This window comes from Centroberyx gerrardi, chromosome 1 (genome assembly GCF_048128805.1).
Source record: "Centroberyx gerrardi isolate f3 chromosome 1, fCenGer3.hap1.cur.20231027, whole genome shotgun sequence".
Classification (NCBI taxonomy): Eukaryota; Metazoa; Chordata; class Actinopteri; order Beryciformes; family Berycidae; genus Centroberyx; species Centroberyx gerrardi.
This window is the reverse complement of record NC_135997.1, coordinates 24861383-24969310: the sequence shown is the minus strand read 5'-3', so window position 1 is coordinate 24969310 and position 107928 is coordinate 24861383. Positions and strand designations below refer to the sequence as shown.

Sequence of the window (107928 nt, the reverse complement as noted above, 5' to 3'; positions counted from 1 at the left end):
TTTGGTTGTCCATATCACTGTAACAGAGTGTCACTGAGAGTGGAGAACTTTGCTGAAGATGTCCATGTTCACCCAGTGGCTTCCTTCTAAAGGAACAACCAGAACCTTCTCTCCAAGACAGGCTGGCCAGAGAGTCATGAAAAATGTCACAAGGAGACAAGCTTTTTTCCTAACTTGCATGCCATAGAGGCAAAGAGAGATACAGTATTGGTTAAAGGTATAGTATTTAAAGTCATTTCAAGATCTTTATTCCAAAAAGCCATATATCCATATGGGTAAAATCATTCCTTGAAGTTCATCATTCAACATCTCTTGACATGATTTAGATTAATCCAGGAGTTAACCCTTTTTGTTATATTTAGTGCATTAGAATATTGATGTGGCTTTCATGCACATGGTTTAAATTTGGTGTACTTTTACGAAGATGATCAGACTTCGTCTTGGACTCATACAGCCCATATTTAGTTAAATATCCTTCTCTAAGGATTTAATTTAGGCCCTAATTTAGTCCTGGTGCAGCTCTAATCATTGTCTGTAAATTTGTACATGTTACATGCATACTAACCTAAACCTGGCCATGTCAAGATAAGAATATGAATCCTTAATATTGTATGTTATTCAGGAAGTAATTGAATAGTTTAGAAATGTAATATCTGTTCTGTGGTGCTATCAGAGCCTATTGGGAAATCCCTGAGCTGCATTTGGTTCCACGTAAAATACTTTCTTCTGGATGTTCTCTTCCCTTGAATCAAGGGGGGAATCCCCAAAATGCCCAATTTGGTTCCAACTTCTGTTAAACAAAGGAGCATTTATTTTCTCTCATTCCCTTGTTTTTCCTCCTTTCTACAAAGGGTAAAAAATGCAAGCTTCCAACATAAAGTGTATCCCACAATCCACCGCTCTGCTCCGGTCGCTGAATCCGTGCTGAATGTAACAGAACGATGGCTGATAGAAATTGTGCATATCCAATAAATGTAAGCTGATTTGGCAACTTCCAGTTTTGATATACAGTTTCTGCATTTAAATGTTTCATAATGCTACACCATTCAAAAGTGGGCAGACTGTCAAAAGATGCAGCAAGTATTTCAATAACCCAATATCCTCAAAAAGGCTTTATTTGATTTATATAGACTAAACCATTTTAGCTGCCCTTTTATTTGGTTTCAAACATGAGAGTAAAACTTCTCACTGGAAAAGCCTTTCTGAGAGTAAATATATAGGACTTGCTTCTTTTATAAAGTTGCAAGGGCTATTCAGTTTTGACTTGTGTCGACCCCTCACCTTTCTTCCCTTGCTGAGAACCAGAAAGGTTTACTTGTTGTAATTCAGACATTTCATCACTAGAGGGCTCACTCAAGGGAAGACAACAGTAATGTGGATCCGAATGCAGCCCTAGAAATCAGCGGGGCTAAGTTTTCTTAGCTTTTTTTAGTTAACAATTACCACTGACAAAGTATCATTAAAGAAAAAAAACAAACACACCTAAAACATCACACCGAAGGTTTCTGACAAGCTTCCACTATGCATTTTTTTAAGTGTCTTACTTCCTCCTAAAGTGGTAATGTTACTGTGTATCTGGTTTATTTATCTTTCCTCTGAAAGTTCAAAGTTCTACCTGTGTGGACTGTAACCTCCTATGTTACAGATATCATGATGGGGTCACACATTCACAGTGTACTGTCAATGTTTTTTGGATGAGATGAAAACATAGTACCCAGCAGTATACATTCCTGGGACAGAAGTGGGCACACTGCAATAAATGAACATGCCCCCAGATTTTATCATTTTAGCAGTTCTTATTTAAAATTATTGCAACATTCTCACAAATAAAATCTGATTTCAAGTAAAAGGTTATTCATGTTTTGTATTACTGATGAGCATAACATCATTTCAACTGTATTTTATAATGATATACAGTCATGTAAGACCTTCATACTAGGCTGAAGCATATTCATCTTTGAGACAAAATGGATTACTATGAAGTTAGCCTTGAGGCTGACTATTCATGGATGCAGATCCTTGTGGTGATGACAAATCTCTTTTTTTATTTTCTGTTTTATCTTGGGTGTTATGATTTGGGTGAGTATTTTAGGCCTCTAAAGCGCAAAAGTGCATTTGATTCAAGCTGCATTGGCATACTTTAGTCTACATCCACTATGCTCACGCTTAGTGTTTCCTCCCTTGAGGCACAGGATGAAAAGCTCCATCTATTCTATTTGCTATTAACCTTGTATGTCCCCCACTTTTGTCTAAACCCTGAAAAGAATATAAAAAAAAATGATGTACCTGCCAACCTGCAAAGAAAAAGAATAGCATGCCAGAGTTATGACCGTTTGTTTATTCAAAACACTTACTTTGAATTTGAAAATGGTTGGTTTGGTAAAGATCAATAATGCAATAATAGAGTAAGTCAAATATAACCAGCTTTACACATACCCTGATCTTCCATTCTTCCATGCACAAATAAAGCATTAATTGATTGTGTTTTTTGTGAAACAGATTGTGCATGTATCACTTTAAGAGAACATGTCCCAGTCAAAGTTGTCAACAGTCACTTATATGTGCTTTGTTGTAGAACCAGACAAGGTCCTTTGCATTTATTTTTATTATCCCAATCAAACCACAGGACAAGTAATTAAGCCATAAATTTCATTCAGATACCTTCTCTGTCTATGAAAAGACATGGACAGTTTAGATTACATTGCAGTTTAGATTACAATTTGTTTGCAGTTGTCATTATTAAAATCAGACAGCAAACAAGTCCTACTTTGCCGTTAATCATGTTTACTTTTTGTTCTCAAACACAGCTTAGAGCATAGACACTTAATTAAGGCAGCAAAAGTCCCCAGAATAAGCAACACAACTCCTACTAAGAAGAGCGTAACATCTACAGAGTGGTAGGAATACCAAGGCATTCTGTAGGACTCTGTACGCAGGTGAGCAGCACCTTTGTGTCTCATGACAAACTCTATCCAGAAGAGGGCCTGGTCCAGTGGCTTCATTGGCTGATCTCTGTGCAGCCTGGAGAGTCTCTGCATGTTCATCCTGTAGGAGGGTTCATGGAGGACTTCCTGAATACTCTGGAGAAAGATGTCTTGATTCATAGTAAAAATATCAATGATCTTTGCTGCTCCTCTTACTTCAATTTTGAGCAGATTATCACGTTGATCAAAAATCAGTGGAAGTCCTACTATAGGAACTCCATGGTAGATTGCCTCTTGAACTCCATTTGTTCCTCCATGTGCTACAAATGCTTTGATTTTGGGATGTCCTAAAAGGTCATTCTGTGGCATCCAGTCAACTAGTAATGTGTTGTTGCCCAGTGTAGCTGGCCTGTCACCTGTATGCCTCCAGATGACTTTCTGTGGTAGTTTGGCAAAAGCTGCAGCAATTTGATCTGTTAAGTCATGGGGAAGCTTTCCGATCAAAGTTCCCAGAGACATGATGATGACTCCATGTTCCCCAGAGCTCTGGACAAACTCCTCCAGGTGTTGAGGAAGAGGTTTAGCAGGTTTACATTGGAACCCTCCCATGTAGATAACATTAGGCATTGTTGGGCGAGGGAACTCAAAAACAAAGTCAACTCTCATGAGCCACAAGTCTGCTGCTTGAAACAGGGAGAAGTAGTCTACATCTGGACCAAAGTATTTTTCAACCAAGCCAACATAATGTGGTGTGACATACTGTGTGACTTGAAATTCTGAGAAGCCAAAAATCAATATGTTAAGAAGTCTCTCGAGAAAGCTCATTTTGTCTGATAGCTCTGACCCTAGCATTGGAACATAAGAAAGAGGAGAAGGTGCAATCAAAAAATGGCCTTCATTATGAGAGGTCCATCTCACATTAAAGACAAGGGGTAAACTAAGGTAGTGGGCAAGCATAACACCGCTTGGTGTGACAGGGTCGGTCAGGACCAGGTCATATTTTGCATCCCGTAGAGACTGCATCAAATCTTTGTTTTCAAAAATGTGTTCTATCAGTTTGCATGTTTTCTCATGGATCTCAGAGGTCTTTTGTGCTTGTTCCATTTCCATCTTGAAACGTGCCCAGGCAGACTTTTCCTCCCTCTGAATTTCCAAAAGTCTAGCCACCATCAGAGTTATAAAGTCTTCATCAAATCCACTCTCCATATCGAGCGTAATCGAAGTATAGAGTGGGGAGGTTTCCTTGATATACCAGCTGTCTGATGAACGCATAACCGAAACATGGTGGCCCCTTGAATGTAGTTCCTCAATAATGACTTTCATGTTGACCCAGTGGCTCCCATCCAGTGGAACAACAAGTACCTTCCCAGCATAAACAACAGCTGGACAGAAGAAGTGGAGAGTGATCCAAATCATGGGCCAATGCATTTCTTGATTCTAAAGTAATTTGGGAAGAAAGCATAACTTTACCTTATCAAAGGCCTAATTGGCAATACAAATAGTTTAACAAAACACTATATTTCCAATAAGAATCTGATCCAGTTCATAGTATCACTAAAATATAGAAGATGCAGTCTTAAGAAGCACTATCCTGTCAACTAAAAGCTTAAGTTACCTACTATCCTTTAAAAAGTAGCATTACTTATTTTAATTTCTGCTATTAATCATTTTGTAAGAGTATGTGCAATTTTTTCAAATGGCGGATATCTAATTTTGGAATGAATCTTGAAAGGTGTGCACACTAGTATATACTGTAGTAAGTCTCATCATAGAAAGTCAAACATAAGATTGATGGCGAGCTCCAAAAGGTTTGTTTACATGTGTAATTCTTATAATTACTGAAATAAAGTAGATCTATATATTGAGTTATGATGGGCTATATACATTAATTTTATTGTCCATATGCAAGCTCGTAAAGGTGCATACAATTAGTACTAATTACAGAACCCTAATCAACTGCAGGAACTGTTTTACCCCCCTATAACATTTCAAATTTTAAGAAGCGAGAAACATCTGAAACTAATTCTATAAAACAATTGTGTTGCAGCAACAGATGTAGACAAAGGTGTACAGGGAAAAGATAGCACACAACCTGTACAAAATGAGAGAATTTAACTATGCATTTAGTTGATCTGCGTAATTTTCACTACAGCAACTATACATCTGCAACAAAAAAGTCATTGCATGCCAGTGTAGTGCAAATGCTCAGTTTGAAATTAACATTTTGTAATAGACAATCCCATAGCTGTTCCTCTTGTAGTTATTTATTGGTAAAAGATGTTGTCTAGTAGCCTAATGTTACCTTTAATGGACATCAACTCTATTTGCTTTCAATATATCTCCTTCGTTGCTGCGTCGTGATGTAGAAAACACTTTGAGCAGAACTAGTGAACCCTTTATCACTTCCATGTTCCAACTTCAGCAGGACTTTGATACTGTAATTGCATGTTGTTAAACCCTCAAGCGATAATAAAGTAGCACAAAGGGGATTGAGCTATAGGCCATGGTGTTTAACTCTACAGCAGATATCACTGTCAAAATGAAATACTTGGAAAACGAAATAACTCAGAAAGTTATGGCATTGTTTTCCTTCGTTATAAATGTTTATTGTTCATACTGTATAAGATACATTTATATTGTGACAGAAGGTCTATTTAAATTGTTGAAATTCTATACTCCTTTCATTCTCCCATTGGAAGGCCGTGGCTTCAAACCATGATGGCGCAGTGTCTCTTCCGTTATGCTCTATTACCGTCTTAATAATATTCAGTTTTTTAAAACACAGTGTTTCTCTTAAAACCTAATGTGGAAAAACAAATGGCCAAACAACATCACCTGCTGGCTGATCTGACTAACTGAAAGTTTCAACAAACCTTTGTTGGGACCCTCTCTTGGGTCAAGGGGCTTTTAGCATAATATTCATAATATCACAGGTGAAATGAAATGTGTATCTTGGCTCATTTAATCAACTTAATTAGCCATCTGAAGTCCCTTTTAAACTAAAAACTGAATTTGGTTGGAAACAACACTGAAAAACATTAACCTGATCATTTGCTGTGTATAGAGTACTCTCTAATTGGTTTAGGTACAGATCAATTGAAATGACACTACTTTTACAAAGTAAAATAAAATATAAAACAGAACCTCTTCACTCAAATGAAACCAGTGAAGGTCAACAGTATAGTGCAGCAATGTCACTATTACATAAACAGAATGGTCATAGTAGGAGTTTTAGTAAGTAGGAGACCTGCACTCAACTCAAAGCACAGTTCAAGTAAATGTCATTGATATTTAAATATCTTCTCCTTTTCCTCTTTAACTGACCACAGCATAATTGTATTATTAATTGTAATATACTGTATATATATTTCCTGATTGACTGAAATAAAATGTAGATCAAATGGCTAAACAATGCCTCTTTCATGGTTAGTCAGATTTCACTTTTCTTTTTAAACAGCCCAAAACATGACCTTATTAAAACTGCAAAAATCAACAAAATAAGTTGTGCAACTGTTAGTAAAAATAGTATGATATCTACATAGTGGTAGGAATACCAAGGCCATCCACAGAGCGGTAGGAGTAGACGACCAGGGGATTCTGTAGGACCCGGAGCGCAGGTGAGCTGCACCTTAATATCAAGAATTTATGTCTCTAGTGCATTTATTCACGTTTAATTTTTTGTTTACAACACATCCTAATACAAAACCTTATCAAAGCAAAAGCTAGTAGGATCAAAAGAAGTACTGTTGCTAGCAAGAACACAATAACATCTACAGAGTGGTAGGAATACCAAGGCATTCTGTAGGACTCTGTACGCAGGTGAGCAGCACCTTTGTGTCTCATGACAAACTCTATCCAGAAGAGGGCCCGGTCCAGTGGCTTCATTGGCTGATCTCTGTGCAGCCTGGAGAGTCTCTGCATGTTCATCCTGTAGGAGGGCTCATGGAGGACGTCCTGTAAGGCATTCCAAAACATGATCCTATCTAATCCAGAAATATCCACAACCTTCGCCACACCCTTCACTCTCATTCTAGAGAGGTTGTCTGCTTGATCAAACACAAGGGGAATGCCTACAATTGGAACACTGTGATATATAGCCTCAAAAATCCCATTTGTTCCTCCGTGTGCCACAAACACTTTGGTCCTTGGATGTCCTAAAAGGTCATTCTGTGGCATCCAGTCAACTAGTAAAGTGTTGTTGCCCAGTGTAGCTGGCCTGTCACCTGTATACCTCCAGATGACTTTCTGTGGTAGTTTGGCAAAAGCTGCAGCTATCTCATCAGCTAAGTCACTGGGAAGCTCTGCAACTAAAGTTCCCAGAGACATGATGATGACTCCATGTTCCCCAGAGCTCTGGACAAACTCCTCCAGGTGTTGAGGAAGAGGTTTAGCAGGTTTACATTGGAACCCTCCCATGTAGATAACATTAGGCATTGTTGGGCGAGGGAACTCAAAAACAAAGTCAACTCTCATGAGCCACAAGTCTGCTGCTTGAAACAAGGAGAAGTAGTCTCCATCCAGACCAAAGTAGCGGTTGCACAATTCAGAATAGTGTGGCCCCACCGTCTGTTTGTAGAGATGCATCCTTATAGTGTAAACAACCACATTTTTGACCCTCTCAAAAAAAGTCATTTCATCAGTTAATTCTGCAATTGGAAATGGGACTTAGGAAAGTGGGGAGGGTGCAATTGCAAAATGGGCTTCACCATGAACAGTCCACCTAACATTGAACACTAAAGGCAATCCCAAGTAGTGAGCCAGCATTACTCCTCCCCCATTAGAGGGGTCTGTCAAAACCATGTCGTACTTGGTGTCATTAAGGGTCCGCATCAGCTCTTTATTCTCAAACATGTAAATCACCATCTCACAGACTTTCCTATGCATTTCTGAAAACTTATCTTTCAACTCCATGTCTAAAGCAAAACGAGTCCAAGCAGACCTACCCCCTCGTTTTATCTGAATAACTTCAGAGACAAATAGGCAAAAGAATTCCTCATTAGCACCTCCAGCAATATCCACTGTAACAGAACTGTAGAAGGGAGAGGTGTCCTTGATGTACCAGCTGTCTGAAGCTCGAACTACTGTCACACTGTGGCCCCTTGAATGCAGCTCCTCGACAAGTATGTTCATGTTCACCCAGTGGCTGCCATCATGTAATGTGGAAATACCAGAACTTTCCCACCCTGGGCAGCTGGAAGTATGACGGTCAAAAGAGAGATGATGGAAGCCCAAGAAAAAAACATCTTCAAGATCTTCTCACAAGCATGCAGTTAGTGCAGTCTGAAATAGACAAATATAGCCATTACTAAAATAATCCAGAGTAAGTATGAATGCACATAGACGGAGGCTGGAACAGTAGATGGTTGAGCAATCCAAAAAAGGAGAACTATGTTGCAACACCTTAACAACACTTGATAGCTGTGAGGCGTTACGCCTAACAGTTGTGCAGAAACATGTTGAAACCATATTGGCCACTTCACTGGGTTATAGTGTATGAAGCCAAATTCAGGAAAATGGTGTGTCTTTTGAGTGTTAAGAGCTCAATATATTGCATGCATGGATTCTGTATCAAACTCCAAAGTCAGTCAAAGATAGTGCATAGTTCCTTTTTTAAATAACCACCACAACTAAATTGTTTCTGGAAAAATTAGTATTCAGTTGTTTTCCTAAAAAAAGAACAAAAAAAAAAACACATAGCCCCAATAGAACACATTGTTCTAATATATGATCCTTGAGGAATGTACCTGACTCAATGCAGTGGTTGTTCCAGTTGGTAACTTTAGCTTGCAAAAGGTAGAAACAAACCTAAGTGTAAATGTTTACGTTTTGGTGTGGATGTCTCTTCAGTCCATATAGGAGTATGTTTACAACTCACTTGATAAAGATCACTTAGCCTACATTTTTCTCATAAAACCTCCTAAAAACAAAATCTATAATGTCAAACTTATAGTCCAGACTTTTAATCCTAGCATTCTTGTCAGCAACCTGTATTGAACTTATCCCTTGGGTATTTTAATACCTAAGCAAATTGGCAGCTGAAAAGCCACTTACTGATTTCTTTTGGGACATTTGCTCCGCCCATTACGGCACTTCTGCAGAACTGATTACAGATGGTTATCTCTTACATGTACCAAGGCAAACTCAGTCATTGCAGTGCAATAAGCCAGCACTGCAATGTTATCAACAGGAATGTGTTACATTACCATGATTACACTTAAGCATGTGATTTATTTCAACATGTTTGACCTCTCTATATTATGACACATACACTACATTCAATACAATGCAGTAGAACCTTGTCTATTAGAAATACAGGCATCTCAAAATACAATGTCAATAAGCTGTAAAATAAAACTACATTAATTTTGGAATATGTGTGCATGCATGTTTCGTTTCTTATGAGCTTTGATCTAGTATTTTTGTATTATAGGCCTATTTGTCATCTGAACAGTTGTCCTCCCCACATTAATTCCTGGTGGTGCTAGATGAACTGTTGTACTGAAAATAAAAACTATTGTTATGAAAAAGGTCACAACATCCATTTAGTTTCTTTATTGCAAACCTGTACAAAATCTCAGTTTTCAGTTACATCACAATCTTATTTGAATAGCTTAGAAAAATGTTAATATCAAATATATTAATCCACCACAATGCAAAACATTGCTTTTCCCTTTCCCAGAATTAATGCCATTGCAGAGTAATTTTCAGAACTGTCACATGATTGGTAGTCAAACATGCGTATTTGGTCCATATCTGATGCTTTTATCATTTTCAATTCAGGACATTAGCTGTAGCTAAAACCATGAATAGAAATGCATAAAATAATAGCAATACCCACAATGTTTTGCATTTCATTTTAAAATAAAACCAATCTTATATTGTTTATGATTTTAGTATACAAGATTTATGTCAGTTGAATAATTACTGACGTTTAATTTTACATTTACAACACATTGTAATGCCTAAACACCTTATCAAGATGAAAACACTCAAAAGAATCAGCAGCACTGTTCCAAGCAAGAACACAACTTCATCTACAGAGTAGTAGGAATACCAAGGCATTCTGTAGGATTTATTTTGTTTCCACCACAATACTAGATTTCTAAATTTTCAAGATATCTGAAGCAAAGTAAGCAGTGAAACAGTAGTCTGGGCATCCACAGACCAGTAAGAGTAGACTACCAGGGCATTCTGTAGGACCTGGAGCGTAGGTGAGCTGCACCTTAGTATCAAGAATTTGTCTCTAGTGCATTTATTCACGTTTAATTTTTTGTTTACAACACATCATACTGCAAATACACCTTATCAAGGCAAAAGCTAGTAGGATCAAAAGAAGTACTGTTGCTAGTAAGAACACAATAACATCTACAGAGTGGTAGGAATACCAAGGCATTCTGTAGGACTCTGTACGCAGGTGAGCAGCACCTTTGTGTCTCATGACAAACTCTATCCAGAAGAGGGCCCGGTCCAGTGGCTTCATTGGCTGATCTGTGTGCAGCCTGGAGAGCCTCTGCACATTCATCCTGTAGGAGGGTTCATGGAGGACTTCCTTTAAGGCCTCAAGGAAGTTGTTGTCTTTGTCCATTGTGGCTAAGGTTAACATCTTAGCTGCTCCTCTCACTTTCAGACGCAGGAGGTTGTCATATTGGTCGAAAAACAAAGGTAGACCCACAACTGGAACCCCATGATACATGGCTTCTTGAACTCCATTTGTTCCCCCATGAGCCACAAACAGCCTTATCTTAGGATGTCCTAAAAGGTCATTCTGTGGCATCCAGTCAACTAGTAAAGTGTTGTTGCCCAGAGTGGCTGGTCTGTCTCCAGTATAACGCCATATTACTTTTTGAGGGAGTTGGGCAAAGGCATGTGCTATATGTTCTGATAAATCCATTGGAAGTTCACTGATAAAAGCCCCCAGAGACATGATGATGACTCCATGCTCCCCAGAACTCTGGACAAAATCCTCCAAATCTTGAGGAAGAGGTTTTGCAGGTTTACAGTGAAACCCTCCCATATAGATAACGTTAGGCATTGTTGGGCGAGGGAACTCGAACACAAAGTCAACTCTCATGAGCCACAGATCTGCAGCCTGCATTAACTGGTAAAAGTTATTATCTGGCCCAAGATATTTATCACATAGTTTCTGGTATACTTGTGCAACCAAGAGGTTATCCTGGATTTTGGAAATCCCATACAGCAGCATGTTTTTAACTCTCTCAACAAAGGTCATCTTATCAGTGTGGCCAGTTCCTGTTATGGGAATATATGATAAAGGTGAAGGAGCAATGGCAAAATGACCCTCTCCAACTGTTAGCCAGCGAACATTATAAACCAAAGGTAGGTTCAGATATTTGGCTAAAATGGTTCCACCACCCCAACAGGGATCAGTGATTATCAGGTCATACTTGCTGTCCTTCATGCTTCTCATCAACTCTTGATCATCAAACATTGATGATACAAATTCACTCACCACTGTGTGCGCTTCAATGAATTTGTCAAACATACCAATAACCAAATGGAGGAAAATCATCAAGGGAATAGATCCCCTTTCAAATCCAATAGCTTGGGATATTAGTTTCGTAATGAACTCTTGATCTAAGCTTTTCTCTACTTTAACTGTGAGAGTATTGTAATAGGAGGAGTTACCCTTGATGTACCAGCTTTTGCTAGAACGCACTATAGTTACGTTGTGTCCTCTTGAATGCAAGGCTTGGATTAGGATATCCATGTTTATCCAATGACTGCCTTCAATAGGAAAGACAAGGATGTTTCCGCCTTGACAAACTCTGGGGATGATGGTGAGCAGCAGCAAAGCGCTGCAACAGTAGATCAGCTTCATCTGAAACCAAAATAACAGAAACTCAATTAACAAAGGAAAAAATCTAATTTCAATGGAAATGTTCTGTAATCATTCTTAACCAATGATTAAATAACCACAGAGTTGATGATAAAGTACTCCCAACAAGGAGTATGGCAATATTCCCACAGTTCACTCACCGAGTGAAATTAGTTTCGATATTTGCTGGAATTTTTCAGCTTCCAACCTCATTCTTCTGGGGTTTTATTTTGAAAGGGGGAAATGAGTTTGATTTTTTTTACAACCTTAGTTAACGGAACACCATTCATGATTACTATGCAGTTGCAAGTTAATAGCGCTGAATATTCGTCCAAGCTGCACATAAAATATAGTCTGGCACTTAATAAGATAATTTCACAATTCCATGTTTTAATTATTTTAAAATAGCACCCTCATTTTTCAACAGCTTCAAAGCACCTCTCATTTGTTTGTCAGCTCATCTCTGAGGGTTCACATCTTTTTTTCTCAGAAAAACCTTTTAAACAATCCTGGCTGGGAAAGGCACAATTTTTCACCTCACTGCTCATAGGGATTTCCATACCATTCCTAGACTTCTGCTCTTAGAGCGGCCTAGCAGTGCAGCTCTCAGGGAACCTCACTGTTCGGTATGGAAATCCCTATGAGCAGTGAGGTGCCCTGAGAGCCACCAGCTGCATGACTAGGCTGCTCTAAGAGCAGAAGTCTAGGAACAGAATACAAAGCCTCCTGAAAGCATTGAGGTGCCCTGAGAGCTGCTTGCTGTGATAATGAGAAAGGTGCTCTAAGAGCAGAATACTAGTAAATAACATAACATACTGAATGTAAATCAGTAGGAGAGCAGAGAGGTGCCCTCAGAGCCACAAGTTGCACGGCTAGCTCTTGTTGTTATTTAAGCTAATATTTTAGCTAAGTCTGTAGCTAAAGTTATCATCTTGTAGCCATTTTTTTTTAGCTTATTCACTCACTATTCAATTACATGTGATAGTTTTCACCAATGTCTTCAAAAGCAATTGCAAAAGAAGTCACACTTTCTTGCTTTTTGAAGGCACTGAAGCTAACGCTAGCTAGCTAAGATCAAAAAGCTAATGTAGGCTACAGATAACAGCTATTAAAGAAAGCAGACAGTAGGCTACAGATAGAAAGAAATCATCTTTTCTGTTTGAAAATGAAAAGACTCCAAGAACGCAGCTTCTTTTCTTTATTGTGGCTTTTAAAAAAGACTTGTATGACAAACAGATGGACAACTCGGAGCTGAAAAACAGGTGGTTTGAAGTTGATATATTAAAAAATGAGGGGTGAGCTATTACAAAGTAAATCCTGGAACTGTGAAATGTCAGTTATTATCCTGTGCAGTGACAACCTTTTAATGCCAGGACAGTGAAAAGAGGAGGTTTCCATCACAAACCACAAAATAATTTTGAAGAGAAATTTAGAAAATGTGATAGTTAGTCAGTGAGGGACATTCACTCTTCTAGGCCGGTCCCCTACACCAGTGGTTCTCAAAGTGGGGTCCGGGGACCCCCAGGGGTCCATGGACACTCTGCCAGGGGGTCCGTGAAAAGTTTTCAGATTCATTCATTTAAATTATCATGATATAAAAAAAAAAGTTTTTTTTTTATTTTTTTATTTTACAAAAGGCTTCATAGTTCAACGAATAATATTTTATTTTTTAAATCTAAAATAGTTCACAGATTACGTTCTAATCTCCAATATGGATTTATTGAAGTGGAAGGGAGGCCGAAATGTTTTATATGCCTGCAGTGTCTTGCCAATGAGGCGATGAAGCCTGCCAAATTGAAGAGGCACCCAAGCATCCAGATTATGTAAAAAAAGACCGGTCTTTTTTTGAGAGGAAGGGCGAGGACTACCGCCAGCAACAACAACGGATGGTGACAAAGTAGTGGTTTGGGATTGTAGCAATGTTGCAGATGTTTTGCAATCTACTTGATACATATGTTGCAATGCAGGCATGTGTTCAGTTTGTTATAGCCTGCATTTATTTTATAATTAGACTTTTATCAATCATTACGTATGAACTAAGAGTGAAACACTTTATCTCGATATGTGTGTGTGTGTGTGTGTGTGTGTATGTTCTGAAATGCACATCAAATTAGCACTTTTCTCTTGATTTCCCTTTGATATTTTGTTTAGGTACAATGTTACTTGCAGCTAATTGATTGATTGTTTTATGGGTATTCTGTGTTGAGATGGTGCAAATATTTTTAACACATATCTAATATCTTTCTAATACTTGTGTTGTTCTTTCACATAACTAAGACTATAGAAGTGTAAAAAATAGGCTACGTCAGATTATTCCAAGGGACATACTGTACATGTCAAGTCAATTTTTATTTATATAACGTTAGCCCAAAATCACAAATCAGAATGAGGGGGTCCCCGGTATATTCTCTATCTTGTAAGGGGTCCTTGGCTGAAAAACAATTGAGAACCTCTGATTTAAAATGTTTGGCGACCCCTAGTGGGCAATCCAAGAGCTGTGAAAAATAAAGAGAACGTAACTGACTATAGGCTCCCAGCAAACATTTCATCGACCTGCGTCGAGGCCAACAAGTACAATAGACGTCGAGTCACAACGTGACTTTATTTCGATCATTTGCCGACATGAAAACATAATCTTAGGGGAATGGTGATATCTAGGAAAACTTATTTTAGAGTGGTGTAACCGAATAAATACTCCCAGCAAACATTTCCGCATCCTGCGTCGAGGCCAACAAGTGTAATAGATGTCGAGTCACAGCGTGACTTTATTTCGACCATTTGCCGACATGAAAACATTAATCTTCGGGAAATGGTGATTTCGAGGAAAACTTGTTTGACAATGGTGTAACTGAATAAACAGTTAAAAAATAACAACGATATAACTTTGTAACATGATTGTGAACGGTAGTGTTTACACATGGGGTTTGAGTCTCAATAAACAAGCAAATGCAACATTATTTTCAAAATGTTTTTGTGTTTTCTTTATATCCTGAATGCTGTCTTTTGATGAAGAGTATTATGTAATTTCTCTATGCCCTAAATAGGTTAAAGATTTAAAAAAAACTAAGGTATCATAGAAAGATGTGAAATTTAGCTTAATTCTATTTTCTTTCATAAGTATGTGGGTATTTAGTGGCTTAAAAGTAAATTTTATATAGGTTGAAATAATGTCGTCTATAAAACGTTGAAACGACGTGGATTGATGTCGTCTATGAGCCGTTGAAACGACGTGGGTCCAAAGTCCGACGTCAGAAAAACTTTAATATCAGCCCCTCCACCAGGCGACGAGTCGACCTCCAGGACCAACGTTGATTAGACGTCTGATCGACGTCGAAATGTTTGCTGGGCTACTAGACTTTGGTCGAATTAAGTTTCAATCATTCAAGCTACTTCGAAAGGTGTGCCCGCTGCTGGCAATGCCAGGGTTGTGAAATCAAGAGGGATTGCCAGTGATCACAATAGAATTGGTATGAGTCACTGCATGTTGAAACTACATATTGCAATTTTACCACGGCTCCCTGAATACTCGCCACTTTAACGGATATTTAGTGCTACTTGCAATTGCTTGTGATCATTAGTGGTGTTGAGTTAAGGCTGTAGAAAAAAAAACCCGATAAGGTGCAGTTGTTGCCAAAACAATTAACGGCGAAAAGCGAACTTTAAACTACTTTCATCAGCGTAGCCCATAGTCTACCAGTATTATTTCAAATACTATACCCCTGGTAAACGCAATGTCGCGTTTTTTGCAAACTCATGAGAATTTTAAGGATGGCGTATCAGCTCTGATCGCAATTCACTGATTAGAAACACAACTGGGAAATCTCCACTTCTTCACTGAGCTGCATATTGCATCTGTAAATGACAGTCGCTATTAGGCAACATAGTCACACATTGTAACAGTTTTTCTACTTACTGTGGGGCTATATTGTGATACTCCAAACGGGAAAATCAAATCACGCTCGGGGTTCGAAAATTGCTTTAAACTGTGTGAATAAAATGTAGGCGAGTTGATGCTGACCTTCTGGAGGGAGGAGCTAAGAAAAAACAAAGATCATGGTCAAAGTTTGACTATAAATTCCTGGACGATAAAATAAATTGGCTTTGTGTGCAATATAACAGTGATGTGGAGGTTTGGCCTACTGCTGATTATTTTTTGTTAGGGGCTTTGTCAAAGATTATATGCAATGAAATAGGTTTTGATTATTTCCATTTATCTACTTTACTTACCAGTTTATGCTTTAAAACACAGTTTCTTTCATTCATGAATTCATTCACTCACTCCCTCACTCACTCCGAATTATTTATCAATTTATTCATTTTTTAATAGTAAAATGATATCCCTACCCTAGTGAGCGATTAGGCCAAGCCTGCACCCATGATGGGACAAATGTTATCTTGTCTGCTTATCATATGGTGATAAAGTGATTGCAGACTGTTATATGGAATCGGCCTATATGAAATGTAATCAATGTAGATAGTCACCTAATGGCTGTTTTCTTCTAGCTTAGTTCCAATGCAATGTTTGTACTGAATTCCAAATGCACAACCTAAATTGTGAATGCCATGGATTTGAATTGCCAACATTATTCCGATATCCATGATTTATTCTTATTTGTTTCTTGAGTAATTTCTTTAGTCTATGTATTTTTAGCTTTCATCTATTAACAAAAACATACAAAGTTAATTCAGTATTATCAGAGAAGATAACTTTGTGCTGCCTTACTGCAGAATTGTGGCTAGAGGGCGCTGCAGAATTGGCAAAGAGGATTCCTAGTGTAGGCCTAAATATATGCATAATGCATTATTATACTGAGATGAAAAGTGTACCGTCCCCTTTGAGCGGCTTTGGTTCGGGTATCTAGGTTTGGTAAACAGCAGATACATATTTGTCTCATTGCAAGGAAGAAGAGTAAGAAGTATGTACATAAATGAAACAGAGTGAGGAGACTATGAGGGTGTGGCGGACTCTATAGACCATGGGTCTCAAACTCGCGGCCCGCGGGCCAATTGCGGCCCGCGAGACGATATTTTGTGGCCCCCACCTTAATATGAAAGTTTAATGTTAGTGCGGCCCGCAAGTTTTATATGGATGGCACTTTACAGTATTGTGTGCGGAGATGAACGAGCCTACCAATCACGGTGGGGTATATGGCTCTCGGGGGTGGGACATCGACCGGGCTTGATGCAAGCAGAGAAACATTTCTCAATGAGTGAAAGTTACAGCAGCGTTGCCATGGAGAGTTTTCTTCCGTGCCTGGCTGGCTGCCTCGTTTCTATTGGGCACACGCGGACATTCGTCCCAGCGCGCTGCGTTCACAACACTTCCAAAAAAAAGTTTTTTAAGTTGCTGCCCAGCGGGACATTATACGTATATATGTCTCTCTCTGACAAAATAAATCAAAGTGATGCGTACGCGGCGGGATAAAAGAAAAGTAAGGAACTCAATGTAGCCTAATGTAGTCTGCAGTCACATAGCGACACCTGTCCGTCGGCGATAACAGTCCCCGGTAACCCGAACCAATTATAGGGTCGCACCGTTATTTGTGGGTCATTATTTTTTATTTGCATCGCGCTATTTGCATTGCCTCACACGATGAACACTACATATATTTCTATATGATGTCATTTTTTTGTTTTTGTTTCTATGACTACGTTTACAACAACAACAACAGCACGGTGTCATTTCCGCTTCTTTTTCCTGTAACAACAGCACGGCGGATAACACTCCGGGAGCAGTCGCCTTTTTGCGCTCGCTATCCCGGTACTTTCTACCATCTACAAATGCCATGGTGTTCATGTCATCATGAAAGACATGAACATCGAGCGCAAAAACAAAGGAGACTGCTACCGGGCTATTATCCGCCGACCACCGTGCTGCTGTCACAGGAAAAATAAGCGGAAATGACGTTCAAAAAGCGGAAAAGCCATGTTCAGAAGAACAGTTCATGTTCTTCAATGTTCCATTCATGTTCAGGACAATTCATATTCAGAAGAACCCATTGAGGTTAAAGAACTGTTAATAAAGACGTTTAAATCTTATTTTGTGTTAAAAAATAAAAATAAAGACATTTGAGAAGATTGGATTTTTTTTAACAAAGCTTTTCTTGTGGAATACCTGATGCGGCCCAGCCTCACCCAGACTCTGCCTCCAGCGGCCCCCAGGTAAATTGAGTTTGAGACCCCTGCTATAGACATTATTCACCATAATCTGTGGTTTGGGTATGTTTAACACACGCAGTTATATTGTGTGCTTCTCAGGGTTAAGGAGACACGGTCCCTTTAAGAAAGTCTGGTTTTCTGAGTCTGACGTCAGCTCGACGTAATGTTGTGTTTTTGAGCGCAAAGTAAATTGTCTTGCTCTGTGGTTAAAATAAATGACACACGAGTTGGTGTAGTCAACGAGAGAAGTTGTCCGTCTCAACTTTCCTGCCACTTCTACAAGGGCAAGTTTGTGACCAAAGGCCAGCAAACCAGACTGATTTAACTTTACAGAACAACTCTCAGATCCATTTTACATCAGAAAAAGTTTGATGAAAATTCACTTTTTTTATTCAATAATTAGTAATTCAAACAATAATTCATTGACCCCTATTATAGAATATACCATTTAAAGCTCTGAATACAAAGATCAACAACAACAAACAACAAAAACTATCACCCACAATGTGTCTGTTTTTCCATGTTGGGTCACATTTCAAGGTCTCACAGTCTATCCAGTAAAGGCCTTAGTCGAACATGAACTGTACAAACTACAAAATTAATATTGATTAGCATTTCTGGATTTCCTTTTGTTTCCACCACAAATCTATATTTCTACATTTTCAACATATCTGAAATAAAGTAAGCAGTGAAACAGCCAATAGTCTGGCCATCCACAGAGCGGTAGGAGTAGACTACCAGGGGATTCTGTAGGACCCGGAGCGCAGGTGAGCTGCACCTTAGTATCAAGAATTTGTCTCTAGTGCATTTATTCACGTTTAATTTTTTGTTTACAACACATCCTAAAACAAAACCTGATCAAGGCAAAAGCTAGTAGGATCAAAAGAAGTACTGTTGCTAGCAAGAACACAATAACATCTACAGAGTGGTAGGAATACCAAGGCATTCTGTAGGACTCTGTACGCAGGTGAGCAGCACCTTTGTGTCTCATGACAAACTCTATCCAGAAGAGGGCCCGGTCCAGTGGCTTCATTGGCTGATCTCTGTGCAGCCTGGAGAGTCTCTGCATGTTCATCCTGTAGGAGGGCTCATGGAGGACGTCCTGTAAGGCATTCCAAAACATGATCCTATCTAATCCAGAAATATCCACAACCTTCGCCACACCCTTCACTCTCATTCTAGAGAGGTTGTCTGCTTGATCAAACACAAGGGGAATGCCTACAATTGGAACACTGTGATATATAGCCTCAAAAATCCCATTTGTTCCTCCGTGTGCCACAAACACTTTGGTCCTTGGATGTCCTAAAAGGTCATTCTGTGGCATCCAGTCAACTAGTAAAGTGTTGTTGCCCAGTGTAGCTGGCCTGTCACCTGTATACCTCCAGATGACGTTCTGTGGTAGTTTGGCAAAAGCTGCAGCTATCTCATCAGCTAAGTCACTGGGAAGCTCTGCAACTAAAGTTCCCAGAGACATGATGATGACTCCATGTTCCCCAGAGCTCTGGACAAACTCCTCCAGGTGTTGAGGAAGAGGTTTAGCAGGTTTACATTGGAACCCTCCCATGTAGATAACATTAGGCATTGTTGGGCGAGGGAACTCAAAAACAAAGTCAACTCTCATGAGCCACAAGTCTGCTGCTTGAAACAGGGAGAAGTAGTCTCCATCCAGACCAAAGTAGCGGTTGCACAATTCAGAATAGTGTGGCCCCACCGTCTGTTTGTAGAGATGCATCCTTATAGTGTAAACAACCACATTTTTGACCCTCTCAAAAAAAGTCATTTCATCAGTTAATTCTGCAATTGGAAATGGGACATAGGAAAGTGGGGAGGGTGCAATTGCAAAATGGGCTTCACCATGAACAGTCCACCTAACATTGAACACTAAAGGCAATCCCAAGTAGTGAGCCAGCATTACTCCTCCCCCATTAGAGGGGTCTGTCAAAACCATGTCGTACTTGGTGTCATTAAGGGTCCGCATCAGCTCTTTATTCTCAAACATGTAAATCACCATCTCACAGACTTTCCTATGCATTTCTGAAAACATATCTTTCAACTCCATGTCTAAAGCAAAACGAGTCCAAGCAGACCTACCCCCTCGTTTTATCTGAATAACTTCAGAGACAAATAGGCGAAATAATTCCTCATCAGCACCTCCAGCAATATCCACTGTAACGGAACTGTAGAAGGGAGAGGTGTCCTTGATGTACCAGCTGTCTGAAGCTCGAACTACTGTCACACTGTGGCCCCTTGAATGCAGCTCCTCGACAAGTATGTTCATGTTCACCCAGTGGCTGCCATGTGGAAATACCAGAACTTTCCCACCCTGGGCAGCTGGAAGTATGACGGTCAAAAGAGAGATGATAGAAGCCCAAGAAAAAAACATCTTCAAGATCTTCTCACAAGCATGCAGTTAGTGCAGTCTGAAATAGACAAATATAGCCATTACTAAAATAATCCAGAGTAAGTATGAATGCACATAGACGGAGGCTGGAACAGTAGATGGTTGAGCAATCCAAAAAAGGAGAACTATGTTGCAACACCTTAACAACACTTGATAGCTGTGAGGCGTTACGCCTAACAGTTGTGCAGAAACATGTTGAAACCATATTGGCCACTTCACTGGGTTATAGTGTATGAAGCCAAATTCAGGAAAATGGTGTGTCTTTTGAGTGTTAAGAGCTCAATATATTGCATGGATTCTGTATCAAACTCCAAAGTCAGTCAAAGATAGTGCATAGTTCCTTTTTTAAATAACCACCACAACTAAATTGTTTCTGGAAAAATTAGTATTCAGTTGTAAAAAAAAAAAAAGAACAAAAAAAAAAACCGCATAGCCCCAATAGAACACATTGTTCTAATATATGATCCTTGAGGAATGTACCTGACTCAATGCAGTGGTTGTTCCAGTTGGTAACTTTAGCTTGCAGAAGGTAGAAACAAACCTAAGTGTAAATGTTTACGTTTTGGTGTGGATGTCTCTTCAGTCCATATAGGAGTATGTTTACAATTCACTTGATAAAGATCACTTAGCCTACATGTTTCTCATAAAACTTCATAAAAACAAAATCTATAATGTCAAACTTACAGTCCAGACTTTTAATCCTAGCATTCTTGTCAGCAACCTGTATTGAACTTATCCCTTGGGTAGTTTAATACCTAAGCAAATTGGCAGCTGAAAAGCCACTTACTGATTTCTTTTGGGACATTTGCTCCGCCCATTACGGCACTTCTGCAGAACTGATTACAGATGGTTATCTCTTACATGTACCAAGGCAAACTCAGTCATTGCAGTGCAATAAGCCAGCACTGCAATGTTATCAACAGGAATGTGTTACATTACCATGATTACACTTAAGCATGTGATTTATTTCAACATGTTTGACCTCTCTATATTATGACACATACACTACATTCAATACAATGCAGTAGAACCTTGTCTATTAGAAATACAGGCATCTCAAAATACAATGTTAATAAGCTGTAGAATAAAACACAATTAGTTTTGGAATATGTGTGCATGCATGTTTCGTTTCTTATGAGCTTTGATCTAGTATTTTTGTATTATAGGCCTATTTGTCATCTGAACAGTTGTCCTCCCCAAATTAATTCCTGGTGGTGCTAGATGAACTGTTGTACTGAAAATAAAAACTATTGTTATGAAAAAGGTCACAACATCCATTTAGTTTCTTTATTGCAAACCTGTACAAAATCTCAGTTTTCAGTTACATCACAATCTTATTTGAATAGCTTAGAAAAATGTTAATATCAAATATATTAATCCACCATAATGCAAAATATTGCTTTTCCCTTTCCCAGAATTAATGCCATTGCAGAGTAATTTTCAAAACTGTCACATGATTGGTAGTCAAACATGCGTATTTGGTCCATATCTGATGCTTTTATCATTTTCAATTCAGGACATTAGCTGTAGCTAAAACCATGAATAGAAATGCATAAAATAATAGCAGTACCCACAATGTTTTGCATTTAGTTTTAAAATAAAACCATCTTATATTGTTTATGATTTTAGTATACAAGATTTATGTCGGTTGAATAATTACTGACGCTTAATTTTACATTTACAACACATTGTAATGCCTAAACACCTTATCAAGATGAAAACACTCAAAAGAATCAGCAGCACTGTTCCAAGCAAGAACACAACTTCATCTACAGAGTAGTAGGAATACCAAGGCATTCTGTAGGATTTATTTTGTTTCCACCACAATACTAGATTTCTAAATTTTCAAGATACCTGAAGCAAAGTAAGCAGTGAAACAGTAGTCTGGGCATCCACAGACCAGTAAGAGCAGACTACCAGGGCATTCTGTAGGACCTGGAGCGTAGGTGAGCTGCACCTTAGTATCAAGAATTTGTCTCTAGTGCATTTATTCACGTTTAATTTTTTGTTTACAACACATCATACTGCAAATGCACCATATCAAGGCAAAAGCTAGTAGGATCAAAAGAAGTACTGTTGCTAGTAAGAACACAATAACATCTACAGAGTGGTAGGAATACCAAGGCATTCTGTAGGACTCTGTACGCAGGTGAGCAGCACCTTTGTGTCTCATAACAAACTCTATCCAGAAGAGGGCCCGGTCCAGTGGCTTCATTGGCTGATCTCTGTGCAGCCTGGAGAGCCTCTGCACATTCATCCTGTAGGAGGGTTCATGGAGGACTTCCTTTAAGGCCTCAAGGAAGTTGTTGTCTTTGTCCATTGTGGCTAAGGTTAACATCTTAGCTGCTCCTCTCACTTTCAGACGCAGGAGGTTGTCATATTGGTCGAAAAACAAAGGTAGACCCACAACTGGAACCCCATGATACATGGCTTCTTGAACTCCATTTGTTCCCCCATGAGCCACAAACAGCCTTATCTTAGGATGTCCTAAAAGGTCATTCTGTGGCATCCAGTCAACTAGTAAAGTGTTGTTGCCCAGAGTGGCTGGTCTGTCTCCAGTATAACGCCATATTACTTTTTGAGGGAGTTGGGCAAAGGCATGTGCTATATGTTCTGATAAATCCATTGGAAGTTCACTGATAAAAGTCCCCAGAGACATGATGATGACTCCATGCTCCCCAGAACTCTGGACAAAATCCTCCAAATCTTGAGGAAGAGGTTTTGCAGGTTTACACTGAAACCCTCCCATATAGATAATGTTAGGCATTGTTGGGCGAGGGAACTCGAACACAAAGTCAACTCTCATGAGCCACAGATCTGCAGCCTGCATTAACTGGTAAAAGTTATTATCTGGCCCAAGATATTTATCACATAGTTTCTGGTATATTTGTGCAACCAAGAGGTTATCCTGGATTTTGGAAATCCCATACAACAGCATGTTTTTAACTCTCTCAACAAAGGTCATCTTATCAGTGTGGCCAGTTCCTGTTATGGGAATATATGATAAAGGTGAAGGAGCAATGGCAAAATGACCCTCTCCAACTGCTAGCCAGCGAACATTATAAACCAAAGGTAGGTTCAGATATTTGGCTAAAATGGTTCCACCACCCCAACAGGGATCAGCGATTATCAGGTCATACTTGCTGTCCTTCATGCTTCTCATCAACTCTTGATCATCAAACATTGATGATACAAATTCACTCACCACTGTGTGCGCTTCAACTAATTTGTCAAACATACCAATAACCAAATGGAGGAAAATTATCAAGGGAATAGATCCCCTTTCAAATCCAATGATTTGGAATATTAGTTTCATAACGAACTCTTGATCTAAGCTTTTCTCTACTTTAACTGTGAGAGTATTGTAATAGGAGGAGTTACCCTTGATGTACCAGCTTTTGCTAGAACGCACTATAGTTACATTGTGTCCTCTTGAATGCAAGGCTTGGATTAGGATATCCATGTTTATCCAATGACTGCCTTCAATAGGAAAGACAAGGATATTTCCGCCTTGACAAACTCTGGGGATGATGGTGAGCAGCAGCAAAGCGCTGCAACAGTAGATCAGCCTCATCTGAAACTAAAATAACAGAAACTCAATCAACAAAGGAAAAAATCTAATTTCAATGGAAATGTTCTGTAATCATTCTTAACCAATGATTAAATAACCACAGAGTTGATGATAAAGTACTCCCAACAAGGAGTATGGCAATATTCCCACAGTTCACTCACCGAGTGAAATTAGTTTCAATATTTGCTGGAATTTTTCAGCTTCCAACCTCATTCTTCTGGGGTTTTATTTTGAAAGGGGGAAATGAGTTTGATTTTTTTTACAACCTTAGTTAACGGAACACCATTCATGATTACTATGCAGTTGCACGTTAATAGCGCTGAATATTCGTCCAAGCTGCACATAAAATATAGTCTGGCACTTAATAAGATAATTACTGATATTTCACAATTCCATGTTTTAATTATTTTAAAATAGCACCCTCATTTTTCAACAGCTTCAAAGCACCTCTCATTTGTTTGTCAGCTCATCTCTGAGGGTTCACATCTTTTTTTCTCAGAAAAACCTTTTAAACAATCCTGGCTGGGAAAGGCACAATTTTTCACCTCACTGCTCATAGGGATTTCCATACCATTCCTAGACTTCTGCTCTTAGAGCGGCCTAGCAGTGCAGCTCTCAGGGAACCTCACTGTTCGGTATGGAAATCCCTATGAGCAGTGAGGTGCCCTGAGAGCCACCAGCTGCATGACTAGGCTGCTCTAAGAGCAGAAGTCTAGGAACAGAATACAAAGCCTCCTGAAAGCATTGAGGTGCCCTGAGAGCTGCTTGCTGTGATAATGAGAAAGGTGCTCTAAGAGCAGAATACTAGTAAATAACATAACATACTGAATGTAAATCAGTAGGAGAGCAGAGAGGTGCCCTCAGAGCCACAAGTTGCACGGCTAGCTCTTGTTGTTATTTAAGCTAATATTTTAGCTAAGTCTGTAGCTAAAGTTATCATCTTGTAGCCATTTTTTTTAGCTTATTCACTCACTATTCAATTACATGTGATAGTTTTCACCAATGTCTTCAAAAGCAATTGCAAAAGAAGTCACACTTTCTTGCTTTTTGAAGGCACTGAAGCTAACGCTAGCTAGCTAAGATCAAAAAGCTAATGTAGGCTACAGATAACAGCTATTAAAGAAAGCAGACAGTAGGCTACAGATAGAAAGAAATCATCTTTTCTGCAAGTTTGAAAATGAAAAGATTCCAAGAACGCAGCTTCTTTTCTTTATTGTGGCTTTTGAAAAATAACTGCTCCCTTTCTGGTTCCAAAGTCAAACTGAGAATGGCCCACCTCCTCTTCTTTGTGATTGGCTGTCTTTTAGAACCAATCACGACACAAGGTGCCCCAGAACGTTTTTCAATAACTAAAAGTCACATGAGCAACAAATGCACGATATTGTGAGAAATCATTACATGTTGTGAGTACTTTTCTGACAAGATACAGCTGTGAAAACGTCCAGCTGAGTTAAAAGAAATGTGAGAGGTAGTTTGAAGCTTATATTTTGATGCATTTCAGAGCCACTAGAAAATAGAAGCGTGACATTATGATCTATCATCACCTATCCTATTCAGGCATAGGCCTATTATAAAAAAGACTTGTATGACAAACAGATGGACAACTCAGAGCTGAAAAACAGGCGGTTTGAAGTTGATATATTAAAAAATGAGGGGTGAGCTATTACAAAGTAAATCCTGGAATTGTGAAATGTCAGTTATTATCCTGTGCAGTGGCAACCTTTTAATGCCAGGACAGTGAAAAGAGGAGGTTTCCATCACAAACCACAAAATAATTTTGAAGAGAAATTTAGAAAATGTGATAGTTAGTCAGTGAGGGACATTCACTCTTCTAGGCCGGTCCCCTACACCAGTGGTTTTCAAAGTGGGGTCCGGGGACCCCCAGGGGTCCGTGGACACTCTGCCAGGGGGTCCGTGAAAAGTTTTCAGATTCATTCATTTAAATTATCATGATATAAAAAAAAGTTTTTTTTTAATTTATTTATTTATTTTACAAAAGGCTTCATAGTTCAACGAATAATATTTCATTTTGTAAATCTAAAATAGTTCACAGATTACGTTCTAATCTCCAATATGGATTTATTGAAGTGGAAGGGAGGCCGAAATGTTTTATATGCCTGCAGTGTCTTGCCAATGAGGCGATGAAGCCTGCCAAATTGAAGAGGCACCCAAGCATCCAGATTATGTAAAAAAAGACCGGTCTTTTTTTGAGAGGAAGGGCGAGGACTACCGCCAGCAACAACAACGGATGGTGACAAAGTAGTGGTTTGGGATTGTAGCAATGTTGCAGATGTTTTGCAATCTACTTGATACATATGTTGCAATGCAGGCATGTGTTCAGTTTGTTATAGCCTGCATTTATTTTATGATTAGACTTTTATCAATCATTACATATGAACTAAGAGTGAAACACTTTATCTTGATGTGTGTGTGTGTGTGTGTGTGTGTGTGTGTGTGTGTGTGTTCTGAAATGCACTTCAAATTAACACTTTTCTCTTGATTTCCCTTTGATATTTTGTTTAGGTACAGTGTTACTTGCAGCTAATGATTGTTTTATGGGTATTCTGTGTTGAGATGGTGCAAATATTTTTAATACATATCTAATATCTTTCTAATACTTGTGTTGTTCTTTCACATAACTAAGACTATAGAAGTGTAAAAAAATAGGCTACGTCAGATTATTCCAAGGGACATACTGTACATGTCAAGTCAATTTTTATTTATATAACGTTAGCCCAAAATCACAAATCAGAATGAGGGGGTCCCCGGTATATTCTCTATCTTGTAAGGGGTCCTTGGCTGAAAAACAATTGAGAACCTCTGATTTAAAATGTTTGGCGACCCCTAGTGGGCAATCCAAGAGCTGTGAAAAATAAAGAGAACGTAACTGACTATAGGCTCCCAGCAAACATTTCCGCATCCTGCGTCGAGGCCAACAAGTGTAATAGATGTCGAGTCACAGCGTGACTTTATTTCGACCATTTGCCGACATGAAAACATTAATCTTCGGGAAATGGTGATTTCGAGGAAAACTTGTTTGACAATGGTGTAACTGAATAAACACTGTTAAAAAATAACAACGATATAACTTTGTAACATGATTGTGAACGGTAGTGTTTACACATGAATTGTGTTATTGAAAAGTGTTATTATTCTAAACGCAATATGCTATCATGTGGCCAATATAGGGGCTAAAATAGATGTATGTTTTATTCCAGCATTTCCTTGATTTCCATTTAGGAACTATTTTTCCTTGCGCACCAACACTAAGTAATCCCTTTGGCCTCCAACGCATGCGCAACAGGTGATACCAGTTCCACGTCGAGTTCGACAGGGCATGCGAGTTGCGAAAAGACACTCCAATTTAAAATGCAAATGTATTTGTAAAGACATTATGCTTTTATCATTTGCATGCTAAACTGTTGAGTTTGAGGCTACATGGCGTATTCTCACAGATAGCTGGTTTTCGTATTTGTACGAACTGGGGGTGGGGAAGCTAGCACGCTAGCTGTGTGTTCTTGAAAATGAAACACGTGCATAGTCGGGTGGCAAAGCAGTTTTCCCGTGCATTAGTCCTGTTAACTTTTGGTTATTTTTAGGACCCATTTTTCTCTATTTTTCCAGTCTTTATTCATAGCGAGGGGGTGGTAGCTTCTGATGTTGCTAGCTAAATGGAGTTGGTATAGCCGACAGAAAGCCCTTAGGCTGGGGCACTAGATGGCGTTAATTTCCAACAGGACCTGGCCGCAGACAGTCAAAAAATGCTCCAACATCAGAAGGGGCTCTGGAAAGATGAATATTATTTTTTGTTGTGCCTTTTTCAGCTGCTGTGAAGAGACGGAAGGTGAAGGCCACAGAAAACGAAAAAGCAGCCATAGGACTTCACCTGAAACATGCACCAGCAAGGACTGGGGGGGGGGGGGGGGGGGGGCGGTTTTGAGTCTTAATAAACAAGCAAATGCAACATTATTTACAAAATGTTTTTGTGGTTTTCTTTATATCAGTGGCGGACTGGCCATCGGGAGGACCGGGACAATTGAGGGAGAGAGAGAGATGCCCCCACCCCTCGCGAACGGAGCGTCAAATGAGCCGATCAGACAGTAGTATTTTGGATAGAAACTTAACAAAACGGAAAGGAACCTTCCAAAAAACGAAAAGGTGGGGCAGAGAAATTGAGGAATAAAAAAAATGAAGGCCCGTGAAGCTGAGGCATAAAAAATTAGGGGTTGGGTTAGCCAAAGTGTGCATTGTCCCAAAACAAGACACAGATGTGTGAAAATGACATCCTTCATGCTGAATAAAATGGAGTAGAATAGAATACAACTTGTGTTACTTTTTGTAGGGAATGTCCTCCTACCCATGTGGGTAATATTAATGTAAGGAATATGGGTCTTTTCACACAGTGGCAGTGGCAGTTATCAATTTTCATAAAGTGGCACAAATTGTAAGATAAATATTCCTACGATGTCTAAAAATCTGTCTCATATCAGTCTCATAAAGTTAACTATCAATTGGAAATATTAACTAACAATTGAATAATTATTATTGAAGTTTCAATATTAATAGTTAATCTCAATTAAAATACAATATTATACCTTTGGTCAACACTAAATTAACAATATTGATCATCATACTGTATATACTTATAAGTAGTGACACTAAGTCTTGCTGTATTCATGTATGCGTCACGGGGTGGGGATGGTAGAATATTCGCAGGCTGGATGTGGGCCGGTCTGGTCAAAAAGTCCAGGGCCATTTTCTTGTCCCAGTCCGTCCCTGCTTTATATCCTGAATGCTGTCTTTTGATGAAGAGTATTATGTAATGTATTTATGCTTTCTCTATGCCCTAAATAGGTTAAAGATTTTAAAAAACTGTAAGGTATCATAGAAAGATGTGAAATTTAGCTTAATTCTATTTTCTTTCATAAGTATGTGGGTATTTAGTGGCTTAAAAGTAAATTTTATATAGGTTGAAATAATGTCGTCTATAAAACGTTGAAACGACGTGGATTGATGTCGTCTATGAGCCGTTGAAACGACGTGGGTCCAAAGTCCGACGTCAGAAAAACTTTAATATCAGCCCCTCCACCAGGCGACGAGTCGACCTCCAGGACCAACGTTGATTAGACGTCTGATCGACGTCGAAATGTTTGCTGGGCTACTAGACTTTGGTCGAATTAAGTTTCAATCATTCAAGCTACTTCGAAAGGTGTGCCCGCTGCTGGCAATGCCAGGGTTGTGAAATCAAGAGGGATTGCCAGTGATCACAATAGAATTGGTATGAGTCACTGCATGTTGAAACTACATATTGCAATTTTACCACGGCTCCCTGAATACTCGCCACTTTAACGGATATTTAGTGCTACTTGCAATTGCTTGTGATCATTAGTGGTGTTGAGTTAAGGCTGTAGATAAAAACCCGATAAGGTGCAGTTGTTGCCAAAACAATTAACGGCGAAAAGCGAACTTTAAACTACTTTCATCAGCGTAGCCCATAGTCTACCAGTATTATTTCAAATACTATACCCCTGGTAAACGCAATGTCGCGTTTTTTGCAAACTCATGAGAATTTTAAGGATGGCGTATCAGCTCTGATCGCAATTCACTGATTAGAAACACAACTGGCTGCATATTGCATCTGTAAATGACAGTCGCTATTAGGCAACATAGTCACACATTGTAACAGTTTTTCTACTTACTGTGGGGCTATATTGTGATACTCCAAACGGGAAAATCAAATCACGGTCGGGGTTCGAAAATTGCTTTAAACTGAATAAAATGTAGGCGAGTTGATGCTGACCTTCTGGAGGGAGGAGCTAAGAAAAAACAAAGATCATGGTCAAAGTTTGACTATATATTCCTGGACGATAAAATAAATTGGCTTTGTGTGCAAGCAGTTAGGAGCTTTGTCAAAGATTATATGCAATGAAATAGGTTTTGATTATTTCCATTCATAATTCCCTATCATCTTTGCTTACCAGTTTATGCTTTAAAACAGATTATTTAATTCATTCACACATTCGGTCACTCACTCACTCACTCTCAATTATTTATCCATTTATTTGTTCTGTTTTTTTTATATGTTAAAATGATATCCCATACCTTAGTTAATGATTAGGCCAGGCCTGCACCCATGATGGGACAAATAGGTTCCTAATGTATCTTGTCTGCTTACTATCATATGGTGATAGTGATTTCAGACTGTTATATGGAATCAGATATGAAATGTAATCAATGTAATAGATGTTGTTAGCTGTTTTCTTATAGCTTAGCTTAGTTCCAATGCAATGTTTACTGAATTCCAAATGACATGAATTTGAATTGCCAACATTATGTCGATTACTATGATTTATTCATATTTGTTTCTTGAGTCATTTCTTTAGTCCATGTATTTTTAGCTTTAATTTCTTAACAAAAACAAAGTTAATTCAGTATTATCAGAGAAGATAACTTTGTCCTGCTTTACTGCAGAATTGTGGCTAGAGGGCGCTGCAGAATTGGCAAAGAGAATTCCTAGTGTAGGCCATGCATAGTGCATTATTATACTACTGACATGAAAAGTGTACCGTCCCCTTTTGAACTGCTTTGGGTCGGGTATCTAGGTTTGGTAAACAGCAGATACATATTTGTCTCATTGCAAGGAAGAAGAGTAAGAAGTACGTACATAAATAAAACAGTGAGGGCAAGTTTGTGACCAAAGGCCAGCAAACCAGACTGATTTAACTTTACAGAACAACTCTCAGATCCATTTTACATCAGAAAAAGTTTGATGAAAATTCACTTTGTTATTCAATAATTAGTAATTCAAACAATAATTAATTGACTCCTATTATGGAATATACCATTTAAAGCTCTGAATACAAAGATCAACAACAACAAACAACAAAAACTGTCACCCACAATGTGTCTGTTTTTCCATGTTGGGTCACATTTCAAGGTCTCACAGTCTATCCAGTAAAGGCCTTAGTCGAACATGAACTGTACAAACTACAAAATCAATATTGATTAGCATTTCTGGATTTCCTTTTGTTTCCACCACAAATCTATATTTCTACATTTTCAACATATCTGAAATAAAGTAAGCAGTGAAACAGCCAATAGTCTGGCCATCCACAGAGCGGTAGGAGTAGACTACCAGGGGATTCTGTAGGACCCGGAGCGCAGGTGAGCTGCACCTTAGTATCAAGAATTTGCCTCTAGTGCATTTATTCACGTTTAATTTTTTGTTTACAACACATCCTAAAACAAAACCTGATCAAGGCAAAAGCTAGTAGGATCAAAAGAAGTACTGTTGCTAGCAAGAACACAATAACATCTACAGAGTGGTAGGAATACCAAGGCATTCTGTAGGACTCTGTACGCAGGTGAGCAGCACCTTTGCGTCTCATGACAAACTCTATCCAGAAGAGGGCCTGGTCCAGTGGCTTCATTGGCTGATCTCTGTGCAGCCTGGAGAGTCTCTGCATGTTCATCCTGTAGGAGGGTTCATAGAGGACTTCCTTTAAGGCCTCAAGGAAGTTGTTGTCTTTGTCCACTGTGGCTAAGGTTAACATCTTAGCTGCTCCTCTCTCTTTCAGACGCAGGAGGTTGTCATATTGGTCAAAAAACAAAGGTAGACCCACAACTGGAACCCCATGATACATGGCTTCTTGAACTCCATTTGTTCCTCCATGAGCCACAAACAGCCTTATCTTAGGATGTCCTAAAAGGTCATTCTGTGGCATCCAGTCAACTAGTAAAGTGTTGTTGCCCAAAGTGGCTGGTCTGTCACCTTTATGCTTCCAGATGACTTTCTGAGGTAATTTGGCAAAAGCTGCAGCTATCTCATTTGTTACGTCACCAGGAAGTTCACTGACAAAAGTCCCGAGAGACATGATGATGACTCCATGCTCACCAGAATTCTGGACAAAATCCTCCAATTCTTGAGGAAGAGGATTAGCAGGTTTACACTGGAATCCTCCGATATAGATAACGTTAGGCATTGTTGGGCGAGGGAACTCGAACACAAAGTCAACTCGCATGAGCCACAGGTCAGCACCCTGCATTAGCTCATGGAAATTAACTCCTGGTTCAAAGTACTCATTGCAAACAGCTTGGTATAGCTGCTCTATCCAATTGAATTGAAACTTTACTAGCAGGTAGAAAAACATGTTTTTTACTCTTTGAGGGAAAGTCATTTTTGGTGAGAGTCCTGAGACAGTCATTGGTATGTAAGATAAAGGGGAAGGTGCAATAAACGAATGTCCCTCGTCATTTATTACCCACCGTACATTATAGACTAGAGGTAACTTTAGATAATGAGCCAGCAAAATCCCTGCGCCCCATGCTGGGTCAGTGAGAACCAAATCATACTGACTGTTCTTAATGGTACTCAAAAATCTCTTGTCGTTCAGCATATTCCTTGCAAAATCAGATGTCATTCGGTTTGCGTTATACAAAGCAAAACCCATTTCTACTTGTAAACTTAGAAAATGTAATACAGAAACCTTTCCTCTCTCTATGTCAAACATGTTCTTTAAAGTTTGCTTGATATATTCCTTATCGGTGCCCTCCATAACAGGTATAGTGATTGTGTCATAATATGAAGATTCCTCCTTGATGTACCAGCCTTTACTACTCCGTATTATTGTAACAGAGTGTCCCTGAGAGTGAAGAGCTTTGATGAGGATGTCCATGTTCAACCAGTGGCTTCCCTCCATAGGAACAACCAGAACCTTCCCTCCATGACAGGCTGGCCAGAGAGCCATGCAAAATGTCACAAGGACACAGTAGGTCATGGTTCCTGCACAATGTGCCATTGCTTTCCTGCAATATGGATAAAAATAAACTTCAGTACCTCAAACCAAGTCAAAGAAATTGTTGAGCTTTGCTGCGTTTGTCTGTTTTATTCCTACTTTTACAAATGACTAATGAAAAGGCCTGACTCAGATATCATAATATTGTAAAGGCAGAGATACAGGAGTGCAACTGGTTTCCATCAAATGCACTAATAGGGCGTTCTTTAGCAATACTACACAGGCTTCCTTATGGCCGTAGCCTATGCATGGACAAAGGAAAATGTTAAACACTGATCCAATGCTCAGAGACCAAGGTAAGAGAGAGCATGTAATGCTCCAAAGCAATGTAACCTGACACAACTTGCCCTTAGTGCCACATACCACAAGAGCACCCTGGCATAAACATACAAGGTCCACTAGTGGCTGGCAGCCCGTGAATGATTGACAGGATGGGCCTCCTATAATGTGACTGGTAATAGATAGCAAATGTACTGACATAGAATGAACACATACAAGTACCTCCACACATGTTCTACACAATTTTGTAAATCTACCGTAAATCAGAAGTCACCTCTTAGATATTTTAAACAAAATGAGAAATTGACATAAAGCAGCAGTGAGTGAAAGATAGCACAGAATATGTGCTACTGAAACTCAATAGGGCTCGTCAAAGGTCTTCAGTCAAACAACTGAGACATTAAGCGATATTAATGACAGGTTTTACATCTTACATATACAATTCCAAAACAGAATATTTTAATTATTAGTCCTATAATAATGGACAATTTATTTACCACAGGAAAATTTCCAAAACACACGGATATAAACAGGAGCTTCTTGTTTCTACTTCTACTAGCCACTAGAATTACATCATATACAATGTATTCATGTACATGCATGTGAATCATAGACAATAAATGGAAGATCACATTGATAGGCACTGTAAAAAGTACTGAGGGTGGTTTTCTAGGTATATGAGTACATTTTTTGTGTCAGATTTGCTAGCACCACCATAAGATACAACTCATTAGATTGGGTACAGTTCAAATGTTCTCCGTCTGCAATGTTGACCTATCATTTATTGTCAAAGAAGCAGCTCCACAAAGCAACACTAGGTAATATCACAGATTAGATGTCTTGCTTGTAACTGTGTGAAATAGATGTTCTCTTGCACAAATTATTGATTTAACTGAAAAAGATCATATGAATGACTTGAACTTGAAAGTTCAAAAGTAGTAATTGTACAATATCATATCTTATAGCCATAAATATAGATTAATATTTGCAAAATGTGTTGCAGACAAGAAGTAATGGACTGCAGTTACTTACATAAGGATTGTCCGTTATTGTCAAGGGATGTTGTTTGGAATGAGTTACAAATAGTTTTGCACATGGCCTTGTTTAATTTGCTTTCTGAGCAAAGGTCAAAGTGCTACTTTTTGCTGACATTTGGATTTGCTTGTAACTTTTTACTCTTACGGTTTACACTGATTTTTTCAAGGATGTCCTATTTAATATTTAAAATTCACTACTGGTAAGAAGCTAACTGTATTCTTTAAATCGATGTATCACTGTAGATTATTTATATGATATTCATAATAAATTCATAACATTAACAGAACACGCCCTTATGAAAGTCTAACTAAACAGTTCATTGACCATATCTGATTTGAGAAGTGGTTTTGACTTTAACAACTTGCACCATGTTCTCTGGCGGATGCCAGCATGTCTTTGACAGGAAAGAGCTCTCAATATCTGAGCTGCCAATCAGAGTTTGGGCCCTGAAGCTTTGTCACATCTCCTTTCCTCCCCTCCTTCAATATCACTCCTCTCCTACCAGGAAGTAACGTAGAGGAGACAAGGATAGGAATGGAGTTGAGGAAAAGAGGGAGTGAGGGAAAGTGGAGGTCCTTTGGGACGGTTTCTGCGCTACTTCATCATCAAAAATGGACATCTGCTATTGATGAACTGATGTAGCCCAAGCCCACAATACAACTCATAGCCAATCAAAGTTTTTATGCACACCCAGTGCAGAATATGAATGTCATATTCATATTTCACCTGTGCTACTATCCTGTTGATGTTCATTTTATAATTAACATCGGCTATACAGTAGATGTATATAGTTTATGATGTGCTATAGCGCTTCCACCATCCAATACAGATGCATACAATTGACCGCCAAAGGGGTGCTCAGTCCTAGGGATATTTAAAAACAGAAAAAAAAAGGACTGCAACATGTTCCCCTCCATCAATTATTGGCCAACACGTTTCAGAGCAAGCTCTGCACATTGTTTTTCATTCATGTATTGTTCCCTGATTAAGGACCTTGCTCTGAAACGCATTGGCCAATACGTGATTGAAGGTAACATGTTGCCGCCATCCTGAACCTTCTTTTTTTTCTGTTTTGGGGTTTATGTAGTCTTAACATGCAATCATCAATAAACTTTTTCCTCAGCCTACATTGGTGAATGAACCCTGTCCCTGTGCATCCTCTACTGAAGGAGACTTCTCTCGTCTCCTCCAGTATTGGGACAGCAAACAATGTGGCAGCACCAACATCAATTTTGGATTCATGGAGGAAAAGAGGTGGTGGAGTAAAGGAGTGATTTTTGGAGCTTTGGGACACATCCAGGGTTGTTGTCAGCAAGGCAGTGTTTCCAGTGACCCCACATTCAGCTTTAAAAAATTCAAAATAACCTCAGTAGTTTGCACAGAAAAATATTTTGTGCCATTCAGTACAGACACAGATGTGCAGCCCAACCCTGATTCCCCCGCTGCACATTTGAATCTCATTGTGACAGCAATTCTGACTGGTGGAGATACATATCTCTGTTGTGGGGTTACAATCTCTTTTTCTAATGAGAAAAACAGTAAATGAAGTGATGCTGTCATTGAAGGGAGCTTTACATATTGGTTTGCAACAAGAAATAGTGATATCCATTTCCTTTCTTTTCACCATAATATCATTTTATTATTTATTGAGCTAAAATCCTACACAGTGTGACTGTGCATAATAATATTTTGGTAGTGTTGAGGAAGAAATGGAACAGCACTACTACTAGAAAAGACTAGAATACAGAATCTGCTTCACCATTATAAGATTAAACTCTAAAGTAACATCTTGTGTGACATTCCAGGCTCACAGAACTGTGAGCCTGGAATGTGCAAATGCCCATCTCAAAGGTGATTACCTCTTATTACGCATCTCCTTAAAGTGCTTGAAATATTATTATTATCATTGGTTGTTCATTCTTGTTCATGTGACCTTATACTTTTTGACCAATAGCTTTGTTATATTCTATCTGTATAAACATGACTGTGAATATTCAACACTGCAGATTAAATAAACACGTCAAACTTCCACAGTAGAAAGCATGGGACTTAGAACTGTGTCTTGTCATTCTTTTTTTGTTTTTCTTTTCAAGTATTTCTTAAGACATACAAATCTGAAAAATGTAACAGGTAGAAAAGAAATCAGTATAACAGTAGCCAGCAAAGTCAAAACTACATCTGTAGAGTGGTAGGAATACCAAGGCATTCTGTAGGACTCTGTACGCAGGTGAGCAGCACCTTTGTGTCTCATGACAAACTCTATCCAGAAGAGGGCCCGGTCCAGTGGCTTCATTGGCTGATCTCTGTGCAGCCTGGAGAGTCTCTGCACATTCATCCTGTAGGAGGGTTCATGGAGGACTTCCTTTAAGGCCTCAAGGAAGTTGTTGTCTTTGTCCATTGTGGCTAAGGTTAACATCTTAGCTGCTCCTCTCTCTTTCAGACGCAGGAGGTTGTCATATTGGTCGAAAAACAAAGGTAGACCCACAACTGGAACGCCATGATACATGGCTTCTTGAACTCCATTTGTTCCTCCATGAGCCACAAACAGCCTTATCTTAGGATGTCCTAAAAGGTCATTCTGTGGCATCCAGTCAACTAGTAAAGTGTTGTTGCCCAAAGTGGCTGGTCTCTCACCTTTATGCTTCCAGATGACTTTCTGAGGTAATTTGGCAAAAGCTGCAGCTATCTCATTTGTTATGTCACCAGGAAGTTCACTGACAAAAGTCCCGAGAGACATGATGATGACTCCATGCTCCCCAGAACTCTGGACAAAATCCTCCAATTCTTGAGGAAGAGGATTAGCAGGTTTACATTGAAACCCTCCCATATAGATAACGTTAGGCATTGTTGGGCGAGGGAACTCGAACACAAAGTCAACTCTCATGAGCCACAGGTCAGCCCCCTGTAATAACTCATAAAAGTCAACATCTTTTCCAAAAAACTCATCACAAACAGCTTGATACTGAGGGCGGATTAAAAACCTATCCTGAGCTTGCCAGAGAAAGTAAAAAATCTGATTTTTGACTCTCTGTACAAAAGTCATTTTGTCTGACAGTCCTGAGCCAGTCATTGGTATGTAAGATAAAGGAGAAGGCGAAATGGCCGAATGTCCTTCTCCACTAGTTATCCACCGCACATTATAGACTAGAGGAAGTTTTAGAGAGTGAGCCAACATAATACCTGCACCCCAAGCTGGGTCGGTAAGGACCAGGTCATACTTACTCTCCTTTAGACTATTCATTAAGTCTTTGTCTTTAAACATGTTAGTAGCCATTTTACACACTATTCTATGAATGTTAAACATTGCAGTAAACATCTGTACTTGTAAACTTGCAAAGTTTATCATTGAGCTCTCTCCCCTTTCTATATCAATTATTTTTCTGAGGATTGGGTTAACAAAGTCAGGATCAACGCCTTCAGTGACAGGAATGGTGATTGCATCGTAGTGTGGAGAGTCTTCTTTGATGTACCAGCTTTTAGTTGTCCGTATCACTGTAACAGAGTGTCCCTGAGAGTGGAGAGCTTTGATAAAGATGTCCATGTTCACCCAGTGGCTTCCTTCCAAAGGAACAATCAAAATCTTGCCTCCTTGACAAATTCTCCAGGACATAAATAGAATAGATGATAAGAGAAGATATGATTTTAAATTTCCACGTGGGACCATCTTTAATCTGAAATTTGAAAAACAAAAGAAAAAAAAAGAAAGCTTTGACATTACAGTAATGATGTGCATGCATAAGGTCTCAGGTTTGATTCCAACAAGAATCATGTGTCATTTCGAAGTGTCCTTGTGCTACTTGACACTGAAACACTACCAACTCACCATTGTGAGTTGCTCTGGATAAGAACACCAGTTAAATGCCTAAAATGTGAATTTAAATAAGTATTTTGTATATTCAGAATTGCCCTAGATAAATACCAAATCAATAACATGAAATTACATATAGGATTAATTTTTGACGTACCTCTTTCACATCAAGCAGCTCCGTGTGTGCGGCTCGTACACTTATTTCTTAAATATCAGTGTAAAAAAACGTAGATACAACTGAATACATAACTTTTAATTCCAGGAAAGTTCACATAAGTGGATTATGAATAAGCTCTTATTTGAGCTTGTTTTTCTTCATTCAGTAATGCTTTCAAGACAATGTGTCTACTTTGTTAAGGAGGTTGGCAGAAATGTGTTACGACTACTTACTTGCAGCTCCTTTTGTAGATTATTCTCTAGAATGTTAATTAGTAGCTAGTAGCTGTAGCCTTCAGTGGTTTATACATGTACTCAAGAGCAGTTTGAAAGAAAAAATGTATTTTCACTCTGTATGCTTTACTCCATGACATTCTACAAGGACTATCACAACATCTCAAATAAAAAAACATTCCATTGCAAAGCAGTCCCTGCAAAAGATGGGGAAACTACAGGGAAAGGAGAAAGGCTATGATGGGACAAGGTCATTGAGAGTGACACATGGGCTTTTTAATGTAATTATTAAATTGGAATAATTTTGCTGAAACAGATTGTACCACTCCCACTGACCTGGTAAACGTTTATGGCCAGGTTTTTGGACCTCAAGGGAATGGATGGCATGGATGTAGTGTCCATGCCTACAATGGACACTATATGGTTTAAGTTCCAGTACTAGCATGTTAGCTACCAAGAAGCTGCTTGCTAGCAGCAACTGCCACCTCATTGCCTCACAGCTTGAGAAGGCCTATACCACCATGCTACAAGCCCACCCAGTGGAAAATGCTTGCAGACACAATTTTTGTGGTTATATACGTGAAGTATCGTTTTGTTGAGCTGTACACTACTAACATAACCAACCTCTATATCATACCACCACATCTGGGTCAAAGGAAATAGCTGTGCTCTGTTGCTCTCTCTGCATCCCACGTACCTTCGACTGCATCTGGGTTGCACCTCCTGCTTCTTGATATGCATCTTGGTTTTCCTCTCGGTTGCTTCACCTACTTTCAACCGTATTTCATTTCCTCTCACAGGATCTAGCTGTTGAACCTCACTCCCAGACCACATTGCTCTACACTGTGAAAGACTTGAGGGAGTCTGTTCAGCTACTTTTAGCTCTAGACTTTGACTTGCTTGAACATGTAGCACTAATACAATTTGCACTTCTTTGTCAACTGAGCTAGATAGTGTCTGCAGTCCAAATAGAAGTACATGTAATATTAAGTATTACTGTATGTGTGCCCTGTTTTGCTAGTAATGGGGAAGTCAGGGAGCAAAAGCAGACCAGAGACCACTGGACTACAGGCAGAACCAGTTGAGGAAATGCTATGCAAGAACCCAACAATTATTTGAATTGTGAGCCCGAAAGGGAAAATAAATAAAACAGTAGCTTGGTCAAACTCTCCCTTGCATCTATATTCCTCTTTATGTGTGTAGCCACTCCAGAAGAGTCACACTCACATTTTCATTCAACATGCAATTTTTATTGAGTGCAATTCTTAAACTTGTACATACCTTTCCCCAACAAACATTAATAAAAATAATTTTGAATTTGTTACAAAGAAGTATCAAATATGTTTAAAAATAAAAACCACTACTGTAACCGTCAGAGTAATTAGATTAGTCTAAATCTAACAACATAGTATATTCAGTACTGTAATCTATAGCATAATCCCTTAATAAACAACATAATATAGAGCATGTTCCGTAGGCTTCCGTTAAATTTGTCCTTTTCATCCAGGTTCCAGTTGATTACTGTAGCTTTTATCCTATGCAGTGCTGTGATGCTGGGCCCTTTCAGAATAAAAACATTTATCTTAGTTTTGTGAATTGCATTTGTTATTTTCTTGTTAAAAGTCCAGAGTAAGACTCACCTTTGATATTAATATGAGGGCAGACAGGACAAAGGAAACGACAATACTTTTCACCAGGAAAAGAATGTAGGAAAATTCTGCTGTTTTTCTCACTCGTCTACCTTCATCTAAAAGAGAAAATAACAGATAAATATTTTGTGTTTGATAATGATAAACGTATTCAACCATTCAACAGTGTTCAATATTTCTTACCTGCTGTGGTCCCACAGTCTGCAAGATAACACAGGTGCCAAATTACAACATACCGCTAGTATTTCACTTCCACACAACATGACAATATATCAGTTATTTATTCCAACTTAGATATTTTGGTCACATACAGACAGTTCCCTTGATTGATGCATTGTAGGCCATGGTGGCAATTCCATTGAAGAACTCCACAGAGCACATGAAGGTATTGTGGCTGTCCAGCCACATTCTCCGGGACAGACGCAGCCTGCTGGTGATGCTGTAGGAGCGTGCAGCCTCTGACCACAGTGCTTGGCTGTCTGTCATAGCCGGACCCTGCTCCTGCTGGCCATTGATGTACCAGAGGACTGAGACATGGTCAGGGTAGAAGCCAGTGGTCACACACACCAGGGTCACACGTTTCTTCTCCCTCAGCTCCCTGATGGATGGAGGAAGGACTTCCACCTTAGGCTCCCATACATCATGCTCTAAGGAATAACAGCATTTGAGTTTGATTTGGGCATGTTGTCAGAGGATCAGCATGTGATAATGCCTATTTCAGAGAATCTACAACTGGCCATAGCTGTAATTGAGGTGAAATTCAAAGTAGGAATGGGAAGGTGTCGGTAGATGTATCCAATGCTGTTCCCTATCACATATTGCCGTTGATCTCATCATATTTTAGGCGTTGAAATTAAAAATTCAACTATCAATTATACATACAATATCATCACCTGAAACAAACATCTGAGAATATTATTTTCAAAGGTATAGCATTTCCACAGCTTTGTTTAAAAACACTATATTTTATGAAAATAATTCACAATTGCTTCCATTTCCATCATTCGATAATGTAAAATTATTTAATAATGGTTGTGAAAAGAAGGAACTTACCTAAAACTGTGAGTTTAGCACCTTCTCCAAAATAGGCTTCTTTACACAGTGTTACTTCTACTGCATATTCAAACCAGTCCTTGTGAGATTTAGATATGCCTACTTTTCTACAATTACTAAATTATGCTACAGTCTCTATGACTTGTAACCATATAATAGTTTTGAAAATCACTATATCTTAATATAGAAGCTTCAAATTATATCCATTCTGTTTTCAGTCACACAAACTGTCTGATCTGCCATATACAAATAAATCCAGTATTTACCACACTAAGCTTTTTTTTAAATTTTTTTATGATATCCAGGTGCATAATCCTAAACCCAAAGCTAAAACCAAAAGCTTAGTGAATACCTGATTTGTTCTGAAAGCCAGAATGTCTCCCTGTCCTAGTTTGCTGCTTGCGACAGGTTTTGGTCCAACCATTCTGTGTAGTTGTATCACTGTGGCCCTTGCCCACAGTGTTTGACTGTCATTCAAAAACAAAGGCACTACTGACACCTCTTCACACTGGGAGTCAGATGAGATACTGATGAAAAAGGGGGTTGGAAAAGCAGCCTAAAAGCCTTGAATTACACAAGATGTTTGCTGTTTATGACATCAATGAAAAAGTAGCACATCTGACATCATCAACTTGAAGTGCACAACTGAACATATTTACTGCAACGATTCAATTTTAAAATCATGTAAATGGATTTTTGATTTTATTTATTCTGGTTTTGAATGTATTATTAGTACTGGAGGTTGTCTCCTTTTATAAATATCTTGGCATTTGCTTGATGACTGTCTTTCTTTTAAACCTCATATAGATAATCTTGTAAAAAAAAATGATGATGAAATAATTTCTACTACCTTTTTGCCTGTACTTGATTATGATGATTAGCACAATGTCTTTGCATGTTAGATACTGCATATCACAGTGCTTTGATATTTTTAAATCCTCACTCATTATTGCACATTGTACTCAGGCTGGTTGGCCATCTCTGTCCATACGTAGACTCAGTCATTGCATACTTTTATTTACAGTTCTATTCTGGGTAAACTTCCCTCCTACCTATGCACATTTATTGTACAGAGATCTGAATATACTTATAGTTTGAGATCCCAAGACATGTTTTTGCTGTCTGTCCCTAATGCTCAGACAGTTGGGGGGAAAAAAGCGTTTATGTTCTCTGCTCCCTCTGCTTGGAACAGCCTTCAGAGGTTTGAGAATTAGTAACTTTGTTGGAATTTAAAACTCTTCTAAGTTCTGTGGTGAATGACTCTATTGGTACCTGTCTCTGTTCTTAGGTACTTTATCTTGTTTTAGGATTGTGACCCACTTAGTAAATAGCTTTTGCTCTTTTACGTTCCTTCGTTGTTTTTAGTGTTTTAAGATGTTTGTTTAGTGCTCTGGCTTCTAGTTTTTAACTGTTTCTAGTGTTGTCCTGTCTGTAACTTTTTATGCTGCCATGTTGGCCAGGTCTCCCTTGAAAAAGAGATCTTTGATCTCAACAGGATTTTACCTGGTTAAATTAAAAAAAAATATTGTATTGTATGTTCACATTTCAAGGTACAATATGTGTACAGATAAAAAATCTGCTATAATGGAGGGGATACATTTCACAAAGCAAATGGGGAACAGCTGGAAACAACTGCAGTCCTGTTTGTAGTTGTAAAGTGCTATATAAAGTTTCTCATGAATATGTGAGACTCATGGTTGATATTCCTGATAGTTGAGGCTTGTTTGCCTGTTTGCTACATCAATGTTGAGGCCAGCCGCCCACTCATGAATATTTATGAGCATGCCAGCAAACCAAAGGGTTTCATTATAATGTCAAGCAGACCAAACCATTATCTTACCCTTCTTGACCAAACAATGGCTCCCTCTAGTGGGGTGGCTGACCTGTTGAATGAACTCAGAATTATGTTACCTCTATGGGTGCACTGGTATCACTGTGGCCTCGCGAAGCTGCACAGAAGTACACGGCACTGTCTGAGAGATGCAGGTCTTTTATTAGAAGAGATCCTGAGGTCCTATCAAGTTTTCTGAGTTCTATTCTCCCTGTCTTGTTCTTGAGGTCTTTGCCGAGCTTCACGTGTTTATCTGCAAGAATATTCGCTAAAAATTCTAACGACTCTCCAGGCTGCTGCTGGTACCAGGATATGTAAGGGTGATTTATGAGACTAGAATTACAGAAAAGCAGAGCCGATTCCCCAGTCTTCCTTAAATTATGCTCTGGTGTTAAAGTGATCATCTTGCCAAAGACTATGGATAATAAATAGGCAGAGAAAAAGCAGTACATGAAAAATGACATTATAATAGGTTAAAGGCGTTATCTGTAAGGTGACAGTGGAATGTGTAGGCTACGAATGTTTGCGCAGAAGCAGGAAACACAGGTCTCATTGCAAATAGGGCACCTCCCACTTATGGGACATGCTATTTCCTCATATGTGTGTCAAACATCTGTCAAACATCTAGCCACTTTGCCGTATTTATCTATTACAGGAGAAGTATTCATCATTGCGTCCTGTAACTCAAGCGGCACTGTTATCCATTTGTGAGACATTTATCTTGAATGGGCCTGCGAGTCATTGTTCTCATCATTTTGTATCTACCTGTATCAGACTCAACGTCAACTATCTACTCTATGCTATTACTGGGGTAATAACAGTAAAAGTAAATGTAAGGAATATGAATGTATTCAAATTTATTGATTTGTGAGATGTGGATAAAAATGCATAGGAAATCTTTGAATATGGAATATTTTTCAGTGGTAGAACATTCTGTTTTTTAGCATTTGAGTCCTTTCACTTATCTTCAAACTCTGATATAGTCGGATTCCGTCAAAAACTTGTTTCTCTGTGTGATGTACTCAGCATACAAGGCCCAAATTCTGCAGCTTGAACTTTAGCACAGCTGTAGTTTAAAGAATGACCGTGGATAATCAGAGCAGTCCCATATCTGAGTAGCAGTCCCTTTTAAAACATGATCAATACCTCAAATATGACCCATAGTAAGCCCTTAATGTGCTTTGCCTCTATTTGTGGTTAGCTGAACTTTGGCCTTTAGACGCTACTCTCAGCATGGTTGGGGACAATGATGTTGGCCCATTTGTAAATAACAGGGATGAAGAGTAGAGCGGAGCCCAGGATTGACACCAGGAGGAAGGCCCACAGAAACATCCGGTCCAGAACCTGGGCTACAAACTTCCAGTCTTGCACCACCTGTATCAAAAGGAACACATGTCAATCTCCACTCCTTACAATTTCCACTCCTGCAGTTCCATGTGATAATCATTGGATTTTGACAAATACTAAATAGTTATGTACAGAGACAACTTCGGGCAGGTTGTTTTGTGGTGGATTCAGTTACCAAATCTATTTTAGTGGGTAACATTTTCCAGCTCTGCATTAGACACTGGCTGCACATTTCAACCAGTAGGGGGAAATTGCTGATTTCAACCAGTAGGGGGAAATTGAGCCAGAAATACCTGAAATAGTGGTGTTATGTTTGTGAACTGACAAGGATCGATGCATTTCACCATAAAAAGTCTCATCTTTCAGTTTACAACTCAAAAATGAGTTTTAGTGTGTGGTTACACACTTTTTTTGTGCCAGCTTTTAACAAGCTAACAAAAATTTGTGTTTACTGCTACTAACCACAGTTATTACTACTTATGGATATATACAAACACAGTAAATCCAATGTACTCACCTCTCTGACCTCATTCTCTTTAACCACATGCATGGTTATATAGCGAATAGAGTCCAAAGCTGACTGCAGGTTGTGCCGGGTGTAGAGGAGAGGGGCCGACTCTGGTGCTGAACCTTTCATTGTACCCAATCCTAGCACTCCTTCCGCTCCCCCTCTCCCTGCCAGTCCTGCCTTGGTCACTCCAGCTGTGGCATAACGGTCCACATGGCTGCGCATACACAGAAGCTTAGGCAACCGATGCAGGAAAATCCTCCTCACCCAGGGCGCCATGCCGTGATGCGTTGAAGACGAGCGATGGTGGATGTTGATGGCAAAGACAGTGATGATGATGGAGAGCGTGACGAAGATCATGGTGAAGACCAGGTACTCCCCGATGAGAGGGATAACCTTTGAGGAGGAAGGGATGATCTCCTCGATGACCAGGAGGAAAACGGTGAGGGACACCAGAACCGAGGTGCAGAGGGAGATCTTCTCGCCGCCGTTGGAGGGCAAATAGAAGACGAGGATAGTGAGGAAGGACAGGCCAATGCAGGGGATGATGAGGAAGAGGGTGTAGAAGAGCGGCAACCTGCGGATGATGAAGGAGTAGGTGATGGTGGGATAGGAAGAGCTGCCATCTGTCCTCAGACCACGGCTGCCTGTGGCCTTCACTATCTCCCATTCACCGTTATCAAAATAGTCCCGCTTGTCCACGTGGAAGTCTTCCAGAAGGATGTCCACCTGTTAAATCGAGATGGGAAAATCATGTTAGTCATTATGCCTTTATGTAGGGTGGGCATTGATATGAGAGTAATGTCTGTTGTTACACTCAGTTGGCAAATAGTTGAGTTGCAGCCCATTTTGCCCAATCCATATAAGCATTACTCAAGTGTCTCAAGGCTTAAAAGTCACCTCCCCTTCATCTACATTTCCCCTTCATGATTAAATGAAATCAATTCATTAAATCAATAAGTGATCATGGCTTTTACCTGGATTCACATGGTGCATCTATTCATTGAAAGAACCAGAGTTTCTAATAAATTGTAGTGCACAGTGTAAACTAACCTGTGAGCCATCGTAGGTCCAGGAGCCAAACTTCATGGAGCAGTTCTGGAGGTCAAAGGGGAAGAAGGTGACATCAATGGTGCAGGCTGACTTGTAATTGGCCGGTGGCGTCCATGATATGGTACCGTCATACTTAACAACAGCCTTGGTGACAGTACCTTCAAAGCGGCCATCTGAACTGTTGGATAAAATAACATTTCTTTATCTACAAGATGAAAGCATTGGTCATGGTTTTTGCTCATGGCTATAAATAACTTTTATGATAGTCATTGTTATAGCTACTACACAACTGTGTCTTGGGTCTTGTGCAGAGTTGCGTGTTTCTTTTAAGGTTCTTTTAAGATAGACTATATTGAGAAATGCTTGGTTTCTCTATACATTTACAATTTTCAGATTGACTTCTTTATCACTGTAGAAGAAGTCTTTTGAGGACGTTTAGTGTACAGTAAGGCTAACATCTAAGTATGGTCATAACTACCTTTCAAATACCTTTTGTATGAATAATGAAAATGCAAAATGCATAACATGCATAGCAGTTAATTTTCATACATCATGACACATACTTATCATACAGCACAATGTCAGGGATCCAGATGGTGTCAGATGGGACTCGGATAGTTGTGATGCCCAGGTAGTCATCAGGGTTCCATCTAAGCTTCATGTCGAGCCATTCCTACGTCGAGGAAAAACCAGAAAGTCATCGCCTTCAGCTCTACATGGGAATATTATTTATGTTGTTTGTGTGCCATAAGTTCCCCTAGCATCTCATTTATCCATGGTCAATCATTTTCATTTTTTTTTTTTCTTAGGCAGTGGCGTGGTGTGCAGGCAAATACAGTATATCAACATTTACTCTGTTATTAGACTACTAACCTACAAGCCTATTTTTTTTGATTAACTTATGTTGCATAGACTTACGAAGGCTTGGGAAACATGACGTAGGTGGCAAGTACCTTTTGATAGCTCTAGAATAATGTGGGTGGGGGCTGTTTATTCTTAGAGCAGCCTGTTTTTGGTCTTTGGAAAACTTTGCTCTGTGTTATCAAAGAAAAAACTTGAGCTGAGTAACTTCCTTGTTTTTCAACAAGAAAGGTGAACACCAAATGCAGGAGCTAAGAAACAAAACGTCCAAAAAAAAAAATCCTGATATTGTTCTTTATCCACAACAACTGTGATAGATAGATGTTACCATGGCGGCCACTGCCCTTCCATCTCCTTATTTGTATGATGTAATCCATCACTGTGAAAGGCAGCAGCTGACCTCAATGACAGTGGCCGGTCTGTAGGGATAATTCGTCGGCTGCGTGGCACACAGGACACCCAAGACCATGAATAAGACTGACAGGGGCGGGGAGGGGAGGAGGCGACAGGTGGAGGCGGATGCGTGGGCACAGGGCAGGGTGACGGGCCCAAGGGAGTGAAATAGATGAGAGCTGTCAGTGAAATGTCATCAGACCAGATTAAAAAGGGGTATGGGATGGCTGGGGCGGTGGCCGACTGGCTGTCCCTCTAAATGCCATGCAAGCCAGAGTTTGCTTTAGAACATCTCCATAGCCGTGAAACAGCACTGACAGCCCTGCCTAAACAACTCTGCCTGCACACACAACTTTCGTCATGTTGTTCCCTATTTACAGCACATGGTGAGATGCAGTGCTGCCTCAATTGTTTCTGTGTGTGTGTGTGTGTGTGTGTGTATTCTCCCACAGTTATCTGGGCATTCAATAGTATGAAGTACTTCTACTTGCCTGTTTCATCCACACATTCGTTGTCATGAACTGGTTTTTTTCATTCTAGGATGGAGAAACAACAACTTAAATTAAAAAGCGACTTGAAACAGTTTTTATAGCCTTTATCTAGAGAAGCCTTTCAGTACCACCCTGCTTCACATTTATGCACTCACACACATTCACACCACAATTACACACACTCACATGCTGAAATGTATAACCATTGGAGCAATAGGGGTAAAGTGCCTTGCTTAAGGGCACTTGTTGAGGCAAGGGAGAACATTGAATTCTACCTTGACTTTCCAGTCTTTAGCCTGCTTCTCTAACCTTTGGGTTATTACTGCGCCCACATTTCACAAATATAATAAACATGTCTCATCTAAGCAACCATCAATCTCCATGCTTAGATCTGTATATTTGTGATTTCAAGTATTTTGCTTTTCAGGTGACAAACAACATACAGTGTGATCTGAAACACACCAATATCCATCAATAATCAATGCCTTTCTAAACTTACCACATCAACTAGCTGGGAGATGGCAAGTCCAAATTTCACGCGGACCGTCTCATTTAGGTATTCCACTGGACGAACCCATTTCTGGTAGTTTCTGAAGAGGTATTTTAACAACTTGTCCTCTGTTTTTGCATAGGAGGAGAGTTTTGGGATCCCTAGAGAGGTGTGGAAATACAGATACTATTAAACTTGTAACAACACATGAGCTTGTTCAGCAAAGACCACATGACACCTTTGATTCATAGTCCCTGGCGCCTGGAGCCTTGTTAATACCTCCATCAATAGCATTGCTCTCAAACAGCGCAGCACTCATCCCTGGCCTTACCACAGTATCCATGTCTACAGCTGAAGAAACCTAACATTAACCCAAACACACACTGAATATGCACTGCAGTTGGGAATCACCCTCAACCATTCTATGGAGGAAAGCCTGGAAATCAATTTCACAATGATTATATTTGACAACTGTCTTCTATCCAACTCTATGCAATTTCAGCAATATTCTCAAGGTTTGCACTACACAGAGATGACAGGCTTCTATTTGCTGGTTCATTTCCTCAGTAACTGACTGACTCATTCTCAGAGGGGAGAAGATTGAATGTGACTGTTGTTGTGTGTGGGATTTATTCAGTGTCAAGTTTGCATGCTTTTACATAATTTGGCTGCTTGTCTGTCTCCATCCAGAGCTAGTAGCCTATGTTATGGCTTAAAAATCCTTTTAAACCTTTCTCTTCCCCTTTATCTACATCAACCCATCATGATGAGGGGGGATTTAATTGATGAAATCAGTAAAATGTTATAGGTTTTATTTGGGTACATGTGGTCGGTCTGTTTAATTGAAAGAGCAGGTTTTTCCAGTATTTTCAATACTCAGTGTAGATCAGATATTAGTCACAGAGACTGTGGAGTCCTCTTGTGTGTCAAGGACAGTGGGGTGTTCCCTGGCAGTCTGATTTATAGAGATCACATGTAAATGCTCCTCCATTGATCAATGCAGGCAGCTTTCATTCAATAAAACATGCGTTGACCAGGTGACAGGACATGCAGTTTAGCATTAAAAGCAGGGTGTTAAGACTTCAGGATGTTAAGATCCATCGTTTCACACAGCAATACCTCAGCCTAAATGAGAGCAGGCAAACTGCTTCATTGTTTTACTGAAGTAGAGTTCTATAGTGCAGAAATATTGATTACATTTTGAATGACGCACAAGTTCTTACAGCCCGCTCTTTAAATCATTCCCCACGATGGTTATGAGCTTCTTTATGGGTGGAGAATGTGGTTGGAAATCCACCTCAGGGATGACAGAGGCAACAAACACTAATGCCATGGTGTCACCCTCTCAGGCTGCGGATCAATAGAAATGAGGCTGCAACGTCCTCAATCAATGACTGTGTGATCAGCAGATTCATCATCTCTTCTGCTTCTCTCCCACTATCACCAGCATCTTGCCTGGCTGAAAAGCATACTGCAGAATCTGATGTTTGGCCTCCAATGCTAGCGTTGGTGACAATAAAAAATTAATTCACAATTCAACTTATCTGTTTTAGGGAGTCTCGCAGCTATGTATCTGAAATAAACTGTTCTTCACATTTTATTAAAATATAAGACTAAGATAGCAACAGTTTAAAAATGCCTATAGAGCCGACATTTAAAATTTAAGTCTTAAAGGGAAATTCCACATTTGGATTCACTGTTACATATCATCAATCTGTGATGTTCGGTGCATTCCAGGTCTTATTTTGTATTGTAATCTACCTTTATGTTGTACCCTTTCCCTCAACCTATCTCATCTACTTCTACTTCAGTTAGTGATTTCCCACATTTCCCAGAATGACTTTCACATCCCCCAGAGAACCTGCCTGGACTTGTTGCATCCAGTCATTGGTTTTAGGTGTAGGAGGAGAGCAATACCATTAGGGATAGCGGTAGTGATAGTAACAGCAAGAGAGGGAGTTTTTCCAATTGAGAAAAAGTGTGAGTCGTGCCCCTTACTCACAACGCAACATGTCTTGTGGCTGCATTGCATTCTGGTCTATTGAGGCTACTGTCGGTGGAGAAATTGGTGTCACTGACTCTTCTATGATGGATTTCTCACAGTATGATTGCTGAGCATCGGTGCAAAATGAAGAAGCCCTTTCTCTTCAGTTCTGAGGGACTGACACCAAGACCTGATGTTTACCATTGATGTTTAAATTTAGATTAATTTTTTTCTCCTATTAAAGTGCATTGTAGCTGTGCTGGAAATATCTGGCCACTTATCACGGGAATAAGAATTATACACCACCAAACAACAAAATGGACCCAATGGACCCAGGAATGCAATGTATCAATAGTTGTATTAACAGTGTTTAAGTGATGTGTTTTCCTTAAATAGAGGGGCATTTAGTGCTGAATAAATAACATGAATTAACATTTCCTCATTCCTACTTTTTCAAGGAGACGTGAGTCAACACTTGTCTGTGGTCTGCTAGCAGCCACATATTGTTGCACTGTAATGCTTCACTCTAATTCAGCTAGCTAACAAAGAGAAATGCTTCGTGGAGTTCCACAGTCATCAATGAGCCTATTTCTCAACGGGGACTGAGATGTTAGCCTGCGCTCCAGTTTGCAGTGGTGCCACTAAAGGGAAAATCCACCCTACAACATAATTCACATAGTTTATTTTCTATGATTATGAGCAGTTTAGTCTTGATTTGTCAATATGAACCAGTCTTTCCAGTACATAGGGGGCTATGTGTGTATTAGAAAAAAATAACTGTGTAGCCTATTAGAAAATAGAAGTGATATGTCATGAAAAAGAGTTTCCAAAATCTTGAAACAAGACAACCAAGACTCTCTATGATTCCATCAAGAAATAAAGTTTGGAGCTCCCATAATGACACTGACTTTATGGGAACATTACTACATTTTTTCTGATTCTTACTAATTTCAAATTCACACTCTTCATACTCGTTTACTTATGTCTTATTTAATTCAGCAAGTTGATGAAAAACACCATCTTATGTACAGCAGTGGCCAAGGGGAGAGGTTGCAATGGGAGGAAAGGTTACACACCTTCCATTCACCAAGTTGCTTCACTATCACCGCCTACTTGATAGCACTAGAATTAAGCAAAGTTGATGGGATGCTAAACCCTAGACCACTTTTGTGGGTTTGATGCCATCCAATGGTTAAAAGTGTGCTATTGCAATTGCCATCTGCTATTGGCTGATCTCTGTTGCCAGGTGATGTCACTTGCTATTGTGTCTTACATGGCAGCAAACCCACAAAAGTGGTCTAGGGTGTAGTTACTCTTAAAGTCTCTAACAAACACTATGAATCTGCAAAATCAGTCTCCCATTAATTTCGACTGGATAAGCTCCAGGTTTTGTCTCTTGATCACATCACCTGTTAGAGATTTGGTTGGTGGGTTTATGGCTTTTAGGAGAGAGCTGTTTTGTTTAGACCCCCTTTTGGGTGGTCTTTCACTCATGGACTATTAGAAATCTGTGTTGCTCCTTCAATGGCTGAATATTGTAGTTCAGGAATACTGAATATTGAGCTCCATTGCCGTGACTTCCATGCAGCACAGTTTTGCATTCCACATTAATTGCCCTAAAATGGACACTTGGTGGTATGCTTTGCTGGGCCTGCACAAAGGTAAAATTAGGTTTGAGACACTAAGTGGTCACGCTGACACTAATTGCTTATTTGTTTGCACAATTTACTTTGAACTGGCGAGCTCTCTTGACTATCTCTTCTCTGTCCATCTGCCAATTTCCACTTCCTCTGTCTCTCGATCTGCTAGTGTCCATCTTAATCCCTATGCCATCCATCACACTGAGAGTGTCTATTGTATTCCATTGTGGCAGTTTGATGAGGCAGTTCCAGTTGGTAGGATAACTTACGCAATGAGTGGCACAGGTGGCAACAGCACAACAACGGCAGCAGCAGCAGCAGGGCAAGAGAGGTGGCTGCCCCTCCTGCTCTCAGCATGATATCAGAGGTGGCACCAGATCCACACAGCTGGTCCCTCGGGCATCACAGAACTGGAACCTAAAAATTCAGAAACAACATCCATGTCATTGTGTACATCAGGAAAAGCATAGGCAATCTAACATCAGTGCTGTATAGCTCAATTGGTAGAGCATGGCACTGCCTTGGTCTGAAGGTTCTGCAAGGCACTTTGCATAAAAGCATCCAACAAATGGCATAGTGAATAGGCTGTGTAGCATGTAGCAAAAAACATTCTAGGAATACTCAATAACAAAATGGTGTAAACACACACATGCAAAAACAACCACGCATTTGAATGGACGTTTTATCTCACACCTTCTGCAGACAACATTCTGCACAAGTAAATACACGCCTTCCTCACCTTACTAACCTTACACACAAGGCGGGATAATGATTACATGCGTGCGTCACATACAAGCATGCACATACATACATGTATACATATGTTCACCTGTTCTGAGTCTCTGCCATTCACACACAATCCAGGGTGGTGGTGGGAGTCTTGACGACAGCGACAGTGCTGCTCTAGTGCTCCTCCATTCCGTGCAGGTTCTCTCCCTTGCCTCATACAGATGCCGCTTCAGTCCCTGCTGCCTCCAAATGTGCAGCAGGCAACACATTCTCATCTCCTCCTCCTCCTCCTCCTCCTCCTCCTCCTTCAGAAAGCCAGCCCGGCCCCCCACCCCCTCTCCCCCCCTCCCGCTTTCCCCAGTCTCCCAGAGGAGTGTGGTCACTAATCACAGGCAGGCATCGCCGTCCCCTCCTTGCAGCCACCTCACTGCCTCTCCACAGCCTCGTGAAAGAGGCAGCCCTGCTGCACAAATTCTACCTTGCATTCATATTACATTTTCTATGTTATCCATCCTTTACAGCTGTTTACATGCTGCCTCCCTTTCTCTCTCTCTCTCTCTCTCTCTCTCTCTCTCTCTCTCTCTCTATCTATCTCTCTCTCTATCTCTCTTTGTGTGCCTGCCTCCATGACAGCATATTATGGGACCCAGAGATGCTGTATGGAGGGGAGAAAAAAAAAATCAATATCCAGAATGTCTTGGAATTCAATTTGTGAAATTCCTTGTTTTATTTGTTTTGTTTTTGTTCTACTGCCCTTTACTTTGCAACCCTATTTTCAAAAGTGGCATACAAATACTAGGTTCATGTATTTATATATATTTTTTTATTTTTGTTTCTTCATTCATGTGTGGAGCTTTGATAATATTGTACTGTATAATATACTTAGGAGAAATGTTAATATTTTTGAGTGTGTTGTATGCAAGATAAATGAATACCAACTGAGAATTGCATGTAAAGCTATAGGTACAAGTATGAGATTTCTACATTGTATATTTGTAAAATTAAAAAGCCTTTGAGCAACCTTTGGGGATTCTTCAGATTGCTACCATAAGAGAACCAAATATTAATCCATGACAAACCCCTGCTTGAAATAACCTATTGATAGGGTGACTAAAAGAGCTTAGCTGAGCTTAGCTAAAACCATTCTTGATATTCTTGTTCCTAATGAATGATTATGATAGCCTCAATCGAACAAGCTGCCCTCCTAATATTGCTTGGAAGACATACAGCATGTGTAAATTTCTCCCTATATTTATCCGGGAACCTGTGAAAAGGGTTGTGTCTAAAAAGGTACCTAAAATAACCTTATATGTGTAATTAAATGCTCAGAAATTATTCTTAATTTGCTGGTATGGAACTCCTTCAAACTTATTTTTTCTTACTTTTTTTTTTTTTTTTTTTCAAAAAGAGTGAAGAAGGTTCTAAAAGGAAGGAAAATGAAAGAGTGGCTTTTTATTTAGAGTGGGCTTCTTCTCCTCTACCTTCTCCCTCTCTAAATGTGATGGTGGGGTCAGATACTGAAAGTTAATCTCTGACCTGTGCCATTAGACTGCACTCTATGTTGGCATACTCTAACACTAACACTAACAATAACTCTAACACTAACTCTAACACTAACACTAACACTATCACTAACACTAACACTAACACTAACACTAACACTAACACAACTCTACCACTCTAACAACATAAGCTTTCTGTGCATGGATGGATCTTTGCACCTTGTGGCTCCAGAACAAGCATGAGCTATACCCACCACCTCCCACTGCTCTAGTCATCACATTTCAATACATTTATATTCATATTTTAGCCGATGCTGTCATCTGGAGCGACTTACACTGTGTGTAACAGTGATGGTGACATGACATTTACCCAGCTGTCATCAAAAGACACAAAACTGTTCTATTTACAGTACAAAAGCTAGCACAAACCATACATCAACCCCTTCCAGCCCACCCTGTCAGATACAGCAGGTCATCCAATATCATATATTGAAAATAAACAATTTAATATGCAAAGTATACAGTAGGCGGGCAACTACAGAGCAAACATGGCAATCTCACACTATCGAATCATCACAAAATGAGAAAACAGAGACAGGAGTGTCAGGGTTCCAGTTGGTAAGCCATATATGTATGTATGTCTTTTTCTATAATAGTCTATCAGACTTGTGTATGTTGCTGGTTTTACACATACAGTGAGCAAAGATTATATTAATTATAGGGAGGATTACTATATAGGATTTAGAATTATAGGATTAGGGTAGTATGGGAAGGGTAGGATTAGGGTAATTATAGGATAAAATAGAATTATAGGAAGGATTAATATATATTAATTGTAGGAACACCTTCATAATGTTTTTGTTTTACCCTACTTTTTTGCACAATCCATGTCTCAATGATCATTCTTTAATATGTCTCCTCCCCTTAAAGCTACTAGAATTTTAAACTTGATGACTTTAGCGACCCCTTGAGTCCCTTAGTGGTAGAACTTTGCATCAGCTGTCAAAGACAACTCTCCACCCATATCATATCATATCACATCATATTGTATCGTATCGTATCGTATCGTATCGTATCGTATCGTATCGTATCACATCACATCACATCACATCACATCACATCACATCACATCATAATCACATCATAATCACATCACATCGTATCGTATCACATCACATCACATCACATCACATCACATCACATCACATCACATCACATCATAATCACATCATAATCACATCATAATCACATCACATCGTATTGTATCGTATTGTATCGCATCACATCACATCACATCACATCACATCACATCACATCACATCACATCATAATCACATCACATCACATCACATCACATCATAATCACATCACATCACATCACATCACATCACATCACATCACATCACATCATAATCACATCACATCATAATCACATCATAATCACATCACATCACATCACATCACATCACATCATAATCACATCATAATCACATCACATCGTATTGTATCGTATCACATCACATCACATCACATCACATCACATCACATCATACCATAATCACATCACATCACATCACATCACATCACATCACATCATAATCACATCACATCACATCACATCACATCACATCACATCACATCACATCACATCATAATCACATCATAATCACATCACATCACATCACATCACATCACATCACATCACATCACATCATAATCACATCACATCACATCACATCACATCACATCACATCACATCACATCATAATCACATCATAATCACATCATAATCACATCACATCACATCACATCGTATTGTATCGCATCGCATCACATCACATCACATCACATCACATCACATCACATCACATCACATCACATCACATCATAATCACATCACATCACATCACACCACATCACATCATAATCACATCACATCACATCACATCACATCACATCACATCACATCGTATCGTATCACATCACATCACATCACATCACATCACAATCACATCATAATCACATCACATCACATCACATCATAATCACACCACATCACATCATAATCACATCATAATCACATCACATCATAATCACATCACATCACAATCACATCATAATCACATCACATCGTATCGTATCACATCACATCACATCACATCACATCACATCACATCACATCACATCACATCATATTTTGGTTGAGGCTCCTACATTGTGCCGTAAGTCAGTCACACATTTCCGCCAAATAATACCTGACACAGGGACATATAGAATAAAAATCTAGAAAGCAACACATAAAATAAACCAATTTTCACCGTGATGGTCTCATTTGTCTAAAGCCATTATACTATACTATCAAAATGTATTTGGGAATAATATATTGAGCTAAATATTCTACACGTAGGGGCTTTAAATAACATCTTTGGATTTAACATATGGATTCAATAAGGGATCATAACAGTTAACAAATAACAGTTACTTAATGCACTTTTGGCTATCCTGAAATAAAGATAAGATAGGATGGTATTGGTGGATTTAGGCTTTGTTTCCGTAATGGCAATTTTTGTCGTTATGGCTTTTGAGATAAGATAGGATGAGCAGTTAGGATTTTATTTTAGTCTAGTCTAGTCTTGTTTATTTATATAGCCCTTTATCACAGCCAAGTCTTAAAGGGATTTACATACCATCATATACCATACTACAACATACATATACATACTATATACGACATACTACATATTTTGTAATGAAGCCTCAGGACTTTTCCATTGCAATTATCTCTCACTGAGATCAGGAGCCTCATTAATAAATTATTCTTACGCACAAATTTTGTGCTTGCATCCAAATCCAACGCAAATATGTGACTTATCTTGGTGTCAGCTTCAGCCTTTTGTACTATTTTCTCCAGGGGGTTCTGCTATTCCAAAAGCCAATTTGAATACTATTTTTATAATATATTTTTATTTATCATATTCTTTGAATTCTATGTAATCAAGTATGATTGAGATATGACAATTCACAAATGATTTGACATTCAAGAAATTCAGAATTTATACTAATCCATCAATCTGGTTATATTAACAAACACACACACACACACACACACACACAGAGTTATAGCTTGGAGCTATTAAGTTATTTGCTTTATGCATTGTGATTGATGTCAATGAGCTGATTGATTGATTTGTCACACAACAAAAGCTTCATATGCATTTGAAATTGTTTTCATAAATTTCAACATCAAAAGTAATGTAGAAATACTGGTATTATCCAGAGTGACTCATACATAGTTTGATTTTATATATAGACATATATTGTATATACAGTATATAGTTTTGTGAAGTGAGCCCCCTAGTGATTGCAGTATGTAACACAACTTTGAGTTGGCCTCTCCCTTCTGAGGAAGGAGAGGCTTTAAAGTGAGAGTTTTTTTTCTGTTTTTTTTTACCCAAATTGCTGGTCACAATTGAAATAAAAATCGACATGTCTAATTAATGCCCACAAGTCTGAAAGACCACATTAAAATAATAATGTCATTTGATGCTGAAGCATGTTGAAGAAACATGTTTAAGATGAAGTCATTTATGTGACTGAGTAGTTCCATGGCCCTTGTGCTTTTGAAACCTATTAGAAAGCCATTGTATAATTTAAGAGGTTTGTTGCCAGCAATGAGAAAATGAGCATTCCCTCCTAAAAAAAAAAAGATTTTTGTAAATACATGTTTTTTATCTGACAGCAGTGTCATGTGTCAGAAGGAAACTTGTTATGCATCAGGCTATTTATGAGTATCTACAGGAGAGGAGAGAGAGATTTCTGCTTAGTGCTGCTTTCTACAATGTTTAATACAGAAGAAACACAATCACAACATCAGCGCCTACAGTATTTAAAAAGAATTGAGTGTTCAAAATATTAGACACACATGCACTTTTCATTAAATAGGCTGACAACAAGAATCTAACTGATTTCACCAGTAAAATCCACTTCAACCAAGACTCAGATAATGGAGAGGAGACGGGTTCAAGAGGAATTTTTAAGCCTTAAGGCAGTTGAGACCTGGATGACATAGTGGGGGACCGGAGTTCACGCAGAGTTCAAGCACTTTGTCCTCCCTGTGGAGGGGGGAAAGTGAAAAGTGAATTTTCCCTTCTGGTATGAATAAAGTATCCATGTGAAAATGTGATGCATGAGGAAATTCTCTTTTTGCTTCCCTCCTTCCACAAGGAGTTCAGGAAAAAAAAAATCAGGTGCAACTCAATTTTAGGAAGATGGTCCTAATATTTTGTACAATGAGCTTGGAAGCAGTTTCTTCTTCAGGACTACTAGGAACATCGCTGTCTGTGATAGTACAGAGCACAGATGTTCCACCGCCACCACAGTTCCAGAAAAATTCCTCTACCGTTGATTTTAAACATAGAGATTTCCGTATTCTCTTCAGACAGCTGTGACTGTGGATTGAGCAAAAATGATGGTGCAACATAGGAAGGCGTCCAATTATTTTGTGCATTGAATGAACAGTAGGTAACTATGATCAGGTGGTCAGTGCTGGGGGGATCTGGAGTGTTTCCTTTTGAATGACTTGGCATACAAACATTCTGCACTGGGCCTTGCAGCTGCATCGTCTGTGGACAAAAAGGACAGACAGTTAAATATTCAGGCCCAGCGCATTCTCCATTTTGAGGTTCATATGTGTTTATTCTTAGCTCCTTTTCTGTTTACCGGTCTACATGACAGTTTCTGTGATAGACAGCTCCTGTGAGACAGAGTCAGCCACACACTGTTGTCAGTCACGTCTGTGCATGACAAAGGCCTGCTGCCACAAATAAAGATGCGCATCGCTCACACAAATAGAAAAACCTCTGATGTGAAGTGAAAAGGCAGCATCGTGCTGTGTAACAGCTTCTAAGATGGTAACTGTAACATATCATGTTTGATCATCTTCATTCATTTTGCCCATGTTGCCTTGTGGTCAGAGTGTTGCTTGGCCTGCCTTGAACAACACAACAAACAAACATGACTTATGAAATATAGTATGCACAACGTTGTTACCCCAAAAGATTCTATCTAACCCCCGCCCCAAAAAACGAAAAAAAAAAAAACGGTACATGAGTGGACATGCTAACTGGGCCTTTATATCTACAGTGTACAAAAGTATTGCATTTGATAATAACTATAAATTTTACAGTACCTTCTGAATTCAAAATTTGTCAGTCAAAACTTGTCAGTAGGCAAAGCTTTCATCAATGTTATGGTACACACCTTCATTCTCATCTGCATATTAGAAAGTTAAAGTCATTTATATGCCCTACAGAATGCAGGAAGAAAAAACAAACTTCCACTGCTTCAGTAACAACACTGAACACTAGCTAACCACACAGTGGAATTACAACATAAAGCTTTATGGGGAGGGTGGGGGTCGTCACTTACCTGCTTCACTGTTGCCACTGAAAGAGTCCTCCTCAATCACAATGTTCTGATACCTGAGAGGTAAATGATGTCAGTGAATCAGTCAGCTGAACAATAATAATAACTATAACCAAATATATTCATCACACGTAATAAATACAATGCCATTATATCAACAATTCTGCTGTATAGATCATCAACACAGGCTCAGGCCTGGTTAGCACTAGCAATTCCAATAAAACTTATTGCATAACAAAACATTGTCATAGGCACTTGTACAGTTATTCAGACAATGTGGAATAGTTAGTTAAAGGAGGTTGAAATGTATCCAATAAAAACCTGAAAGGTGATACAGAGTTTTCTTCCGTTTCCACAAGCTAGAGTGTAAAACAAAGTGTCCTTTTCAACACATCTGTGTCTAGTTTTAGATGAAACACATGTGTACTGTTTTCAATAAATATACAGCATGTCAGCAGCAGAAAATATTGATACACATGTGTTGAAAAGTATCACAAACGTGTCGTCCCAAACTAGCCAAGTGGATGTGTTGAAAATGACACATCCTTTTTAACAATGTGTTTGAACAGTCAATAGCATTTTGTCTGCCGACCCATTTTATCTTTCATTACATTTAATAGAATTCAGTCCGTTTCATTATTTAACATATTTCATTATTTCTTATGGTATTATGATACCTGTTTGATATTACACATTAAAATATTCCTTCCTCACCATGTGCTCAAAAGTAATGCTAAAGTAATAATTAGTATTATCAATTATTTATATTCCTTACCCCGCTTCCTCCTCCAAGCTGAAAGTTTCCCCTGACAATTAAAAAATGAGATAGTAAAATGAATAAATGTGAATCCAGGTAAAAGCTACGATCCTTTAGTCATTTCACCTTTTATCCACTTCAGTGATGAAAGTGAGATTAATTGGAGGAGATAGGATGAAGAAGGAGCTTTAACTCAAAATTAGGAAAGTGTCCCTAATGTTTTGTGTAGTGAGTGTATATCTTGGGAGATGAGTTTTAGCAGTAAAACAGAACACAACTTAACCAGATCAAGTTTGCTTTCTAAGTTGTAATATACAAATGAATTAGAACATCCACAGAGTATGCATTTACTGTATTTCTGTTTGCAACATACCGTTGTATGCTCCATCTGTCTGTCTCTGATGTTCCTCTAACATGTCATTATTTGCCTGCTGGAGTGGTACACTAGAAAAAAGTACAATTTAAGGAATACACAGAGTGTTTGGCAGATACAGTAAGCTCTTTAGTCAGTAGCAGATTCACCTGTGTGTCCAGTATGTATTTAGTTTACTATGTTGGATGCTAATTTTGCATCATCTGGAGAAATGCTGTAGCACACAAAATACTGAGAAACTACAATTAATCTTCTTGTCACATGACTGTAAGTTGATCAAAGAGCTTATTTGCTGAAAAGTTTGTGTATTCCTTCAAGTATTGACATTTCACAACATTCAAGTCTGTTCAAAACTCACCATTGTTTGCACGAAGTTGAGTACCCTGTTAAAATAGAGTGAACATCATTTCTAAGTGATGGTAAACACATACAGTATATGTTAAAGCTCATATTTTGGCACATTTTTGGAAGTGGATAAGCTAGTGTCATAAAGAATAAAAATGACATGGGAATACCACTCAACTGAAGAATTCATAAATGTTATTATATATTCCTCTGCATAAATAGGAGAAGTAAGACTTGTACCTGTGGTGTTATCAACATAAAAAATCTGGATCTCCACAGAGTTTTATGGCCCCAGAGGATATTTTTGTGTTTTTATATCCATATAAACTTTATTCAACATAAGTGTTATCAGTTCTGACCAAACAATGTACCTTTATCACCAGAAAAAAAAAACCTTTGGGAGTTGCTCATGTTCACAAATATTGATTCGAATGTCTTGAACTACAACAATAACATATATGAAATCTGGTATTTTCCTTTAGATTCCATCGCCTGACCTTGTTTGTTGAGCCACCATATGAGACTCAGAACCAACAGTAACATCAGGGGTATCACTGTACAAGTGACAATCACTCGGCTGACCCAATTCACTGGAAAGCAAAACAGACATGTCAGAGAGAAATGTTCCTGCGGCAAAACGCAATTTTGAAGTTTTGTTCCGATACCTACTGTTTGCAATAAACGCATTTATTGCATTTTATTGCAAAACTTAATTGTATCATGTACTCAGTGATTGATATCCTCACCTCTGACATGAAGAAACACATTGTTATTTCCATAGAGTTGCTTGTGGATGCATTTTGATGGCAGGACCACACAGCTGTAATGACCCGAATCCTTCATGATGGCACCTTGGATGGTGAAAGTTGCCTCCATCCGCGTCACATTAAACGCCTGCACTTGGATTATGGTCCCATTTTTGCTTAGGTAAGAGTGAATCAGGTGACTCTCACAGGGTGTTTGCAGGATGTCTGAAACGGTACATCTGAATTCAGTATCTTCTCCCTCATTGACTGTGGATGGTCCAGCTACTGAAATGTCTGCGGGGAGAAAATTGGCTGCATGACAGAGGGAGAAAAGGAATAGAGAGTGATGAAACTGTCATATGCTTTGATAGGAATAAATGGTCAAATGTGTCCGTAGTAAAATATACAGCATAATGTCCATTGCCACATAACAGAATGGAGAAGCATTGCTTGGGTCAATGACAATAAACAAGGCGCTGAGAAGATGCTTGAATAACATCCAAAATTGTGTAAAAACTCCAAAGTTTTGTTCCTGTAAAATACAATGTTGTTATATTCTACACACAATGATGGCATTTCACTAAAAAGAAGATCCTTACCCATCACCAGAATTGGAATCATGTTGTCTCCTCTCTTGGTTACGTCAGAGGGTGAATATTCATTTTTGGAGTAAACACAGCTATAATTTCCACTGTGTTTGGTCTCAACTCTGCGTATGGTGAAAGTCGTATCAGTTTCTTGCTCTCTCTGTATCTGTTCCTTGATTCCGAGGTTATCCTTACACAAATAAACATGAACCGTTATGGGTTGTTTCTTGAACCCGAATGTGCTGCAGGTTACTGTAAGGTCACTGTCCTCATGTACAATTTTCTCTGGGGTCAAGATCCTTGCAGGGAAAATATCTGAAATATTGATTGGCAGGAATAGAGAGAGACAGAGTATTAGTAAATGTTACAATGCACTAGTCATAGAAGATTAATATAGTGTTTTAGGTTCTGTGACACTTTACTTGTTCATTATGTTGAGTAATGCTGAATATACCCACATATCCATAGTTAACTCTAATGATGAATGAACTTTAGCTCACCGTTAGTTTGGCTTATGACCTCTTTTGCCAAAGTGCCTTAAAGAAAAAATAAGTAAAATTAATCCTGTCTGTTTTAACTTAACACACCACATTTTGTTTAAAATTAAAACAATTCATAGTTCAATGTTGTAGTCAAAATACTCACACAGGAGAAGGGTGATGATGCTCATGATTATATGCAATGTGAGGCCCTTAGACTGACTCAACAGCATACTTTGTTTGCCACAAGTAACGTGCTATAATAAGCTCAGGTTCTCAGTAATGTTGTAGAAACTAAGAGAAAGCTCAAAGTGGAAACGGAGGAAAGTATAATTGACAACTTCCTGCACGCTGTGCTGAAACAGTCATCAAATATAACGACACTAACCAAACGTCATTTGTGGTGGCTGGTGGAAACTGAAGAGTTTTGTTACAAATGAAATATCAAGTTTAAAAAAAAAATAATGTCTGCTTTTAGCAAATGATTGTTGGCATGAAAGTAAAAGTCACTAGGTAATATTTTTAAGCCATCATAAAACATTTGCTTGAAAAACATAGACTGTTTAGAGGAAGCAACCATCTGTGTTTTTTTGAAATATGGAGCATTGCACAATAACAGTTTTTTCCACCTAAATGGATGGATAATATTTTGGAGGGAAACCTTTCAATTACTCCTATGTTGGCTCAGCTGGTGTGATACAGTATGTTAATATGTAACGTTGCTCTCTTGAGTTGCATGGCAGTTTTAGCAGGAATTAAACCCTCAAGAGACACAAAGAAACACGTCCCAGACAAAACCTTGACTGATATCTTGAGAAGCTTGACCATATTGTCCTTTATACAGTATCTGCTTAGGAGATCTCCTGCAGCTCAGCCAAACGACTTCTGAGTGAGCTTTAATTAAATTCATTAGCCAGGGGTTTCTTATCAGATGTGACAGGAAGCTCGTATCTGTCTGTGCTTCCCTGCCAGCATTCAATTAATTTGGGTTTGGTTTCCCTGTAGTCGCAGATCCTGCCATCTGCACTGATTTCTTTTAGTAGTAGAATGTGAATCATTGACATACTGACAACAGCAGTTCAACCAGACTCAGTTCATGATCCTTACCATTTGACAGTCTGTTCACAGAAGAGACAAAGTTAAAATGGCCAACATGACAAGCTGACAAAAAATACAAAGCAGATTCACCAGCAATCTAAAAACATGGTGTAAGTATGGGAATCTATGAGCAGGAGATGAGTATGTTTCTGTCACATAGCCCCACCTCTTCGTGTGTATCTTTACTGTAGATTCAGCGTCTTTGATGACATTTCTTTACATAGTTACTTCACACTATCTAAAACATTTTAGTTCTTATATTTATGCTCTATTTTATCAGGATATCCCCTTCTCCTGTGGTGATTCACTGTAAAACTCCTTTTCCTCAGTATAAGCTAAAGCAAAATGAAAGACAATCGGAGGAAATAAATAATATAAGATATGCCATTCATTCATGAGTGCATACAGTGTTATCACAGTCCCAAGGAGGAGGATGTGGCATTTAACTCTGGCAGTATCAGTGCTGTGCTCTATGCATTGGGCTAGGACCAGTGCAGAGCCAGTACTGACATGTTTAGAGGAACACACTGCAGATGATGTTGCACGCAGAATATTGTCCTTTGGCCCAGAGGCAGAGATGAGATGAGGACCAGAGACGATGCTAATGAGGTCCTTCATCACTGGCTCTCCATATTGATTGTGATCCAATAAGCTGAGGCAGCTCCAAGGGGGGACAGAGGATGTGGAACAACGTAATACACACAGACTCTCAGTGGCCCCCTTGTAATTATGTCCACATCCTGCTGCTGCTGCTTCCGTTTATCAAGAGAGATGTATTGGTTCCTCAAAGAAATTATCATTTAACAAATAGAGCTCTTTAGAGGTCAAAGGACAGCAAGCACATAAAATGCCTTTGCCATTAGGACACCTTGCTAGATTGATGTTGACATCCAGTGGTTTCCACACTGATTATATATTTAAGGTTCCAATCCATGATACATTTTTTTTTTGTCATTCATTGTCTGATCTTTGGATGCAAAAATTTTATACACATATTTCGAAGATTTATTACATAAATACTGGAGTAAAACAAACTTGTAATTTTTGTGATTATGGGTGAATTTCCATTTACACATCAAACGCTTTCAGAACACATGTGAATATCCCCACAATGTATATGGTCAAATAAGTTCTGGATGATATCTTCATTGTTAAGACACTGCACTTTGGGGCAGGTAATGGTCTCAATATCAAAAGGCAACTGTCTTTATGCACTTGATCCATTTAAAGTAATGTCTGCTATTTCATATAATTTTACAACTGGGGATGTGTTAGCATATTGAGTTGCTGCATGGAAGCTAACTGTTAGCTGTGATTAACTGGAAAAGAACAAAAACAAAACACAGAAACAGCAACAATATAGACTGATGAAAAATGTGTGATATATTCCTTTACAACTGTCAGAAAGCCTTTTTTTCATTTGTAGTAGCACTAAATGACCACATGATGTCACCCTTTGAACACAGTCAGCATCATTGCATTGTTGATATGTTCTCAGAAATGTGTTAATACAGGATACAGCATCTTTTAATATTAAAGAATTTGTTATCTCTATCAATACATTTTCCTTTTTCCCATGACATTCTGGTTCATTGGAGCATGACTTGGCACTTCAAGTGGCATATACATTTTTTTTTAAAAGAAGAAATTATGTGGAATTTACATGTTTATAGAGCATAATGGCCATTATATATTACAAACTTGAAATATTGAACTTTTTTGCAGCATAATTGTTGCATTTATGAATGTATGTGTGTCTTTGCCCAGTGTGGAATTATGTACATGTTTGTTTTCAAAACTTTCAGTAAAATGAATCAATGTATAAATCAGTTATTTATCAACACAAACATTACAATCTTTTAGCCTGCAAATGTTTCTTAGGCTGCTTGTTGGTATCCTTGTATAGACCCTTTCATCCAATTATTTAAGTGGAGCCTTGAAACTGTACGTATTACCATTTACTGTAAACTCTCTTGTACACAGTAAAATAATTGGTCTTAGTCTTTGCCATTGTTTGTTGGCCATGTCCTCAGCATAGGGGAGTCCTCTGCAAACCGTTCCGGCAAACAAAAACATCCAGCTACGGAAAACAGACACTGAACCACTGGCATCAACCTTTGCCAGATACAATTATCTTTTCCTCTTGGCTTTGGATTGAATCTGCAAATCTGCAGTCTGAATCATGGAGAGAATGCATTTGTAATGTATAATGCTGTGTAGTTCAAAGAGTCTGGAGTCTTAATTTTGTCAAACTGAGTCAAATGTCCTCCCCAAGTAAGAGAGGCTGGAGGAAGAGGCCAGCTGTTCCCAGGATACACACTAGGACAAAAACCCACAGGAAAATCCTGTCGATCACCATGGCAACGTACTTCCAGTCATCCTGAACCTGTGAGAGGATCAAAGTGAAAATACATTTTCAATGCTGTAATATTGAGTTTTTGACATGGAACTCCATTTTCTATTGCTACAGTTGCTATAATGCCTTAGAAGCGATAGTAAACAAAGTGGATCCCTGTAGTTCTAACCCATGGGATTCCTTCCTCCTTTGTCCCCTGTAAAATGCCCCCCTGCTTGTTTGAATGTACTTACCTCCTTTGCTTCATTCTGTAGTCTCATGTTCTCTGCTATGTACTTGACACTCTCAATAGCCTCCCTGACCTCTGGTGAGAGGGACGACAGGGACATTAGTCCTCCATCCAGAGACTCTGAGCTGGAGCATGGGCTTCCCCCTCCACCGGCCCCTCCAACCCCAACAGCACCGCCTCCACAGGAGGCCCCCAGGCTGCCCAGCCCTCCACTCCCTCCCCCGGAGTCTGCAGGTAGCTTGGTGGACCTCTGGTGCCAGCAGCAGTTGCAACGGCCCTCGCGGCACAGGAGCCCAGAGCCGGGAGCTTTGGCCGGGTCTCCACTCAAGTTGTTGAGGTTGGAGAGCTCTGTACTGATGAAAAGCCGTTGGCGGTGAGCCAGGCTGGACACCACGCTGGAGGCCAGGGCCTGAGGTTTATGCTGCTTTTGCAGAGTACCTGATGAATGGATGGCACAGGGCCTAGAATGCAGCGACTGAACAGCACCGGCCACTGCCACCCCCTCCGGGTCTCTCTCCGGCCTGGTCATGAACATCACCCTGGGCAGCAGTCCCAGGAACACACTACGCACCCAGCAGGGCATAGTGTGGGTCTTTGGCGTGCGGTAGTGGACGTTCAGCACGAAAACAGTGATGACGATGGAGAGAGTGACAAAAATCATGGTGAAGAGGAGGTACTCCCCAATCAGGGGGATGACCAGCGAGGTGGAGGGGATGGTCTCTGTAATGACCAGCAGGAACACAGTTAGAGAGAGCAGGACCGAGATACACAGCGTGATTTTCTCTCCACAATCTGAGGGCAAGTAGAAGACCAGCACAGTGAGGAATGAGATGAGGAGGCAGGGGATGATCATATTGATGGTGTAGAAAAGAGGCAGGCGGCGGATGTACAAAGAGTAGGTGATGTCCGTGTAGATTTCCTCGCAGCAGTTGTACTTAATGTCATGTTTGTAACCAGGGGCATCAATGATCGTCCATTCGCCGCTCTCCCAGAAGTCCCTGAGGTTGATGGTTGAGCCAATCAGCACCAGATCAATCTTGGCCTTGTCGTAGGTCCAGGAGCCAAACTTCATGGTGCAGTTTTGGTAGTCGAAGGGGAAGTAAGTGACGTCGATCTTGCAGGAGCTCTTGAATATGGCTGGAGGGATCCAGGTCACATCACCATTGTAACGAAGCAGGGCCTTAGTTTTGTCATCCACCTGGAAGTCTCCGACTGCACTGTGGAATGACAGTAGAGAGAGAGAGAGAGAGAGAGAGAGAGAGAGAGAGCAGGGTGATGGAATGAGGTTGGCAGACAGATGAGTCATTGAAGATTAGATTGAAGGATATAAACAATTGACTATTGTGTCACAGGGACATTAATCAAAAAAGATGCCTTGTGGCTTCATCATCAAATTGCACTTTCTGATGTTCCTCACGTACACTCCATTAAGAATATGTAGAACATAAATAACCCATGGATTTGCACATAAAACGAGCATGTCAATGGAGACTGGTATGATAGCTTGTCACTGTGTAGCAACCCTGTACTCAGTGTTCAAATCTTTGTTGTAATTGCAACCAACGACCAATAAAGTTGTTGAGCCAGGCTTTTGAATTTCTTGTTGAACTCACTTGTTGTACAGCACAATGTCTGGCTTCCATATCCTGTTGGATGGCACTCGGATAAACTCTACACCTCCAAAATCTTTGGGATCCCATCTGAGTTTGTAGTCATTCCAGATCTGAAAACAAGGCAGAATGATTTATTTATATTTGACAGCATTGCAAACATCTTGTTTTTAACATTTTGGAGAGAAGATTATAGAGATATAGAGAAAATATTATTTGCAAATATTTTTCATAATTTGTTTTACTTCACTTTCTGTTCGATTCAATGATATTTCACTACTCATAAAGTGTTTTATTTAATGATTGGCAATAAAACCCTTTCAAAGTATGAGGAAATCTATCACCTCAATTGATAAAACTAAAAATGAAGAAAATGAAAATGAAGGTCCCTACATTCTGCATACACAACCAAAATGTTGAATCTAAAAAGTTGTGCTCATTCACTGTTTTGTACAGTACAGTACAAAATTGGATTTGAATGCTGGTCACAATCGAAATGTGTAACTACAATTTGATGGCTGGTAGTTAAATCTAACCAGTGGGACATTGCATGAACAGTCTGTACATAAGGTCTATACTCAGTCACTGGGTCTATACATCAGGTCTATACATCAGCCACTGGGTCTATAAATCAGGTTGAAATCTCCTAGTAGGACTATGGAGTTGGCGGGTGTAGCCTCCTCCAGCACCTCTCTCACCATCTCTTAGAAGGCTGAGTACCAAACTGCTGTTTTAGGCTGTTTTGTTCTCCCCAAGTCTTAGTCGCATTGAAGTGACCAAACTGATATGACTAGAGACAAACTACAGAGTTACTACAGACAAACTACAACTTTGCAGCAGCCAGCCAGGGACTCATGAGATGAGCCCCACTATATTTAATTGTTACCTCTCAGACTCCTTACCCCCCAGAGAGGTTACGTTCCATGTGCCAAGAGCCAGTTTCTGTTGCCAAGGTCCACAATTCCTAGGTCTACTCCACCCCTGACCTTTGCCTAACAGGCATTGAACCTGACCCCTATCCTGCAGGTGGTAAGCTCACAAGGCTTAATATTCATCTGCCTATCATTTTAACACTTGGTTCCAATACAACATCTCACATTCTACTTTCAAACCACTGTGTTGAGAATTTGCCCTGATTAATTCTAGGGCATGGACATGGCACATTAGGACATGGGGTGCATTTCTTTAGTCTAAATGGACCAGTTGACCATTGAGCAAATAGATCAGGGGCCTCATGTATAAAACCTTGTGTGGATTCCACACTAAAAGGCTTCGTAAGCAGAAGTCCGGAGTCTAACCCTAACCTGCATACGGCAAAAAATGTTGTGATGTATAAAAGTTACGCATGCCCTCCAGTGCGCCAGTTTCCCTTTATAAATCTCAATCAACTTGAAATTGTGCGCACGTGAACAAGGATTTACTCCCACCCCGTTAACTCCCACAATTAGCCATAAATGGTTAAACAATGCATTTGTCACAAAGTGCTTTACAGAGCTACAGTGGACATAAAACCAGATATAAAACCAAGAGTGTACTAGTTGTTTCCTCCTGGTGATTATCTTTTAGTATAAAAAAAACTACTTTGACTCATTTTAAACACTTTCTCTTCTAAAATGTCCCCCATAAAAACAGTGAGAACAAGTCATCTAGTACTGTGTGACCACACTCAACGCAGTTTATATGTCTGAGGAGATGTAATAGACCATAGTTTATAGTGTGTTTTATGGACTTGTTGGCCACTATTTTTGACCCTCTCCTCAGGGCAGCCATTGATCCTCATGTGGCTCATAAAGCAACAATAGTAGAGCTACCTCAGAGAGTTGTAAAAATTTCACTTAATTAAGAAACAGGAAGTGTCTACAGCACACTGTACGATTTGGATGGCCAGTGAGGGATGCAAATCTCAGGGGGAAAAGTAGCTTTTGTCTGTATAGCACACAGGTTGCACTCTTTTCTGGTCATAAAGTAGCCATGATCATAAATATTTAATTTGAGTTACATCAATCACGTATGTGACTTGATACTTCTATAAAATGTTAATTTGATTTTGCTGGAGGCAATATCTTCACTGGCCATGTCCTTGTAAGCATGCTGAATTTATATGAGCATCTAAATTTTGGGTGTATTTAATTATATTGTTGGAGAGTTTGAATTGTAGAGGGAAAATATTTTTGGAACTTTCGTAACAAAGTAAAAATATCTGTTTTACTCCCTTATTTACAAACATTACAAATGTGAACAAAAGTTTTACTGTCATACTCATATTTACCTGTCACATGCTAAGATACACCATTTGGTGGAAAATTTTACATGCTACAGTCTCTGAATCCAAAGTTTGGACCATAAAATTTAGAGTGAAAAATATCTTAATCAGGAAATGTCTAAATCACTATGTAAACAAAGCAGTAGCAGGGTGAAATAGTGTTTCAATGGTCAGCACTAAAGTGCAATTACAGATTGGGCCTTTAGCAAAGAGATGATGATGTCCAAAAAAATATGTATATAAAAACAAAAAAGATGATGATGTTATCAAAGATGATGGTGGCTCCAGCACAGATGTGAGTGTTTGCGCAGTGCTTGTAATACGGGCCTGGAGAGCTGCCCTGCCTCATTTGATTCAGAATGGGCTCACTGTGCCATGCATCATGGCAGTAGAGGCACCATGTGGGACCAACTAAGTGACAAAACCATCAAGCCATGCACTGGTATGGGCACTAGTTTATTTTCCTTGTAGCCCCGTGCAATATGATTATGAAATACAAATGAGGTTCATTCAGGGAGAATCTGGATCACTCAAAGTACTGCTGATATTATTTCAGTATATTGTAGGAGACGCTTAGAGGCTTTTATAGCCATTTGGACAAGTATGATGTTCTTTAGACCACTGTGATTTATTTTACAAACAATGCAAAATTGCCCATGCATTCTATGTGCATTTGGTTCATAGAATGTTTGAAAAAAAAACAAAAAAAACTAGGGCCACAAAGATCAATGTGTTTAAAAAGCTTCCTCACATGAATAATTCAACCTATCAGTCTAGCCCAGAAGAATCATGTATGACAGAAGGCTGGATCCATAGTTGGTGACCTTGTTCAAGGTCCATTTGCATAGGCATGCTCAGTGATGGATGGGTGGTAAACTCACATGTCTCAGCCACAGATTTGTCTCCATGATTTGGTTGATTTCATCCTGAGAATAAAGAAGAATTGATCCTTAATGAAAACGTTTTACCAAATTACAAGGATTGAATTAATGTTTTTGAGTTAGACAGAACAATTGGAACGCTGTCACAGGTGATCATCCAATCCTCCATCGAGGATTGGATGCAGGGTCCGACCTCTGTTTCCTGGATGAGAGGATTCAGAGAGGAACACCTGAGTCCTCCAACCCTGAAACATACCACACATGACAGTTGGAGCCAGGGGGCCGCTCCAGCTCCAGCCAGTCAGCCTTAACTTTTAAACTAACAACTCAGCGGTAAAGCTGGAGCAGAGGGATGGGAGCAGGGAGAGAAAGCGTGGGGAAGGGTCAGGTTTGTGTGACTTGGACCGTGAGTGAACCAATCTCATGACCCAGTGCATAACATTAACCATTCATGTGACCGTTCAGTCTCCTGGAGAGCTACCGGTAAGCACATGTGGGCAGAAAGCCACAGGACAGCCTGTTGTGGATTCTCTTTTGGGGGGAGTGGGAATTTTATAGCACTACAGTAATCACATTAGACACAGCGTAATTAGGAATTTGTTTCCTCGCGTAGCCCTCTGAGACACACATAGACTCATTTCCCCAAATGGGTTGGAGTGCAGGAGCGTGGAGGGAAGACGAGGCACAACACTGAAAAAAACTGTTAATCATGTTTTAATTGTCATCATATAAAAATAGGAAAACCTGGTGTTTTAGTTCAGATCTGGTGACGGTCCAGTTGGACCAAAGCATCCAAGCATTTTAATATGATGTACAATTAAAGCTTGGACATTTTTTTTTTCACCAAGAGTGTTGTCTTGTCACCTCCATGTCACTTAATTTAAGGTAGCACCTCTTCCTCAGGTTGTTTGAGCATGATTTTGTAGACGGTCAGCAACGCAGGGGCAGCCAGGAGCAGCCTCTTACAACAGTGTCTTGCTCAAGGACACTCCAACAAGGATGGATACATTGGCTGTCGTAGGGATCAAACCTGTCACCTATGGGACGGTCTCTATAACCACCAGGCCACACTGACACCCCCTTTTGACTACCTCACGCAGCCCAGAGAGCCTGTGGCCCTCCCCACAATTCCTAATTGTGAGATGATGGCTGATCCAGCCCAGCTGATAAGCTATTGATGTTCTAAATGAGCTCATATAGCCCTGCTGTAATCGACGCAGGCTGAGCCATACCAATTGAATCTGGGTTGGAGGAGGAAATAATGGTCATCCATCAGCACTGCGAGCCACCGAGATCAGCTGAGTTCAGGGGAACATAAGATATTCTCTATCTCTGTGTCATCTTCAGACCCAGACGAGTCTTGGATACTTACCAAGCTCTTTTTCAAGATTGCTTATACTATGCCAAGGAAAACATTGGATTCTGATGAACTGCAAGGTGTCTCTGACCCCACATGGGCCATTCAAATTGTCTAGAATACACCTTGTGGGTACTACTGCTTACATAGTGAAATACTATACTATTAGCCGTGGAAGTTTAATAACATATTTTTCCTCTGCTTATAGAATACTAGAAATAATGTAAATCAATTTGACTGACACTGCATAATATTTATAAAGGCAGCTGCTTTGGCAATAATATGCACAATGATATGCAAATGAAAAGGGTAAAATGTCCAAAAATAAAAAAAGTTGGGGGACTAAATAAAAAGCACAGGGACTGATGTGATATGACTTAACCTGGCACACTGACCCACCTCATGTAAGTGGCTGTCATTATATTTGCCATAATAAGGCTGTTCATTATGTGAATGGAGCCGTCCTCCCTGTCCAAAGCCAGCCTTTTTGTTTAATTATCTTAATTTGCTCTGGAGCTGTCCGAGTCAAGTGAGAGAGCCGTCTCTCCGCTCAGCCAATCTCCACTCAGCCAGCTCCAGCCAAAACACGCCGTTACATCCAGGGGTGCTCATCTGAAGTGGCAGTGATTGAGCGATGGGGGCTGCCTTAACTGAGAGGGGTAGAGCGTGGTACTCAGACAGCTGACATTTCCCATCTTGTCTTGGCCAATCAAACGCCCACGCAGCCCCTCTCTGTGTCGAGCTCCTTTTGACTTAAGCTCAGCTTTACAAAGCTACTGTGCATTGGCAGGGAGACTCTCAGGTGTGTCGGATGGTACCCCAACCACTCCCACCTCTTCACTTAATTTTATCATTAAAGATCATGAGACAAAGCCATAGCTGAGATTTGTCTTACTTATTTTTCCCAGGTCCACGAATCGACACACAAGCATATTTCTTGAGAGCTTTTCCATGAACCGATGCACATTCCTTTATGAGAATGCTCAGAGTCTCCACACTCAGTGCTTCATTCATGTTATGCATTGTGTCGTCCTCTCAGGTCGTGGCTGCTCATTGAGCTAGGTGATATATGTTAAGCTGTGGTGAGGTAGCAGCGTAGCAGCCCCATGCATCACAGATACTATAGACACTAACCAGTGGAAATAGAAGAGTGGGGGCATTTGTCCTAGCAACACTGAAATGGCATAGTATAATAGGCTACTTACCACTTTCACCAGCTGAGACATCGACACCTCAAATTGCACAATGACTGGGTCAGACACATTTTCCACTGGCCGTATGTACTGGTTGTAGCTGGAGAATATCACAGTGAAAAGCTTGTGCTCTGCCTCTGAACAGGTGCCTCCTGAATCACAGCAAAGAGGGTCAGAAAATTATATATGCCACTGCAATGATTGTTTTAGCTGGTTATGACTATTTTTGTTTTCAGTATGACTAATATCCAGATGACTCATGTTAGTTTTCATCAATATAGGGATGCAGTGTATGACTCCAGATTTTTCCCGTTTTCCCATTCCCGTTTTTCCAGTAAATCACAGATTGGATTACTTTTTCACCTGAGAGTTTTCCCCTCAAGTGTTGATTTGATTTACTTTGAAGGTTAGACTCCCCACAATGTAAAGAATAACAACAGAAAGGGCAGCAGGACAGTCAAGAAAAACATATTACATTCACAAGAGGTTCAAAAGTGAATGGCAATGACATGCTGTGCTTTATCATAAGGTATGAGACTAACACCCATTAGTCATCCTTCATCAAAATATCATCATTTACTATCTTGATGTTTCAGAAATCGCAGATATTAGGACTATATTAAATTAATCATTTGAATGTAAACATAACCAACCTGTCAATAACAACTTAACAAAAGCTTTCTTGTATAAATTGCCATTTTTTTTATTAAGTCACAGAACCCTGACTGGCAGGAGATGTTAAATTTATAAACCAATTCATATTACCTTCTTCCAGCAATTGTTTTTTTTCCACACAGTTGGGATGTCAAATTTGTCATTATTTCCTTAAGCCTGGCATTACTAGGAAATACAGCTACTGTAACGCAACAAGTACCAAGATCTCATGATAAACTACTCACCGGACAGAAGAAAGAGAAGGAAGGAACAGGTGGGCAAAATGAATAAAAACTGGGCTTTCATCCTGGCTGGTTGAAAAGGCAAATGCAAAATTAATCCACGATCATTCAGTGCTTCAGTGCAAGGTGCTACGTGGAGCAGATAGGCAGAGAGAAAGTGGGAATAGTGAAAGCGCGTCTGCAGCTGCCGGAGCCCAGTGTGGGAGAGGGAGAGGGAGAGGGAGAGGGAGAGGGAGGGAGGGGGAGGGAGGGAGAGAGAGAGGAAGGGGGAGGGAGAGGGAGGCAGTCAATCACTGAGGATGGACGCTGCACTGCAAAAAATGTTCACCTTCATCCTGTATTTCAGTCTGTTCTTTAAACAAGGGGAAAAATCTGCCAATGGGGTAAGCCTAACTTAATTTCACTCACTAGTAGCACAATGTGAGAATATGTAAGGATGACAGTTCTGATGAGAGGTTTTATCCACTGTAGTAATCACCCCACCTACAGTGGCCTGACTGTCATGTGATTCTGCACCAAGTTATATCTAACAACAAAGCACAAATTCTGTCCTTTCAAAATGGTGTTTACATATTAGATTTGTTTTTCTCATATAGACTCCCTTGCATGGATAGCCTTCAGTTCATCAAACAAGATCAATAGCCAGCTGTGGCCACTCTGTGCCATTGGGTTGGGCTGGGGTGGGGTTTAGGGTGAGGGGCGTAATTGAACTCTTGAGGTATTTCTCTTTATTGATTTTTTGCTACAATGTCCTCCTGTTTTTCAAATAGAAAGTCAAAGCTTATAGAAAATGTTGAGAAAGCAGAGTTCACAGTCCTGCACCGGTCTGCATTTAGGCTTCCATTCATCTGACATTTTTGTTAAATTTTATTCTTGTTATTTTTTGTCTAGGTACAGGATCTAGCTAGTGATATATTTAGCCACTTTGCATTACAGCTATGTATTTTTGCTCTGTGTTTTCCTTTTTTCTGAATTTTCCTTGTTGTATTAAACTGTTAAGAGTGTTATATTCTTCTCTTTGGCCAGTAGGGTGGCATCGTGGTTAGACAGCCCGTCCTTCAACCAGATGACCTGGGTCCAAGCCAAACCCCCCAACCTCCCTCTCCTGTCCAACAACCGCCCTGCTGAAGTATCCTTGAGCAAGTCAATATAAATCCCTACCAGCACCAGGGGTGCTGTTTTGTAGCTAACCCTGCACTCTTACCTACTCTTTATTGAAAAGAGAATTGCCCCATGGGGATCAATAAAGTATTACATTACATTAAAACAGAAAGTACAAATGCTAAGTTGACCTTGGCAAAGTTTTCTTTCTATCAGAAACTCTCATTGAGGATGTTTGCTCGGTACGCCTACACACAGAAGACTTTCAGCTCAGCAAGGCTTGGGTCATTTCTCATGACTGTTTGTCTCCCTTCTATGACAAACAGCTTCCAAACTTCTCATCTTGGAAAAGTTACCCTGTTTATGTAAGAATCATCACTTTTGGATTAATGTTAAATGTTGAATATATTGTTATATATTGTTGTTGATTTATGGTTGCATTGTTAAATCTGGGGTAGAATGCAACTCAATTATATGCATGTGTGAAAATGTATTTAATGTGTGGTAAAGCTTCACATGTTTAATGGCTATATGGCAAAGCCTTGCTGGAAACAGATCAGGTAGCAGATTGTGAAAACGATTGACTAGTATAGCCATTGATCAAAGGAATGGTTGCCTAAGTGGCAAGGCAATGCTCAGAACAATGTTTTCATGCATCTCTTATTAGAGTCTAATTCACTGCTGACATAAGGCTGGTGATTAATGGGATCCTCCAGTGGGTCTTGAATGAAAACCCCCTGAGCTTTGTTTGGATTGAAATAGATGATTAATTATTGATGGCTATGTTGTGGTGTGCTGTGGTATCTGTCTTCACTTATGAAAGGAAGTCAACAGGTGAATGAAAAAGCAATGAATGATCTTGTAAATTGTAAACGAAGACTAAAGGAAAACAAGTCCCGGCATTACCATAGATGCTGATAGCCTATCTCTTGATTTAAATTAAGCTTGCACAAAAGAACCAACAGTCTGCAGAATCTCTAATGAGCCTACTCAGCACTGTTTATTGAGTAGTAAATGTTGTGTGTGTGCAGTAAAGGTTCAGTGTGTGTGCAGTCAAGTTCCAGTGTATGTGTGTATCTGTACTTGCATGTCTGTGTGGTACAAATAAGCACCTATGGCCATACTCTGTCAGTTCAGGCATAAACTGGCCAGTAGATGGCAATGTCTGAAATATCATGTAAGAATTTCATATTTTTCCTTTTAAAGCCTTACTATGGATTTTTTGGGAGTACTTCACTTATCGGTTTGTATGCATAGAGTCATGCATAGATGTCAGCTTTCTGTGGCGGGGCTAATATTTTTGCTAATATGTCTTGAGGATTGGGCTTTTTAAAAAGAAAACATATAACCACAATCAGCACCATTTCAAACAGGAAAGGTTTATTGCATGAATTCTGCCTGGTCACATAGTTGCACATTTCAACTGAACAGCTGTCTTATCTATGTGATGAAATGTTCAAATTGGCACATCTTCAGCAAATGTATTGACTCTGAGGACAAATTTTATCACCACAAACATAGATTTACTAAGCACTTTTGGCAAGTCTCCCTACCATTTTAAGACTTTATTGGGGTTTTTAATACATTTTATCAAACTGAAAGAAGACACAGATTAACCTTTTGATACATTTATACATTCTTTAATAACACATCACATTTCAACAACATGGTGATATAACTGGGACACAAATAAGGAGTCAAACACCATCTGACAGCAGACAAATGTCCCTCATATCTCTGACATATTTGGTTTATTCCTTCGCCAGTGCAACATGTTCCATGTATGCATACTTCAACCTAGAGAAAACAGATCAAGCCTGCAGCTTTATAGAAATAGATGCCATTGTACCATTCCCTCAAAACATCGGGAGTCAAAGAGGTTTGTATTGCTGTAGGCCACGTGGCTTTGATTAATAGGTTCAATTTATCCATGCTCCGTTTCCCAATGCATGTCCTCACTAGGACCCTCTTTGTTCCACTGACTTGCAAAATGACCTGGGCGTCATAGTGTTTGCAAATACTTTTTATAGTTTGCTTCAGTCTACTCGAGTGCCATACTGGTGGGATTTGGCACATAGGACAACAAACTGGATTGACAACCTACTGGCCACTATCTGAGTGTTTCTGATGTGGTAAACCCCACCCATCTGGTACTACAAGCAGGATCTGCTCATAATATAACAAAGTTTATCTTAACAACTAAAATGTTTATGAAAAACCTAATCTTGTCCAGTCCTGCTGGCTGCAGATCAGATGCGCGGAGTCTCTGAGCTGGGCTGCTGGTTGGGGACAATCTGATTCTGGAAGAGAGGCTGGAGGAACAGGCCCAGTGTGCCCACCACACACACTATCACAAAGATCCACAGGAACATACGGTCCACCACCATGGCTACATACTTCCAGTCCTCAATCACCTGCAAATAAACATAGAAATCAAATCAAACTGATTCAATGTATATTTTACACAGATCTGTCATAATATTACTTACACAGACATTGAGAATAATAAAGCAAGCAAGTCAAGGCTTTAAGTAAGAACAATCATAAAACCATGATATAGGTATTTCAGATCAGTTGAGGATATACTATGGTGTGGTACACTGATGCTTCAGTTGTCTCATAGTCTACAGTGCTGTGCTAGCAATACATTTTACTTGTGACTGCAAGGGATTGAATTTCAACTTATGCTGTGATGTACATTCCCATTTGCTGTTTACCTTAGATGTTCCCTGGTTGCATAAAAGCAATAATATTGCTTCGCTCATGAGGATGGACTACCTGCTCTTTTAAAGGAAAATTCCACTCTCAGATACTCTTATGTATCATCAGTCCGTAATGTTCAGTGCACTGCAGAAGTCATTTTGTGAGGAAGTGTTGTAATTTACCTTTTTGTTGTATCCACTTTCCCTCAACCTGCCTCATCTACTTCAGCTAGTGATTCCCTACGTTTTCAGTTCTCTTTCCCAGTTTCCAGTGGAGAAAAGGTGTTGCGCCCCTTACTCAAAACGCAACATGGCTTGTGTCTGCATTTCATTCTGGTCTATTGAGGCTACTGTCGGTGGATAAATTGGTCTCTCTGCCCCTTCTACGATGGATTTCTCCTTGTATGATTGTTGAACGTTGGTGCAAAATGGTGAGCTCTTTGAATCTGAGGGACCTACACTAATGTTCTGAGGGACTGCAACTACATCACCAATAGTTGTTTTTTTAACAGTGTTAAAGTGTTTTAGGGTGGGTTTTCCCTTTAAGCTAATTCTTGGCCACAGTACAATATAGTGACTGAATAATAGTTGCACAGGTAAGTTATATCCCAGCAACGACCCGTCTCCATATTGCTGAGACCTACGCTGAAATAACTATTGACCCTTTCACCCCATCCTCCATGCTGTCCTTGGCAGTTTTTGAAAGGAGTCATTCCTCAAGCCTGGTCACCTCCCTATTTTATTGATTTGTCCGAGAAAGCGATTGATTATCCAAAGTCTGGTTTCAATTTACTGGGTCACAGCCACTACTCAGGGTTAGTGGTATTCCTTCCTGCTCCATAGGGGTCACAGAGTGTGTTAAATGTTATCCCACACCAATACCAACATCCTTGATCCAGTTTATTGAGATCAGAATGGACAGAGGTCAGAACATTACTCTTACTCAATGGGGAGATCGTGGCACTGAAACTAGAGCTCCTAAAATTTTGTGAAATGAATGTGCTTTGTGCACAAAAAGTGAGAGAAATATGTTTTCCCACCACAAATGGATTACATGAAGGAGCCACGACTAGATACAGGCAGAGAGTCTGACATTGAAGTATCGTGGTGAACGGGTGTACACATTTGCCTTCAGCTCCGATGACCCGGGTTCAATACACAACTCATGCAAAGAAGTTTTCTACTGTGAGTGAGGTTTTAATTTTTAGTTAAAGCTTTACTTATTTAACCATGACCAAATCCCCAACCTTAACCAAATTGTTTTAGTTGCCTAACCAAGCGCAAATCCCTGTAACCCTTGACACCAAAACTGCACTGCTTGATCGTAACTGACACACCGCTACTGTGCCTCCTGCCACTCAGTCAAGTTCACGGCGAGTCACCAAAATACCAAACAGTCACAGGCGAGAAAAACACCTCATATATTAATTTTGGAAAAATTGTGCTACCTGAAATTCATCAGGTAATATTTGAAAAACATAAATTATACTTTTTTATGAGCAAATATCTTCAGATGATTCAATACTAGACCATAATGTGCTTAACTTTAATGACAGCAGTCAATATGGGAGTGGATGTTTTTAAAATGGTGGATATCTCATTTTGGAAGGAAACTCTTCATATTATACATTCATAATATAGTATAATATATGTGCTATTGATTCTAGCCAAACTTCTAGTTGAACTGTTCATACTTACACTCTGATCATCATCATCTCCCATCATGTGGTCAGCCACAAAGTGCACCCCATCCACCGCCTCCTGGATGTCAGCAGCCCAGTCTGAGCTGCTTCTCTGCCGGAGGTCCTGGGTGGAAGTGAAACCGTTGGGAAGGTACTCGGTGGAGCGCACATCCCCTTTCCTGTTGGTGTGGCTGTAACCCAGCGGAGGAGCAGCATTCTTGTTGCAAAAGTGTCCTGGGGTGGAGAAGGCAGAGTCGGAAGAGAGCAGGGCAGAAGAAGAGGACATGGTGGTACCTGTTTTAGATGGAACCGGGTAACTCAGGCCCAGAATGGCCCTCCTAGCCCGTAGGCACCGCTGCTGACGAAGCCTCTGGCGCGCAGAGTTATTGTGAGGACGCCTCATGAAGAGCAAGGCGGGCAGTTTGACAAGAAATATCAGCTTGACCCAGGACGGCATGGTGTGGGTGCTGGGAGAGCGGTGGTGCACATTGAGCACACACACACTGGTGATAATGGAGAAGGTCACCAGCACCATGGTGAACATCAGGTACTTGCCGATCAGGGGCACATCCAGTGAGGTCGGAGGAACAATCTTTGAGATTAGAAGCAGGAACACAGTGAGAGCCAGGAGGACGGAGATACACAGGGTCATCTTCTCCCCACAGTCTGAAGGCAAGTAGAAGACCAGGATGGCCAGTGAGGTAATCAACACACAGGGAATGATGAGGTTGATGGTGTAGAAGAGGGGCTTTCTCTTGATGATGAAGTCATAGGTGAGGTCCACATAGGTTGGGTCCAGGGGGTTGACCGTCCGCCTGCCGGGCAATGCCAAGATGTCCCACTCTCCACTGGGAGTGAAATCATCCATGCTGGCCACCTCGGACTTCAGGACCAGGTCAATCTCTGTGTGGTCGTATGTCCAAGAACGGAACTTGAGGGTGCAATTCTGCTGGTCAAAGGGAAAATGCTTGACCTCGATCTTACAGGCGCTCTTGTAGATGGCCGGTGGGAGCCAGAAGATGCTGCCATTGAAAAGGACAATGACATTGGTGAAGACTGTCACCTCATAGGTACCATCAGCACTGTGAGGAGAGGGGAGAGAATGAGAAAGAAACCTTTAGAGCCTCTGAATCAATCTCTGAGGACTGTGTTATCAAGGTAGCTACATTTCACTTTGCCACTGAGGGGAAAATCACTCAACTTGAGAATTCCCATTTGTTATTTCTATGGTTGAGGACAGTCCAATCAATATTTGTGAATGTGAACAACTCTCTCCCAAAACCAGAAACCAGAGAGCTAAAACTGATCCTTTCATCAGGTATTAACTCTGGAGCTTCTCCAGAGAATGAATTGTGAAAGATAGTAAATGTGACCAAAGGGAGCTGGATTGGAGGGATCGCTGGTAATATCACCTTTATACCTGATGACTTTATACCTGATAAGTTTAAGTCTTAATTCTCTAGTTTCTGGCTATGGGAGAGAGTTGTTCGTGTCCACGAATATTGGTTGGACTGTTGTAGAAGTTAGAGAAATTCTTAAAATGAATGATCTTCCACTTTAATCTTTCTTACAAATATTTAACAAAAATAGAAAACTCTTTGTATCATAACACCATTACATTCCAATAATGCTTACTTGTTGTACAGAACAATATCAGGGAGCCAGATGTGTCTGGAGGGAATACGTAGCTTGTCGATACCTTCGTATTTTGAGGGGTCCCATGATAACCTGTAATCCACCCAATGCTGCAAAGACAGAGAGACAAGGCAATCTAAATTCTGAGTTCTGACGATTACACACTTTCCCAAGACCAGCTCATTCCCAATTACATGTTTCATTATCACTGAAATGAAGTACATTCAGAGCACAATTATAGAACCAGTTTGTTCCACATTGAGAAAGGAAGATTGGATATAGTTTAATTCAAGTTCAGGGGGAAGGACATTTAACAAGGGACAGACATGGTGAAGGCATGTGATTGGTTGTTGATGGTGATGGACCTTGAGCTCCATCAAGCTTACCTGAGTGAGCCAGACATTAGTGGTCATAATCTGTTCTCTTTCATTCTGCAAATCAAAAAGTGCAATGGAGAATTAATTTCAGTACAACTTTCATAGGTGTTTGTGTGCAGAAATGCACAAAAATGACTAACATCAATTTAAAATTCCAATAGTTATTTAGAAAAGAATAATCAAGTGAGCAATGACCTGTCAGTTTTTGCATTATATTTGTACACTAGTATGAACTTGAACAATGATTTAAAATCTGAATAGTTCAGGTCATCCTCTGGTAAGGCATGACTAGTAATAGGTAACAGTAGAACATTTTCACTGATTTTTTTTTACTCAGTATCCTTATTTATGGCCCATTGGATCACCCTAAAATTAAGATGAAGGAGTTTCCCTGGGTTTCTGCCATGTTTTCTCTCATCTTTGAAGAGAAGTCAAGAGCCACAGTCCACCTGTTCTCACACTCAAAGCCTCACACTCAACTATTCATTGAAAACGAATACTATGAACACTAAAAAATAATTGCATTTGAATCCCCCCATCACTTGTTAGTTAGCATGTTTGTTGATGGCATTCTCATCACACTGTCATGACATACAGTTCCAATAAAGTGATACCAAATGCCAATTACCACAAGCAGCACAATGCAAGCTCATAAACCGATGCTATGAATGAGCCTGGCTGTCTTGGCCTGCAGCTGGGAGGAGCCTCAACTGTAAATCACAGGGTAGCCTCCAACACCCTGGCTGAAGCAGGTTTATGGCCCCTTTTAATCCAATGTGCTGAAGTTTCAATCTGGACATGACAGAGGCAGAGATCACAGTCCGCCAGATCTGTCCTTTACTTCATCCATCCATTTAGGACTATGGCTTCTCAGCAGAAGCTGGTATGTAATTAACTGCTTTCTCAATGCTTGGGGGGCTGCCCTCATGTTTTCTCTTTTTCTATCATTATTTTCTCTCTCACACGCTATCTCTTTCTTTTTCTGTCTCCCTCTCTATCTGTCTTTGTCTCTCTTGTACACATTCTCTCTCTCACACACACACACACACACACACACACACACACACACACACACACACACACACCCAGAAACAACACATAAATAAGCACACACGCATACTCCTGGATTATGAGTGGGCATGAGTATGCATTGCCTTACCACACTGATGAGCTGTGCCAGAGACACTTGCAGTTTGACTGTGACTCTCTCTGTCCTGTTGATGGCTGGGCGGATCAGTTTGTTGTAGCGCTCCTTTCCCAGCAACCAGTTCATCAGACGCTCCTCCGAGTCGGCGCAGCTGCTACCTGGTGATAGAATTTTGTTCAAAGATTACAGTGGAGAGAGACGGGAAAGCTATGAGAGAGGGAAGGGATGACATGCGGCAAAGATCATGAATTGCCTTAACGCGATGGGCCACCAAGACACCCTGACTTTTTGATAGTATTAACAGTGGCTGTGGGGAAAATATGACATAGATGGTAAGATTTCATGGTGTAATTTGCATGGAGTGAAAAAATGGGACTTGCAGTTCATGCCATTTGTTTGTAGTATGCCACTGTTTTTTCCTTTCTGACTTTTTTTTAGTTTCTATTGTTGGAAATCATTGAGATGGCATGAAGATGTCTGATCAGTGTTAAGAGAAGGTCTAGAGGTAGTGTGGCTCTGAGACACCAAAATGTACTGTTGCGCCTTGTGGATGTGTTGTGGGCCTAAATCAGTGAAACAACTGTTATGGGAGATGTAGACTTAATAAATCCAGTAACATACCCGCTCTCACCCAACCCCCTTTTCCCTCTAACATCCAAGCCAGGTTTCAACCGAAATAGCACAAGGGAAAGCTACATCAGATTCTGTGTATTGGCAAATACCTCAACTGTTGTCTCGTGGATTATCTTTTATCCCCCTGCACAGGGACTTGCTGTATACATATACTTTCCTATTCCTGTGTCAAAGCTCTCAAACACAGGATGAAGAGGAGCTGAAGAAAGCTATTAGCACAACACTTCCACTACCTGTCACCTGGAGGTCTCAGGCAGTGCTCCATACAAACAGCATATTCAAGTGCACAAGTCTCAAAGGAAACTGCGCCTTTTGAAGAAGGCCAAGGACGACTGTGCTGTGGAAATTGTAGTACAAATGTTATGAAGGCCCCAGAGCCATGTTCAACTAAATAATTACCTTTTGGGATGAGGGCAGATATTTCTACACAGCATGCTATTAATTCTGCTGTTGCAGTGCCACTGCCTGAAGCCACATCACCAGTTGTCTCTCTTAAATAAGAATAAGCTACGAATACCAGCGCATGAACTCCACCTCGTGTTTGTTGGTTTTTAATGACGCCCATGTCAGGGGTGAAGAGAAGCCTGATTGAAACTGATGGTTAGCGCTTCTCATCTGAAGCAGAATGGATAGAGGTTGCACTACCGCTTCCCTCTTTACCTGCAGCTGGTAACTAATGCCCTGACACCGCTAAGAGTAGCTGAGTCGACTTGATCTACTCATGGGAAACACTCCAATGAGGTGAGACTCTTATTGATGGGCCCATTTAAAGAAAAATCACTTCTGTGGTCAATGTTCAGCTGAGTAACATGGCTGCAAAACCCGAGATTCATCACACATGCCTTTTTTCTTAAGCTATGTGGTGATGGTGTACCAAAAATAAGAATGATGTTTGACTTATAATCAATGTGCTGCTCACTTTGAAGCTTTGCCATGCTCTTGCAGAGTATCAAACTGTGTGCATCATTATCAGGCCACCGACTCCTGTAGGTTTGAGAAGTGTGCCGTACCCGACAGTCTCGCCCCATGGGTCAACGCACGCCGCCATGACTGGACCCTCGTCAGTCGTTTGGTTGAGGTCCCATCCAACACAACAGGAGCTCCAGAGCGCTCTTTAACAGATGGTGTGTTGTCAAAGCCCTAGGAGACCACAGTGAAACATGCTCCGCCTTACCCCAGAGGTGAAGGCCACTGGCCAGGAAGGTGACAAACCACTCAAACTGGTATTCACTACCTGCTGTGAATGACCGTCGGTGGTGTGTGTGTCTGTGCGAGCGCGTGCGTGTCAAAATTAAAGGTGTATATGTAACAGCTTGTGTTGCGTTGACATTATGTTGATTGAGAGTGAGGTCAGCCGTGTTAATACAATGCCAGAGTCAGCTGTTGTTGAGTTGATAAGGTCACTCTGAAAAACACTGTTCTAGAAAAATACAGTTAGAGACTGGAGGGTGTAATGAAGTGTATGTGAATGGACAAAAGCATGAGGCAAAAGGTGATGAGGTGTGTTACACAGTGTGAACATGACACATTTATCTCTTCTCCTACTCCTTCTTCTTCTTATTCCTCTCCTTTGTCTTCAAACCACATTAACAAGATAGTGGGATTTATCTCTTGTTCTTGTTCTTCTTCTTCTTCTTCTTCTTCTTCTTCTTCTTCTTCTTCTTCATTGCTGTTATGAGTAGAAAGCCTAGTCTCTGGGACAGACTCACTATTGAATTAACTCTGGGCCTGTGGGCTGCAATGTTTCATATCTGGTGTTGAGAGGATGCATCACTCAAATAATGTCTGAATTGTACTTACACACAGAGTGTTAAACTATTAGAAGCATCTGCTTATTCCATGAAATACACTGGTCATGTGAATCAAGGAGTAAGCTATGACTCGTACTGATTTCACCAAATATATCCACTTCAGTCCTGCAGGGAAATGTATATGATGAGAAGAAGAAGTGGATAAGGAAATACTATTAAGCCTTGTGACAAATGGATTGTGCAAAAGGAGGTGCAGGTCAATAGTAGGAAATTGCTCAAAATGTTTTTTACACTGAGTGAAAATAATTGCATTTGTTGTGGAGAACTCCATCAGTTGTGACCCTCTAAACTCCCCAAACCCTCTGCCACAAGACAGTATGGGTTATGGTACTTTCCCTAAGTGAATTGCTGATTTGGTGACAATAGGCCGCATTTGATAGCAGGACTGACTCATCAAATTGCCTCTACATGAGACATCTAGTTGAAATATAATAGCACCATACCTCAGCTGAACTTGCGAAAGTGTGTTTAATACTTACTTCCCTGTCAGGAAAATGTATGTTTATCCATACGTTTTGGAATTATATTAAAATGTAAGTAAATTTGATTTTTAAATTAGTTTTAGTAGATTAAAAAATGTTTTAAAACATGTTTTTTTCCTGCAAACATTTTTTGAAACTGCAACATTCATTATTATCATTTACACTATTCACCCACTGGCATTGAGCACTTGGCTGCACTAAAAAAAAACAAAAAAAAAACGATGGTGCTATAACTTGAACATTCAGTGTAACCAAAATGATATCTCCACACAAATACACAGACACTTTGTCAAAATCCGGTTTAGTTGTAGAACTGCTATGCGGATAAAAGACATGCTAGAATAGATAAGCAGGCTACAGCATCGAGCAGAAAGACAGATATACTTACATTGAATCAAAGAGAAAAAGTAAGCGAGGATGGGGAGAGCTCGAGTCATGTTTTCGGCACCATCTGGTCCACACGAGTTGTCAGTGAGAAACCCCCAAAGCAGCGATATTCAGCGCTCTTCTCGGGCATGCCGGGCTCTGAACAGGCTCCATGCACGCGCTCACGGTTTGGACACTTCACCGGCGCTGTGTTGATGCTTCAAAAAAGGAAACTGGCTACTGTAGAGCGTTTGTCCTGATTCCGGCGGTGGTCCCACTGTGGGGATAGTTTGCAGTAAACTGCCCCATGAAACTGAACGACACTCCTCCATGCACACACATTGTTGCGCGCCGCCAACGCGCACCAGCCTACCCAAGGCGCATTATTGCTCTCTCCGTCCACTGCAGACCCTGGACCCAGTATTTGGCTTCCTAGTTTGCTGTAAGTTGACACCAGCTCAGCAGCGGTTTTAGGTGTTAGGTTACATGTTTGTAGTGCTTGGAAGCTCAAGCTTATTGCGACAGTTTGTGAAATTCGTGATAGTATTCAGCATTTTTTTTTTTTTTTTTTTTTTTTTTTTACCGCATTGTGGTTTATTTAGTTTGTGAACATAGCAGTAAGTGACATTTGCTTGGGTTTGGTGATGACACGCCTGAATGAGTGGGCAAAGTGATGAAACTGCAGAGGTTTACAGGAACAGCCTGCTCATATAGCAGATGACTGGAGTGTTTCCATTATAATGACCCCTCTGAGCATTAGGTCAGTGCACTTGGTATGGCCCCTATTTGTCTCTCTGACCTCTCCTAGGGTTAGGGTTAGGGTTAGGGTTTGGGGACAAATGCATGTCAGATCATTTGTGGATCCGGCATCTGTTTATCCTTATACTGCAGAAAAGAATGGTGTGGACACACTCGTAGCTAAAATATGTAGCACACCCTTGCAAATCGTTCTTTTATGTTATAAGATTATATCTGAGGATTTAGCTTCACTGTCTGAAATTTGAAGTTTGGCAGAGTTGAATGTGTTTTTCTCTTGTTTTATATCTTGTCTTGAGCCCAGCATCTCGCCTAAATCTATTCCTTACACACACTTATGGTCAAACAGCGTCCTCAATAACAGACCCCATGACCTCAGAGCCAGGCAGATATACACATCTGGGCCTAATTGCATTTTGTTCCCGCCAACAAATATCAGTGGACGATCATGGTGACTTGTGATCATCTAGTGGCTTCACGTAGGTTTGGTGAGGGTGTTTAGGAGCGGGTGATAAATTATTCTGTGGTGCTGGACAGGAGAGATTTAGTGAGGTGAAGTGCAGTCAGACCCATGACAGTGCAATCTTAGCATAGCAGATTTACAGTCGCCACACTGCTTAAAGCCTCATTATAATGTCTGGTGAAGGAACTGTTTCCGGCGTGGAGAACAGCCCCAAGGACTAGCCTGGGATTATCAATTTTAACTCCCAAGACTTCCATTCTGGATTATTGAAAGCAGATCAATAAGGGCTGATTAGGGTTTGACCCTCACTTGTTCTGTATCAGGGCCATGGCCTGCATTGTGTTGGTTCATATGTTGTTTGAAGAACCACATATGTGTATAAGACATATTGTTTACAGATGAAATACAAGTTTTTTTAAAAGATCACATGTTCAAATCTCCAGGGCAAAAATATGAAATTTACTAGGGGAACCCTTATTATTAGGGCAGGTGTGACAGGTCTGTGGGAGGCTGATTGTGCATTACAAGTCCACATGCACAAAGACTAAAGAGGATTCACGTTTCAGTCAGCTTTTTTTCCTCTCCAGTAACTGCACCCTCTGTGTTTTCATGTAGTGATAGAAGAAGGATAATTTAGGTTTTCTTTGAATTCTCAGGAGCTGAAATGAAATGAAATGACCCAGGCATTCCACAATGTGCTCCTGTATTCTGAAGCAGAGAACGTCCTGCACCCCAAAATGACATAGAGATGTTGAAGTGACCTGGTACAAGATGGATCTGTGTGCCAACATTGTCCCTCTGATGGTAAGTGGCCAAGCTTGTCATATGTGTGTGTGTGTGTGTGTGTTTGTGTGTGTCTGTGTGGGTAGGGGGCAGGGGGGTTGATTATCCTGTATACCAACAAATAAGAAAAGCATCAAACTTTGTGTTATATTTTTCTCTCCGACTCCCTCTATGAGCACTGAACAAATTAAATGTGACAAATGTGCAAAAATGCAGAAAATCCACAGGGGGTGAATGCTTGTTTATGGTGTTCTCATGTTAATAGATTTGATCAACCTGAGCTTTGAACTTAGATCTCAAGCAGAAGACTTAACGGTGCTTTGAATGAGCAATGAGGAGAAATAAAAAATCTCTTCTTGTCTGGTTACACCTCGGCTGCAGTATGAAACGTTTACAATGGGGAGTTGTGAAACATGTCTACTCAGAAATGAACCATGAGCCAGTTCATTTTGCAAATGGCTGCTTAATTCATTATGTTACACCGTGATGACAATTTACAGGGACACATGCTGCGAAATACTCAATATCAGCAATATAATTTCTGAGCGGAGAGCAAGAGGGTTGTTTGGGGTTTGGTTTAAAGCCAAGGATCCCATCCCTAATAGGATCCCATCCCTAATATCTCAAAATAGATAGATGGATAGATACTTCATTAATCCCATGAGGGGTTTGGGGAGTGGAGAGTGTTGCCTTTTATAGGATTAGCAACAGTCATCATTCTGCTTTCACTGTTCTTAACAACTCTATCACAAAAGAAAAATACTCCATGATTCAGAAAGAGTAAACTGAATTTCTGTCAAAGTACTTATTATTGGGGCGGTTAAAACTGCTCCAGTGGAGCTGCTCAGTGGCCAGCAGCAGAAGGCTGTAGTTGTACTAAGCAGCTCCCAGGTGTGAATACATGAAACTGGATGAATGTCGAACAAGGCGTTGGTGGAAAAGAACAAGTGGGCTTGGTCAAACTTCCCTGGAAAAATAAAGGACAAAAAAGTTAGGTACATTCTGGCTCAGTTGACTCAGATTTGTGTCATTTTTTACTACATACACATGGTAAAAGGTTTTGATGACAAGCATGATATAACTGGGAATCAGATGGCAGTAGCCACTGGATTCCTGACACATGTTTTCATGTCTGTATTCCACAATACCAATCTCCTTATGTGTATAAGACATATTGTTTACAGATGAAATACAAGTTTTTTTAAAAGATCAGATGTTCAAATCTCCAGTGCAAAAATATGAAATTTACTAGGGGAACTCCCTGGCGGCGTTCTTCCTGATTGATCACGTATATTCCCACACATTACCTTCTGTGGGAAGCAGAGACACAAACTATCCGAGTGAATCAAGTGAGATGTTTGCAGCACTCTTTTATTAACCCCAGTAATGAGACCCTGAGGACAGATTCTCTCTGCCCTTTCTGAATCATGCAGTGCAAGCTTTCCTTTTTCATCAAGCAGGTGCAACGTTTAAAATGTTCAAGTGCCGCTGAGCAAAAGCCCGGCCACAAAAGGAAATGCTTTGTTGCCCCACATTTCACTGTCCTAGCGTCACAGCATCTTAATAATCTTATATATAATCTAATTTAGATATTATGCTTTTTCTTCTCTAATCTATCCCATATGCATTCATCAGAGCATATGCTCTCACATTGTCCCACTAAAAGATGAGAAGATGAAATAAGATAAAATGAGATAACATAAGATATAATAAGATGAAACTTTAATGATCCCTGTGGAGAAATTGGGTCAGTGCATATTCCTATACAATGAGTGCCAGAAAGTTAAGGCAAGCAAAGAAAAGTATCTGAAATTCAATTTAGTATACGTTTTTGAGACTGACAATTTATCCAACACTATCTGAATTATCCTGGTGCAGTGAACCTCATCCATCCGGTTCTTCGTGCAGTCCATGGTTTTTACAGGACCATGAATAGCAGCACATGCTTTTGGAGCAACTAATGGATGTCTTGCATAAATACGTGTTCCTCCTTGTTTCATGTTATTTCTTTTCTCAAACCTGTCCCGCAGTGAAAAAGCATCCAATCCTCAACATCCATTCCTGCCTGTGTGGAGTCCCAGCAGATGCTGAATGTGCATTGCACTGTGGGACTGGCCAAGAAGAAAAAAATGTAAATCCACTAAGCGCCATTGCTAGTTTTGAAGGCAATTGGGCCTTCAATCTGGGGCCTGCACCTTTCAATATTATTGCTTTATAATATATGCAGACAAATGATGTATGTTCCTGGCCCTACCATTTAAAGGGTAGATTTTCTAGATGTCTCGGCTGCTGTGCTCAGATGTCTACAGAGATCCTGATGTTTTGGCTTGGATGTGGAGTACTCTGGGTTATCAGGGAGTTAACTGATAGCTCACAGCCTTGGCTCACATCCCTAAATCATTTTAATCAAGCTCACTCTGGAGGGAAGCCTGCCTGAACTCTCAGTGGACACAATAAAAACAGAAAACAATTCAGAAAACGGCTGAGGATCTGAGCTTATCTGGTCGACAGAAGCAACCTTTTAAATGCCTTTCTGCAGCAGGATTCATTTCAATAGACTTGAATAGAGTTCAGTAAAGCGAAATAGCTGCAGAACCCAGCTCTACCCTGAAAATAGCACTTGGTTTATCTAAAGAAGAGTACATACAACATTTTGTGTGTCCTGTAGTGTTCATTAGCTATCCTTGGACGACTCAGTTCAGCAGTGTGTCATAACCATCAGCCTGGTGTCACTTATTGATGGCTACTTGACTAATAGTCTGTCTTGACATTATGGAAGGCAAAGAACCTCCCACTTTGGATGCAAATAGAAAGCCACATTCTCAATTTTCCAGATCTATCATATATCCCCCACTGTATTACTCTTCAGAACATTAAGAGATACAGTTTATTTATTTATTTTATTTGCATATACAAAATTATATAAGACAGACAGGAGAGAAACATGTAACAATTTGTGCAGGTGAGATAAAAAAAAAAAAAAAACTAAAAAAAAAACTGCACTAATAACCAAAATAATCAAGAATACAACCAAACTGGATAACACAAACATAAAAATAAAACTCAACAAGGAGGGAAACAATGTAACAAAAGCAAGCTGTATAAATGACAAGTAAGGTAAAACATTTTTTGACAATATGCCTGATACAGACAAATCAAGGGGAATATGAAATTATACTGTACTCTGTCATAACCAATAAGCCTGGCGTCACGTAGCAGAGGTTACTTGACTTATGTCTGGTTCAGCAGTGTGAAAGGAGGCATGAGATCTGTGAGCATCCTGCAGGAGCCACGGCTGACAGGTTGACGGGCATGAGGGAAAGTGTGTGTGTGTGTGTGTGCGTGTGTGTGTGTGTGTGTGTGTGTGTGTGTGTGTGTGTGTGTGTGTGTGTGTGGAGGAACGATGAAGACAGGTGATTTCTCTGTGTGCCAGGGAAGCCTGATGGAAGAGAAATGGCTAATCAGAGAATTGCTGCTGTTGCAGTACCGTGTTGCACCGCTTTAGTCCCGCCCTGTGAGGGAAATATATCAAGCAGGCAGTTCATTACCTGGAGTGCTTGGCTGCTACACCAGAGAGTCTCAGCCTCATGTGAAGATATCGATTCCCCCACCGTCCGCTGCCTGCAGGGAAACAACCCATCTCATTGGTCCACGCAGGATGTTTTAGTGTTATAATAATCTTTGGATACAAGCGTTTTTTTGTTGATGTGTGTGTGTGTGTGTGTACTTGGTATGCGTATGTGCTAGGTGTGTATATGTGTGCATGCATAAGTGTGTGTGTGTGTGTTGCGATCCTCCCATCACAACAATGTCTGTCTGTAATGAACATGGCCTAAAACTAGGGAAAGCATCATAATATCACAACAGAACATTAGTTTGAAGATACAACCCAAAATTCATTTGGCTACCCAAATTTTGGGTATATCCACATATGCTCTTGCAGGGTTTGACTTGTAGATGGAAAATAAGCTTTTAGGAACCCATCATTATTCAAAATGCATATATATTAAAATATAAACAAATGTAACCAAACAGTAAGAAAAAGCAAATCTTTTACAGGCTGAAAATACATGTAAATGTAACTTGGAAGATCAGAATCAAAATCTTCAACCCAATAATTAGTGAGTAAACATAGACATTAATGGGGAAGCAGTGCTTCAACAGAGGATCATTTAAGCTTATAAACACCTAAGTTTAAAGATCACCTAAACTAGAAGGACCATGGAATATAGTGATATCCCTGGATGCTCTCTGGTTGTTCATGGCCTGCCAGTGCAGCTGCTCATCACTGGCCACTGGCAGGCACTTCACGTTCAGCACTTCCACCTGGCTTGAACCACTAACGCTCCACTCACCAACACTATCTGACCACAAAAACTGAATATTCACCGTCTTATCCAATACACCAATTGAGTAGGCTGTGATTCAAAAGTCAAAGCAAGGGTACTTTAAGTTAGGAGTGAGTTTACACCATGGGGCAATGGCACATGGCAAACCATGCTACACAAGCTCTGTTGAATCTCCAAGTAGCCAGTAATGAATAGTCTCTGGAGAAGACAGACGGATTAGCCAGCTCATCGATGTATTCTGCTTCACAGTGACGGACAGGCAGGTGAGACGACTCCCGAGGGTAGTGTCCAATATTTCATACAGGGAGAGTGAGGAAGATAAACGGTCTAACTAAGCAGCCTTGGGGGACACCTGCAGATAGGGCAGGACTTAATGTAACCTCCCGACTGTACTCTGCAGTGCCATTCTTTACAGCTCAGGGAGAAACATAAAACCACACCTGTCTTGAGGCGCAGCCCCACAAATCCTGAGGGGATCGATTGGTCTGGGCCATCTCTGATCTCGTCTTCCCCAGAAGCCTGATTTAGAGTTGGCGTCCCTCTAATGTCCATGGTCAAGGAGCTTCTCTGGTCGTCTTAGCCATCAAAGACTTCAGCGGATTGCAGAGTGGATTGAAAGTTGAAAGCCTGGCTTGCCAAATTTAAAGACATCACAGATTAGAAATTGCATTGAGAGGCTAAAATACCAAGAAGGGGAATAGAGAGCGCTCATATTTTGCAGGGCTTTACATTGCAAGACATAACAGCTAGTCCAGGAACGGAAATCAAAATATGGGGGAAAGGGGAAAGTGTTAAATTCTACCAGGTGGAACTGAACTGCTGCTCGACCTCAGGTGCTCGATCTCATCCAGCTGAGAGGCACATGAGAAAGATGCATTAAGAATCATTAAACTCATTTGGGATAATGACGGCTGCTTGCCTTACGCATGCATCTCAAGGGGTGTTAACGTCATTCCAGAAAGAAAGCTCATTTCCTATGAAGTGACAGCAAAATTTTGCTAATAGATACATTGCTCTCAGAGCTCTTTGCACACCCAGCAACCTTTTGCATGTACTGTATGTGTATTGGACAGAAATAGGTTTATGTCTTATCCTTGCACACTGTGCTTGTGTAGATTGTGAATTGATCAATGTACGCAAGTTCAATGTAAAAGCAAATTTCCCACCATGGACAACACAGCCATTTCTTTTTACAGATAAGATCCTTGCTTGAGAAGTTATTTTATTTACCAATCTCTCTAAATTGTTATGTATTTCATCACTATCTTATTTTTTGTTCTGTGTGTTGGGAATTTGAACAGGAATAAGAAATGTAAATTGTATTTCACTGGACATAAAAACATGAAATTTTTGTTTGATACAGCCTTCATGAAATTGTGACTAAATGACTTGTGCCAGTGTGTGTGTAATTTGGGGAAAAAAAACAGAACACCTTAATGGTCTTCCTGCATTAACAGGCCTGTAAAATTGATTCCATTTGTCATTGGCCAGGTCTTTTACATAGGCACTATTTACTGACATGCATCCCCACAATTACAGCCGACTGGAATCAATTCTTTCTGCCCTAGATGAGATCTTAATGTGCTTAGAAAGGTGTGTCTAAGAGCTCTTAGACAAGAGCTCAATAGAAGCCAAGCCATGCAAACTGTGTCTATCTTTAAATCTTTTCTCTGTGCAAACACCAAACCACTCAGGGAGAGACAGAGACACAAGAGACAAAACCAAAAAAAGAGAGGCAAAAGAGATAGATAGATAGATAGATAGATAGATAGATAGATAGATAGATAGATAGATAGATAGATATAATGGAGAACAGCTCAGTCTCTTTTGGTCTTCAGTCTAGACTGTGGAACAGACAGGAGGGCTCTGCCTGTGGACCTCAGGTTGCTGTCTGACTTGTAGGGAGTTAAGGGTCAGAAATATAGCTAGGGGCTAAACCATGTAGTGCTTTAAAAGTAATCAATAATTTTGTTAAATCGATTCTAAAACTTACAGGTAACCAGTGCAGGTAGGCTAAAATATGATGTGGTCTCTACATTTGACAGCAGACAGAAACCTTGCGGCACCATTCTGGAAAGCTGCAGGCGTGACAGCCACTTTTGGGTAAGACAGGAGTAAAGAGAGTTGCAGTAATCTAAGCTAGAGGAAACAAATGCATGAATGACCTTCCCTAAACCGGCGGAGGATTTTTGAAATTGTAGAAAGCATGACTGGACAACCCTTTTAAACTGTGTCAAAAGTTAAATTAGACTCAAAGAACATTTCAAAGAGTCAAAGAAAATTTCTGATTTGTCATCATTAAGTTAGAGGACATTCCCAGACATCCAGCTCTTAATATCTAAAAGGCACTCATGCAGACTGTCAAAATGGCTGGGATCGCTAGGCTTCAAGGGGAGGTAGGCTGGGTGTCATCTGCATAGCAATGGAAGGACGCATTTTGTTGTATATTATGATAATATGGCTGAGAGGCAGCATGTACAGGGAGAATAAGATAGGGCCTAGAATGGAGCCCTGAGGGACCCCGCAGGTTACATTTTGAGAGGAGGAAGAATTACCTTTTGAAACAATGAATCTTTTATTAGAGTCATTTGTGACCTTCGGGAGAGCAGTCTCAGTGCTATGCAGGGGTCTAAAGCCAGCCTGGAATTTTTCAAATATGTTAATAAATACAAAAAAGACATTAGTTGAGAGAAGATGGTTTTCTCAATAACTTAAGATAAAAAAGGGAGTTTCGAAATAAAACTATATTAATATTCAACCTTATATCCTTCACCTTTTTCATGAAAAACTGTGCAAACTCCTCACATTGTGCCAGAGTGGCCTCTAAAGGATAACTAGGGGATGGGGCCACAACAGAATTAATAAGACTAAAGAGGACCCTAGAGTTATGGTAGTTCTTGGAGATCCGGTTAGAGAAGGTCATCCTTCACTGTTTTCTGATAAGACTGTATTAATCCTTTGAAAATGTGAAGGGAGATTTGCAATTTGTTAGCCTTCCAGTTGTGCTAGATAGAGTAAAAACCTGTTCTTTCATATGCACACCAAGCCAGCCAAGGGCTGTTGGATGGAGACAGAGAAAGGGGCTGAGCTGCTGAAGCACCCAGCTCATCACTGCATAACCTCAGCTGTCTGAGGACAAACACGCTGATGTGATTTAAAGAGGAATGACGAGTGTCTCATAAAACCCAAATGATTGAAGGTCCTGCCCCTCAATGTCCTCAGACATTGTGAATAAAAGAGAAAATCATAGCGATGCACCATTTACACATCAGGAGTGGTTTGTTGAAAATATTTGACAGCTTAAGAGAGAAATAGTTTCCATAATAAAATAAGTTCAAATATGAGAGTGGTCATAGTTTAATGACAAGAATAAACAGATTCTTGCGCGTAATTGACAACTAATAGTCATTGTGGAAAAAAAATAGGCATTTCATTACAGCATGCTGTATATCAATGTGGGAAGGTAATTCATTTTCCATTCTTCCATTTTACTGTAACGTGCCAGAGCCAGACAGGAAGGAATACAAAGATTCTCATTGTAGAGAATTATTAACAGTTTCACTGATGTAGAATGAAAAAGAAATATGTGGGATATGCATACCGATCATTTCTAGCTACATTTGTTTTCAGAAATGTTTCACCTTAGTAAATACAAACACAAACGGATAATGGATACCAAAAACTTTGGTTCACCCCAAGCAGGAAATCTGTTAATAAGACTAAATTGCACTGGAAATTTACGAACAACCCTCTGCTTTGAATGCAGCCAAAATAAATTCACCCATTTACTTTAAATAGTAAAGATGAAATACTCCACTAACAAGTTAAATGAAGCTTCTAACAATATTAAAACAACATGGGAAGTCATCTATATCTTATCATCCTAAGCTTTAAGCAAACTATTACTCAATATTTCAAAAGTACAATTCCATCCTGTAAGATGCTTGTTTTTTATAAGCAAAGGTCTCAAGATTTGAAAAACCTTTTTGTCTCTGAGTGTGTCATCCATGTTTGCAATCATTTTGTTGGCATATGCATAATTTTTTCTCATCTTGGAATAAAACTGAATGAAGTATTCCCTCTCTTGCCACTGCTATTGCAGCATGCTAAAAATCCTATGGAAGCATCTGAGGTAATGCTGTATTCAGTTACTGCATTAATTTGTGTTAAGCAGGAAGAACAGGAGACAGTGGTGCTGGCCAGACATAATGATGATGGAGTAGGACTGGCAGTGCAAACTCTGGTGTTATTGCACCTTGGAAGCTAAGCCCTCTCCAGGGGCTCATAGTAGGGTCAGACCTGGGCAGATTGAATCAATGCCTATCAATGCTGGACATGGAAATGACCCGCCTGGGCCTAGCCAGGAGTGTGAGAGGGGTAATACACCAGTGTGAGGGGAGGGTCCCAGTGGGAGGATATATCTGTAGGACCACAGGATTGAAGCCACTGCCAGATGAGGTACATTCAGGAGACTCTAATTACTCGTCGGTTCAACATAGTCGGAAATGAGCAAATAGCTATGACTCAACTTCGCTGATAGAAAGATACACTAGCTTAGAAAACAAAAAGAGGAATGTCCGGGCTGGAATCATTAACATAATTGCTCCGGCCTTTACATTATCTCCTCCATGCACTCTGACATGGGCTTAACCCAAAATCAAAGCTTGGCGGATCTTAACACTTGGCATTTAAGCGGGAAATATCACTTATGGTGAACGAAATGGCCTTTTTATGAAGTTCTGCAATCCCCTAATTGTTTTTCCAGTTTTATCCTCTTTCGTGCCCATGATTCACTTTTACAAGAGCCCAAAGAAGAAAGAAAATGGGTTTTCAGTTGCACTCTGGCTGGCTGCAGATAATGCTGCGTCACTCATTGTAAATTTATAGCCAGGTAAAGTCATTTCAATTATCAGACAGGAGATTTAATAAACCATTAGTGAAATTATAGCAACTGAAAAAAGAAACCTACCATTTTAGATTTTGCAGTGGAAGTTTTGTTTCAGAGTCGACTCATTATCTGACACTGAATCCCATCTCTCTGGCAACTGATGCTCATAATCAAGTCAGCTGTAGTTGTTCATACCACGCTTTTATATCACCTCAGCATCAGACAGACAGATAAACGGGCTCATGAGAGAAGCTTGTTGCCAGAAGGTTGCTGGTTCAAATCGCAGCTGGGGAAATCTGAGCAGGGAAAGCAAGAAATGCTCTCCCACAGGAATCATCCCCCAGCTGCTTAAGTGGAGCTGCCAGAGACTGTGGTTGTACTGGGCAGCCCCCGATGTGAATGGGTCTATGATGATGATGATGGTCTATGAACTGTTCAAGCCTGCTACTGTTGGTGACCATCAATACTGCTTGTGCTGGCAGGCTGGATTTCACTGGGAAAACCACATGGGAAACCCAGGAGAATGAGAAAGGGAAATCTGTGGTGAGTCGTTCTTCTCTGGATAAATAATGGTTGAAGTTTCTTTAGCAAAATGAGATATAAGAGATATACACCATTTGAAAAAAACCTGCTATGATTTCCTGACAGAATATCAAGGCTATTAGCTATGTTAACATCTTTGCCTATACCCAACATTTTAGGATTGAAGTAACTATGTATATTCTTATAGATTTTGTGATGAATTTCATGTGACGATCCTTTTCTACAAATGGATAGGTAATGTTCATATGTAGCCATTGGTGTGATCGTGAGATCTCCATTGAACATCTGAGAGACTGAAACAGACATTTGAAGAAACAGGAAGTACCTTGAAGCTTCATTATAAAAGGAACAGTTTTATATGATTCATGTGACTGACCTGTATTTGACTGGAACTTCCATGACGCAACAGTATTGTGTTACCCATTGCTTAGTGGTTATCTTGGGTTAATGACGTCTGTTATGTTTGCCAGGATTATATCTCTGTGATTCAATTCAGTGTCCATATTACCAGTCGAACCAACTCCCCAGGGTGAGGGATGGAGAGGATGAGGCCCTCTGTCATCCGTGGTACCCAGGAGGCCATGAGGCACTCATCATACCAGAGATCTCATCCCGGCAGGCTGGGTTCAGATGGAGAAATGACTGATTGCTGTATGTCTGTCTGGACAGGCTGCTAATGATGCAGGACAGAGATAATCAACTAACCACAAGCAGCGTGGCTGGTAGTTATTCCGAAATAAATGAAACAGATTGGATGTGAAACTACATTCCCCACACGGCAATCTAACCATCCATCAATTAACTGAAAGCAAATACCCTCAGGCCAAACTAAAGAGGATATTTTGTTACCGGTGGAGCTGCTCGACTACAAAATTTAACCATATAGATGCTTTCCATCCTGTATCTAGCTTGCATATTAGTATTACAACAAGTAAACTGGTCCTACAAACAGGTCTTTACATGTGGCTGAGGTTCAATTATGGAAAAAGCTTATTTAAGTGGCTATAAATGTAAAACAACACGGTTATATAAGTTTTGCTGTGTGTGGTGTGAAAACTAACTCTCAATGTCCCAAAACCACTCTGAACACAGATAAAACCTTATAATTTCAAGTCTCTGATTTTTTGGGATGCTGAGGACATTTGAACAAAATTGTTACTTGTCACACAAAAAAATAGTGTTTTTCAAATGAATGGTCATTGGCTCATTTCTTGTACATTCTAACTTAAATTCTACATTCTAACTGAAAAGACAACAAAATATATATCTTTTTGTAAAGGTTCCTCTTGGGGATGGGGATCAACAGTGCATCGGCAGTGCAGCAGCCATGTCGGCGGACAGAGATAACAACCAGAGAATTAAATTCACCTCACATGGGTAATTCAGATTTCATGCTGATGTTGGCTAGAAGTTCCATGCGCAGATTGAAGTCGCTCTACACTTAATTGTTTGTCTTGGATGCCCTTGAGTGTTAATTAGACATTTGAGTCCCATCCACATCTAATGTAATTCATAGGTGATTTATCTCTCTGATGTGCCGTTTTATTGCTTTAGTTACCATTTGTTTGTCTAATATGAAGACATTTGTTTGGAAGAACATTAATTGATTTATTAGACTGGAGATCTTCCTGCTATAAAATGTGAGTGATGATTTTTCATCCCAAGCTTAATGACCAAGTTGTGCGATGGCATAAAAAGAGCCTCCTCTTGGCATTCGACCAGAGAGCAAGGTTAGGGCAATGTCCTTGGCTTGAGTAGATGTATGTTGTAGCCCTAACATTGCATAACTTACTCTGGACTGCCAATCTTCAGGTGAATTATCTCCCTGCTCATTTACAGCGTAGTAGCTGATCTGGAGGACGTCCAAAGGGAGAGTTTGTCATGGCCTGAGGCTAATAAGAGCCTGATATTACTGTAGCAGCAAACACTGAGGTGATTTGACTTGGGGAATTAATATCTCACTAGCCACTTAGGCTAACTGGATGAAAATACATGGTGAGGAATTATAGCTGGCTTTCTGAATACATCAGCTCAGAAGTCTGCAATACCAGGCGGTCAACAACAGCACAGCGCACACGGATAATTTTCATAATGCATTGAGAGCTTGCTCACACAATTTATATCACAATCTTGGCAAAATATCCTCTTCAAGGGTCAACAGTGGTGTTTTTTGTTTATTATTTTTAAATGAGCTTCCTTAATCTACTCTGCTCTACTTTTGGGGGTATTTTTGGTCAATTTGACAAGTGTGTCTTGTCAGGTCTGACTACATCCACTCTCTCTGGCTCTTGACCTGGTGAGCACTACAGAGAGCCTCCTGACTGGTCCACAGGTAGAGGTAAATTGGATGTGTCACAGCTCTCAGGACTCCAGATGGCAAGTTGCTCCCCTCGGGACCCTCTCCTTCTCTGAGTCTCCACTGTGATCAGAATCATTGGTGGAAAATGTTATCTGCCACATACAGCTTCTCAGCACAGCCACCATATGTCCCCACCTTTCCTCACAGTATGACGTCCCTCCCTATTCTCCACACCCTCCCATTCTCACAGGACCAGCAGGCAGCCAATTAGACAGGCGGCGGACAATCTTAGAAACTTTCAATCTTCAAGATTGTCACAACTTTCCTGTGAGGGAAAGTGAAAGGATCCAGGTAAATTGTTTTGAGACTCAATTCCACCAAAGTGCACATAAAAGTGATCCCGATGATAATGAAAAAGCTGGCTTAGTTACGCAATGTCAAAAGGTTTTATAGTGGCCGCAGGAGGGGGAAGACGGGGGTGGGTGAGTGGGTGGGTGGGGGGGTATTCTCTCCAATATCTCTTCTACTTCCTCTTCCTCTTTTACTTCTGCTGATCGGTTTAGCTCTAATGCAGCAGAAATTAACAGTGTGTTGATTGACAGAGCAAAGGGTTTACTTGAAGTTTGATCTCTGATTTGGCTCCTCGCTCGCTCTTTCTGGCGTCTGATCTGCTCTGAGCTAGTCGATACAGTAAGTGTGTGTTCAACTGTCAGCACCTTAGTCATAACTCTGGCCAGGACTGAGTAAGTGCTGCTCTTTGCCTGCGCCTTCCATTTCCAGGCCCCTTGCCCAGGGCCAGGGCCGTGCAGGCTATGATTTAGATGATATTTGTCCTCTTAGCTAATTAATTTAGGCTGGGCCTCCTTCCCCCATTGTCAGCCTGTCAGGGCCTCTCCCTGGCCCTGTAAACTGTATTTGCATTAGAACGGATAGATTGGCAATGGTGCATTCATTTACGAGACCCTTCCACCAGCCCATCCCTTGCCAGAGCAGCAGTGCCCCAGAAAGTAAATAGACTTTGGCTTGAATGTGATTAGGGGGCAGTTTACTTGGTTAGACAACATGAGGAGCAGCAGATCCCACAGAACAATGATGGTCCACAGATAACCCTTATCCAATTAGACTGGCAGAGCACAGTCCATTTATCCATTACACCAGAAGCCAAAATATTAGGAACATATTTCAAATATGTCCTTGCTGCTCCCCTCCCCCACCTCTTGCTGCACAATCCATGTCGTAGTTGTTTCTAAGCTTAAAAAATCTTCTTTAACCTGTCTCCCCTTCATCCAGATGCCCCCTGCATGAATTAAGTTAATTTACTAGATGAAATTAGTATGGTATTATAGCTTTTGCCTGGGTTCACATGGTCGGTGTTTTTTATGGAAAGAACAATGTGCATTAAACATGGGAAAAAGAGTTCTTGCCCACATGCACCAACATAGAAGTATGTTATATCAATGTGGATATATTTGAAAGTAAAAATGTGAAGTGATAATGTGTTATTGTTAACCCACATAAACTCGCAGTTCACTTGGAACAAGACATACTGTATATAACAGAGACTTCATGTGCAAGAAAATGTGCTATGGAAATGTATTGCCAACAGCTCCATATATGATCCGTTTTAACAGACGTTGATTGAAAACGTACTCGCCTTTACCTTTCTCTCTTGGTCCAATTCATTTACAGTTGTAAACAATGGACAATATAGTCAATACAGCTTGTAAAATCTGTGGGACCAAGTGTCAGAGCATCCCTTTGTTGTTTGCATCTCAACCTATAAAACAAGCACAGAGTATCGTAGATGAGATATGCAATCGACTATAAACAGCACAAACTCGGCCACAGATTCAGAGCCCCTCTGTGCAGAAAAGACAGAACCAGTAAAACAACTCCTGACCCCCCACCCACCCTCCGCTATGCTGTTGTTATTGATGTTGATAATGGTGCTGTTGTTGATGCTGTTGCTGTTGTTGTTTTTTTCCTGATGATGAAGATCCACCAATGCAATTTTGTCTGCCATCTTTTTATCCACCCCAGTTATTTTGCCAGCTTGATAATTGTACCAGGCATATAATGGTCAATGAATCATCATCGGCGTATCAGCATGATGGTATACGTTCACCATCCAACTGTAATCACATTTTCATATGATATGCTATACAAACTATGAACACATTTCCCTCATACCCGACTCGACTTTAACTTTGTAGCTGATGCTGTGAAGGGACTGCAGAGACACTTGATGATACAAACCACTGCAGTTCAAGGTGACATTTGCTCTTTGTTCAGTACTATTTGAGAGTAATGGCTCTCTGTGGGGCCATTGAAGAAGCACTTAAGCGGACTAAGACTCTTGGAATTGACAAGTGCCTTTTTAATGTAATCATGTCTTGGAAGACACTAGTGTAAAATTTGTATTAAACCTGCTGCCATTCAATATACATTGTGAACTTCTAACCAAAGTTTATATCAGTTTATAGTAAACACATAGATTTGTTGTAGTTTTAGTTAAATCATTTGCCGTAATGATGCCCTTTCTTTCTTTCTTTCTTTCTCTTTCTTTCTTTCTTTCTTTCTTTCTTTCTTTCTTTCTTTCTGTCTTTCTGTCTTTCTATCTTTCTTTCTTTCTTAGTCTCTATCATTCTGTCTTTCTTCTTTCTCTCTTTCTTTCCATCTTTCCTTTAGGTTTAGCTGGACAGAACTGAGTTCGGCAGGAAAAGCTATCATTTGGATATCTTGTAATACATACAGCGACAATGGAAACTAGAACCGCGCACGCGTCTTTTTTTCAGGCGCGACCATGGCGTCCTGAGATAAAAATATCTCAAGTTTTTGGAACACCACAAGCGCACTGCATGTCACATAGCCTGAAATAAGCCTTGAATCGCTCACCATCCAAACGAAGGTCCAGGATCTACCAGTGATATTCTCCTTATTCTTGTATTTTTCATCAATCATTCAGTTTGTTTGTGATACGGGACATTCAAAACCATCGAAACCATATATGTCATCAATCACCAAGCATGCCAATCATATCCCAACCTCATCCCAAACTGGACTGAAAATTAGCATTTTGACTAGTCATAATGTAATGAGAGATATCTTAAATTAGCATTTTGACTAGTCATAATGTAATAAAAGATATCTTAGATTAGCATTTTGACTAGTCATAATGTAATGAGAGATATCTTAAATTAGCATTTTGACTAGTCATAATGTACAAAAAGATATCTTAAATTAGCATTTTGACTAGTCATAATGTAATAAAAGATATCTTAAATTAGCATTTTGATGTATGATAACGTAAAAACTGTAGACTAAAAAATCTCCGGAAGAAGAAGAAGGAGAAGAAGACGAAGAAGAAGAAGAAGAAGAAGAAGAAGTAGTATGCAAGATAATAATAGTGTGCTTCGCTTGCAGCAAGCACACTAATGATATAGTCAGCTTATCAAAATGTTATTGCATCATAAACCAGCCATTACACTGAAACTCAGCCTGTGTAGCCAGGCTGATTTAAAATAATGGCAGAGTGGAGACATATCCTGTGGCCCTGCAAGGTATCACAAAAGTGGAAGGAGAAAAAATAACTCTGTTAACAATGACATATGATGCTCCTGCCTCTGTGACTGAACCAGGTTTCTTGCATATTCTCCTTGCTGTCTGGTCCATGTCATTTTCTCTCAAGTGATCAGAAGTCAGAGAGGGTTGTGGCGTGTGTGTGTGTGTGTGTGTGTGTGTGTGTGTGTGTGTGTGTGTGTGTGTGTAGGTGTGTGTGTGTGTGTGTGTGTGTGTGTGTTTGTTTGTTTTCAGCCCACTGTCATTTTCCTCTCCGGGTGCCTTCTCAAGGCCTGCTAAGAGCCTGATGATATCTGAAAGGTGTTTTGCCCCCAAAGATTTAACATTCCACAAGCTCTCTCCTTTAATCCTAGTGGCAAAAGACAAGTGGTGGATCATACAGCCATGTGTGAGTTTCTTCCTCATCTCTTTTTTTGTTTCCTTTAACCCTTATTTATTCAGGTAAGGGTTACTAAGCATACATGCAACCACAGTGTTCTACAGTTTGTTACTGAGCAGCTCCACCGCAGGCTTACAGAAGAGTATATCGATGGTAGTTGTAAAAGGAAGGAACAGCATTACTCATTCACTTTCCCTGAGCAGATTTTCCCAGCCAGTCCGAGGATTTGAACTGATAAGTTTCTGGTTACAAGCCCATTTCTCTAACTTTTTTGCCTCGAAACATTTCCAGTGTTCAGCTCTGTACATTATTACATATTGTTTGCTGTCTCAGACCATTTATAAATCAGCATTTCAGTTCATTTCCTTGCTATTTTTTCTGGATGCAGTGCTAGGTGTCTTGAGAAAGCCTCAATAAAAAACTATTGTGGTCCTTTGGGGGGCAATTCCTGAAGATTAGGATGACAGCTCCCATTAGATACTGCAAACTAGCCTGGGAGGCTGTTTACAGGTGCCCGTCTTTGGCCTAATCACTCCTGCCATAAAGACGGTGGACTGAGAAGACTGCAGAAAATCCAGCTGACGCTCTTGGGCTCTGCTCCATACCCTGCATTACTTTGAGTTATGTGTTGGGTCTATGTCAACATTTTGTTTTATATTTTGATGAAGCTGTGGATATTATGTGTGCCTTTCTTCTGTACTAGCCTGAGGTTTCGGTTCTTAAAGTATCCCACTTACAGCCTGCCACCCAGCAAATACACACGGAAAGGCAAGGCTAAGCAGAAAAAAAGGGGAGGAAAAACACACTTGCCTGTAGATTCCCATCCAAACATTATACTTTAAATTCATCAGTGAACCAAATCTAAACTTCTGTTTTGGTAGTCTGTTGTGATTTAATCCATCTTGACTTTCACATATGGCTGTCTCCACTTTCAGCAGACTTTAAAATGGTAACCATTAATAATGTTGTAGGGCTAAGGCTAACAGGCATTAAGAGAGAAATTGGTAGCGTCTATGGGCTGTTACACTATGATATGGAGTTTTCATCCCAATAATATTTGTGTGCTTTAATGGGGCCAAGTGTTAAGAATATTGCAGTGATTGCAGCTGTTGGACTGTTTAGAGATAGTGAGCATGGCGTGATGTCACCTCTCCATCACACAGAAAAGCAAAAGTTATTCCCAAGGTGAAAAGATGTCTGCTACCCTGACAGTTCTGGGTTATGTCTGACTGAAGCCTCGCCGCAATTTAAACCATCCAACATTTATTGGACCTTGCGCAGACTTTTAAGGGGCAACTGCATATTGGAGCCGATGTGCTTCCATTAATATCTTGTTTTCAAGGACAGTTTTCTCATTAATGAAGGCAGGGCCTAAATGCCATCGCTCCTCGCAGGACATGAGAGTCCGGCTCGTCTGAATCAATGGTTCATTTTCATAAAGGCTTCCACTGATGTGCAGTCTGAATGAAGCCTGTGACGGCTGCTGTCCGGCAGAGTGCAAGAGATAAAGATTCTCTGTAAATGAACTGTCACACCTGTCAATTGTGTGGGTGATGCAGGGATGACACTCAGTACGAGATCAAGGCTGCCATGTGGGCTCCTGTGTCCTACATGTAAACACTCCTCTCCATCTCCGCCTGTATGCTCACCCGTTCCCCAACAGAAAATTGGATATTGCTCCTCCTTGTTGGGAATGGTGCTGTCTCCTCTGACAAACTGCCCGGCTGTATGTGGTGAGTCAGCAGCAGGGCCGGTGAAATTAAGACAGAGGGCTGAGGAATGGATTTCGCTATCCAAGGCCAAACATCTAAACACCTCCAATGTTAAACAATGGTTTAACATTGCTATCAAGCACTTTTCATTCTGAACAATGATGAACTTTGAACACTCATCCTGGCTAATGCTGTTGATAAAGATTTAGTGGACTAATGAGCTGAATTGGCCATCAATACACTCTTCAGTGGATTACACAGCTATTGGACAGAGAGGGTGAAGAGGTCAGTTTGTCCAACTTCACCACTGCCCTACTATTAACTTGACATATTGGGACTAGCCAATGGACAGTGTCACGTACATATTCTGCATGTGCTCATTCAGCGCTTCATTGAAGCTACGTATATCATGCTTATGTGGAGTGAAATATTCAAACCCAAGACGCCATTTTTATGGCTGCACCATTACATCAAATGGATAAAATGTAGATGTCTTTTCCCTGTAATTCAACATGACATATTTGGTATCTTTGGAAACCTTGGGATCTTGACTAAAATTTTAAATGGAGTTCTGTGGGTTTGAACAAAGCTTGGCCGCACAACACAGGGAAGTCCTGGCTCCTATTCACACAAAATAGTTTGAAAAAAGACGTGCTAGCGGTTGTGTGTTTACATTTTAGGTGGAGGATTAAGGTCAAGCTGAAACAGAAGGCATGAAGGGCCTTTCACTTGGCCCATTTTGAGCAGCTCGGGTCTTTGTCATAAAGAAATAATAAAGGTTGTAAATGGTGTGAGATGATTTGCTCGCCCTGTCCGGGATGGAATGAGGAGACAAGACAGGGTTTTAATTAACTTCTTCTCCTCTGCTGCAGATGGAGGACAGAAGAGCAGGATAAATCACTGAGGACAACAGCAATCTGCCTCTTTATTAGTGCGAACACATGCACGCTGTGACAAACTGCACGTCAGCCGCTCAATCATAAAACAAGGCTGAAAAGACAATCACAATTTAAGCAAAGACATTTGTTTTACTTTTCCCCCCAACCCTTGACATTCTTAACAAATGCCTTTCTGACATTCCTGAAGATATGTTGTGGCGAGAATGTTTTATATACATGTTGTATGGACAAAGTATAAGGAACACATTTCTAATACTGAGGTACACAATCCATGTCTCAGTTGTCTCAAGGCTTAAAAATCCATCTCTCACCTATCTCCTCCCCTCCATTTACAGCTCATCTTCATTAGTGAAATGGATATAATAGGTAAGATCAATAAGGGATCATAGCTTTTCCTGGTAAGACTATCTCATTGGGTTTTTCCATACACTCACTATATGACACAACATATCACATATCTATGCATAGTGTTTTGTACACAAGGATGTCACAGATTACTAGTCAATATGTAAGAGAAGGAAAAATGTTGCTATAATTAATCCGTCTTTAAGAATACTGAGTGTGTCTCTCAGTGGCTTGAATGTCAATTGAGGGAAGACGCAACACGATTAACATGAGGGGTTAATTGCTTTTGGCAGGATGTTACACAACTGCTCTCTTCTATAATGCGACACCTTAACAGTAGACACATGCAGAAGACAGTCCCTGAACATTGTCCCATCAATCTGCAATCAATGGAGAGTAATTACATGCCAACAAGGAGTGGATATTATTGATGTAACCTGTTAGTGAAAAGTCATTCTGGGCACCACAGGCCAGGATAAACAGCTTCAAATTTAACTTGGCGGAGACACGAAGTGAGGGGACCAGGTAAAATTGTTGACAATGAAAGTAAGTGAGGGATTGACTGAATGAATGAGTGTGTGAGTGAGTGATTGAACACCCCTTTGGTTAATTAGGCTGTGTAAGACACAATGGCTTAACGGGACATTTCCCTGCATACTCGATGTCTATTA

At 40.1% G+C, this 107928-nt stretch overlaps 5 protein-coding genes, 5 pseudogenes and 1 gene segment (V, D, J or C); all 11 read right to left on the bottom strand.

Annotated features, from left to right (window-relative positions):
- Window positions 1-2441: 2441 nt before the first annotated feature.
- On the bottom strand, window positions 2442-4262 carry LOC139907812 (UDP-glucuronosyltransferase 2B17-like). Its single transcript, XM_078282618.1, has one exon. The coding sequence runs from the start codon at window positions 4245-4247 to the stop codon at window positions 2775-2777; it is 1473 nt and encodes a 490-aa protein (XP_078138744.1). The 5' UTR covers window positions 4248-4262; the 3' UTR covers window positions 2442-2774.
- A 2273-nt stretch (window positions 4263-6535) lies between these two features.
- LOC139907823 (UDP-glucuronosyltransferase 2A2 pseudogene) lies at window positions 6536-8284 on the bottom strand (annotated as a pseudogene).
- A 1691-nt stretch (window positions 8285-9975) lies between these two features.
- Window positions 9976-15743, bottom strand: LOC139907822 (UDP-glucuronosyltransferase 2C1 pseudogene; annotated as a pseudogene). Its single transcript, XR_013505008.1, has 2 exons — window positions 15674-15743; window positions 9976-11763 (listed from the first exon to the last, which is right to left on the bottom strand). The product of XR_013505008.1 is annotated as a UDP-glucuronosyltransferase 2C1 pseudogene (transcript).
- Window positions 15744-18351: 2608 nt separating this feature from the next.
- Window positions 18352-20275, bottom strand: LOC139907824 (UDP-glucuronosyltransferase 2A2 pseudogene; annotated as a pseudogene).
- A 1789-nt stretch (window positions 20276-22064) lies between these two features.
- On the bottom strand, window positions 22065-29625 carry LOC139907807 (UDP-glucuronosyltransferase 2C1 pseudogene; annotated as a pseudogene). The gene is made up of 2 exons (XR_013507154.1): window positions 29591-29625; window positions 22065-23894 (listed from the first exon to the last, which is right to left on the bottom strand). The product of XR_013507154.1 is annotated as a UDP-glucuronosyltransferase 2C1 pseudogene (transcript).
- A 1122-nt stretch (window positions 29626-30747) lies between these two features.
- On the bottom strand, window positions 30748-32302 carry LOC139907808 (UDP-glucuronosyltransferase 2A3 pseudogene; annotated as a pseudogene).
- A 3766-nt stretch (window positions 32303-36068) lies between these two features.
- Window positions 36069-41814, bottom strand: LOC139907811 (UDP-glucuronosyltransferase 2A3-like). 2 transcript variants are annotated; one of them, XM_071894290.2, is made up of 2 exons: window positions 41762-41814; window positions 36069-37602 (listed from the first exon to the last, which is right to left on the bottom strand). In XM_071894290.2, exons 1-2 carry the CDS (start codon window positions 41812-41814, stop codon window positions 36069-36071), a joined length of 1587 nt encoding a protein of 528 aa, XP_071750391.2. The 2 variants fall into 2 exon arrangements, with proteins under 2 accessions (XP_071750391.2, XP_071750392.2); XM_071894291.2 differs by lacking the exon at window positions 41762-41814 and having other exon boundaries at window positions 36069-37559.
- On the bottom strand, window positions 39497-41528 carry LOC144539357 (T cell receptor beta constant 2-like). The segment is given in 6 exon segments: window positions 39497-39761; window positions 39842-39948; window positions 40034-40051; window positions 40162-40497; window positions 41256-41370; window positions 41520-41528. Coding segments are annotated over 6 exon segments (615 nt in total).
- A 2135-nt stretch (window positions 41815-43949) lies between the features above and the next one.
- chrna5 (cholinergic receptor, nicotinic, alpha 5) lies at window positions 43950-51858 on the bottom strand. Its single transcript, XM_071894352.1, has 7 exons — window positions 51771-51858; window positions 47887-48038; window positions 47388-47432; window positions 46206-46315; window positions 45643-45820; window positions 44599-45318; window positions 43950-44108 (listed from the first exon to the last, which is right to left on the bottom strand). The coding sequence occupies exons 1-7, from the start codon at window positions 51856-51858 to the stop codon at window positions 43950-43952; spliced, it is 1452 nt and encodes a 483-aa protein (XP_071750453.1).
- Window positions 51859-65798: 13940 nt separating this feature from the next.
- Window positions 65799-74390, bottom strand: chrna3 (cholinergic receptor, nicotinic, alpha 3). The gene is made up of 6 exons (XM_071894347.2): window positions 74330-74390; window positions 73443-73582; window positions 70881-70925; window positions 67740-67849; window positions 66131-67343; window positions 65799-65927 (listed from the first exon to the last, which is right to left on the bottom strand). The coding sequence occupies exons 1-6, from the start codon at window positions 74388-74390 to the stop codon at window positions 65799-65801; spliced, it is 1698 nt and encodes a 565-aa protein (XP_071750448.1).
- A 2443-nt stretch (window positions 74391-76833) lies between these two features.
- On the bottom strand, window positions 76834-83115 carry chrnb4 (cholinergic receptor, nicotinic, beta 4 (neuronal)). The gene is made up of 6 exons (XM_071894338.2): window positions 82983-83115; window positions 81833-81877; window positions 81447-81556; window positions 80026-80893; window positions 79828-79923; window positions 76834-77841 (listed from the first exon to the last, which is right to left on the bottom strand). The coding sequence occupies exons 1-6, from the start codon at window positions 83094-83096 to the stop codon at window positions 77677-77679; spliced, it is 1398 nt and encodes a 465-aa protein (XP_071750439.1). The 5' UTR covers window positions 83097-83115; the 3' UTR covers window positions 76834-77676.
- Between the last annotated feature and the right edge of the window lie 24813 nt (window positions 83116-107928).

Excerpts from the sequence above, each read along its gene's own strand:
- LOC139907812 (XM_078282618.1), bottom strand. The coding sequence starts at position 4,247 with ATGAAAGTCATTATTGAGGAACTACATTCAAGGGGCCACCATGTTTCG.
- LOC139907811 (XM_071894290.2), bottom strand. The coding sequence starts at position 41,814 with ATGCAGTATCTAACATGCAAAGACATTGTGCTAATCATCATAATCAAG. Across the intron at positions 37,603-41,761 it reads ATCATCATAATCAAGTACAG|AATTTGTCAAGGAGGCAAGA; the intron begins GCAAAAAGGTAG and ends TATGTCCTGGAG.
- chrna5 (XM_071894352.1), bottom strand. The coding sequence starts at position 51,858 with ATGCTGAGAGCAGGAGGGGCAGCCACCTCTCTTGCCCTGCTGCTGCTG. Across the intron at positions 45,821-46,205 it reads GACATTGTGCTGTATGATAA|TTCAGATGGCCGCTTTGAAG; the intron begins GTATGTGTCATG and ends TTTATCCAACAG. Across the intron at positions 45,319-45,642 it reads GGACCTACGATGGCTCACAG|GTGGACATCCTTCTGGAAGA; the intron begins GTTAGTTTACAC and ends TCGATTTAACAG.
- chrna3 (XM_071894347.2), bottom strand. The coding sequence starts at position 74,390 with ATGAAAGCCCAGTTTTTATTCATTTTGCCCACCTGTTCCTTCCTTCTC. Across the intron at positions 73,583-74,329 it reads CCTTCTCTTTCTTCTGTCCG|GAGGCACCTGTTCAGAGGCA; the intron begins GTGAGTAGTTTA and ends GCTGTGATTCAG. Across the intron at positions 67,850-70,880 it reads CAAATCTGTGGCTGAGACAT|ATCTGGAATGACTACAAACT; the intron begins GTGAGTTTACCA and ends CCTTGTTTTCAG.
- chrnb4 (XM_071894338.2), bottom strand. The coding sequence starts at position 83,096 with ATGAACTGGTTGCTGGGAAAGGAGCGCTACAACAAACTGATCCGCCCA. Across the intron at positions 81,878-82,982 it reads TGGCACAGCTCATCAGTGTG|AATGAAAGAGAACAGATTAT; the intron begins GTAAGGCAATGC and ends TTTGATTTGCAG. Across the intron at positions 80,894-81,446 it reads GATATTGTTCTGTACAACAA|TGCTGATGGTACCTATGAGG; the intron begins GTAAGCATTATT and ends CTCTCCTCACAG.